General features: G+C 45.7%; 80 non-coding genes and 3 pseudogenes across 80 annotated transcripts; 24 read left to right on the plus strand and 59 right to left on the minus strand.

The window, feature by feature from the left end:
* Positions 1-14,665: 14,665 nt before the first annotated feature.
* On the minus strand, positions 14,666-14,828 carry LOC134981529 (U1 spliceosomal RNA). The gene has a single exon (XR_010190669.1). It is a non-coding gene; the product is annotated as a U1 spliceosomal RNA (small nuclear RNA).
* A 151-nt stretch (positions 14,829-14,979) lies between these two features.
* On the minus strand, positions 14,980-15,143 carry LOC134981977 (U1 spliceosomal RNA). Its single transcript, XR_010190861.1, has one exon. It is a non-coding gene; the product is annotated as a U1 spliceosomal RNA (small nuclear RNA).
* A 674-nt stretch (positions 15,144-15,817) lies between these two features.
* On the minus strand, positions 15,818-15,980 carry LOC134981474 (U1 spliceosomal RNA). Its single transcript, XR_010190635.1, has one exon. It is a non-coding gene; the product is annotated as a U1 spliceosomal RNA (small nuclear RNA).
* A 152-nt stretch (positions 15,981-16,132) lies between these two features.
* LOC134981948 (U1 spliceosomal RNA) lies at positions 16,133-16,296 on the minus strand. Its single transcript, XR_010190837.1, has one exon. It is a non-coding gene; the product is annotated as a U1 spliceosomal RNA (small nuclear RNA).
* A 4,663-nt stretch (positions 16,297-20,959) lies between these two features.
* On the plus strand, positions 20,960-21,123 carry LOC134981912 (U1 spliceosomal RNA). Its single transcript, XR_010190808.1, has one exon. It is a non-coding gene; the product is annotated as a U1 spliceosomal RNA (small nuclear RNA).
* A 152-nt stretch (positions 21,124-21,275) lies between these two features.
* LOC134981480 (U1 spliceosomal RNA) lies at positions 21,276-21,438 on the plus strand. The gene has a single exon (XR_010190638.1). It is a non-coding gene; the product is annotated as a U1 spliceosomal RNA (small nuclear RNA).
* A 671-nt stretch (positions 21,439-22,109) lies between these two features.
* Positions 22,110-22,272, plus strand: LOC134981858 (U1 spliceosomal RNA). Its single transcript, XR_010190764.1, has one exon. It is a non-coding gene; the product is annotated as a U1 spliceosomal RNA (small nuclear RNA).
* A 153-nt stretch (positions 22,273-22,425) lies between these two features.
* On the plus strand, positions 22,426-22,588 carry LOC134981518 (U1 spliceosomal RNA). Its single transcript, XR_010190661.1, has one exon. It is a non-coding gene; the product is annotated as a U1 spliceosomal RNA (small nuclear RNA).
* A 670-nt stretch (positions 22,589-23,258) lies between these two features.
* On the plus strand, positions 23,259-23,422 carry LOC134981967 (U1 spliceosomal RNA). The gene has a single exon (XR_010190853.1). It is a non-coding gene; the product is annotated as a U1 spliceosomal RNA (small nuclear RNA).
* Positions 23,423-23,574: 152 nt separating this feature from the next.
* Positions 23,575-23,737, plus strand: LOC134981503 (U1 spliceosomal RNA). The gene has a single exon (XR_010190650.1). It is a non-coding gene; the product is annotated as a U1 spliceosomal RNA (small nuclear RNA).
* A 671-nt stretch (positions 23,738-24,408) lies between these two features.
* LOC134981869 (U1 spliceosomal RNA) lies at positions 24,409-24,572 on the plus strand. The gene has a single exon (XR_010190773.1). It is a non-coding gene; the product is annotated as a U1 spliceosomal RNA (small nuclear RNA).
* A 152-nt stretch (positions 24,573-24,724) lies between these two features.
* Positions 24,725-24,887, plus strand: LOC134981508 (U1 spliceosomal RNA). The gene has a single exon (XR_010190655.1). It is a non-coding gene; the product is annotated as a U1 spliceosomal RNA (small nuclear RNA).
* A 671-nt stretch (positions 24,888-25,558) lies between these two features.
* On the plus strand, positions 25,559-25,722 carry LOC134981844 (U1 spliceosomal RNA). The gene has a single exon (XR_010190752.1). It is a non-coding gene; the product is annotated as a U1 spliceosomal RNA (small nuclear RNA).
* A 152-nt stretch (positions 25,723-25,874) lies between these two features.
* On the plus strand, positions 25,875-26,037 carry LOC134981362 (U1 spliceosomal RNA). The gene has a single exon (XR_010190564.1). It is a non-coding gene; the product is annotated as a U1 spliceosomal RNA (small nuclear RNA).
* A 12,738-nt stretch (positions 26,038-38,775) lies between these two features.
* On the plus strand, positions 38,776-38,938 carry LOC134981489 (U1 spliceosomal RNA). The gene has a single exon (XR_010190640.1). It is a non-coding gene; the product is annotated as a U1 spliceosomal RNA (small nuclear RNA).
* A 671-nt stretch (positions 38,939-39,609) lies between these two features.
* Positions 39,610-39,773, plus strand: LOC134981898 (U1 spliceosomal RNA). Its single transcript, XR_010190796.1, has one exon. It is a non-coding gene; the product is annotated as a U1 spliceosomal RNA (small nuclear RNA).
* A 152-nt stretch (positions 39,774-39,925) lies between these two features.
* On the plus strand, positions 39,926-40,088 carry LOC134981393 (U1 spliceosomal RNA). Its single transcript, XR_010190586.1, has one exon. It is a non-coding gene; the product is annotated as a U1 spliceosomal RNA (small nuclear RNA).
* Positions 40,089-40,763: 675 nt separating this feature from the next.
* Positions 40,764-40,927, plus strand: LOC134981975 (U1 spliceosomal RNA). The gene has a single exon (XR_010190859.1). It is a non-coding gene; the product is annotated as a U1 spliceosomal RNA (small nuclear RNA).
* Positions 40,928-41,079: 152 nt separating this feature from the next.
* Positions 41,080-41,242, plus strand: LOC134981506 (U1 spliceosomal RNA). Its single transcript, XR_010190653.1, has one exon. It is a non-coding gene; the product is annotated as a U1 spliceosomal RNA (small nuclear RNA).
* A 671-nt stretch (positions 41,243-41,913) lies between these two features.
* On the plus strand, positions 41,914-42,077 carry LOC134981850 (U1 spliceosomal RNA). The gene has a single exon (XR_010190757.1). It is a non-coding gene; the product is annotated as a U1 spliceosomal RNA (small nuclear RNA).
* A 152-nt stretch (positions 42,078-42,229) lies between these two features.
* LOC134981534 (U1 spliceosomal RNA) lies at positions 42,230-42,392 on the plus strand. Its single transcript, XR_010190672.1, has one exon. It is a non-coding gene; the product is annotated as a U1 spliceosomal RNA (small nuclear RNA).
* A 674-nt stretch (positions 42,393-43,066) lies between these two features.
* LOC134981922 (U1 spliceosomal RNA) lies at positions 43,067-43,230 on the plus strand. The gene has a single exon (XR_010190816.1). It is a non-coding gene; the product is annotated as a U1 spliceosomal RNA (small nuclear RNA).
* Positions 43,231-43,382: 152 nt separating this feature from the next.
* LOC134981494 (U1 spliceosomal RNA) lies at positions 43,383-43,544 on the plus strand. Its single transcript, XR_010190643.1, has one exon. It is a non-coding gene; the product is annotated as a U1 spliceosomal RNA (small nuclear RNA).
* Positions 43,545-44,215: 671 nt separating this feature from the next.
* On the plus strand, positions 44,216-44,379 carry LOC134981957 (U1 spliceosomal RNA). Its single transcript, XR_010190845.1, has one exon. It is a non-coding gene; the product is annotated as a U1 spliceosomal RNA (small nuclear RNA).
* A 152-nt stretch (positions 44,380-44,531) lies between these two features.
* Positions 44,532-44,694, plus strand: LOC134981356 (U1 spliceosomal RNA). Its single transcript, XR_010190559.1, has one exon. It is a non-coding gene; the product is annotated as a U1 spliceosomal RNA (small nuclear RNA).
* A 674-nt stretch (positions 44,695-45,368) lies between these two features.
* Positions 45,369-45,531, plus strand: LOC134981521 (U1 spliceosomal RNA). The gene has a single exon (XR_010190663.1). It is a non-coding gene; the product is annotated as a U1 spliceosomal RNA (small nuclear RNA).
* Positions 45,532-46,202: 671 nt separating this feature from the next.
* On the plus strand, positions 46,203-46,366 carry LOC134981854 (U1 spliceosomal RNA). Its single transcript, XR_010190760.1, has one exon. It is a non-coding gene; the product is annotated as a U1 spliceosomal RNA (small nuclear RNA).
* Positions 46,367-46,518: 152 nt separating this feature from the next.
* On the plus strand, positions 46,519-46,681 carry LOC134981972 (U1 spliceosomal RNA). Its single transcript, XR_010190857.1, has one exon. It is a non-coding gene; the product is annotated as a U1 spliceosomal RNA (small nuclear RNA).
* Positions 46,682-60,024: 13,343 nt separating this feature from the next.
* Positions 60,025-60,187, minus strand: LOC134981479 (U1 spliceosomal RNA). Its single transcript, XR_010190637.1, has one exon. It is a non-coding gene; the product is annotated as a U1 spliceosomal RNA (small nuclear RNA).
* Positions 60,188-60,339: 152 nt separating this feature from the next.
* LOC134981969 (U1 spliceosomal RNA) lies at positions 60,340-60,503 on the minus strand. Its single transcript, XR_010190855.1, has one exon. It is a non-coding gene; the product is annotated as a U1 spliceosomal RNA (small nuclear RNA).
* Positions 60,504-61,174: 671 nt separating this feature from the next.
* On the minus strand, positions 61,175-61,337 carry LOC134981399 (U1 spliceosomal RNA). The gene has a single exon (XR_010190591.1). It is a non-coding gene; the product is annotated as a U1 spliceosomal RNA (small nuclear RNA).
* Positions 61,338-61,489: 152 nt separating this feature from the next.
* Positions 61,490-61,653, minus strand: LOC134981923 (U1 spliceosomal RNA). Its single transcript, XR_010190817.1, has one exon. It is a non-coding gene; the product is annotated as a U1 spliceosomal RNA (small nuclear RNA).
* A 664-nt stretch (positions 61,654-62,317) lies between these two features.
* Positions 62,318-62,480, minus strand: LOC134981441 (U1 spliceosomal RNA). Its single transcript, XR_010190614.1, has one exon. It is a non-coding gene; the product is annotated as a U1 spliceosomal RNA (small nuclear RNA).
* A 152-nt stretch (positions 62,481-62,632) lies between these two features.
* Positions 62,633-62,796, minus strand: LOC134981924 (U1 spliceosomal RNA). Its single transcript, XR_010190818.1, has one exon. It is a non-coding gene; the product is annotated as a U1 spliceosomal RNA (small nuclear RNA).
* Positions 62,797-63,466: 670 nt separating this feature from the next.
* Positions 63,467-63,629, minus strand: LOC134981467 (U1 spliceosomal RNA). The gene has a single exon (XR_010190630.1). It is a non-coding gene; the product is annotated as a U1 spliceosomal RNA (small nuclear RNA).
* Positions 63,630-63,781: 152 nt separating this feature from the next.
* Positions 63,782-63,945, minus strand: LOC134981951 (U1 spliceosomal RNA). Its single transcript, XR_010190840.1, has one exon. It is a non-coding gene; the product is annotated as a U1 spliceosomal RNA (small nuclear RNA).
* A 674-nt stretch (positions 63,946-64,619) lies between these two features.
* Positions 64,620-64,782, minus strand: LOC134981374 (U1 spliceosomal RNA). Its single transcript, XR_010190574.1, has one exon. It is a non-coding gene; the product is annotated as a U1 spliceosomal RNA (small nuclear RNA).
* A 152-nt stretch (positions 64,783-64,934) lies between these two features.
* On the minus strand, positions 64,935-65,098 carry LOC134981865 (U1 spliceosomal RNA). Its single transcript, XR_010190769.1, has one exon. It is a non-coding gene; the product is annotated as a U1 spliceosomal RNA (small nuclear RNA).
* A 671-nt stretch (positions 65,099-65,769) lies between these two features.
* On the minus strand, positions 65,770-65,932 carry LOC134981359 (U1 spliceosomal RNA). The gene has a single exon (XR_010190561.1). It is a non-coding gene; the product is annotated as a U1 spliceosomal RNA (small nuclear RNA).
* Positions 65,933-66,084: 152 nt separating this feature from the next.
* On the minus strand, positions 66,085-66,247 carry LOC134981990 (U1 spliceosomal RNA). Its single transcript, XR_010190872.1, has one exon. It is a non-coding gene; the product is annotated as a U1 spliceosomal RNA (small nuclear RNA).
* A 668-nt stretch (positions 66,248-66,915) lies between these two features.
* Positions 66,916-67,078, minus strand: LOC134981443 (U1 spliceosomal RNA). The gene has a single exon (XR_010190615.1). It is a non-coding gene; the product is annotated as a U1 spliceosomal RNA (small nuclear RNA).
* Positions 67,079-67,230: 152 nt separating this feature from the next.
* LOC134981925 (U1 spliceosomal RNA) lies at positions 67,231-67,394 on the minus strand. Its single transcript, XR_010190819.1, has one exon. It is a non-coding gene; the product is annotated as a U1 spliceosomal RNA (small nuclear RNA).
* A 670-nt stretch (positions 67,395-68,064) lies between these two features.
* Positions 68,065-68,227, minus strand: LOC134981468 (U1 spliceosomal RNA). The gene has a single exon (XR_010190631.1). It is a non-coding gene; the product is annotated as a U1 spliceosomal RNA (small nuclear RNA).
* A 152-nt stretch (positions 68,228-68,379) lies between these two features.
* LOC134981991 (U1 spliceosomal RNA) lies at positions 68,380-68,542 on the minus strand. Its single transcript, XR_010190873.1, has one exon. It is a non-coding gene; the product is annotated as a U1 spliceosomal RNA (small nuclear RNA).
* Positions 68,543-69,210: 668 nt separating this feature from the next.
* Positions 69,211-69,373, minus strand: LOC134981444 (U1 spliceosomal RNA). The gene has a single exon (XR_010190616.1). It is a non-coding gene; the product is annotated as a U1 spliceosomal RNA (small nuclear RNA).
* A 152-nt stretch (positions 69,374-69,525) lies between these two features.
* On the minus strand, positions 69,526-69,689 carry LOC134981926 (U1 spliceosomal RNA). Its single transcript, XR_010190820.1, has one exon. It is a non-coding gene; the product is annotated as a U1 spliceosomal RNA (small nuclear RNA).
* Positions 69,690-70,359: 670 nt separating this feature from the next.
* LOC134981469 (U1 spliceosomal RNA) lies at positions 70,360-70,522 on the minus strand. Its single transcript, XR_010190632.1, has one exon. It is a non-coding gene; the product is annotated as a U1 spliceosomal RNA (small nuclear RNA).
* A 152-nt stretch (positions 70,523-70,674) lies between these two features.
* LOC134981989 (U1 spliceosomal RNA) lies at positions 70,675-70,838 on the minus strand. Its single transcript, XR_010190871.1, has one exon. It is a non-coding gene; the product is annotated as a U1 spliceosomal RNA (small nuclear RNA).
* A 671-nt stretch (positions 70,839-71,509) lies between these two features.
* LOC134981446 (U1 spliceosomal RNA) lies at positions 71,510-71,672 on the minus strand. The gene has a single exon (XR_010190618.1). It is a non-coding gene; the product is annotated as a U1 spliceosomal RNA (small nuclear RNA).
* Positions 71,673-71,824: 152 nt separating this feature from the next.
* On the minus strand, positions 71,825-71,988 carry LOC134981953 (U1 spliceosomal RNA). Its single transcript, XR_010190841.1, has one exon. It is a non-coding gene; the product is annotated as a U1 spliceosomal RNA (small nuclear RNA).
* Positions 71,989-72,661: 673 nt separating this feature from the next.
* On the minus strand, positions 72,662-72,824 carry LOC134981391 (U1 spliceosomal RNA). Its single transcript, XR_010190584.1, has one exon. It is a non-coding gene; the product is annotated as a U1 spliceosomal RNA (small nuclear RNA).
* A 152-nt stretch (positions 72,825-72,976) lies between these two features.
* Positions 72,977-73,140, minus strand: LOC134981866 (U1 spliceosomal RNA). The gene has a single exon (XR_010190770.1). It is a non-coding gene; the product is annotated as a U1 spliceosomal RNA (small nuclear RNA).
* A 695-nt stretch (positions 73,141-73,835) lies between these two features.
* Positions 73,836-73,977, minus strand: LOC134981452 (U1 spliceosomal RNA; annotated as a pseudogene).
* Positions 73,978-74,129: 152 nt separating this feature from the next.
* Positions 74,130-74,293, minus strand: LOC134981845 (U1 spliceosomal RNA). Its single transcript, XR_010190753.1, has one exon. It is a non-coding gene; the product is annotated as a U1 spliceosomal RNA (small nuclear RNA).
* Positions 74,294-81,216: 6,923 nt separating this feature from the next.
* On the minus strand, positions 81,217-81,358 carry LOC134981454 (U1 spliceosomal RNA; annotated as a pseudogene).
* Positions 81,359-81,510: 152 nt separating this feature from the next.
* On the minus strand, positions 81,511-81,674 carry LOC134981836 (U1 spliceosomal RNA). The gene has a single exon (XR_010190745.1). It is a non-coding gene; the product is annotated as a U1 spliceosomal RNA (small nuclear RNA).
* Positions 81,675-82,345: 671 nt separating this feature from the next.
* On the minus strand, positions 82,346-82,508 carry LOC134981360 (U1 spliceosomal RNA). Its single transcript, XR_010190562.1, has one exon. It is a non-coding gene; the product is annotated as a U1 spliceosomal RNA (small nuclear RNA).
* Positions 82,509-82,660: 152 nt separating this feature from the next.
* On the minus strand, positions 82,661-82,823 carry LOC134981992 (U1 spliceosomal RNA). The gene has a single exon (XR_010190874.1). It is a non-coding gene; the product is annotated as a U1 spliceosomal RNA (small nuclear RNA).
* Positions 82,824-83,491: 668 nt separating this feature from the next.
* On the minus strand, positions 83,492-83,654 carry LOC134981445 (U1 spliceosomal RNA). The gene has a single exon (XR_010190617.1). It is a non-coding gene; the product is annotated as a U1 spliceosomal RNA (small nuclear RNA).
* A 152-nt stretch (positions 83,655-83,806) lies between these two features.
* LOC134981913 (U1 spliceosomal RNA) lies at positions 83,807-83,970 on the minus strand. The gene has a single exon (XR_010190809.1). It is a non-coding gene; the product is annotated as a U1 spliceosomal RNA (small nuclear RNA).
* A 670-nt stretch (positions 83,971-84,640) lies between these two features.
* LOC134981470 (U1 spliceosomal RNA) lies at positions 84,641-84,803 on the minus strand. The gene has a single exon (XR_010190633.1). It is a non-coding gene; the product is annotated as a U1 spliceosomal RNA (small nuclear RNA).
* Positions 84,804-84,955: 152 nt separating this feature from the next.
* On the minus strand, positions 84,956-85,119 carry LOC134981949 (U1 spliceosomal RNA). The gene has a single exon (XR_010190838.1). It is a non-coding gene; the product is annotated as a U1 spliceosomal RNA (small nuclear RNA).
* Positions 85,120-85,790: 671 nt separating this feature from the next.
* LOC134981447 (U1 spliceosomal RNA) lies at positions 85,791-85,953 on the minus strand. The gene has a single exon (XR_010190619.1). It is a non-coding gene; the product is annotated as a U1 spliceosomal RNA (small nuclear RNA).
* Positions 85,954-86,105: 152 nt separating this feature from the next.
* LOC134981964 (U1 spliceosomal RNA) lies at positions 86,106-86,269 on the minus strand. Its single transcript, XR_010190850.1, has one exon. It is a non-coding gene; the product is annotated as a U1 spliceosomal RNA (small nuclear RNA).
* Positions 86,270-86,943: 674 nt separating this feature from the next.
* Positions 86,944-87,106, minus strand: LOC134981351 (U1 spliceosomal RNA). The gene has a single exon (XR_010190556.1). It is a non-coding gene; the product is annotated as a U1 spliceosomal RNA (small nuclear RNA).
* Positions 87,107-87,258: 152 nt separating this feature from the next.
* LOC134981867 (U1 spliceosomal RNA) lies at positions 87,259-87,422 on the minus strand. The gene has a single exon (XR_010190771.1). It is a non-coding gene; the product is annotated as a U1 spliceosomal RNA (small nuclear RNA).
* Positions 87,423-88,096: 674 nt separating this feature from the next.
* LOC134981510 (U1 spliceosomal RNA) lies at positions 88,097-88,259 on the minus strand. Its single transcript, XR_010190656.1, has one exon. It is a non-coding gene; the product is annotated as a U1 spliceosomal RNA (small nuclear RNA).
* A 152-nt stretch (positions 88,260-88,411) lies between these two features.
* LOC134981950 (U1 spliceosomal RNA) lies at positions 88,412-88,575 on the minus strand. The gene has a single exon (XR_010190839.1). It is a non-coding gene; the product is annotated as a U1 spliceosomal RNA (small nuclear RNA).
* A 671-nt stretch (positions 88,576-89,246) lies between these two features.
* LOC134981448 (U1 spliceosomal RNA) lies at positions 89,247-89,409 on the minus strand. The gene has a single exon (XR_010190620.1). It is a non-coding gene; the product is annotated as a U1 spliceosomal RNA (small nuclear RNA).
* A 152-nt stretch (positions 89,410-89,561) lies between these two features.
* Positions 89,562-89,725, minus strand: LOC134981954 (U1 spliceosomal RNA). Its single transcript, XR_010190842.1, has one exon. It is a non-coding gene; the product is annotated as a U1 spliceosomal RNA (small nuclear RNA).
* A 674-nt stretch (positions 89,726-90,399) lies between these two features.
* On the minus strand, positions 90,400-90,562 carry LOC134981352 (U1 spliceosomal RNA). The gene has a single exon (XR_010190557.1). It is a non-coding gene; the product is annotated as a U1 spliceosomal RNA (small nuclear RNA).
* A 152-nt stretch (positions 90,563-90,714) lies between these two features.
* LOC134981868 (U1 spliceosomal RNA) lies at positions 90,715-90,878 on the minus strand. Its single transcript, XR_010190772.1, has one exon. It is a non-coding gene; the product is annotated as a U1 spliceosomal RNA (small nuclear RNA).
* A 702-nt stretch (positions 90,879-91,580) lies between these two features.
* On the minus strand, positions 91,581-91,715 carry LOC134981456 (U1 spliceosomal RNA; annotated as a pseudogene).
* A 152-nt stretch (positions 91,716-91,867) lies between these two features.
* Positions 91,868-92,031, minus strand: LOC134981846 (U1 spliceosomal RNA). The gene has a single exon (XR_010190754.1). It is a non-coding gene; the product is annotated as a U1 spliceosomal RNA (small nuclear RNA).
* Positions 92,032-92,702: 671 nt separating this feature from the next.
* Positions 92,703-92,865, minus strand: LOC134981361 (U1 spliceosomal RNA). Its single transcript, XR_010190563.1, has one exon. It is a non-coding gene; the product is annotated as a U1 spliceosomal RNA (small nuclear RNA).
* A 152-nt stretch (positions 92,866-93,017) lies between these two features.
* LOC134981973 (U1 spliceosomal RNA) lies at positions 93,018-93,181 on the minus strand. The gene has a single exon (XR_010190858.1). It is a non-coding gene; the product is annotated as a U1 spliceosomal RNA (small nuclear RNA).
* A 668-nt stretch (positions 93,182-93,849) lies between these two features.
* Positions 93,850-94,011, minus strand: LOC134981397 (U1 spliceosomal RNA). Its single transcript, XR_010190590.1, has one exon. It is a non-coding gene; the product is annotated as a U1 spliceosomal RNA (small nuclear RNA).
* Positions 94,012-94,163: 152 nt separating this feature from the next.
* On the minus strand, positions 94,164-94,327 carry LOC134981849 (U1 spliceosomal RNA). The gene has a single exon (XR_010190756.1). It is a non-coding gene; the product is annotated as a U1 spliceosomal RNA (small nuclear RNA).
* Positions 94,328-94,998: 671 nt separating this feature from the next.
* On the minus strand, positions 94,999-95,161 carry LOC134981410 (U1 spliceosomal RNA). Its single transcript, XR_010190597.1, has one exon. It is a non-coding gene; the product is annotated as a U1 spliceosomal RNA (small nuclear RNA).
* A 152-nt stretch (positions 95,162-95,313) lies between these two features.
* Positions 95,314-95,477, minus strand: LOC134981978 (U1 spliceosomal RNA). The gene has a single exon (XR_010190862.1). It is a non-coding gene; the product is annotated as a U1 spliceosomal RNA (small nuclear RNA).
* Positions 95,478-96,148: 671 nt separating this feature from the next.
* LOC134981460 (U1 spliceosomal RNA) lies at positions 96,149-96,311 on the minus strand. The gene has a single exon (XR_010190625.1). It is a non-coding gene; the product is annotated as a U1 spliceosomal RNA (small nuclear RNA).
* Positions 96,312-96,462: 151 nt separating this feature from the next.
* Positions 96,463-96,626, minus strand: LOC134981888 (U1 spliceosomal RNA). The gene has a single exon (XR_010190788.1). It is a non-coding gene; the product is annotated as a U1 spliceosomal RNA (small nuclear RNA).
* Positions 96,627-97,290: 664 nt separating this feature from the next.
* On the minus strand, positions 97,291-97,453 carry LOC134981440 (U1 spliceosomal RNA). The gene has a single exon (XR_010190613.1). It is a non-coding gene; the product is annotated as a U1 spliceosomal RNA (small nuclear RNA).
* Positions 97,454-134,931: the final 37,478 nt, after the last annotated feature.

Below are 134,931 nucleotides of genomic sequence, written 5' to 3' on the forward strand. Positions count from 1 at the left end.
AAGGACACTAGAATGAAAATTTTAAAGCCTCCTGTTAGTGCTTCATCTACACGTTATAGCCCTGAATTTTCCAATGCCTATCTCTTTGCAAAAGAGAGATATCGGCAAGGAAAAGCTGTATTGTACCTTTGCATTTTTCTCCCAAACGAAGGACACTTGAATGAAAATTTTAAAGCCTCCTGTTAGTGCTTCATCTACACGTTATAGCCCTGAATTTTCCAATGCCTATCTCTTTGCAAAAGAGAGATATCGGCAAGGAAAAGCTGCATTGTACATTTGCATTTTTCTCCCAAAAGAAGGACACTAGAATGAAAATTTTAAAGCCTCCTGTTAGTGCTTCATCTACACGTTATAGCCCTGAATTTTCCAATGCCTATCTCTTTGCAAAAGAGAGATATCGGCAAGGAAAAGCTGCATTGTACCTTTGCATTTTTCTCCCAAAAGAAGGACACTAGAATGAAAATTTTAAAGCCTCCTGTTAGTGCTTCATCTACACGTTATAGCCCTGAATTTTCCAATGCCTATCTCTTTGCAAAAGAGAGATATCGGCAAGGAAAAGCTGTATTGTACCTTTGCATTTTTCTCCCAAACGAAGGACACTTGAATGAAAATTTTAAAGCCTCCTGTTAGTGCTTCATCTACACAGTATAGCCCTGAATTTTCCAATGCCTAGCTCTTTGCAAAAGAGAGATATCGCCAAGGAAAAGCTGCATTGTACCTTTGCATTTTTCTCCCAAACGAAGGACACTAGAATGAAAATTTTAAAGCCTCCTGTTAGTGCTTCATCTACACGTTATAGGCCTGAATTTTCCAATGCCTATCTCTTTGCAAAAGAGAGATATTGGCAAGGAAAAGCTGTATTGAACCTTTGCATTTTTCTCCCAAACGAAGGACACTAGAATAAATATTTTAAAGCCTCCTGTTAGTGCTTCATCTACACGTTATAGCCCTGAATTTTCCAATGCCTATCTCTTTGCAAAAGAGAGATATCGGCAAGGAAAAGCTGCATTGTACATTTGCATTTTTCTCCCAAAAGAAGGACACTAGAATGAAAATTTTAAAGCCTCCTGTTAGTGCTTCATCTACACGTTATAGCCATGAATTTTCCAATGCCTATCTCTTTGCAAAAGAGAGATATCGGCAAGGAAAAGCTGTATTGTACCTTTGCATTTTTCTCCCAAACGAAGGACACTTGAATGAAAATTTTAAAGCCTCCTGTTAGTGCTTCATCTACACGTTATAGCCCTGAATTTTCCAATGCCTATCTCTTTGCAAAAGAGAGATATCGGCAAGGAAAAGCTGCATTATACCTTTGCATTTTTCTCCCAAACGAAGGACACTAGAATGAAAATTTTAAAGCCTCCTGTTAGTGCTTCATCTACACGTTATAGCCCTGAATTTTCCAATGCCTATCTCTTTGCAAAAGAGAGATATCGGCAAGGAAAAGCTATATTGTACCTTTGCATTTTTCTCCCAAACGAAGGACACTAGAATGAAAATTTTAAAGCCTCCTGTTAGTGCTTCATCTACACGTTAAAGCCCTGAATTTTCCAATGCCTATCTCTTTGCAAAAGAGATATCGGCAAGGAAAAGCTATATTGTACCTTTGCATTTTTCTCCCAAACGAAGGACACTAGAATGAAAATTGTAAAGCCTCCTGTTAGTGCTTCATCTACACGTTATAGCCCTGAATTTTCCAATGCCTATCTCTTTGCAAAAGAGAGATATCGGCAAGGAAAAGCTGTATTGTACCTTTGTATTTTTCTCCCAAACGAAGGACACTAGAATGAAAATTTTAAAGCCTCCTGTTAGTGTGTCATCTACACGGTATAGCCCTGAATTTTCCAATGCCTAGCTCTTTGCAAAAGAGAGATATTGGCAAGGAAAATCTGTATTGAACCTTTGCATTTTTCTCCCAAACGAAGGACACTAGAATAAATAATTTAAAGCCTCCTGTTAGTGCTTCATCTACACGTTATAGCCCTGAATTTTCCAATGCCTATCTCTTTGCAAAAGAGAGATATCGGCAAGGAAAAGCTGCATTGTACATTTGCATTTTTCTCCCAAAAGAAGGACACTAGAATGAAAATTTTAAAGCCTCCTGTTAGTGCTTCATCTACACGTTATAGCCCTGAATTTTCCAATGCCTATCTCTTTGCAAAAGAGAGATATCGGCAAGGAAAAGCTGTATTGTACCTTTGCATTTTTCTCCCAAACGAAGGACACTTGAATGAAAATTTTAAAGCCTCCTGTTAGTGCTTCATCTACACGTTATAGCCCTGAATTTTCCAATGCCTATCTCTTTGCAAAAGAGAGATATCGGCAAGGAAAAGCTGCATTGTACATTTGCATTTTTCTCCCAAAAGAAGGACACTAGAATGAAAATTTTAAAGCCTCCTGTTAGTGCTTCATCTACACGTTATAGCCCTGAATTTTCCAATGCCTATCTCTTTGCAAAAGAGAGATATCGGCAAGGAAAAGCTGCATTGTACATTTGCATTTTTCTCCCAAAAGAAGGACACTAGAATGAAAATTTTAAAGCCTCCTGTTAGTGCTTCATCTACACGTTATAGCCCTGAATTTTCCAATGCCTATCTCTTTGCAAAAGAGAGATATCGGCAAGGAAAAGCTGTATTGTACCTTTGCATTTTTCTACCAAACGAAGGACACTTGAATGAAAATTTTAAAGCCTCCTGTTAGTGCTTCATCTACACAGTATAGCCCTGAATTTTCCAATGCCTATCTCTTTGCAAAAGAGAGATATCGGCAAGGAAAAGCTATATTGTACCTTTGCATTTTTCTCCCAAACGAAGGACACTAGAATGAAAATTTTAAAGCCTCCTGTTAGTGCTTCATCTACACGTTATAGCCCTGAATTTTCCAATGCCTATCTCTTTGCAAAAGAGAGATATCGGCAAGGAAAAGCTGTATTGTACCTTTGCATTTTTCTCCCAAACGAAGGACACTTGAATGAAAATTTTAAAGCCTCCTGTTAGTGCTTCATCTACACAGTATAGCCCTGAATTTTCCAATGCCTAGCTCTTTGCAAAAGAGAGATATCGCCAAGGAAAAGCTGCATTGTACCTTTGCATTTTTCTCCCAAACGAAGGACACTAGAATGAAAATTTTAAAGCCTCCTGTTAGTGCTTCATCTACACGTTATAGGCCTGAATTTTCCAATGCCTATCTCTTTGCAAAAGAGAGATATCGGCAAGGAAAAGCTGCATTGTACATTTGCATTTTTCTCCCAAAAGAAGGACACTAGAATGAAAATTTTAAAGCCTCCTGTTAGTGCTTCATCTACACGTTATAGCCCTGAATTTTCCAATGCCTATCTCTTTGCAAAAGAGAGATATCGGCAAGGAAAAGCTGTATTGTACCTTTGCATTTTTCTCCCAAACGAAGGACACTTGAATGAAAATTTTAAAGCCTCCTGTTAGTGCTTCATCTACACGTTATAGCCCTGAATTTTCCAATGCCTATCTCTTTGCAAAAGAGAGATATCGGCAAGGAAAAGCTGCATTATACCTTTGCATTTTTCTCCCAAACGAAGGACACTAGAATGAAAATTTTAAAGCCTCCTGTTAGTGCTTCATCTACACGTTATAGCCCTGAATTTTCCAATGCCTATCTCTTTGCAAAAGAGAGATATCGGCAAGGAAAAGCTATATTGTACCTTTGCATTTTTCTCCCAAACGAAGGACACTAGAATGAAAATTTTAAAGCCTCCTGTTAGTGCTTCATCTACACGTTATAGCCCTGAATTTTCCAATGCCTATCTCTTTGCAAAAGAGATATCGGCAAGGAAAAGCTATATTGTACCTTTGCATTTTTCTCCCAAACGAAGGACACTAGAATGAAAATTTTAAAGCCTCCTGTTAGTGCTTCATCTACACGTTATAGCCCTGAATTTTCCAATGCCTATCTCTTTGCAAAAGAGAGATATCGGCAAGGAAAAGCTGTATTGTACCTTTGTATTTTTCTCCCAAACGAAGGACACTAGAATGAAAATTTTAAAGCCTCCTGTTAGTGTGTCATCTACACGGTATAGCCCTGAATTTTCCAATGCCTAGCTCTTTGCAAAAGAGAGATATTGGCAAGGAAAAGCTGTATTGAACCTTTGCATTTTTCTCCCAAACGAAGGACACTAGAATAAATATTTTAAAGCCTCCTGTTAGTGCTTCATCTACACGTTATAGCCCTGAATTTTCCAATGCCTATCTCTTTGCAAAAGAGAGATATCGGCAAGGAAAAGCTGCATTGTACATTTGCATTTTTCTCCCAAAAGAAGGACACTAGAATGAAAATTTTAAAGCCTCCTGTTAGTGCTTCATCTACACGTTATAGCCCTGAATTTTCCAATGCCTATCTCTTTGCAAAAGAGAGATATCGGCAAGGAAAAGCTGCATTGTACATTTGCATTTTTCTCCCAAAAGAAGGACACTAGAATGAAAATTTTAAAGCCTCCTGTTAGTGCTTCATCTACACGTTATAGCCCTGAATTTTCCAATGCCTATCTCTTTGCAAAAGAGAGATATCGGCAAGGAAAAGCTGTATTGTACCTTTGCATTTTTCTCCCAAACGAAGGACACTTGAATGAAAATTTTAAAGCCTCCTGTTAGTGCTTCATCTACACAGTATAGCCCTGAATTTTCCAATGCCTAGCTCTTTGCAAAAGAGAGATATCGGCAAGGAAAAGCTGCATTGTACCTTTGCATTTTTCTCCCAAACGAAGGACACTAGAATGAAAATTTTAAAGCCTCCTGTTAGTGCTTCATCTACACGTTATAGGCCTGAATTTTCCAATGCCTATCTCTTTGCAAAAGAGAGATATTGGCAAGGAAAAGCTGTATTGAACCTTTGCATTTTTCTCCCAAACGAAGGACACTAGAATAAATATTTTAAAGCCTCCTGTTAGTGCTTCATCTACACGTTATAGCCCTGAATTTTCCAATGCCTATCTCTTTGCAAAAGAGAGATATCGGCAAGGAAAAGCTGCATTGTACATTTGCATTTTTCTCCCAAAAGAAGGACACTAGAATGAAAATTTTAAAGCCTCCTGTTAGTGCTTCATCTACACGTTATAGCCCTGAATTTTCCAATGCCTATCTCTTTGCAAAAGAGAGATATCGGCAAGGAAAAGCTGTATTGTACCTTTGCATTTTTCTCCCAAACGAAGGACACTTGAATGAAAATTTTAAAGCCTCCTGTTAGTGCTTCATCTACACGTTATAGCCCTGAATTTTCCAATGCCTATCTCTTTGCAAAAGAGAGATATCGGCAAGGAAAAGCTGCATTGTACATTTGCATTTTTCTCCCAAAAGAAGGACACTAGAATGAAAATTTTAAAGCCTCCTGTTAGTGCTTCATCTACACGTTATAGCCCTGAATTTTCCAATGCCTATCTTTTTGCAAAAGAGAGATATCGGCAAGGAAAAGCTGCATTGTACATTTGCATTTTTCTCCCAAAAGAAGGACACTAGAATGAAAATTTTAAAGCCTCCTGTTAGTGCTTCATCTACACGTTATAGCCCTGAATTTTCCAATGCCTATCTCTTTGCAAAAGAGAGATATCGGCAAGGAAAAGCTGTATTGTACCTTTGCATTTTTCTCCCAAACGAAGGACACTTGAATGAAAATTTTAAAGCCTCCTGTTAGTGCTTCATCTACACAGTATAGCCCTGAATTTTCCAATGCCTAGCTCTTTGCAAAAGAGAGATATCGGCAAGGAAAAGCTGCATTGTACCTTTGCATTTTTCTCCCAAACGAAGGACACTAGAATGAAAATTTTAAAGCCTCCTGTTAGTGCTTCATCTACACGTTATAGGCCTGAATTTTCCAATGCCTATCTCTTTGCAAAAGAGAGATATCGGCAAGGAAAAGCTATATTGTACCTTTGCATTTTTCTCCCAAACGAAGGACACTAGAATGAAAATTTTAAAGCCTCCTGTTGGTGCTTCATCTACAAGTTATAGCCCTGAATTTTCCAATGCCTATCTCTTTGCAAAAGAGAGATATCGGCAAGGAAAAGCTGTATTGTACCTTTGCATTTTTCTCCAAAACGAAGGACACTAGAATGAAAATGTTAAAGCCTCCTGTTAGTGCTTCATCTACATGGTATAGCCCTGAATTTTCCAATGCCTATCTCTTTGCAAAAGAGAGATATTGGCAAGGAAAAGCTGTATTGAACCTTTGCATTTTTCTCCCAAACGAAGGACACTAGAATAAAAATTTTAAAGCCTCCTGTTAGTGCTTCATCTACACGTTATAGCCCTGAATTTTCCAATGCCTATCTCTTTGCAAAAGAGAGATATCGGCAAAGAAAAGCTGTTTTGTACCTTTGCATTTTTCTCCCAAACGAAGGACACTAGAATAAAATTTTTAAAGCCTCCTGTTAGTGCTTCATCTACACGGTATAGCCCTGAATTTTCCAATGCCTATCTCTTTGCAAAAGAGAGATATCGGCAAGGAAAAGCTGTATTGTACCTTTGTATTTTTCTCCCAAACGAAGGACACTAGAATGAAAATTTTAAAGCCTCCTGTTAGTGTGTTATCTACACGGTATAGCCCTGAATTTTCCAATGCCTAGCTCTTTGCAAAAGAGAGATATTGGCAAGGAAAAGCTGTATTGAACCTTTGCATTTTTCTCCCAAACGAAGGACACTAGAATAAATATTTTAAAGCCTCCTGTTAGTGCTTCATCTACACGTTATAGCCCTGAATTTTCCAATGCCTATCTCTTTGCAAAAGAGAGATATCGGCAAGGAAAAGCTGCATTGTACATTTGCATTTTTCTCCCAAAAGAAGGACACTAGAATGAAAATTTTAAAGCCTCCTGTTAGTGCTTCATCTACACGTTATAGCCCTGAATTTTCCAATGCCTATCTCTTTGCAAAAGAGAGATATCGGCAAGGAAAAGCTGTATTGTACCTTTGCATTTTTCTCCCAAACGAAGGACACTTGAATGAAAATTTTAAAGCCTCCTGTTAGTGCTTCATCTACACGTTATAGCCCTGAATTTTCCAATGCCTATCTCTTTGCAAAAGAGAGATATCGGCAAGGAAAAGCTGCATTGTACATTTGCATTTTTCTCCCAAAAGAAGGACACTAGAATGAAAATTTTAAAGCCTCCTGTTAGTGCTTCATCTACACGTTATAGCCCTGAATTTTCCAATGCCTAGCTCTTTGCAAAAGAGAGATATTGGCAAGGAAAAGCTGTATTGTACCTTTGCATTTTTCTCCCAAATGAAGGACACTAGAATGAAAATTTTAAAGCCTCCTGTTAGTGCTTCATCTACATGTTATAGCCCTGAATTTTCCAATGCCTATCTCTTTGCAAAAGAGAGATATCGGCAAGGAAAAGCTGCATTGTACATTTGCATTTTTCTCCCAAAAGAAGGACACTAGAATGAAAATTTTAAAGCCTCCTGTTAGTGCTTCATCTACACGTTATAGCCCTGAATTTTCCAATGCCTATCTCTTTGCAAAAGAGAGATATCGGCAAGGAAAAGCTGTATTGTACCTTTGCATTTTTCTCCCAAACGAAGGACACTTGAATTAAAATTTTAAAGCCTCCTGTTAGTGCTTCATCTACACAGTATAGCCCTGAATTTTCCAATGCCTATCTCTTTGCAAAAGAGAGATATTGGCAAGGAAAAGCTGTATTGAACCTTTGCATTTTTCTCCCAAACGAAGGACGCTAGAATAAAAATGTTAACGCCTCCTGTTAGTGCTTCATCTACACGTTATAGCCCTGAATTTTCCAATGCCTTTCTCTTTGCAAAAGAGAGATATCGGCAAGGAAAAGCTATATTGTACCTTTGCATTTTTCTCCCAAACGAAGGAAACTAGAATGAAAATTTAAAGCCTCCTGTTAGTGCTTCATCTACACGTTATAGACCTGAATTTTCCAATGCCTATCTCTTTGCAAAAGAGAGATATCGGCAAGGAAAAGCTGCATTGTACCTTTGCATTTTTCTCCCAAACGAAGGACACTAGAATGAAAATTTTAAAGCCTCCTGTTAGTGCTTCATCTACACGTTATGGGCCTGAATTTTCCAATGCCTATCTCTTTGCAAAAGAGAGATATCGGCAAGGAAAAGCTATATTGTACCTTTGCATTTTTCTCCCAAACGAAGGACACTAGAATGAAAATTTTAAAGCCTCCTGTTAGTGCTTCATCTACAAGTTATAGCCCTGAATTTTCCAATGCCTATCTCTTTGCAAAAGAGAGATATCGGCAAGGAAAAGCTGTATTGTACCTTTGCATTTTTCTCCAAAACGAAGGACACTAGAATGAAAATGTTAAAGCCTCCTGTTAGTGCTTCATCTACATGGTATAGCCCTGAATTTTCCAATGCCTATCTCTTTGCAAAAGAGAGATATTGGCAAGGAAAAGCTGTATTGAACCTTTGCATTTTTCTCCCAAACGAAGGACACTAGAATAAAAATTTTAAAGCCTCCTGTTAGTGCTTCATCTACACGGTATAGCCCTGAATTTTCCAATGCCTATCTCTTTGCAAAAGAGAGATATCGGCAAGGAAAAGCTGTATTGTACCTTTGCATTTTTCTCCCAAACGAAGGACACTAGAATGAAAATGTTAAAGCCTCCTGTTAGTGCTTCATCTACACGGTATAGCCCTGAATTTTCCAATGCCTAGCTCTTTGCAAAAGAGAGATATTGGCAAGGAAAAGCTGTATTGAACCTTTGCATTTTTCTCCCAAACGAAGGACACTAGAATGAAAATTTTAAAGCCTCCTGTTAGTGCTTCATCTACACGTTATAGCCCTGAATTTTCCAATGCCTATCTCTTTGCAAAAGAGAGATATCGGCAAGGAAAAGCTGCATTATACCTTTGCATTTTTCTCCCAAACGAAGGACACTAGAATGAAAATTTTAAAGCCTCCTGTTAGTGCTTCATCTACACGTTATAGCCCTGAATTTTCCAATGCCTATCTCTTTGCAACAGAGAGATATCGGCAAGGAAAAGCTATATTGTACCTTTGCATTTTTCTCCCAAACGAAGGACACTAGAATGAAAATTTTAAAGCCTCCTGTTAGTGCTTCATCTACACGTTATAGCCCTGAATTTTCCAATGCCTATCTCTTTGCAAAAGAGAGATATCGGCAAGGAAAAGCTGTATTGTACCTTTGCATTTTTCTCCCAAATGAAGGACACTAGAATGAAAATTTTAAAGCCTCCTGTTAGTGCTTCATCTACACGTTATAGCCCTGAATTTTCCAATGCCTATCTCTTTGCAAAAGAGAGATATCGGCAAGGAAAAGCTATATTGTACCTTTGCATTTTTCTCCCAAACGAAGGACACTAGAATGAAAATTTTAAAGCCTCCTGTTAGTGCTTTATCTACACGTTATAGCCCTGAATTTTCCAATGCCTATCTCTTTGCAAAAGAGAGATATCGGCAAGGAAAAGCTGTATTGTACCTTTGTATTTTTCTCCCAAACGAAGGACACTAGAATGAAAATTTTAAAGCCTCCTGTTAGTGCTTCATCTACACGGTATAGCCCTGAATTTTCCAATGCCTATCTCTTTGCAAAAGAGAGATATTGGCAAGGAAAAGCTGTATTGAACCTTTGCATTTTTCTCCCAAACGAAGGACACTAGAATAAAAATTTTAACGCCTCCTGTTAGTGCTTCATCTACACGTTATAGCCCTGAATTTTCCAATGCCTATCTCTTTGCAAAAGAGAGATATCGGCAAGGAAAAGCTATATTGTACCTTTGCATTTTTCTCCCAAACGAAGGAAACTAGAATGAAAATTTTAAAGCCTCCTGTTAGTGCTTCATCTACACGTTATAGCCCTGAATTTTCCAATGCCTATCTCTTTGCAAAAGAGAGATATCGGCAAGGAAAAGCTGCATTGTACCTTTGCATTTTTCTCCCAAACGAAGGACACTTGAATGAAAATTTTAAAGCCTCCTGTTAGTGCTTCGTCTACACGTTATAGCCCTGAATTTTCCAATGCCTATCTCTTTGCAAAAGAGAGATATCGGCAAGGAAAAGCTATATTGTACCTTTGCATTTTTCTCCCAAACGAAGGACACTAGAATGAAAATTTTAAAGCCTCCTGTTAGTGCTTCATCTACAAGTTATAGCCCTGAATTTTCCAATGCCTATCTCTTTGCAAAAGAGAGATATCGGCAAGGAAAAGCTGTATTGTACCTTTGCATTTTTCTCCAAAACGAAGGACACTAGAATGAAATTTTTAAAGCCTCCTGTTAGTGCTTCATCTACATGGTATAGCCCTGAATTTTCCAATGCCTATCTCTTTGCAAAAGAGAGATATTGGCAAGGAAAAGCTGTATTGAACCTTTGCATTTTTCTCCCAAACGAAGGACACTAGAATAAAAATTTTAAAGCCTCCTGTTAGTGCTTCATCTACACGTTATAGCCCTGAATTTTCCAATGCCTATCTCTTTGAAAAAGAGAGATATCGGCAAGGAAAAGCTGCATTGTACCTTTGCATTTTTCTCCCAAACGAAGGACACTAGAATAAAATTTTTAAAGCCTCCTGTTAGTGCTTCATCTACACGGTATAGCCCTGAATTTTCCAATGCCTAGCTCTTTGCAAAAGAGAGATATTGGCAAGGAAAAGCAGTATTGAACCTTTGCATTTTTCTCCCAAACGAAGGACACTAGAATAAAAATTTTAAAGCCTCCTGTTAGTGCTTCATCTACACGGTATAGCCCTGAATTTTCCAATGCCTATCTCTTTGCAAAAGAGAGATATCGGCAAAGAAAAGCTGTATTGTACCTTTGCATTTTTCTCCCAAACGAAGGACACTAGAATTAAAATTTTAAAGCCTCCTGTGAGTGCTTCATCTACACGGTATAGCCCTGAATTTTCCAATGCCTATCTCTTTGCAAAAGAGAGATATTGGCAAGGAAAAGCTGTATTGAACCTTTACATTTTTCTCCCAAACGAAGGACACTGGAATAAATATTTTAAAGCCTCCTGTTAGTGCTTCATCTACACGTTATAGCCCTGAATTTTCCAATGCCTATCTCTTTGCAAAAGAGAGATATCGGCAAGGAATAGCTGTATTGTACCTTTGCATTTTTCTCCCAAACGAAGGACACTAGAATGGAAATTTTAAAGCCTCCTGTTAGTGCTTCATCTACACGTTATAGCCCTGAATTTTCCAATGAGTATCTCTTTGCAAAAGGGAGATATCGGCAAGGAAAAGCTGTATTGAACCTTTGCATTTTTCTCCCAAACGAAGGACACTAGAATTAAAATTTTAAAGCCTCCTGTTAGTGCTTCATCTACAAGGTATAGCCCTGAATTTTCCAATGCCTAGCTCTTTGCAAAAGAGAGATATTGGCAAGGAAAAGCTGTATTGAACCTTTGCATTTTTCTCCCAAACGAAGGACACTAGAATGAAAATTGTAAAGCCTCCTGTTAGTGCTTCATTTACACGTTATAGCCCTGAATTTTCCAATGCCTAGCTCTTTGCAAAAGAGAGATATTGGCAAGGAAAAGCTGTATTGTACCTTTGCATTTTTCTCCCAAATGAAGGACACTAGAATGAAAATTTTAAAGCCTCCTGTTAGTGCTTCATTTACACGTTATAGCCCTGAATTTTCCAATGCCTATCTCTTTGCAAAAGAGAGATATCGGCAAGGAAAAGCTGCATTGTACATTTGCATTTTTCTCCCAAAAGAAGGACACTAGAATGAAAATTTTAAAGCCTCCTGTTAGTGCTTCATCTACACGTTATAGCCCTGAATTTTCCAATGCCTATCTCTTTGCAAAAGAGAGATATCGGCAAGGAAAAGCTGTATTGTACCTTTGCATTTTTCTCCCAAACGAAGGACACTTGAATGAAAATTTTAAAGCCTCCTGTTAGTGCTTCATCTACACAGTATAGCCCTGAATTTTCCAATGCCTAGCTCTTTGCAAAAGAGAGATATTGGCAAGGAAAAGCTGTATTGAACCTTTGCATTTTTCTCCCAAATGAAGGACACTAGAATAAAAATTTTAAAGCCTCCTGTTAGTGCTTCATCTACACGGTATAGCCCTGAATTTTCCAATGCCTATCTCTTTGCAAAAGAGAGATATTGGCAAGGAAAAGCTGTATTGAACCTTTGCATTTTTCTCCCAAACGAAGGACACTAGAATAAAAATTTTAACGCCTCCTGTTAGTGCTTCATCTACACGTTATAGCCCTGAATTTTCCAATGCCTATCTCTTTGCAAAAGAGAGATATCGGCAAGGAAAAGCTGCATTGTACCTTTGCATTTTTCTCCCAAACGAAGGACACTAGAATGAAAATTTTAAAGCCTCCTGTTAGTGCTTCGTCTACACGTTATAGCCCTGAATTTTCCAATGCCTATCTCTTTGCAAAAGAGAGATATCGGCAAGGAAAAGCTATATTGTACCTTTGCATTTTTCTCCCAAACGAAGGACACTAGAATGAAAATTTTAAAGCCTCCTGTTAGTGCTTCATCTACAAGTTATAGCCCTGAATTTTCCAATGCCTATCTCTTTGCAAAAGAGAGATATCGGCAAGGAAAAGCTGTATTGTACCTTTGCATTTTTCTCCAAAACGAAGGACACTAGAATGAAAATTTTAAAGCCTCCTGTTAGTGCTTCATCTACATGGTATAGCCCTGAATTTTCCAATGCCTATCTCTTTGCAAAAGAGAGATATTGGCAAGGAAAAGCTGTATTGAACCTTTGCATTTTTCTCCCAAACGAAGGACACTAGAATAAAAATTTTAAAGCCTCCTGTTAGTGCTTCATCTACACGTTATAGCCCTGAATTTTCCAATGCCTATCTCTTTGAAAAAGAGAGATATCGGCAAGGAAAAGCTGCATTGTACCTTTGCATTTTTCTCCCAAACGAAGGACACTAGAATAAAATTTTTAAAGCCTCCTGTTAGTGCTTCATCTACACGGTATAGCCCTGAATTTTCCAATGCCTAGCTCTTTGCAAAAGAGAGATATTGGCAAGGAAAAGCTGTATTGAACCTTTGCATTTTTCTCCCAAACGAAGGACACTAGAATAAAAATTTTAAAGCCTCCTGTTAGTGCTTCATCTACACGGTATAGCCCTGAATTTTCCAATGCCTATCTCTTTGCAAAAGAGAGATATCGGCAAAGAAAAGCTGTATTGTACCTTTGCATTTTTCTCCCAAACGAAGGACACTAGAATTAAAATTTTAAAGCCTCCTGTGAGTGCTTCATCTACACGGTATAGCCCTGAATTTTCCAATGCCTATCTCTTTGCAAAAGAGAGATATTGGCAAGGAAAAGCTGTATTGAACCTTTGCATTTTTCTCCCAAACGAAGGACACTGGAATAAATATTTTAAAGCCTCCTGTTAGTGCTTCATCTACACGTTATAGCCCTGAATTTTCCAATGCCTATCTCTTTGCAAAAGAGAGATATCGGCAAGGAATAGCTGTATTGTACCTTTGCATTTTTCTCCCAAACGAAGGACACTAGAATGGAAATTTTAAAGCCTCCTGTTAGTGCTTCATCTACACGTTATAGCCCTGAATTTTCCAATGAGTATCTCTTTGCAAAAGGGAGATATCGGCAAGGAAAAGCTGTATTGAACCTTTGCATTTTTCTCCCAAACGAAGGACACTAGAATTAAAATTTTAAAGCCTCCTGTTAGTGCTTCATCTACAAGGTATAGCCCTGAATTTTCCAATGCCTAGCTCTTTGCAAAAGAGAGATATTGGCAAGGAAAAGCTGTATTGAACCTTTGCATTTTTCTCCCAAACGAAGGACACTAGAATGAAAATTGTAAAGCCTCCTGTTAGTGCTTCATCTACACGTTATAGCCCTGAAGTTTCCAATGCCTAGCTCTTTGCAAAAGAGAGATATCGGCAAGGAAAAGCTGTATTGTACCTTTGCATTTTTCTCCCAAACGAAGGACACTAGAATTAAAATTTTAAATCCTCCTGTTAGTGCTTCATCAATCTTCATGACTATGGTATCTCCTATGCAAAATAAGTATGATTTGGGATAGGGCTGGGGAGGGCCACTGCTCAGGCACATCTCTGTCAAGTAAAGGAGATTCAACTGAGGCAGCACAAGGGAACTCTCATCTGGGGACAACAACTGCAGGGAGAACACATATTTTCAGATGAACATGGGAGGGCAGAAGGCTGCCTAATACTGAAGCACCGCCAAACAACAAACCAAATGCAACAACTAGTGCAAGCATTCCTGGGGGAAGGCCTGCAGCAGACGGATTTGCATATGGTGATGTCATCCAAGCAGTGGGTCAAAGTTGGCTTCAACCCTCGTCTGCATATGAAAAGAGAAAAGGGGCGTGCAGGGCATGGCGGCCTTTTGCGGCGCTTGAATGACCCCTAGTTTGCATTAAACACCTCCACCCTCCTTCGGTGTGGGGCTCATGTTGGCTATGCCCCAGACCCTGAAGCCTTCAAGCTGATTTCTTGCAGCAGCTGGGCACTGTAACATCTCCAGAGCTGCTCTGTAAGGCAAGCAAAAGGGTGTGGGCCCTGCAGCACTACCTGTAGTTCGCATTGTGCGTTGGAAGGCACAAAGTAAGCAGACGGGAGAAGTCAGGATAGTGTGCAAGGGCATAGAAGGGAGCGGCTCAAGAAAAGAATAGTGTAAACAGACAGCAAACTAGGCTGGAGAGAGACCTGAGACAAAGAGATCTGAATTATACGAGAGCCGACCAGGGTAAACACAAATTATGCAGTCAAGTTTCACACATTTGGGGAAATCGCAGGAGCAGCAGACCCAGAGTGCAATGGGTGAGCCTTGCCATGGGAGAAGCACCTTCATGATCATAGTATCTCACCTGGCAGATAAGTAGGAGTTGGGCTAGAGCTTGGGAGGGTCGCTGCTCGGGCACCCCCTGTCAAGTGAAGGAGATCCAACTGAGGCAGCACAAAGGAACTCTCAAAAGAAGAACAAGGCTAGAGGAAGATCTGAGACAAAGAAATTTGACTTTTACCAGAGCTGACCAGAGGAAAGCACAAACACAGTCCCCCACTACCACAAATAATGCAGTCGAGTTTCCCACATTTGGGGAAATCACAGGGGTCAACATTCCCAGAATGCAAGGAATGAACCTCACTCTGGGAGAACAATCTTCATGACCATGGTATCTGCTATGCAAAATAAGTATGATTTGGGATAGGGCTGGGGAGGGCCGCTGCTCAGGTACATCTCTGTCAAGTAAAGGAGATTCAACTGAGGCAGCACACGGGAACTCTCATCTGGGGACAACAACTGCAGGGAGAACACATATTTTCAGATGAACATGGGAGGGCAGAAGGCTGCCTAATACTGAAGCACCCACAAACAACAAACCAAATGCAACAACTAGTACAAGCATTCCTTGGGGAAGGTCTGCAGAAGACGGATTTGCATACGGTGATGTCATCCAAGCAGTGGGCCAAAGTTGGCTGGAAGCCTCATCTGCATATGAAAAGAGAAAAGGGGTATGCAGGGCATGGCGGCCTTTTGCGGCGCTTGGATGACCCCTAGTTCGCATTAAACACCCCCACCCTCCTTCGGTGTGGGGCTCATGTTGGCCATGCCCCAGCCCCTGAAGCATTCAAGCTGATTTCTTGCAGCAGCTGGGCACTGTAACAGCTCCAGAGCTGCTCTGTAAGGCAGGTAAAAGGGTGTGGGCCCTGCAGCACTACCTGTAGTTTGCATTGTGCATTGGAAGGCACAAAGTAAGCTGACGGCAGGAGAAGTCAGGATAGTGCACAAGGGTATAGAAGGGAGGGGCTCAAGAAAAAAGAAGTGGAAACAGACAGCAAACTAGGCTGGAGAGAGACCTAAGACAAAGAGATCTGAATTATACGAGAGCCGACCAGGGGAAACACAGATTATGCAGTCAAGTTTCCCACATTTGGGGAAATCGCAGGGGCAGCACACCCAAAGTGCAATGGGTGAGCCTTGCCCTGGGAGAAGCACCTTCATGATCACAGTATCTTACCTGGCAGGTAAGTAGGAGTTGGGCTAGAGCTGGGGAGGGTCGCTGCTCGGGCACCCCCCTGTCAAGTGAAGGAGATTCAACTGAGGCAGCACAAGGGAACTCTCGAAAGAAGAACAAGGCTAGAGGAAGATCTGAGACAAAGAAATCTGACTTTTACCAGAGCTAACCAGAGGAAAGCACAAACACAGTACCCCACTACCACAAATAATGAAGTCGAGTTTCCCACATTTGGGGAAATCACAGGGGTCAGCATACCCAGAATGCAATGAATTAACCTCACCCTGGGAGAACAATCTACATGACCATGGTATCTCCTATGCAAAATAAGTATGATTTGGGATAGGGCTGGTGAGGGCCGCTGCTCAGGCACATCTCTGTCAAGTAAAGGAGATTCAACTGAGGCAGCACAAGGGAACTCTCATCTGGGGACAACAACTGCAGGGAGAACACATATTTTCAGATGAACATGGGAGGGCAGAAGGCTGCCTAATACTGAAGCACCGCCAAACAACAAACCAAATGCAACAACTAGTGCAAGCATTCCTGGGGGAAGGCCTGCAGCAGATGGATTTGCATATGGTGATGTCATCCAAGCAGTGGGTCAAAGTTGGCTTCAACCCTCGTCTGCATATGAAAAGAGAAAAGGGGCATGCAGGGCATGGCGGCCTTTTGCGGCGCTTAGATGACCCCTAGTTTGCATTAAACACCTCCAATTGTGTTTATAGCATGTTCTCCTCAGGTTCAGTTATGTTGTGAGGGAATGGTTTTGCCAATTTAATAAAGTAAAAATAATTTTAATTGGTCCTTGACCACCAAACTATGCTACCAGTGCAAGAACTCCAGTTTAGAAACTACTGCCATAAAATAAACCTTTTTTGTTTTTTTTTAAACTACATGTAATACACCTAAGATCTCAGTTCCTAAAAGGTTTTAAACCCTTGCATACAGTAAACTACACATATTTAAAAATCCTACACCGGGCACAAGTGCTCACGGACCAATTTCATGGCAGTCTCGGATAGGAGGGCATTGTGGATTCACCAAGGGAATGCTGATGCTGACTCCAAGAAGAAAGGGAGTCTCTTCCCTATGAAGGTGAAGCCTTGTTTGGCGACGGCCTAGTTAATTTGATCTCGGCAGCTCCCGCAGGTAAGGCAGACTTCTTGCCCTATGTTCCCTCTCAACGGATGAAAACGCATCATTATCTGACGCAGTCATTTCGGCCCAATAGATATGCAAGAAGTTAAGATTACCCTTTCTTTGCAGGTAGAGGAAGGAAAAGAGGGAAGAGGTCTGTAGCCTCTTCAAGATCGCAGGAGCAGAGATCGTCCTCTGCTTCTGCCAAATCCACTGCATGACGCTGGGGCTCTCTTGCAGGAGCCCGCACCAGTGGGGGGCACGTCTAAAACTCTTCAGTCAGTTCTGGATTCATTCGGACCTGGACTCGTGGGTTTTACAAATAGTGTCCCAAGGGTACAAACTGGGGTTTCAAGACGTTCCCCCTCACCGATTGTTCAAATCAGCCTTAGTCAGCAGGGAGAAGGTTTTTATTCAAGCCTCTTCGTGGTCCCGAAGCCGGACGGCTCAGTCAGACCAATCTTAAATCTGAAATCCCTTAATTTCTACCTAAAGAAATTCAATTTCAAGATGGAATCTCTCAGGGTAGTGATCTCCAGTCCGGGGGATAAAGGAGATTTCATGGTTTTGGTAGACATAAAGGATGCCTACTTACATGTTCCCATTTAGCCACTGCATCAAGCTACCTGAGGTTTGCAATTCAGGATTGTCATTACCAATTTCAGACGTTGCCGTTTGGTCTGTCCACGGCTCCGAGGATTTTCACCAGGGTGATGGCGGAAATTATGGTTCTCCTTCGCAAGCAAGGAGTCACAATTATCCCGTACTTGGATGATCTCCTGATAAAGGCGAGATCCAGGGACGAGTTGGTGCAAAACATCTACTCTCCCTGACAGTTCTTCAACAACATGGTTGGCTCCTAAACTTGCCAAAATCGCAGTTGGTCCCAATGACGCGGTTGTTGTTTTTGGGAGTGATACTGGACACAGAAGAGGTTTTCTTCTAGTGGAAAGGCTCTGGAGATCCAGAGTCTGGTCAAACAAATTCTGAAACCAACCAAAGTGTTAATCCATCAATGCATTCGGTTGCTGGGGAAGATGGTTGTGGCCTACGAGGCCATTCAGTTTGGCAGGTTCCATGCCAGAGTGTTCCAGTGGGACCTGTTGGACAAGTGGTCTGGATCCCACCTACACATGCACCGGAGGATAATCCTGTCTTCCAAGACCAGAATCTCACTCCATTGGTGGCTGCACAGTTCTCACCACCTAGAGGGGAGATGGTTCGGGATCCAGGACTGGATCCTAGGGACCACGGATGCAACCCTCCGAGGCTGGGGAGCAGTCACACAGGGGGAAAACGTCCAAGGAAGATGGTCAAGTCGGGAAAGTTGTCTCCACATAAATGTTCTGGAGTTAAGGGCCATTTAATAACTGCAGACACAGTACGCACTGGGACGGGTGCCCAGCATCCTCTACGGACTAAGAGAAAAGGATTTACTGGTAGGTATTAAAATCCTATTTTCTCTAATGTCCTAGAGGATGCTGGGGACTCCGTAAGGACCATGTGGATAGACGGGCTCTGCAGGAGACATGGGCACTTTAAGAAAGACTTTAGTTCTGGGTGTGCACTGGCTCCTCCCTCTATGCCCCTCCTCCAGACCTCAGTTTGATACTGTGCCCAGTGGAGACTGGGTGCTTTTCAGGAGCTCTCCTGAGCTTTCTGACAGAAAGTATTTTGTTAGGTTTTTAATTTTCAGGGAGCACTGCTGGCAACAGACTCCCTGCATCGAGGGACTGAGGGGAGAGAAGCAGCCCTACTCTCTGAGTTGTAGGGTCCTGCTGCTTAAGCTACTGGAAACCATTAGCTCCAGAGGGATTGGTACGCAGGATCTCACCCTCGCCGTCCGTCCCAGAGCCGCGCCGCTGTCCCCCTCGCAGAACCGGAAGATAGAAGCCGGGTGAGTATGAGAAGAAAAGAAGACTTCAGAGGCGGCAGAAAACTTCATGATCTTCACTGAGGTAACGCACAGCACTGCAGCTGTGCGCCATTGCTCCCATATACCTCACATACTCCGGTCACTGTAAGGGTGCAGGGCGCAGGGGGGGCGCCCTGGGCAGCAATATAAACCTCTTTTTCGCAAAAATATAACATATATACAGCTGGGCACTGTATATATGTATGAGCCCCCACCAATTTTACAGTTTAAGCGGGACAGAAGCCCGCCACCGAGGGGGCGGGGCTTCTCCCTCAGCACTCACCAGCGCCATTTTTTCTCCACAGCACCGCTGAGAGAAAGCTCCCCGGACTCTACCCTGCTTATACCACGTTAGACAAGAGGGTTGAAAAGAGGGGGGGGGCACATAATTCGCAAATTACATACAGCAGCACTACTGGGCAAACATTAAGTTACTGTGTTATTCCTGGGTTATATAGCGCTGGGGTGTGTGCTGGAATACTCTCTCTCTCTGTCTCTCCAAAGGGCCTTGTGGGGAAAATGTCTTCAGAAAAAGCATTCCCTGTGTGTGTGGTGTGTCGGTACACGTGTGTCGGCATGTCTGAGGAAGAAGGCTATATTAGAGTGGAGCGGGAGCAAATGAATGTGGTGTCTCCGCCGACAGCTGATTGGATGGATATGTGGAATGTTTTAAATGCTAGTGTAAACTCATTGTACAAAAGATTAGACAAGGCAGAAGCTTTGGGACAGTCAGGGTCTCAACCCATGCCTGATCCTATGTTGCAGGGACTGTCAGGGTCTCATAAGCGCCCACTATCCCAGATTGTTGACACAGATACCGACACAGATTCTGACTCCAGTGTCGATTACGATGATGCAAAGTTACAGCCAAAATTGGCAAAATCCATTCGATTTATGATTATGGCAATAAAAGATGTTTTGCACATCACAGTGGAACCCCCTGTCCCTGAGAAGAGGGTACAAATGTACAAGGGAAAGAAGCCTGAGGTAACCTTTCCCCCCTCACACGAGCTGAACGAGTTATGTGAAAAAGCTTGGGAATCTCCAGATAAAAGACTGCAGATTTCCAAAAGGATTCTTATGGCGTATCCTTTCCCATCAACGGATAGGTTACGATGGGAATCCTCCCCTAGGGTGGACAAAGCATTAACACGCTTATCCAAGAAGGTAGCCCTCCCGTCCCAGGATACGGCTACCCTCAAAGAGTGTGCTGACCGCAAACAGGAGATTATCCTAAAGTCCATTTATACACATTCAGGTACCTTACTCAGACCAGCAATTGCGTCGGCCTGGGTGTGTAGTGCTGTAGCGGCATGGACGAATACCTTATCTGAGGGGATGGATAGCCTAGATAAGGATATTATTTTATTGACCTTGGGGCATATAAGAGATGATGTCCTATATATGTGTGTATGCAAACTACAGGTGGTGCTGCAGGGCCCACACCCTTTTACTTGTCTTGTAGAGCAGCTCTGAAGCTGTTACAGTGCCCAGCTGCTGCAAGAAATCAGCTTGAATGAAATCAGCTTGAATGCAACATGAGCCCCACACCGAAGGAGGGTGGGGGTGTTTAATGCGAACTTGGGGTTATCCAAGCGCCGCAAAAGGCCGCCATGCCCTGCATGCCCCTTTTCTCTTTTCATATATAGATGAGGGTTCCAGCCAACTTTGGCCCACTGCTTGGATGACATCACCATATGCAAATCCATCTGCTGCAGGCCTTCCCCCAGGAATGCTTGCACTAGTTGTTGCATTTGGTTTGTTGTTTGTGGTTGCTTCAGTATTAGGCAGCCTTCTGCCCTCCCATGTTCATCTGAAAATATGTGTTCTCCCTGCAGTTGTTGTCCCCAGATGAGAGTTCCCTTGTGCTGCCTCAGTTGAATCTCCTTTACTTGACAGAGATGTGCCTGAGCAGCGGCCCTCCCCAGTCCTATCCCAAATCATACTTATTTTGCATAGGAGATACCATGGTCATGAAGATTGTTCTCCCAGGGTGAGGTTCATTCATTGCATTCTGGATATGCTGACCCCTGTGATTTCCCCAAATGTGGGAAACTCGACTTCATTATTTGTGGTAGTGGGGTACTGTGTTTGTGCTTTCCTCTGGTCAGCTCTGGTAAAAGTCAGATTTCTTTGTCTCAGATCTTCCTCTAGCCTTGTTCTTCTTTCGTGAGTTCCCTTGTGCTGCCTCAGTTGGATCTCCTTCACTTGACAGGGGGGTGCCCGAGCAGCGACCCTCCCCAGCTCTTGCCCAACTCCTACTTACCTGCCAGGTGAGATACTATGATCATGAAGGTGCTTCTCCCATGGCAAGGCTCACCCATTGCACTCTGGGTCTGCTGCTCCTGCGATTTCCCCAATTGTGGGAAACTTGACTGCATAATTTGTGTTTCCCCTGGTCGGCTCTCGTATAATTCAGATCTCTTTGTCTTAGGTCTCTCTCCAGCCTAGTTTGCTGTCTGTTTACACTTCTCTTTTCTTGAGCCGCTCCCTTCTATGCCCTTGCGCACTATCCTGACTTCTCCCGTCTGCTTACTTTGTGCCTTCCAACGCACAATGCGAAATACAGGTAGTGCTGCAGGGCCCACACCCTTTTGCTTGCCTTACAGAGCAGCTCTAGAGCTGTTACAGTGCCCAGCTGCTGCAAGAAATCAGCTTGAAGGCTTCAGGGGCTGGGGCATAGCCAACATGAGCCCCACACCGAAGGAGGGTGGAGGTGTTTAATGCAAACTAGGGGTCATCCAAGCGCCGCAAAAGGCCGCCATGCCCTGCACGCCCCTTTTCTCTTTTCATATGCAGACGAGGGTTGAAGCCAACTTTGACCCACTGCTTGGATGACATCACCATATGCAAATCCATCTGCTGCAGGCCTTCCCCCAGGAATGCTTGCACTAGTTGTTGCATTTGGTTTGTTGTTTGGCGGTGCTTCAGTATTAGGCAGCCTTCTCCCCTCCCATGTTCATCTGAAAATATGTGTTCTCCCTGCAGTTGATGTCCCCAGATGAGAGTTCCCTTGTGCTGCCTCAGTTGAATCTCCTTTACTTGACAGAGATGTGCCTGAGCAGCGGCCCTCCCCAGCCCTATCCCAAATCATACTTATTTTGCATAGGAGATACCATGGTCATGAAGATTGTTCTCCCAGGGTGAGGTTCATTCATTGCATTCTGGGAATGCTGACCCCTGTGATTTCCCCAAATGTGGGAAACTCAACTGCATTATTTGTGGTAGTGGGGGACTGTGTTTGTGCTTCCCTCTGGTCAGCTCTGGTAAAAGTCAGATTTCTTTGTCTCAGATCTTCCTCTAGCCTTGTTCTTCTTTCGAGAGTTCCCTTGTGCTGCCTCAGTTGGATCTCCTTCACTTGACAGGGGGGTGCCCGAGCAGCGACCCTCCCCAGCTCTAGCCCAACTCCTACTTACCTGCCAGGTGAGATACTATGATCATGAAGGTGCTTCTCCCATGGCAAGGCTCACCCATTGCACTCTGGGTCTGCTGCTCCTGCGATTTCCCCAAATATGGGAAACTTGACGGCATAATTTGTGTTTCCCCTGGTCGGCTCTCGTATAATTCAGATCTCTTTGTCTCAGGTCTCTCTCAAGCCTAGTTTGCTGTCTGTTTCCACTTCTCTTTTCTTGAGCTGCTGCCTTCTATGTCCTTGCGCACTATCCTGACTTCTCCCGTCTGCTTACTTTGTGCCTTCCAACGCACAATGCGAACTACAGGTAGTGCTGCAGGGCCCACACCCTTTTTCTTGCCTTACAAAGCAGCTCTGGAGCTGTTACAGTGCCCAGCTGCTGCAAGAAATCAGCTTGAATGCTTCAGGGGCTGGGGCATGGCCAACATGAGCCCCACACCGAAGGAGGGTGGGGGTGTTTAATGCGAACTAGGGGTCATCCAAGCGCCGCAAAAGGCCGCCATGCTATGCATACCCCTTTTCTCTTTTCATATGCAGATGAGGGTTCCAGCCAACTTTGGCCCACTGCTTGGATGACATCACCGTATGCAAATCCGTCTTCTGCAGACCTTCCCCCAGGAATGCTTGTACTAGTTGTTGCATTTGGTTTGTTGTTTGGGGGTGCTTCAGTATTAGGCAGCCTTTTGCCCTCCCATGTTTATCTGAAAATATGTGTTCTCCCTGCAGTTGTTGTCCCCAGATGAGAGTTTCTGTGTGCTGCCTCAGTTGAATCTCCTTTACTTGACAGAGTGGGCCTGAGCAGCGGCCCTCCCCAGCCCTATCCCAAATCATACTTATTTTGCATAGCAGATACCGTGGTCATGAAGATTGTTCTCCCAGGGTGAGGTTCATTCCTTGCATTCTGGGTATGTTGACCCCTGTGATTTCCCCAAATGTGGGAAACTTGACTGCATTATTTGTGGTAGTGGGGGACTGTGTTTGTGCTTTCCTCTGGTCAGCTCTGGTAAAAGTCAGATTTCTTTGTCTCAGATCTTCCTCTAGCCTTGTTCTTCTTTCGAGAGTTTCTTTGTGCTGAGTCAGTTGGATCTCCTTCACTTGACAGGGGGGTGCCCGAGCAGCGACCCTCCCCAGCTCTAGCCCAACTACTACTTACCTGCCAGGTGAGATACTATGATCATGAAGTTGCTTCTCCCATGGCAAGGCTCACCCATTGCACTCTGGGTCTGCTGCTCCTGCGATTTCCCCAAATGTGGGAAATTTGACTGCATAATTTGTGTTTCCCCTGGTCGGCTCTCGTATAATTCAGATCTCTTTGTCTTAGGTCTCTCTCCAGCCTAGTTTGCTGTCTGTTTACACTTCTCTTTTCTTGAGCCGCTCCCTTCTATGCCCTTGCGCACTATCCTGACTTCTCCCGTCTGCTTACTTTGTGCCTTCCAACGCACAATGCGAAATACAGGTAGTGCTGCAGGGCCCACACCCTTTTGCTTGCCTTACAGAGCAGCTCTGGAGCTGTTACAGTGCCCAGCTGCTGCAAGAAATCAGCTTGAAGGCTTCAGGGGCTGGGGCATAGCCAACATGAGCCCCACACCGAAGGAGGGTGGAGGTGTTTAATGCAAACTAGGGGTCATCCAAGCGCCGCAAAAGGCCGCCATGCCCTGCATGCCCCTTTTCTCTTTTCATATGCAGACGAGGGTTGAAGCCAACTTTGACCCACTGCTTGGATGACATCACCATATGCAAATCCATCTGCTGCAGGCCTTCCCCCAGGAATGCTTGCACTAGTTGTTGCATTTGGTTTGTTGTTTGGGGGTGCTTCAGTATTAGGCAGCCTTCTGCCCTCCCATGTTCATCTGAAAATATGTGTTCTCCCTGCAGTTGTTGTCCCCAGATGAGAGTTCCCTTGTGCTGCCTCAGTTGAATCTCCTTTACTTGACAGAGATGTGCCTGAGCAGCGGTCCTCCCCAGCCCTATCCCAAATCATACTTATTTTGCATAGGAGATACCATGGTCATGAAGATTGTTCTCCCAGGGTGAGGTTCATTCCTTGCATTCTGGGTATGTTGACCCCTGTGATTTCCCCAAATGTGGGAAACTCGACTGCATTATTTGTGGTAGTGGGGGACTGTGTTTGTGCTTTCCTCTGGTCAGCTCTGGTAAAAGTCAGATTTCTTTGTCTCAGATCTTCCTCTAGCCTTGTTCTTCTGTCGAGAGTTTCTTTGTGCTGCCTCAGTTGGATCTCCTTCACTTGACAGGGGGGTGCCCGAGCAGCGACCCTCCCCAGCTCTAGCCCAACTCCTACTTACCTGCCAGGTGAGATACTATGATCATGAATGTGCTTCTCCCATGGCAAGGCTCACCCATTGCACTCTGGGTCTGCTGCTCCTGTGATTTCCCCAAATGTGGGAAACTTGACTGCATAATTTGTGTTTCCCCTGGTCGGCTCTCGTATAATTCAGATCTCTTTGTCTCAGGTCTCTCTCCAGCCTAGTTTGCTGTCTGTTTACACTTCTCTTTTCTTGAGCCGCTCCCTTCTATGCCCTTGCGCACTATCCTGACTTCTCCCGTCTGCTTACTTTGTGCCTTCCAACGCATAATGCGAACTACAGGTAGTGCTGCAGGGCCCACACCCTTTTGCTTGCCTTACAGAGCAGCTCTGGAGCTATTACAGTGCCCAGCTGCTGCAAGAAATCAGCTTGAAGGCTTCATGGGCTGGGGCATAGCCAACATGAGCCCCACACCGAAGGAGGGTGGAGGTGTTTAATGCAAACTAGGGGTCATCCAAGTGCCGCAAAAGGCCGCCATGCCCTGCACGCCCCTTTTTTATTTTCATATGCAGACGAGGGTTGAAGCCAACTTTGACCCACTGCTTGGATGACATCACCATATGCAAATCCATCTGCTGCAGGCCTTCCCCCAGGAATGCTTGCACTAGTTGTTGCATTTGGTTTGTTGTTTGGCGGTGCTTCTGTATTAGGCAGCCTTCTGCCCTCCCATGTTCATCTGAAAATATGTGTTCTCCCTGCAGTTGTTGTCCCCAGATGAGAATTCCCTTGTGCTGCCTCAGTTGAATCTCCTTTACTTGACAGAGATGTGCCTGAGCAGCGGCCCTCCCCAGCCCTATCCCAAATCATACTTATTTTGCATAGGAGATACCATGGTCATGAAGATTGTTCTCCCAGGGTGAGGTTCATTCATTGCATTCTGGGTATGCTGACCCCTGTGATTTCCCCAAATGTGGGAAACTCGACTGCATTATTTGTGGTAGTGGGGGACTGTGTTTGTGCTTTCCTCTGGTCAGCTCTGGTAAAAGTCAGATTTCTTTGTCTCAGATCTTCCTCTAGCCTTGTTCTTCTTTCGAGAGTTCCCTTGTGCTGCCTCAGTTGGCTCTCCTTCACTTGACAGGGGGGTGCCCGAGCAGCGACCCTCCCCATCTCTAGCCCAACTCCTACTTACCTGCCAGGTGAGATACTGTGATCATGAAGGTGCTTCTCCCAGGGCAAGGCTCACCCATTGCACTCTGGGTGTGCTGCCCCTGCGATTTCCCCAAATGTGGGAAACTTGACTGCATAATTTGTGTTTCCCCTGGTCGGCTCTCGTATAATTCAGATCTCTTTGTCTCAGGTCTCTCTCCAGCCTAGTTTGCTGTCTGTTTCCACTTCTTTTTTCTTGAGCCCCTCCCTTCTATACCCTTGTGCACTATCCTGACTTCTCCTCCCGTCTGCTTACTTTGTGCCTTCTAATGCACAATGCAAACTACAGGTAGTGCTGCAGGGCCCACACCCTTTTACCTGCCTTACAGAGCAGCTCTGGAGCTGTTACAGTGCCCAGCTGCTGCAAGAAATCAGCTTGAATGCTTCAGGGGCTGGGGCATGGCCAACATGAGCCCCACACCGAAGGAGGGTGGAGGTGTTTAATGCGAACAAGGGGTCATCCAAGCGCCGCAAAAAGGCCGCCATGCCCTGCATACCACTTTTCTCTTTTCATATGTAGATGAAGGTTCCAGCCAACTTTGGCCAACTGCTTGGATGACATCACCGTATGCAAATACATCTTCTGCAGACCTTCCCCCAGGAATGCTTGCACTAGTTGTTGCATTTGGTTTGTTGTTTGGCGGTGCTTCAGTATTAGGCAGCCTTCTGCCCTCCCATGTTCATCTGAAAATATGTGTTCTCCCTGCAGTTGTTGTCCCCAGATGAGAGTTCCCTTGTGCTGCCTCAGTTGAATCTCCTTTACTTGACAGAGATGTGCCTGAGCAGCGGCCATCCCCAGCCCTATCCCAAATCATACCTATTTTGCATAGGACATACCGTGGTCATGAAGATTGTTCAAAACATCTACTCTCCCTGACAGTTCTTCAACAACATGGTTGGCTCCTAAACTTGCCAAAATTGAGTTGGTCCCAATGACGCGGTTGTTGTTTTTGGGAGTCATACTGGACACAGAAGAGGCTTTATTCCAGTGGAAAGGCTATGGAGATCCAGAGTCTGGTCAAACAAATTCTGAAACCAGCAAGAGTGTTATTCCATCAATGCATTCGGTTGCTGGGGAAGATGGTTGCGGCCTACGAGGCCATTCAGTTTGGCAGGTTCCATGCTAGAGTGTTCCAGTGGGACCTGTTGGACAAGTGGTCCGGATCCCACCTACACATGCACCGGAGGATAATCCTGTCTTCCAAGACCAGAGTCTCACTCCATTGGTGGCTGCACAGTTCTCACCTCCTAGAGGGGCGATGGTTCGGGATCCAGGACTGGATCCTTGGGACCACGGATGCAACCCTACGAGGCTGTGGAGCAGTCACACAGGGGGAAAACATCCAAGGAAGATGGTCAAGTCAGGAAAGTTGTCTCCACATAAATGTTCTGGAGTTAAGGGCCATTTAATAACTGCAGACACAGTACGCACTGGGACGGGTGCCCAGCATCCTCTACGGACTAAGAGAAAAGGATTTACCAGTAGGTATTAAATTCCTATTTTCTCTAACGTCCTAGAGGATGCTGGGGACTCCGTAAGGACCATGGGGATAGACAGGCTCCGCAGGAGACATGGGTACTTTAAAAAAGACTTTAGTTCTAGGTGTACACTGGCTCCTCTCTCTATGCCCCTCCTCCAGACCTCAGTTTGATACTGTGCCCAGTGGAGACTGGGTGCTTTTCAGGAGCTCTCCTGAGCTTTCTGACAGAAAGTATTTTGTTAAGTTTTTAATTTTCAGGGAGCACTGCTGGCAACAGACTCCCTGCATTGAGGGACTGAAGGAAGAGAAGCAGCCCTACTCTCTGAGTTGCAAGGTCCTGCTTCTTAGGCTACTGGACACCATTAGCTCCAGAGGGATTGGTACGCAGGATCTCACCCTCGCCGTCCGTCCCAGAGCCGCGCCTCCGTCCCCCTCGCAGAGCCGGAAGATAGAAGCCGGGTGAGTATGAGCAGAAAAGAAGACTTCAGAGGCGGCAGAAGACTTTATGATCTTCACTGAAGTAATGCACAGCACTGCAGCTGAGCGCCATTGCTCCCATACACCTCACATACTCCGGTCAATGTAAGGGTGCAGGGCGCAGGGGGGGGGGGGGCGCCCTGGGCAGCAATATAAACCTCTTTTTGGCAAAAATATAACACATATACAGCTGGGCACTGTATATATGTATGAGCCCCCGCCAATTTTTACAGTTTAAGCGGGACAGAAGCCCGCCGTCGAGGGTGCGGGGCTTCTCCCTCAGCACTCACCAGTGCCATTTTTTCTTCACAGCACCGCTGAGAGGAAGCTCCCCGGACTCTCGCCTGCTTATACCACGGTAGACAAGAGAGTTGAAAAGAGGGGGGGGGGCACATAATTCGGCGCAAATTACATACAGCAGTACTACTGGGCAAACATTAAGTTACTGTGTTATTCCTGGGTTATATAGCACTGGGTTGTGTGCTGGCATACTCTCTCTCTGTCTCTCCAAAGGGCCTTGTGGGGAAACTGTCTTCAGAAAAAGCATTCCCTGTGTGTGTGATGTGTCGGTACACGTGTGTCGACATGTCTGAGGAAGAAGGCTATATTAGAGAGGAGCAGGAGCAAATGAATGTGGTGTCTCCGCCGACAGCTGATTGGATGGATATGTGGAATGTTTTAAATGCTAGTGTAAACTCATTGCACAAAAGATTAGACAAGGCTGAAGCTTTGGGACAGTCAGGGTCTCAACCCATGCCTGATCCTATGTTGCAGGGACTGTCAGGGTCTCATAAGCGCCCACTATCCCAGATTGTTGACACAGATACCAACACGGATTCTGACTCCAGTGTCGATTACGATGATGCAAAGTTACAGCCAAAATTGGCAAAATCCATTAGATATATGATTATGGCAATAAAAGATGTTTTGCACATCACAGAGGAACCCTCTGTCCCTAAAACATATTTACTCTTTCTATATGTGGGAGTAAAGGAGGGCCTAGTCACAGATATAGGAGTGGATTAGGATGGAAAACCAACTCGAGAAATATCTGGAACCTAATGGGCCAGGGTATTTTGCTGCAGTTGAGCCTGTAACAACATGCTAATGTCATCACACAGCCCCAGTGGTGGAGTTATGGGTCTTGCCGCCCCTAGGCACAACAATATTGGCCGTCTCCCCCCCCCCCCTTTCCTCCCCCCACACACACCTACATGCACCTTCTGAGGACCTTTGCAACACATTCCTGTTACTTCTACTTTCCTGATTGCATGGGCCTTGTGATCTCCCTGTGCTGTACAGAGGTCACATGACATGGATGCAAGTAATGATCACTCCCTTCCAGTGTGCTCTGCTTACCTTCAATGGCAGCACTGTGCACACATTGGCATCCCCCTTTCTCCACAGCTCCTCTCTCTGCATTTGACATAGCAAGTCACACGCAGCACTCGGCACTCGTGAGACAGAGCGGCACGCGCAGGCTGGAGAGGAGAGCCGATGTCCCCATAAATCAGGTACTGAACTAACTGGCGGTGCAACAATATTTGGTGTGCAGAGACTCTATTTCAGCGGCAGCCTTTCTGTGTGCCTACAAAGACCCATTGGGCCCTAAGCACCCACTTGTGCTGCTTGGTGGGAAGTCCGCTTTTGTAAGGTGGTACGGACAACGGCCTGATGTGCCGCCCCAGGAGGTGCTTCATGTTCCTAATGGAAATCCAGCACTGCACAGCCCTTCGCTGGTGTACATCTGTGCATCCTAATGTCCAAGGACTAAGGCACCCACTTGCAGAATCTGTACTGCGCCTCTGTATGATCCCCATTGAGATGTATCTGCCACGCAACTCAAATGGAAAACAACCTCTACTGCACCCAACATCACCAGTGCTCACAATATATATAATGCTATATACTATGCCATAGTGGTGCTTACTATATAACACCTCATACTGCGTGCCCCCTGGCAATGAGCATGACACCCAGAGAGTGAAACCCCTGGCAATGAGCATGACACCCAGCACGTGAAACTCTTGGCATTGAGCAGTTTTTGTAAAAGTAATTAGAAGCTTTACTGTAGGGCATAGTGTATCACAGATATTGTGGTGAGTGACATAAAATGTTCCAAAGGGCATTAATGTGTGGGGCTTAACATGGTGGAAATTACTGTACTTTTTCCCCTGTGGTGGCCGAGGTCTGTTGGCGCAGGGTCAAGAACTGGGGTGTAAGGTAGTCTTTGCCTGCAAGGCTACGCCCATTTTATGGAGACCATACCCATTTTTGCGAGGTCACGCCCCCCCCCCCCCCCCATCCCGTCCGGAGCGCTCACGCAAATATAGTTTTTTTTATATATATATATATATGGGGGAGGGGCACAATTTTTAATGCCAATGGTGGCGGGGGGCACGCATTTTTAAATCTCGCATTTGAAGCCAAATTGTTTAGAAACAGCCCTGCAAGAAAATATCTGCAAATCCAATGTTACCATAAGTGTGGCATATACCTGCGCTTGCTCGCGGGGTGAGAACAATATAATTGAATTCAGCGATATGAATAGAGGTTGTGCAGCAGCCACAGAAAGGGTTAATCTCTGCTGCTTGTCACTAAATTACATTGTTGCAATTTTAGCTGGGAGCTGCAATAATTACTCTAATACATAACACAGCCAACACTTCTATATTCACACAATATACTGCATGGTGAATATAGAAGTGGTGCTTACTAAACAGCACCTCCTACTGCATTCCACATCACCGCTGGTCACACTCATATCAGGCCCATAATGCTGTATACTATGCCATAGTGGTGCTTACTATATAACACCAGGTGATGTGCAGTGGTCAAAAAACACTAACTGGTCCCATGCTGCTGTTGAACTAAAGGCCTATACACACGATTCGGTCTATGCTAATAGGTTTAAAAAGGTTACATAAAAGCTACTTTATGTATTTATTCATTAAAGTTTTTAAGTTGTATTTTACAACCATACAATGATATGATATATAATGTATCGTATAATCATTACATAATGTTGATGGCATTGAATTGTCTCTGCCTTGACTAGTGGCAGCAGCTTCAGCACTAGGTGGAAGTGGATCTTGATCTTTCCCTATTTTACCCTCCACCTTTTTGTTCTCCATTTTTTAATGTGTGGAATTATATGCCAGTAATATATCTGGAATTAGACGGTGGTAATGTCTGGAATTAGATACCACTAGATAGATACCAGATATCACTGTGACTGGAATGATGACATATGCACAGTGACAGGACACTACCACAGCACCCTACAGCAGCCATATGCGGCACAAGACACTGGCGTATTAGTAATGTACTGTAGTATACTGAGCACCACAAGACAATGAGCAGTGATACGGAGCACTGATGAGATTACTAGAACTGACACTGAGCAGCCAGATGCAGCACTGGACTATTAGTAATGTTCTGTAGTATACTGAGCACCACAATGCAGCACAAGACAATGAGCAGTGATACTGAGCACTGATGAGGATACTAGAACTGACACTGAGCAGCAAGATGCAGCACTGGACTATTAGTAATGTACTCTAGTATACTGAGCACCACAATGCAGCACAGGACAATGAGCAGTGATACTGAGCACTGATGAGGATACTACTGAGAACTGACACTGAGCAGGAGAGACACACTACAATTTCATCTTGTGCCTCTTTTTTTATTTATCTTTGCATCATGTGCTGTTTGGGGACTATTTTTTTAAGTGCCATCCTGTCTGACACTGCAGTGCCACTCCTAGATGGGCCAGGTGTTTGTGCTGCCCACTTGGGTCGCTTGGCTTAGTCATCCAGGGACCTTGGTGCAAATTTTAGGACTAAAAATAATATTGTGAGGTGTGAGGTGTTTAGAACAGACTGGAAAGGAGTAGAAATTATGGTTATTGAGCTTAATACTATAGGATCAAAATTACCCCCAAATTCTATGATTTTAGCTGTTTGAGGTTTTAAAAATAAATCACCCGAATCCAAAACCCGGAAGGGTGGTTTTGCCAAAACGCGTCCGTATCCAAAACACAACAGCGGATCCGAATCCAAAACCAAAACATGAAACACGAAAAATGCCCGCTGCACATCTCTAGTTAGGGGAGAAGCATGTAGCCTTGTAGACTATGCCCAGCTATATCTAGAAAAATATACGATCTAATCTTTAACCAACCAATGCAAGAAAGTATTTAATGTGAAAATACGAAACACTAGACTAATTGGAGGTGCGCCCTAAAGCAAATTACAATGTTAGGATTAGGGGGTTTGGAAAGACCTCTAGTGTATACACTACTATATACATTTTAAGATAGGAAGGTACAAATTACATATTCACATTGCATCTATGGGCTGGGTTCAAATGTCCCTTTCCTCCCTCAATCGTGCCTGTCAGCAGCTATTCTAATGTTGCTGCCAACGGGTGCGACATGTTTATTTCAGCTCGCTACCCCCAGGGGAAACAAGCTGAAATGTGTGCAAAGAGATCCATTTGGGCAACCAAATGGTGTCTTTTCACGATCGCGCCCATTACTTTATTCAGGTTTAGGTGCTTTGTGCACCTAAACCAGAGTGTAATGGGCGCAATAATTGGGGGCATTTGAATTTCCCTTATATGTGTGTGTGTGTGATATACACACAGACACACATACTGTATTTCTTTATATAATGGACACCTCAGTTTCTATTCATTCATGTCCTGCCCCCTACTCTGTCAGACCCCTTCCTCTCTACTTTTCTGACCCCAAACGCCACTCATTCTTCTTGAGTGCTGGTGGGCCCATTCAGAATTTTGCTATGGGGCCCACAAAGGTCTAGTTACGCCACTGGGCAGGGTTATAGAGGAGGCGGTGCAAGGCATCCTGGGAACAGTCAAAGCTTTAGCCTGTTGGTGCCTTGGATCAAGATCCAACTCTACACCCTGATGTTAGTGTAGTGCCTTTTGGGGTTAAGGTTTTACAGAAAGTTACAGGTTTTTTAATTTAGTAAAATATGCCCCATTTTAAAGATAGGGCATTTAAATTTGTTGCACCTGTGCAGTACATAGCAGCCTGCAGGGCATGTACAGTGGCTTCATTTGGGTGCACATACATTGCCGGCTCCTGGTCGCAAACTGAAATTATTGTGTGTAAGTGGAATTAGCGGTGTTTATGTCATACAGGGGGGTGGGGGAGGTTTGTGGTTGGTGGGGGGCACGCTGTGTGATTATTATCCTGCATCTATACATACATGCGCTGACACCTGGACATACACTGATGTACCCACACCTAATATCCATACATACACGCCCTGACACCTGGACATACACCAACATTCCCACACCTGCATCTATATATACACGCGCTGACAAATGGACATACACCGACGTACCCACACTTGCATCTATACATACATGCACTGACATCTGGACATACAAGCACCAGCATCTATACATACACGCTCTGACACCTGAACCTACACTGACGTTCCCACACCTGCATCTATACATACACATTCTGACACCTGGACATACACAGACGTACCCACACCTGCATCTATACATACAGCGTTGACACCTGGACGTGCACTGACGTACACACACCTACATCTATATATGCATGGATGCAAATGTGGGTACGTCTGTATACGTCCAGGTGTTAGCATGTGTATGTATAGATGTTAGGTGTGGGTACATCAGTGTATGTCCAGGTGTCAGCACATGTATGTATAGATTCACATGTGGGTAAGCCGGTGTACGTCCACGTGTCAGCATGTGTAGGTATAGATGCAGGTGTGGGTACGTTGGTGTACGTTTAGGGGTCAGCGTGTTTATGTATAGATGTTGGTGTGTGTATGTCAGTGTACGTACAGATATAGGTGTGTGTATGTATGTATGTTTGTATATGTATAGAGGAAGGTGTGATACATACATATAACACATACATGATAGATAGATACATTCATATATCACACACACGATAGATAGACAGATAGATAGATAGATAGATAGAACACATACATACATACAAGATAGATAGATACATACATACATACATACATACATGATAGATACATATATACACACACATACGATAGATAGATAGATAGATAGATAGATAGATCTATCACAAACATATATGATTCATACATACATCACACACACATACATGATACATACATGAGAAAGACCTGATTGGTGATGAGGCCCGGGCCCCCTGCTGATGTTGCGTTGAGGAAGGCAGTGTTCCAGGGCGGATGCCAGTCGGGGAGAGCGTCGCGCAGCCCGGGAAAAATACTGCTGAGGAGCTACATCTGGAAGAGCCCCAGGGAGGGAGAGTGCCACATGCCCCATCTTGCACGGCACACTCTGCAGGCCAGCACATGGGAAGGGAGGTCTCTGGCCACACATACTCACCCTGCTGCTGAAGCCCCGCTGCTGTCCCCATCAGCGCTCTCCAGCGGGGAGCGGGGCCAGGATGAACCTCAACCTGTGAGAACAATCTTCATGATAAAGAAAGAGATCTCATATGCAAGATAAGTATGTGTTGGGATAGGGCTGGGTAGGGCGGCTGCTCGGGCACCCCCCCGTCAAGTTAAGGAGATTTAAATGAGGAAGCACAAGGGAACTCTCGTCTGGGGACAACAACTGCAGGGAGACCACATCTTTTCAGATGAACATGGGAGGGGGGAAGGCTGCCTAATACTGAAGCACCCTCAGACATTAAACCATATGCAACAACTATTGCAAGCATTCCTGGGGGAAGGTCTGCAGCAGACGGATTTGCATACGGTGATGTCATCCAAGCAGTGGGCCAAAGTTGGCTGGAACCCTCATCTGTATATGAAAAGAGAAAAGGGGCATGTAGGGCATGGCGGCCTTTTGCGGCGCTTGGATAACCCCAAGTTCGCATTAATCACCCCCACCCTCCTTCGTTGTGGGGCTCATGTTGGCCATGCCCAAGCCCCTGAAGCATTCAAGCTGATTTCTTGCAGCAGCTGGGCACTGTAACAGCTTCAGAGCTGCTCTACAAGACATGTAAAAGGGTGTGGGCCCTGCAGCACCACCTGTAGTTTGCATACACACATATATAGAACAGCATCTCTTATATGCCCCAGGGTCAATAAAATAGTAGCCTTATCTAGGCTATCCATCCCCTCAGATAAGGTATTCGTCCATGCCGCTACAGCACTACACACCCAGGCCGACGCAATTGCCGGTCTGAGTAAGATACCTGAATGTGTATAAATGGACTTCAGGGTAATCTCCTGTTTGCGGACAGCACACTCTTGAGGGTAGCCGTATCCTGGGACGGGAGGGCTACCTTCTTGGATAAGCGTGTTAATGCTTTGTCCACCCTAGGGGAGGATTCCCATCGTAACCTATCCGTTGATGGGAAAGGATACGCCATAAGAATCCTTTTGGAAATCTGCAGTCTTTTATCTGGAGATTCCCAAGCTTTTTCACATAACTCGTTCAGCTCGTGTGAGGGGGGAAAGGTTACCTCAGGCTTCTTTCCCTTGTACATATGTACCCTCTTCTCAGGGACAGGGGGTTCCTCTGTGATGTGCAAAACATCTTTTATTGCCATAATCATAAATCGAATGGATTTTGCCAATTTTGGCTGTAACTTTGCATCATCATAATCGACACTGGAGTCAGAATCTGTGTCGGTATCTGTGTCAACAATCTGGGATAGTGGGCGCTTATGAGACCCTGACAGTCCCTGCAACATAGGATCAGGCATGGGTTGAGACCCTGACTGTCCCAATGCTTCTGCCTTGTCTAATCTTTTGTACAATGAGTTTACACTAGCATTTAAAACATTCCACATATCCATCCAATCAGCTGTCGGCGGAGACACCACATTCATTTGCTCCCTCTCCTCTCTAATATAGCCTTCTTCCTCAGACATGTCGACACACGTGTACCGACACACCACACACACAGGGAATGCTTTTTCTGAAGACAGTTTCCCCACAAGGCCCTTTGGAGAGACAGAGAGAGAGAGTATGCCAGCACACACCCCAGCGCTATATAACCCAGGAATAATACAGTAACTTAATGTTTGCCCAGTAGTGCTGCTGTATGTAATTTGCAAATTATGTTACCCCCCCCCCTCTTTTCAACCCTCTTGTCTAACGTGGTATAAGCAGGGTAGAGTCCGGGGAGCTTCCTCCCAGCGGTGCTGTGGAGAAAAAATTGCGCTGGTGAGTGCTGAGGGAGAAGCCCCGGCCCCTCAGTGGCGGGCTTCTGTCCCGCTTAAACTGTAAAATTGGTGGGGGCTCATACATATATACAGTGCCCAGCTGTATATATGTTATATTTTTGCGAAAAAGAGGTTTATATTGCTGCCCAGGGCGCCCCCCCCTGCGCCCTGCACCCTTACAGTGACCGGAGTATGTGAGGTATATGGGAGCAATGGCGCACAGCTGCAGTGCTGTGCGTTACCTCAGTGAATATCATGAAGTTTTCTGACGCCTCTGAAGTCTTCTTTTCTTCTCATACTCACCCGGCTTCTATCTTCCGGCTCTGCGAGGGGGATGGCGGCGCGGCTCTGGGACGGACGGCGAGGGTGAGATCCTGCGTACCAATCCCTCTGGAGCTAATGGTTTCCAGTAGCCTAAGCAGCAGGACCTTGCAACTCAGAGAGTAGGGCTGCTTCTCTCCCCTCAGTCCCTCGATGCAGGGAGTCTGTTGCCAGCAGTGCTCCCTGAAAATTAAAAACCTAACAAAATACTTTCTGTCAGAAAGCTCAGGAGAGCTCCTGAAAAGCACCCAGTCTCCACTGGGCACAGTATCAAACTGAGGTCTGGAGGAGGGGCATACCTCAGTGCACACCCAGAACTAAAGTCTTTCTTAAAGTGCCCATGTCTCCTGCGGAGCCCGTCTATCCCCATGGTCCTTACGGAGTCCCCAGCATCCTCTAGGACGTTAGAGAAAATAGGATTTTAATACCTACTGGTAAATCCTTTGCTCTTAGTCCATAGAGGATGCTGGGCACCCGTCCCAGTGCGTACTGTGTCCGCAGTTATTAAATGGCCCTTAACTCCAGAACATTTATGTGGAGACAACTTTCCCGACTTGACCATCTTCCTTGGACGTTTTCCCCCTGTGTGACTGCTCCCCAGCCTCGGAGGGTTGCATCCGTGGTCCCAAGGATCCAGTCCTGGATCCCGAACCATCGCCCCTCTAGGTGGTGAGAACTGTGCAGCCACCAATGGAGTGAGATTCTGGTCTTGGAAGACAGGATTATCCTCCGGTGCATGTGTAGGTGGGATCCGGACCACTTGTCCAACAGGTCCCACTGGAACACTCTGGCATGGAACCTGCCAAACTGAATGGCCTCGTAGGCCACAACCATCTTCCCCAGCAACCGAATGCATTGATGGATTAACACTCTTGTTGGTTTCAGAATTTGTTTGACCAGACTCTGGATCTCCAGAGCCTTACCACTAGAAGAAAACCTATTCTGTGTCCAGTATCACTCCCAAAAACAACAACCGCGTCATTGGGACCAACTGCGATTTTGGCAAGTTTAGGAGCCAACCATGTTGTTGAAGAACTGTCAGGGAGAGTAGATGTTTTACACCAACTGGTCCCTGGATCTCGCCTTTATCAGGAGATCATCCAAGTACGGGATAATTGTGACTCCTTGCTTGCGAAGGAGAACCATCATTTCCGCCATTACCCTGGTGAAAATCTTCGGAGCCGTGGACAGACCAAACGGCAACGTCTGAAATTGGTAATGACAATCCTGAATTGCAAACCTCAGGTAGCTTGATGCAGTGGCTAAATGGGAACATGTAAGAAGGCATCCTTTATGTCTACCAAAACCATGAAATCTCCTTTATCCCCCGGACTGGAGATCACTACCCTGAGAGATTCCATCTTGAAATTAAATTTCTTTAGGTAGAAATTAAGGGATTTCAGATTTAAGATTGGTCTGACTGAGCTGTCCGGCTTCCCTGCTGACTAAGGCTGATTTGAACAATCGGTGAGGGGGAACGTCTTGAAACCCCAGTTTGTACCCTTGGGCCACTATTTGTAAAACCCATGAGTCCAGGTCCGAAAGAATCCAGAACTGACTGAAGAGTTTTAGACGTGCCCCCCACTGGTGCGGGCTCCTGCAAGAGAGCCCCTGCGTCATGCAGTGGATTTGGCAGAAGCAGAGGACGATCTCTGCTCCTGCGATCTTGAAGAGGCTACAGACCTCTTCCCTCTTTTCGTTCCTCTACCTCCAAAGAAAGGGTAATCTTAACTTCTTGCATATCTATTGGGCCGAAATGACTGCATCAGATAATGATGCGTCTTCATCCGTTGAGAGGGATCATAGGGCAAGAAGTCTGCCTTACCTGCGGGAGCTGCCGAGATCAAATAAACTAGGCCGTCGCCAAACAAGGCTTAACCTTCATAGGGAAGAGACTCCCTTTCTTCTTGGAGTCAGCATCAGCATTCCCTTGGTGAATCCACAATGCCCTCCTATCCGAGACTGCCATGAAATTGGTCCGTGAGCACTTATGCCCGGTGTAGGATTTTTAAATATGTGTAGTTTACTGTATGCAAGGGTTTAAAACCTTTTAGGAACTGAGATCTAAGGTGTATTACATGTAGTTTAAAAAAAAAAAAAAAAAAAAGGTTTATTTTATGGCAGTAGTTTCCAAACTGGAGTTCTTGCACTGGTAGCATAGTTTGGTGGTCCAGGACCGATTAAAATTATTTATACTTTATTAAATTGGCAAAACCATTCCCTCACAACATAACTGAACCTGAGGAGAACATGCTATAAACACAATTTACTTAATTTTATATTTTTTTCTGAATTTCTCAATAAAAAAAACTTTGGCCTAGGCCTTGTGCTGCCTCAGTTGGATCTCCTTCACTTGACAGGGGGGTGCCCGAGCAGCGACCCTCCCCAGCTCTAGCCCAACTCCTACTTACCTGCCAGGTGAGATACTATGATCATGAAGGTGCTTCTCCCATGGCAAGGCTCACCCATTGCACTCTAGGTCTGCTGCTCCTGCGATTTCCCCAAATGTGGGAAACTTGACTGCATAATTTGTGTTTCCCCTGGTCTGCTCTCGTATAATTCAGATCTCTTTGTCTCAGGTCTCTCTCCAGCCTAGTTTGCTGTCTGTTGCCACTTCTCTTTTCTTGAGCCGCTCCCTTCTATGTCCTTGCGCACTATCCTGACTTCTCCCGTCTGCTTACTTTGTGCCTTCCAACGCACAATGCGAACTAAAGGTAGTGCTGCAGGGCCCACACCCTTTTACTTGCCTTACAAAGCAGCTCTGGAGCTGTTACAGTGCCCAGCTGCTGCAAGAAATCAGCTTGAATGCTTCAGGGGCTGGGGCATAGCCAACATGAGCCCCACACCTAAGGAGGGTGGAGGTGTTTAATGCAAACTAGGGGTCATCCAAGCACCGCAAAAGGCCGCCATGCCCTGCACGCCCCTTTTCTCTTTTCATATGCAGACGAGGGTTGAAGCCAACTTTGACCCACTGCTTGGATGACATCACCATATGCAAATCCATCTGCTGCAGGCCTTCCCCCAGGAATGCTTGCACTAGTTGTTGCATTTGGTTTGTTGTTTGGCGGTGCTTCAGTATTAGGCAGCCTTCTGCCCTCCCATGTTCATCTGAAAATATGTGTTCTCCCTGCAGTTGTTGTCCCCAGATGAGAGTTCCCTTGTGCTGCCTCAGTTGAATCTCCTTTACTTGACAGAGATGTGCCTGAGCAGCGGTCCTCCCCAGCCCTATCCCAAATCATACTTATTTTGCATAGGAGATACCATGGTCATGAAGATTGTTCTTCCGGGGTGAGGTTCATTCATTGCATTCTGGGAATGCTGACCCCTGTGATTTCCCCAAATGTGGGAAACTCGACTGCATTATTTGTGGTAGTGGGGGACTGTGTTTGTGCTTTCCTCTGGTCAGCTCTGGTAAAAGTCAGATTTCTTTGTCTCAGATCTTCCTCTAGCCTTGTTCTTCTTTCGAGAGTTCCCTTGTGCTGCCTCAGTTGGATCTCCTTCACTTGACAGGGGGGTGCCCGAGCAGCGACCCTCCCCAGCTCTAGCCCATCTCCTACTTACCTGCCAGGTGAGATACTGTGATCATGAAGGTGCTTTTCCCAGGGCAAGGCTCACCCATTGTACTCTGGGTGTGCTGCCCCTGCGATTTCCCCAAATGTGGGAAACTTGACTGCATAATTTGTGTTTCCCCTGGTCGGCTCTCGTATAATTCAGATCTCTTTGTCTCAGGTCTCTCTCCAGCCTAGTTTGTTGTCTGTTTCCACTTCTTTTTTTCTTGAGCCCCTCCCTTCTATACCCTTGTGCACTATCCTGACTTCTCCTCCCGTCTGCTTACTTTGTGCCTTCCAATGCACAATGCAAACTAGAGGTAGTGCTGCAGGGCCCACACCCTTTTACCTGCCTTACAGAGCAGCTCTGGAGCTGTTACAGTGCCCAGCTGCTGCAAGAAATCAGCTTGAATGCTTCATGGGCTGGGGCATGGCCAACATGAGCCCCACACCGAAGGAGGGTGGAGGTGTTTAATGCAAACTAGGGGTCATCCAAGCGCCGCAAAAGGCCACCATGCCCTGCATACCCCTTTTCTTTTTTCATATGCAGATGAGGGTTCCATCCAACTTTGGCCCACTGCTTGGATGACATCACCGTATGCAAATCCGTCTTCTGCAGACCTTCCCCAAGGAATGCTTGTACTAGTTGTTGCATTTGGTTTGTTGTTTGGGGGTGCTTCAGTATTAGGCAGCCTTCTGCCCTTCCATGTTCATCTGAAAATATGTGTTCTCCCTGCAGTTGTTGTCCCCAGATGAGAGTTTCCTTGTGCTGCTTCAGTTGAATCTCCTTTACTTGACAGAGATGTGCCTGAGCAGCGGCCCTCCCCAGCCCTATCCCAAATCATACTTATTTTGCATAGGAGATACCATGGTCATGAAGATTGTTCTCCCAGAGTGAGGTTCATTAATTGCATTCTGGGTATGCTGACTCTTATGATTTCCCCAAATGTGGGAAACTCGACTGCATTATTTGTGGTAGTGGGGGACTGTATTTGTGCTTTCCTCTGGTCAGCTCTGGTAAAAGTCAGATTTCTTTGTCTCAGATTTTCCTCTAGCCTTGTTCTTCTTTCGAGAGTTCCCTTGTGCTGCTTCAGTTGGACCTCCTTCACTTGACAGGGGGGTGCCCGAGCAGCGACCCTCCCCAGCTCTAGCCCAAATCCTACTTACCTGCCAGGTGAGATACTATGATCATGAAGGTGCTTCTCCCAGGGCAAGGCTCACCCATTGCACTCTGGGTGTGCTGCTCCTGTGATGTCCCCAAATGTGGGAAACTTGACTACATAATTTGTGTTTCCCCTGGTCGGCTCTTGTATAATTCAGATCTCTTTGTCTCAGGTCTCTCTCCAGCCTAGTTTGCTGTCTGTGTCCACTTCTCTTTTCTTGAGCCGCTCCCTTCTATGCCCTTGCGCACTATCCTGACTTCTCCCGTCTGCTTACTTTGTGCCTTCCAACGCACAATGTGAACTACAGGTAGTGCTGCAGGGCCCACACCCTTTTACTTGCCTTACAGAGCAGCTCTGGAGCTGTTACAGTGCCCAGCTGCTGCAAGAAATCAGCTTGAATGCTTCAGGGGCTGGGGCATAGCCAACATGAGCCCCACACCGAAGGAGGGTGGAGGTGTTTAATGCAAACTAGGGGTCATCCAAGCGCCGCAAAATTCCACCATGCCCTGCACGCCGTTTTTCTCTTTTCATATACAGATGAGGGTTGAAGCCAACTTTGACCCACTGCTTGGATGACATCACCATATGCAAATCCATCTGCTGCAGGCCTTCCCCCAGGAATGCTTGCACTAGTTGTTGCATTTGGTTTGTTGTTTGGGGGTGCTTCAGTATTAGGCAGCCTTCTCCCCTCCCATGTTCATCTGAAAATATGTGTTCTCCCTGCAGTTGTTGTCCCCAGATGAGAGTTCCCTTGTGCTGCCTCAGTTGAATCTCCTTTACTTGACAGAGATGTGCCTGAGCAGCGGCCCTCCCCAGCCCTATCCCAAATCATACTTATTTTGCATAGGAGATACCATGGTCATAAAGATTGTTCTCCCAGGGTGAGGTTCATTCATTGCATTCTGGGTATGCTGACCCCTGTGATTTCCCCAAATGTGGGAAACTCGACTGCATTATTTGTGGTAGTGGGGGACTGTGTTTGTGCTTTCCTCTGGTCAGCTCTGGTAAAAGTCAGATTTATTTGTCTCAGATTTTCCTCTAGCCTTGTTCTTCTTTCGAGAGTTCCCTTGTGCTGCCTCAGTTGGATCTCCTTCACTTGACAGGGGGGTGCCCGAGCAGCGACCCTCCCCAGCTCTAGCCCAACTCCTACTTACCTGCCAGGTGAGATACTATGATCATGAAGTAGCTTCTCCCAGGGCAAGGCTCAACCATTGCACTCTGCGTGTGCTGCCCCTGCGATTTCCCCAAATGTGGGAAACTTGACTGCATAATTGGTGGTTCCCCTGGTCGGCTCTCGTATAATTCAGATCTCTGTGTCTCAGGTCTCTCTCCAGCCTAGTTTGCTGTCTGTTTCCACTTCTTTTTTCTTGAGCCCCTCCCTTCTATACCCTTGTGCACTATCCTGACTTCTCCTCCCGTCTGCTTACTTTGTGCCTTCCAATGCACAATGCAAACTACAGGTAGTGCTGCAGGGCCCACACCCTTTTACCTGTCTTACAGAGCAGCTCTGGAGATGTTACAGTGCCCAGCTGCTGCAAGAAATCAGCTTGAATGCTTCAGGGGCTGGGGCATGGCCAACATGAGCCCCACACCGAAGGAGGGTGGGGGTGTTTAATGCAAACTAGGGGTCATCCAAGCACCGCAAAAGGCCGCCATGCCCTGCATACCCCTTTTCTCTTTTCATATGCAGATGAGGGTTCCAGCCAACTTTGGCCCACTGCTTGGATGACATCACCGTATGCAAATCCGTCTTCTGCAGACCTTCCCCCAGGAATGCTTGTATTATTTGTTACATTTGGTTTGTTGTTTGGGGGTGCTTCAGTATTAGGCAGCCTTCTGCCCTCTCATGTTCATCTGAAAATATGTTTTCTCCCTGCAGTTGTTGTCCCGAGATGAGAGTTCCCTTGTGCTGCCTCAGTTGAATCTCCTTTACTTGACAGATATGTGCCTGAGCAGCGGCCCTCCACAGCCTTATCCCAAATCATACCTATTTTGCATAGGGTATACCATGGTCATGAAGATTGTTCTCCCAGGGTGAGGTTCATTCATTGCATTCTGGGTATGCTGACCCCTGTGATTTCCCCAAATCTGGGAAACTCGACTGCATTATTTGTGGTAGTGGGGGACTGTGTTTGTGCTTTCCTCTGGTCAGCTCTGGTAAAAGTCAGACTTCTTTGTCTCAGATCTTCCTCTAGCCTTGTTCTTCTTTCGAGAGTTCCCTTGTGCTGCCTCAGTTGGATCTCCTTCACTTGACAGGGGCATGCCCGAGCAGGGACCATCCCCAGCTCTAGCCCAACTCCTACTTACCTGCCAGGTGAGATACTATGATCATGAAGGTGCTTCTCCCAGGGCAAGGCTCACCCATTGCACTCTGGGTGTGCTGCTCCTGTGATTTCCCCAAATGTGGGACACTTGACTGCAATATTTGTGTTTCCCCTGGTCGCTCTCGTATAATTCAGATCTCTTTGACACTGGTCTCTCTCCAGCCTAGTTTGCTGTCTGTTTCCACTTCTCTTTTCTTGAACCACTCCCTTCTATGCCCTTGCGCACTATCCTGACTTCTCCCGTCTGCTTACTTTGTGCCTTCCAATGCACAATGCGAACTACAGGTAGTGCTGCAGGGCCCACACCCTTTTACTTGCCTTACAGAGCAGCTCTGGAGCTGTTACAGTGCCCAGCTGCTGCAAGAAATCAGCTTGAATGCTTCAGGGGCTGGGGCATAGCCAACATGAGCCCCACACCGAAGGAGGGTGGAGGTGTTTAATGCAAACTAGGGGTCATCCAAGCACTGCAAAAGGCCGCCATGCCCTGCACGCCCCTTTTCTCTTTTCATATGCAGACGAGGGTTGAATCCAACTTTGACCCACTGCTTGGATGACATCACCATATGCAAATCCATCTGCTGCAGGCCTTCCCCCAGGAATGCTTGCACTAGTTGTTGCATTTGGTTTGTTGTTTGGCGGTGCTTCAGTATTAGGCAGCCTTCTGCCCTCCCATGTTCATCTGAAAATATGTGTTCTCCCTGCAGTTGTTGTCCCCAGATGAGAGTTCCCTTGTGCTGCCTCAGTTGAATCTCCTTTACTTGACAGAGATGTGCCTGAGCAGCGGTCCTCCCCAGCCCTATCCCAAATCATACTTATTTTGCATAGGAGATACCATGGTCATGAAGATTGTTCTCCCAGGGTGAGGTTCATTCATTGCATTCTGGGAATGCTGACCCCTGTGATTAACCCAAATGTGGGAAACTAGACTGCATTATTTGTGGTAGTGGGGGACTGTGTTTGTGCTTTCCTCTGGTCAGCTCTGGTAAAAGTCAGATTTCTTTGTCTCAGATCTTCCTCTAGCCTTGTTCTTCTTTCGAGGGTTCCCTTGTGCTGCCTCAGTTGGATCTCCTTAACTTGACAGGGGCGTGCCCGAGCAGCGACCCTCCACAGCTCTAGCCCATCTCCTACTTACCTGCCAGGTGAGATACTGTGATCATGAAGGTGCTTCTCCCAGGGCAAGGCTCACCCATTGTACTCTGGGTGTGCTGCCCCTGCGATTTCCCCAAATGTGGGAAACTTGACTGCATAATTTGTGTTTCCCCTGGTCGGCTCTCGTACAATTCAGATCTCTTTGTCTCAGGTCTCTCTCCAGCCTAGTTTGCTGTCTGTTTCCACTTCTTTTTTCTTGAGCCCCTCCCTTCTATACCCTTGTGCACTATCCTGACTTCTCCTCCCGTCTGCTTACTTTGTGCCTTCCAATGCACAATGCAAACTACAGGTAGTGCTGCAGGGCCCACACCCTTTTACCTGCCTTACAGAGCAGCTCTGGAGCTGTTACAGTGCCCAACTGCTGCAAGAAATCAGCTTGAATGCTTCAGGGGCTGGGGCATTGCCAACATGAGCCCCACACCGAAGGAGAGTGGGGGTGTTTAATGCGAACTAGGGGTCATCCAAGCGCCGCAAAAGGCCACCATGCCCTGCATACCCCTTTTCTTTTTTCATATGCAGATGAGGGTTCCATCCAACTTTGGACCACTGCTTGGATGACATCACCGTATGCAAATCCGTCTTCTGCAGACCTTCCCCCAGGAATGCTTGTACTAGTTGTTGCATTTGGTTTGTTGTTTGGGGGTGCTTCAGTATTAGGCAGCCTTCTGCCCTCCCATGTTCATCTGAAAATATGTGTTCTCCCTGCAGTTGTTGTCCCCAGATGAGAGTTCCCTTGTGCTGCTTCAGTTGGACCTCCTTCACTTGACAGGGGGGTGCCCAAGCAGCAACCCTCCCCAGCTCTAGCCCAACTCCTACTTACCTGCCAGGTGAGATTCTATGATCATGAAGGTGCTTCTCCCAGGGCAAGGCTCACCCATTGCACTCTGGATGTGCTGCTCCTGTGATTTCCCCAAATGTGGGACACTTGACTTCATAATTTGTGTTTCCCTTGGTCGGTTCTCGTATAATTCAGATCTCTTTGTCTCAGGTCTCTCTCCAGCCTAGTTTGCTGTCTGTTTCCACTTCTCTTTTCTTGAGCCGCTCCCTTCTATGCCCTTGCGCACTATCCTGACTTCTCCCGTCTGCTTACTTTGTGCCTTCTAACGCACAATGCGAACTACAGGTAGTGCTGCAGGGCCCACACCCTTTTACTTGCCTTACAGAGCAGCTCTGGAGCTGTTACAGTGCCCAGCTGCTGCAAGAAATCAGCTTGAATGCTTCAGGGTCTAGGGCATAGCCAACATGAGCCCCACACCGAAGGAGAGTGGAGGTGTTTAATGCAAACTAGGGGTCATCCAAGCGCCGCAAAATTCCACCATGCCCTGCACGCCCCTTTTCTCTTTTCATATACAGACGAGGGTTGAAGCCAACTTTGACCCACTGCTTGGATGACATCACCATATGCAAATCCATCTGCTGCAGGCCTTCCCCCAGGAATGCTTGCACTAGTTGTTGCATTTGGTTTGTTGTTTGGGGGTGCTTCAGTATTAGGCAGCCTTCTGCCCTCCCATGTTCATCTGAAAATATGTGTTCTCCCTGCAGTTGTTGTCCCCAGATGAGAGTTCCCTTGTGCTGCCTCAGTTGAATCTCCTTTACTTGACAGAGATGTGCCTGAGCAGCGGCCCTCCCCAGCCCTTTCCCAAATCATACTTATTTTGCATAGGAGATACCATGGTCATGAAGATTGTTCTCCCAGGGTGAGGTTCATTCATTGCATTCTGGGTATGCTGACCCCTGTGATTTCCCCAAATGTGGGAAACTTGATTGCATTATTTGTGGTAGTGGGGGACTGTGTTTGTGCTTTCCTCTGGTCAGCTCTGGTAAAAGTCAGATTTCTTTGTCTCAGATCTTCCTCTAGCCTTGTTCTTCTTTCGAGAGTTCCCTTGTGCTGCCTCAGTTGGATCTCCTTCACTTGACAGGGGGGTGCCCGAGCATCGACCCTCCCCAGCTCTAGCCCAACTCCTACTTACCTGCCAGGTGAGATACTATGATCATGAAGGTGCTTCTCCCAGGGCAAGGCTCACCCATTGCACTCTGGGTGTGCTGCCCCTGCAATTTCCCCAAATGTGGGAAACTTGACTGCATAATTTGTGTTTCCTCTGGTCGGTTCTCGTATAATTCAGATCTCTTTGTCTCAGGTCTCTCTCCAGCCTAGTTTGCTGTCTGTTTCCACTTCTTTTTTCTTGAGCCCCTCCCTTCTATACCTTTGTGCACTATCCTGACTTCTCCTCCCGTCTGCTTACTTTGTGCCTTCCAATGCACAATGCAAACTACAGGTAGTGCTGCAGGGCCCACACCCTTTTACCTGCCTTACAGAGCAGCTCTGGAGATGTTACAGTGCCCAGCTGCTGCAAGAAATCAGCTTGAATGCTTCAGGGGCTGGGGCATGGCCAACATGAGCCCCACACAGAAGGAGGGTGGGGGTGTTTAATGCGAACTAGGGGTCATCCAAGCGCCGCAAAAGGCCGCCATGCCCTGCATACCCCTTTTCTCTTTTCATATGCAGATGAGGGTTCCAGCCAACTTTGGCCCACTGCTTGGATGACATCACCGTATGCAAATCCATCTGCGGCAGGCCTTCCCCCAGGAATGCTTGCACTAGTTGTTGCATTTGGTTTGTTGTTTGGGGGTGCTTCAGTATTAGGCAGCCTTCTGCCCTCCCATGTTCATCTGAAAATATGTGTTCTCCCTGCAGTTGTTGTCCCCAGATGAGAGTTCCCTTGTGCTGCCTCAGTTGAATCTCCTTAACTTGTCGGGTGTGTGCCTGAGCAACCGCCCTCCCCAGCCCTATCCCATCTCATACTTATCTTGCATATGAGATCTCTTGGTCATGAAGACAGTTCTCACAGGGTGAGGTTCATCCATTACATTTTAAAATAGGAAAGTACAAATTACATATTCGAATTGCATCTATGTGCTGGACTCAAATGTCCCCCCCCCCTTCCTTTCTCAATTGTGCCTGTCAGCAGCTATTCTAATGTTGCTGCCAATGATTCTGACACATTAGTTTTTTCTGTGTGGTACACTGGACTCCACAAGGATTCGCATTGGGGTGTAGAGTAGGATCTTGATCTGAGGCACCAACAGGCTCAAAGCTTTTGACTATTCCCAAGATGCTCAGCTCCCCTCCTCTATAACCCCGCTTCCATGAACAGGGAGCTCAGTTTGTAGTTGGTGCCTTCAGTAGCAGGCCTCATTTGGTGCCTTCAGAAGCAGGCTTCAGGCAGGCCTCAGGGAGCCTATTCTTAGCTATTAATTTTGACAAGAAAATATCTTTTTTTATAAGAATCTACAAGGGCTGCAGCAGTCTAATAGACATCTTTACTGCAGCTCAATCAGTCCCAGCGGCGCTGTATACTCCCGTGCCCTGGTTGCTGGGTCACTGCAGCAGAGGCTCCGGTTTATTCCTAATGTCATTCATACACACACCATCCTCCCGGATCACGAGGCCGCTGATGAAGGGGAGATAAGTGGCTTCTGTACCCACACTATACCGCGATCCAGCGTGGTCGTAGGGGGTGGGCCGTGTTCGCACTGGCGTGGACACTGATTACTGGGCAGACGCTCCACTAGCCCCCAGGGACAGTTAAGGAGCACAGGTCTGGGGTTTTTTCTCCTATATTAACCCCATTTTGTAGTGCCCCGCAGCGCATTGTGATAGGTAATAGGGCCTGATTCAGGTTGGATTGCAATCGCAATAAGCGATCCAACTGCAAAAATTGCTAAGGGCATGCGCCTGCATTTTCTGCGGCACCCCGCAGAGAATGCAATCGCCTCTGCTTGTCAATCGGGGTGGGGGGGGGGGGGGTCAGCAACACTCCATTTCCAAGTCGGAGATGGAGCGATACGGGGGCAAGGCTTCAAAATTGTGTCGGCAACGGATAAACAGGTGGCGTGGTCAGAGCGGCTGCATGACATCACATTTATCCGCTGCGATCACAAAAATGGTGGTGGCTTCCTGCGCGCACATACAGTCTGCACCAGCAGGAGGCTACCCCATTTTTTATGATCACGCTGAACTGCAGTGCGACTGCAATTACAGCGTGGTCAAGAAGGGAGGCGGCATGCTGGGTGGCCATGCCCTGTGATGGGTGGCCCCAGCATGCGAACCAAAGGATTGCAAATTCTGTTACTTAGCAGAATTTGCAATCCTTACTTTCTGCAATCCTTACTGAATTAGGCCCATTGATTACAAAATTTATTTGTAAACAATATTTGCAGTTTTTCTTCAGGGACTAACACAAAAGATGCTTGGGGCTACTAACACATGGGTAAGCCACGTAAAGCTTCCCATGGGTCAGTGGCATCACAACGGGGTTGCGGCCCACACCTGAGTGTCACACGCCAAGAGGGGTGACACCAAAGTGCCGGCTCCTCTTCAGTGACAGAATGTGGGTGTTGCACTGTGACATTACATGCAACACCCAGCTTCTGTCACTGTGCAGGAGCCATCACCGCTCACACACTAGTCCCCGGGTGCAGTTCGCAAAATCCCGGGACACCCGGAGCGACAAAATGGAGATTCAGGCCACCAGGCCACACCCCTACCTATGAGACTATGCCTCCTTTTTACCATTGCGCTGCTTATCTGCGCTCACTGCATTACAATCTCCCTCGCCACCTCTCTGGGTGTTACCAGTGATAGTGACACCTCTGCCATGCTTGTAGCAGATGGTCCTAAGATCTACGCCTCCAGCCCTGAGTGTTTGCCCTTGTGACTTGTTGATCATCATAGCGAAGCAGATGCTTACAGAAAACTGCAGGGGCTTAGATTGAAAGGAAAAAAATTGATGAGTGTAAGGTAGAGAGGAGCGGGTTCGGTTCTCCGAGAACCGAATTCCCCACGAACTCCACGTGGCTTACACTGGTTCGAAGCAGGCTCGGTTGTTCCCGCATGATTCGGAAAACCTGAACAAGGGAAAATTTCATCATCCTGCTGTCGAATTCTCGCGAGATTCGGATTCCATATAAAGAGCTGCGCGTCGCCGCCATTTTTACTCGTGCATTGAAGAGAGAGCGGAAAGGACGTGGCTATGTTCTCTCAGTGGAAATCTCAATATCAGTGCTCAGTATCAGTGGTTACTTATTGCTGCTCAGTAATACTAGTAGTGTGTCTCTCCTGCTCAGTGTCAGTTCTCAGTAGTATCCTCATCAGTGCTCAGTATCACTGCTCATTGTCTTGTGCTGCATTGTGGTACTTAGCATACTACAGTACATTACTAATTTTATGACTAGTTAGCTACTATAACTCATGTTACCCCCGGATTAACCATGTTGATATTTTAAGTATTATAACCTCATCAGGCGTACCTAAGATTTGCGGTACAGTATTGTCATTACCAATTTCAGACGTTGCCGTTTGGTCTCTCCAGAATTTTCCCCGAGAATTTTCACCAAGGTAATGGCGGAAATAATGGTGCTCCCGTGAAAGCAAGGTGTCACAATTATCCCGTACTTGAACGATCTCCTCATAAAAGCGAGATCAAGAGAGCAGTTGCTGAACAGCGTATAACTTTCACTGAAGGTGTTACAGCAACATGGCTGGATTCTCAATATCCCGAAGTCGCAGTTGGTTCCTACGACTCGTCTGACTTTGCTTGGGCATGATTCTGGATACGGACCAGAAAAGGGTTTATCTTTCGATAGAAAAGGCCCAGGAACTCATGACTCTGGTCAGGAACCTATTGAAACCAAAACAGGTGTCAGTGCATCACTGCACTCGAGTCCTGGGAATGATGGTGGCATCATACGAGGCCATTCCCTTCGGCAGGATCCATGCGAGGATCTTGCAATGGGACCTACTGGACAAGTGTTCCGGGTCACATCTACAGATTTATCAGTTGATCACCCTGTCCCCCAGGGCCAGGGTATCTCTCCTGTGGTGGCTGCAGAGTGCTCACCTTCTAGAGGGCCGCAGGTTCGGCATTCAGGACTGGATCCTGGTGACCACGAACGCGCGCCTCCGAGGTTGGGGAGCAGCCACACAGAGAAGAAATTTCCAAGGTCTTTGGTCAAGTCAGGAGACTTGTCTTCACATCAAAATCCTGGAGCTAAGGGCCATATACAACGCCCTACGTCAAGCGGAGACCTTCCTTCGCGACCAACCAGTTCTGATCCAGTCAGATAACGTCACCGCAGTAGTTCATGTAAACTGCCAAGGCGGCACAAGGAGCAGAGTGGCGATGGCGGAAGCCACCAGAATTCTTCGCTGGGCGGGGAATCATGTAAGCGCACTGTCAGCAGTGTTCATTCCGGGAGTGGACAACTGGGAAGCAGACTTCACCAGCAGACACAACCTACATCCAGGAGAGTGGGGACTTCATCAGGAAGTCTTCGCACAGATTGCAAGTCGGTGGGGACTGCCCCAGATAGACATGATGGCGTCCCGCCTCAACAAAAAGCTACAGAGGTATTGCGCCAGGTCAAGAGACCCTCAGGCAGTAGCTGTAGATGCCCGGTAAATCTTTTTCTCGTAGTCCGTAGAGGGTGCTGGGCGCCCGTCCCAAGTGCGGACTACTTCTGCAAGACTTGTATATAGTTATTGCTTACATAAGGGTTATATGTTAGTTTTCATCGGTCTTGGACTGATGCTATGTTGTTTTCATACTGTTAACTGGGTAGTATATCACAAGTTATACGGTGTGATTGGTGTGGCTGGCATGAATCTTGACCTTGTATTAACAAAAATCCTTTCCCTTGTACTGTCCGTCTCCTCTGGGCACAGTTTCTCTAACTGAGGTCTGGAGGAGGGGCATAGAGGGAGGAGCCAGTGCACACCCAGATCTAAAGTCTTTCTTAAAGTGCCCATGTCTCCTGCGTAGCCCGTCTATCCCCCTTGGTCCTTAAGGAGTCCCCAACATCCTCTACGGACTACGAGAAAAAGATTTACCGGTAGGTTTAAAATGTTATTTTTTTCTCTGCAACCCACTGCTAAGTTGTGCTTCCTAGCTGTTTTTTTTAAAAATCACTTAATCAAATCTAACTCTGATTACGTCAGAGAAGCCAGGTACCCTACACCATAAGAGGGGGTTTGACATTTTGACTTGTCTACTTAAAGATCACCAAAAATCTGATCACAAGGTCAATTAAGTCCCTGGGTGGGATTGAACCACCAACCACATTCTGTCACTGAAGAGGAGCCGGCACTTTGGTGTCACCCCTCTTGGCGTGTGACACTCGGGTGTGGGCCGCAACCCCGTTGTGATGCCACTGACCCATGGGAAGCTTTACGTGGCTTACCCATGTGTTAGTAGCCCCAAGCATCTTTTGTGTTAGTCCCTGAAGAAAAACTGCAAATATTGTTTACAAATAAATTTTGTAATCAATGGGCCTAATTCAGTAAGGATTGCAGAAAGTAAGGATTGCAAATTCTGCTAAGTAACAGAATTTGCAATCCTTTGGTTCGCATGCTGGGGCCACCCATCACAGGGCATGGCCACCCAGCATGCCGCCTCCCTTCTTGACCACGCTGTAATTGCAGTCGCACTGCAGTTCAGCGTGATCATAAAAAATGGGGTAGCCTCCTGCTGGTGCAGACTGTATGTGCGCGCAGGAAGCCACCACCATTTTTGTGATCGCAGCAGATAAATGTGATGTCATGCAGCCGCTCTGACCACGCCACCTGTTTCTCCGTTGCCGACACAATTTTGAAGCCTTGCCCCCGTATCGCTCCATCTCCGACTTGGAAATGGAGTGTTGCTGACCCCCCCCCCACCCCGATTGACAAGCAGAGGCGATTGCATTCTCTGCGGGGTGCCGCAGAAAATGCAGGCGCATGCCCTTAGCAATTTTTGCAGTTGGATCGCTTATTGCGATTGCAATCCAACCTGAATCAGGCCCTATTACCTATCACAATGCGCTGCGGGGCACTACAAAATGGGGTTAATATAGGAGAAAAAAACCCAGACCTGTGCTCCTTAACTGTCCCTGGGGGCTAGTGGAGCGGCTGCCCAGTAATCAGTGTCCACGCCAGTGCGAACACGGCCCACCCCCTACGGCCACGCTGGATCGCGGTATAGTGTGGGTACAGAAGCCACTTATCTCCCCTTCATCAGCGGCCTCGTGATCCGGGAGGGTGGTGTGTGTATGAATGACATTAGGAATAAACCGGAGCCTCTGCTGCAGTGACCCAGCAACCAGGGCACGGGAGTATACAGCGCTGCTGGGACTGATTGAGCTGCAGTAAAGATGTCTATTAGACTGCTGCAGCCCTTGTAGATTCTTATAAAAAAAGATATTTTCTTGTCAAAATTAATAGCTAAGAATAGGCTCCCTGAGGCCTGCCTGAAGCCTGCTTCTGAAGGCACCAAATGAGGCCTGCTACTGAAGGCACCAACTACAAACTGAGCTCCCTGTTCATGGAAGCGGGGTTATAGAGGAGGGGCGCTGAGCATCTTGGGAATAGTCAAAAGCTTTGAGCCTGTTGGTGCCTCAGATCAAGATCCTACTCTACACCCCAATGCGAATCCTTGTGGAGTCCAGTGTACCCCACAGAAAAAATTAATGTGTCAGAACCATTGGCAGCAACATTAGAATAGCTGCTGACAGGCACAATTGAGAAAGGAAGTGGGGGGGACATTTGAATCCAGCACATAGATGCAATTCGAATATGTAATTTGTACCTTCCTATTTTAAAATGTAATGGATGAACCTCACCCTGTGGGAACTATCTTCATGACCAAGAGATCTCACATGCAAAATAAGTATGAGATGGAATAGGGCTGGGGAGGGCGGTTGCTCAGGCACACACCCGACAAGTTAAGGAGATTCAACTGAGGAAGCACAAGGGAACTCTCGTCTGGGGACAACAACTGCAGGCAGACCACATATTTTCAGATGAACATGGGAGGGCAGAAGGCTGCCTAATACTGAAGCACCCCCAAACAGCAAACCAAATGCAGCAACTAGTGCAAGCATTCCTGGGGGAAGCTACCAAAGAAAAAAGAAGAAAGAAGCATTTTCTTGGACGCACTCTACCACTAATTATTTGTTTAAAATATCTATTCTTTATTGGATATACGTTAAAATTCTTAAGGAATTGGTGAAATATTAAAATATAGTGTGAATAAGAAAAACAGTATGTGATAAAAAAAACTACTCGTTTCCGAATGGTGATCCCTCAAAGTATTATTTCAATAAAGGCTATATTGCTTATAACATAGTATCCGTGTCTTTTATTAGTGTTGTCCTATAAACAGCTTTTTAGTAAATATAACAGGCTACCGGTATTGTTGTTTGTCCTTTAGCAACAGTTTAAAGTATGCTCTCATACAATGTAGCTACTATTGCTGTTCTTGTAAATTGTAGCTTGTAAACATTGCTGACTCTCATACAATGTAGCTACTAGTGCTATTTCTTATAAACTGTAGCTTACAAGCATTGCTGGCTCTATTATAAGGATGTATCTCTGTTAATCTTTCATGCAGGGGAGATATTTCCTCCACTAATTGCCCTTAATAACCACAATTACTTGCAATTATATTCTTATATGCTGCAGTTATTAATTAGCTAGATTTTGTTGTATATTATCCAGTTGTCTGTGATTAACACGTCATCCTTTCTATATTAATCAAGGGATATCTTTCCCAACTTGTCTAGTGTATTGTCTTATAAGCTATTTAATAAATTAGCCTGTATATATCAACCATTATACTCCCATCCCATCTGAGTGATTGTATGCGTTTTTAGCAACCGTGCATACAGGACCCCGAAAAGAACGAGAAGGGGACGCAATAGCCAACAATCAAAGAAAGAGAGAAAGAGGAGATTGGGGGGGAAACCCACAAAGGAAATACCACTCTTTCAGGAGATAATCCCCAAGGACACTATGAAAATTATCAACATTAGTGACAGAATTCTGAATGAACATCATCAGAATGTATTATCAAAAGGACTATCCTTCTCTCCGGTAAAAAATATGGACAGATTCACAGTTGAAAAAGATCTTAATCTCTTTGCTAGAAAGATTTTACTGAAAAAGTTCCATAAAAATAAGGAAAAATTTACAACAGATAGTCATATAGAGGAATTGGAAGAAGAAGCAATTGGTATATTGGAGGAGCTGATGCAGGAAAATGAGGAACCCACTGGAATAGTTGGTGATAATTACCGTGACAAGAGCCTGAAAAAGAAATCTACTTTTTTTCCAACTACCAACATTTGTCCGCAAGTAAAAGTGTTTGTAGATTTGGTATCTAGAGATTTGGACAGTCTGTTCAGTCAAGGTTTGAAGATTACACATCCCAATATGACTAAAGATGAAATCAAAGCCCTTCAGGACATAGAAAAATGGGATGATGTTAAAATCAAATCTTCAGATAAAGGGGGGAATGTGGTGATTTGGAAAAAAGACCATTACCTTGAAGAGATTATGAGACAATTGAATGACACCTCTTGCTACCAAAGATTAATTTTTAATCCCACTGCCAACTTTTTGAAGAAGTATTTACATCTTGTGGAAAGGAATTTCAATGAAGGAGTCATTACGAAGAGGGAGAAGGAGTTCCTATGGGTCGAAAATCCAAAAATACCGACCTTCTATGTGTTACCCAAGGTACACAAAAACCCTGACAAACCACCTGGAAGGCCCATAGTGTCAGGCATAGGTGGCCTGACCGAAAGGGCGAGTATATTTGTGGACAAACAATTGAGGAGGTTTGTCACAGAATTGCCATCTTATACAAGAGACACCTTGGATATTCTAGGCAAACTGGAAAATCTTACAGTATCATCAGATACGTGGTTGTGTACATGCGACGTGGAGTCATTATACACCAGTATAAATCACGAAAAAGGTTTGGGAGCAGTGAGACATTTTCTCAACACAAGAAATATGAGTAAATTCGATGAATTTACAGTACAGCTTCTAGAATTCGTTCTGACGAAAAACTATTTTGTTTTTAATGAAAGGTTCTATCTCCAGACCCGAGGTACAGCTATGGGGAGCACATGTGCGCCAACATATGCAAATTTGTACCTCGGGTGGTGGGAACGAGAATTTGTTTTCTCAGATGAAAATGATGTCTATACCAGCCATGTGATGGGGTGGTTCCGTTACATAGACGACATCTTGATATTATGGGAAGGAGAGAAACAACTTCTAATGGAATTCATAAATGTTCTGAACCAGAATGAACTGAATCTAAAATTGACATCAGAAATTAATCAAACATCGATCACCTTTTTGGATTTGATCATCACAATTGAGGCAGATGGTATGATAACAACTGATCTGTACAGAAAAACTACGGCTACAAATAGTATCTTGCACAGTGAGAGTTCTCATCTCCCAGAAACAATAAGAGGGGTCCCCAAAGGAGAGTTTCTGAGGACACGTCGAAACTGTTCGAATGATGAGAATTTTGAAAAAAGAGCAAAGGAACTCAGAGAGGCTGCAACTGAGGGGATACAGCAACAAGAACATTAAAAGCAGCTATAAAATAGCAGCCAATAAAGATAGAAAATCTCTCATTTATCCCAAACAACGAAGGGAAACCCAAGGGGAAGAATTACAAAGGGTCCGATACATTTGAACCTTTTGTAATGAACATAAGGAGATAAAAGATATTCTACAAAAACACTGGCACGTGGTGATCACAGATGGAGATCGAAAAGAAATGCTGGGAGAGAAAGTGCATACAAGTTGGAGAAAATCTCCCAACCTGAAAGATACCTTGGTACACAGTCATTTTTTGCGAGAAAGAAAGAACAAAAGGAACAGACCATTAATGGGATGTTTCCCCTGTGGAACATGTAGTACCTGTCGGTATATTGAACAGACTAATGAATTCCAAGATCGATATGGAAAACAAAGAAAAATATGGCAGTACATCAACTGTAAATCAGTGGGAGTGATTTACTGTTTGGTGTGTCCTTGTGGTAAGAGATATGTGGGCATGACTGGTAGACAATTAAGGGTACGTGTCATGGAACACATTAGGAACATCAGAAATGCTGCGATGGATTTACAGAGACACAAGAAAATTACCAGTGTGGCAAGCCATTTTTTGAAGGCTCACCAAGGAACTGAAAAAGATCTAAAAGCTTTTGGTATAGAGCAGATACATCTTGGTATCAGAGGTGGGGATACCACAAAGGAACTCCTAAAAAAGGAGACAAAATGGATATTCCTTATGAACAGCGTGGATCCCCATGGGATGAATGATTATAATCATTATTCCTCTTTTCTATAAAACAATCAAGTAGTATAGAATCACTGTGAATCCATGGGTTCTCGCTTACTGAACTCTGCAATTTTTTTATTTTGATATTAATATTCACAAATTCTCTGAAGCAGGAGGATTTAAAGAAACGGAAATGACAAAGGTGACACATACATACATAAAAAGGAATATGGGAATGACCGATAATTGGCCTTGATAAATTCTAGAAATCAGATGGATCAAAGATGGGATAAAACATCATATTAGGATAATTATTAAAGAGTCTCACACAAATTGGAAGTTTGTTCTTAATCAAGTGGGGTAGAATGACTGAATATGGAAAGAAGAATTATTAACAGCCCTTATTCGAACGTAGGTGGAAAGTGTGGTTTCAAAAAATATTGGTGAATATCATTACACAAAAACCAAGGATAATTGAAAGCAATGATGTATATCCTAGGATTATGAGTTGAAAACACAGAGTGAGAGTGGCACAAAGTGTATTTTTTTTTAATTTTAGGCACTTCACTAGGGGAGAGAGGGAAAAGATAGTAAGAACACTTATTATATTTAATGAATTAATATAAAAGAACACTAATAAAATCATCGCACATGGGTATAAAATTCAGATTTAATTATACTATCTCCAATGAGTGAGATTTGGAGATGGATTGCACATAAGGACTGAGGGGAGGGAATAATATAGGTTGTACTTCACGTAGGAGAATGGAGCACAGTGAAAGAAGTAACACTATTTTCACATAATGATGAAAGGGAATCATCAGTGTAAAAGATTTATAAAAATAAAAGTAAGAGATCATACATAAGATGGTGACCAATATTAGGACACCAGTATGTAGTAATCAAATTAAGAGAATAACCTCTGATGGATAGTAATATATTAGGAATAGTTTATTTAATAGAGTGATGGAGAGATAATGAAAACAACACAAAACAATTAGTTGGTGAAAAGAAAGTAGAATAGGGCTGGATGAGTAAATCTGGAATTATGATATTCCAAATATATGATAATTCTTAAGACTAAAGGACATATGATTATCTGGAATTTAGGTCAGAATAATAATAACAAAAAATTGATTTTTTGATACTGATAATTTCTGTAGGAAGAAATGTTCTGCAGGAATTATTACTGGTAATAATTTAGTAATTTCTAAACAAGAAAATTCTAAATAATGTTCACTTTTGCAGATATTTTTTCCGATTTCTTGGAGCACAGTTGTAATGGTATAATATATAATGGAATGTATCACCAATACAATAATAGCATGAATACCAATGGCTTTACTATTGCAGTAGTGTCAGGATTCATGCTATGAATGTGCATCAGGATCTGAATGATTGACAGCCTTCAGATCCAATTAAAACAATGTATGGGGGATATAAGGAGACGGAAATCATGGCTCTGGTTAGCGCCCTGAGGAAGCCTAAGGTGGAACGGCCGTGGGCTGCTTCCGGGTGGTGTTAGAACTCCAAGTTAAACAAATGCTAATAATGTGTCTACAAGTGTAAATGTAAATACAAATGTGTTGTCCTCCTCTGAGATAAGCAACAGACCGTGATTACCCCCTCTCACGATCTCCGCTGCCGGCAGCGGCTTCGTGAGTGAAGCCGTCAGACGGAGAGAGAGAGCAGGGAGTCCCGGCGTCAGCCCGCATACACGCTGAGCTCAGTGCGGCCAGCGGCATTAAGACGGGCGGCCGGTTTCTAGTGCATACCTGCATCTCATATGATCACAGCCTACAAGGTCATACAGGGCTGTGATCATAATACATTTAATCTAATTACTCTCCAGTATTAATCAGTACTATTAGAATAGTAAACGAATAGAAAATACTACTGACACAGAGAGATTATAATGAAATAACAGTGGTATGCACGGTTGCTAAAAACACATACAATCACTCAGATGGGATGGGAGTATAATGGTTGATATATACAGGCTAATTTATTAAATAGCTTATAAGACAATACACTAGACAAATTGGGAAAGATATCCCTTGATTAATATAGAAAGGATGACGTGTTAATCACAGACAACTGGATAATATACAACAAAATCTAGCTAATTAATAACTGCAGCATATAAGAATATAATTGCAAGTAATTGTGGTTATTAAGGGCAATTAGTGGAGGAAATATCTCCCCTGCATGAAAGATTAACAGAGATACATCCTTATAATAGAGCCAGCAATGCTTGTAAGCTACAGTTTATAAGAAATAGCACTAGTAGCTACATTGTATGAGAGTCAGCAATGTTTACAAGCTACAATTTACAAGAACAGCAATAGTAGCTACATTGTATGAGAGCATACTTTAAACTGTTGCTAAAGGACAAACAACAATACTGGTAGCCTGTTATATTTACTAAAAAGCTGTTTATAGGACAACACTAATAAAAGACACGGATACTATGTTATAAGCAATATAGCCTTTATTGAAATAATACTTTGAGGGATCACCATTCGGAAACGAGTAGTTTTTTATTATCACATACTGTTTTTCTTATTCACACTATATTTTAATATTTCACCAATTCCTTAAGAATTTTAACATATATCCAATAAAGAATAGATATTTTAAACAAATAATTAGTGGTAGAGTGCGTCCAAGAAAATGCTTCTTTCTTCTTTTTTCTTTGGTAGCTTCATATGAGTCCAGGACTCAAAAGCATTTGGAGGGCACCTGCGTACAGGGTCATATAGGGTCGAGAGGAACCCCAAATATTTTTAGTAACGCAGAGAGTACCATAATACAACTGAATTGTATACACAAAAAATTATAGTTAAAGAACTGGTGCGGGATTACACAAACTACATGTACATTCCTGGGGGAAGGCCTGCAGCAGATGGATTTGCATATGGTGATTTCATCCAAGCAGTGGGTCAAAGTTGGCTTCAACCCTCGTCTGCATATGAAAAGAGAATAGGGGTATGCAGGGCATGGCTTCCTTTTGCGGCGCTTGGATGACCCCTAGTTCGCATTAAACACCTCCACCCTCCTTCGGTGTGGAACTCATGTTGGCCGTGCTCCAGCCCCTGAAGCATTCAAGCTGATTTCTTGCAGCAGCTGGGCACTGTAACAGCTCCAGAGCTGCTCTGTAAGGCAAGTAAAAGGGTGTGGGCCCTGCAGCACTACCTGTAGTTTGCATTGTGCAGTGGAAGGCACAAAGTAAGCAGACGAGAGGAGAAGTCAGGATAGTGCACAAGGGTATAGAAGGGAGGGGCTCAAGAAAAAAGAAGTGGAAACAGACAGCAAACTAGGCTGGAGAGAGACCTGAGACACAGAGATCTGAATTATACGAGAGCCGACCAGGGGAAACACAAATTATGCTGTCAAGTTTCCCACATTTGGGGAAATCGCATGGGCAGCACACCCAGAGTGCAATGGGTGAGCCTTGCCCTGGGAGAAGCACCTTCATGATCATAGTATCTCACCTGGCAGGTAAGTAGGAGTTGGGCTAGAGCTGGGGAGGGTCGCTGCTTGGTCACCCCCCTGTCAAGTGAAGGAGATCCAACTGAGGCAGCACAAGGAAACTCTCGAAAGAAAAACAAGGCTAGAGGAAGATCTGAGACAAAGAAATCTGACATTTACCAGAGCTGACCAGAGGAAAGCACAAACACAGTCCCCCACTACCACAAACAATGCAGTCGAGTTTCCCAGATTTGGGGAAATCACAGGGGTCAGTATACCCAGAATGCAATTAATGAACCTCACCCTGGGAGAACAATCTTCATGACCATGGTATCGCCTATGCAAAATAAGTATAATTTGGGATAGGGCTGGGGAGGGCCGCTGCTCAGGCACATCTCTGTCAAGTAAAGGAGATTCAACTGAGGCAGCACAAGGGAACTCTCATCTGGGGACAACAACTGCAGGGAGAACACATATTTTCAGATGAACATGGGAGGGCAGAAGGCTGCCTAATACTGAAGCACCCCCAAACAACAAACCAAATGCAACAACTAGTGCAAGCATTCCTGGGGGAAGGCCTGCAGCAGATGGATTTGCATATGGTGATGTCATCCAAGCAGTGGGTCGAAGTTGGCTTCAACCCTCATCTGCATATGAAAAGAGAAAAGGGGCGTGCAGGGCATGGCGGCCTTATGCGGCGCTTGGATGACCCCTAGTTCACATTAAACACCTCCACCCTCCTTCGGTGTGGGGCTCATGTTGGCTATGCCCCAGCCCCTGAAGCATTAAAGCTGATTTCTTGCAGCAGCTTGTCACTGTAACAGCTCCAGAGCTGCTCTGTAAGGCAAGTAAAAGGGTGTGGACCCTGCAGCACTACCTGTAGTTCGCATTGTGCATTGGAAGGCACAAAGTAAGCAGACGGGAGAAGTCAGGATAGTGCGCAAGGGCATAGAAGGGAGCGGCTCAAGAAAAGAGAAGTGGAAACAGACAGCAAACTAGGCTGGAGAGAGACCAGAGATAAAGAGATCTGAATTATACGAGAGCCGACCAGGGGAAACACAAATTATGCAGTCAAGTGTCCCACATTTGGGGAAATCACAGGAGCAGCACACCCAGAGTGCAATGGGTGAGCCTTGCCCTGGGAGAAGCACCTTCATGATCATAGTATCTCACCTGGCAGGTAAGTAGGAGTTGGGCTAGAGCTGGGGAGGGTCGCTGCTCGGGCACCCCCCTGTCAAGTGAAGGAGATCCAACTGAGGCAGCACAAGGGAACTCACGAAAGAAGAACAAGGCTAGAGGAAGATCTGAGACAAAAAAATCTGACTTTTACCAGAGCTGACCAGAGGAAAGCACAAACACAGTCCCCCACTACCACAAATAATGCAGTCGAGTTTCCCAGATTTGGGGAAATCACAGGGGTCAGCATACCCAGAATGCAATGAATGAACCTCACCCTGGGAGAACAATCTTCATGACCATGGTATACCCTATGCAAAATAGGTATGATTTGGGATAAGGCTGTGGAGGGCCGCTGCTCAGGCACATCTCTGTCAAGTAAAGGAGATTCAACTCAGCACAAGGGAACTCTCATCTGGGGACAACAACTGCAGGGAGAACACATATTTTCAGATGAACATGGGAGGGCAGAAGGCTGCCTAATACTGAAGCACCCCCAAACAACAAACCAAATGAAACAAATAATACAAGCATTCCTGGGGGAAGGTCTGCAAAAGACGGATTTACATACGGTGATGTCATCCAAGCAGTGGGCCAAAGTTGGCTGGAACCCTCATCTGCATATGAAAAGAGAAAAGGGGTATGCAGGGCATGGCGGCCTTTTGCGGCGCTTGGATGACCCCTAGTTCGCATTAAACACCCCCACCCTCCTTCGGTGTGGGGCTCATGTTGGCCATGCCCCTGAAGCATTCAAGCTGATTTCTTGCAGCAGCTGGGCACTGTAACATCTCCAGAGCTGCTCTGTAAGGCAGGTAAAAGGGTGTGGGCCCTGCAGCACTACCTGTAGTTTGCATTGTGCATTGGAAGGCACAAAGTAAGCAGACGGGAGGAGAAGTCAGGATAGTGCACAAGGGTATAGGAGGGAGGGGCTCAAGAAAAGAGAAGTGGAAACAGACAGCAAACTAGTCTGGAGAGAGACCAGAGACAAAGAGATCTGAATTATACGAGAGCCGACCAGGGGAAACACAAATAATGCAGTCAAGTGTCCCACATTTGGGGAAATCACAGGAGCAGCACACCCAGAGTGCAATGGGTGAGCCTTGCCCTGGGAGAAGCACCTTCATGATCATAGTATCTCACCTGGCAGGTAAGTAGGAGTTGGGCTAGAGCTGGGGAGGGTCGCTGCTCGGGCACACCCCTGTCAAGTGAAGGAGATCCAACTGAGGCAGCACAAGGGAACTCACGAAAGAAGAACAAGGCTAGAGGAAGATCTGAGACAAAGAAATCTGACTTTTACCAGAGCTGACCAGAGGAAAGCACAAACACAGTCCCCCACTACCACAAATAATGCAGTCGAGTTTCCCAGATTTGGGGAAATCACAGGGGTCAGCATACCCAGAATGCAATGAATGAACCTCACCCTGGGAGAACAATCTTCATGACCATGGTATACCCTATGCAAAATAGGTATGATTTGGGATAATGCTGTGGAGGGCCGCTGCTCAGGCACATCTCTGTCAAGTAAAGGAGATTCAACTCAGCACAAGGGAACTCTCATCTGGGGACAACAACTGCAGGGAGAACACATATTTTCAGATGAACATGGGAGGGCAGAAGGCTGCCTAATACTGAAGCACCCCCAAACAACAAACCAAATGAAACAAATAATACAAGCATTCCTGGGGGAAGGTCTGCAAAAGACGGATTTACATACGGTGATGTCATCCAAGCAGTGGGCCAAAGTTGGCTGGAACCCTCATCTGCATATGAAAAGAGAAAAGGGGTATGCAGGGCATGGCGGCCTTTTGCGGCGCTTGGATGACCCCTAGTTCGCATTAAACACCCCCACCCTCCTTCGGTGTGGGGCTCATGTTGGCCATGCCCCAGCCCCTGAAGCATTCAAGCTGATTTCTTGCAGCAGCTGGGCACTGTAACATCACCAGAGCTGCTCTGTAAGGCAGGTAAAAGGGTGTGGGCCCTGCAGCACTACCTGTAGTTTGCATTGTGCATTGGAAGGCACAAAGTAAGCAGACGGGAGGAGAAGTCAGGATAGTGCACAAGGGTATAGAAGGGAGGGGCTCAAGAAAAAAGAAGTGGAAACAGACAGCAAACTAGGCTGGAGAGAGACCTGAGACAAAGAGATCTGAATTATACGAGAGCCGACCAGGGGAAACACAAATTATGCAGTCAAGTTTCCCACATTTGGGGAAATTGCAGGGGCACCACACGCAGAGTGCAATGGGTGAGCCTTGCCCTGGGAGAAGCACCTTCATGATCATAGTATCTCACCTGGCAGGTAAGTAGGAGTTGGGCTAGAGCTGGGGAGGGTCGCTGCTCGGGCACCCCCCTGTCAAGTGAAGGAGATCCAACTGAGGCAGCACAAGGGAACTCACGAAAGAAGAACAGGGCTAGAGGAAGATCTGAGACAAAGAAATCTGACTTTTACCAGAGCTGACCAGAGGAAAGCACAAACACAGTCCTCCACTACCACAAATAATGCAGTCGAGTTTCCCAGATTTGGGGAAATCACAGGGGTCAGCATACCCAGAATGCAATGAATGAACCTCACCCTGGGAGAACAATTTTCATGACCATGGTATACCCTATGCAAAATAGGTATGATTTGGGATAAGGCTGTGGAGGGCCGCTGCTCAGGCACATCTCTGTCAAGTAAAGGAGATTCAACTGAGGCAGCACAAGGGAACTCTCATCTGGGGACAACAACTGCAGGGAGAACACATATTTTCAGATGAACACGGGAGGGCAGAAGGCTGCCTAATACTGAAGCACCCCCAAACAACAAACCAAATGCAACAAATAATACAAGCATTCCTGGGGGAAGGTCTGCAGAAGACGGATTTGCATACGGTGATGTCATCCAAGCAGTGGGCCAAAGTTGGCTGGAACCCTCATCTGCATATGAAAAGAGAAAAGGGGTATGCAGGGCATGGCGGCCTTTTGCGGCGCTTGGATGACCCCTAGTTCGCATTAAACACCCCCACCCTCCTTCGGTGTGGGGCTCATGTTGGCCATGCCCCAGCCCCTGAAGCATTCAAGCTGATTTCTTGCAGCAGCTGGGCACTGTAACATCTCCAGAGCTGCTCTGTAAGGCAGGTAAAAGGGTGTGGGCCCTGCAGCACTACCTGTAGTTTGCATTGTGCATTGGAAGGCACAAAGTAAGCAGACGGGAGGAGAAGTCAGGATAGTGCACAAGGGTATAGAAGGGAGGGGCTCAAGAAAAAAGAAGTGGAAACAGACAGCAAACTAGGCTGGAGAGAGACCTGAGACAAAGAGATCTGAATTATACGAGAGCCGACCAGGGGAAACACAAATTATGCAGTCAAGTTTCCCACATTTGGGGAAATTGCAGGGGCAGCACACCCAGAGTGCAATGGGTGAGCCTTGCCCTGGGAGAAGCACATTCATGATCACAGTATCTCACCTGGCAGGTAAGTAGGAGTTGGGCTAGAGCTGGGGAGGGTTGATGCTCGGGCACCCCCCTGTCAAGTGAACGAGATCCAACTGAGGCAGCACAAGGGAACTCTCGAAAGAAGAACAAGGCTAGAAGAAGATCTGAGACAAAGAAATCTGACTTTTACCAGAGCTGACCAGAGGAAAGCACAAACACAGTCCCCCACTACCACAAATAATGCAGTTGAGTTTCCCACATTTGGGGAAATCACAGGGGTCAGCATACCCAGAATGCAATGAATGAACCTCACTCTGGGAGAACAATCTTCATGACCATGGTATCTCCTATGCAAAATAAGTATGATTTGGGAAAGGGCTGGGGAGGGCCGCTGCTCAGGCACATCTCTGTCAAGTAAAGGAGATTCAACTGAGGCAGCACAAGGGAACTCTCATCTGAGGACAACAACTGCAGGGAGAACACATATTTTCAGATGAACATGGGAGGGCAGAAGGCTGCCTAATACTGAAGCACCCCCAAACAACAAACCAAATGCAACAACTAGTGCAAGCATTCCTGGGGGAAGGCCTGCAGCAGATGGATTTGAATATGGTGATGTCATCCAAGCAGTGGGTCAAAGTTGGCTTCAACCCTCGTCTGCATATGAAAAGAGAAAAGGGGCGTGCAGGGCATGGCGGCCTTTTGCGGCGCTTGGATGACCCCTGGTTTGCATTAAACACCTCCACCCTCCTTCGGTGTGGGGCTCATGTTGGCTATGCCCCAACCCCTGAAGCATTCATGCTGATTTCTTGCAGCAGCTGGGAACTGTAACAGCTCCAGAGCTGCTCTGTAAGGCAAGTAAAAGGGTGTGGGCCCTGCAGCACTACCTGTAGTTCGCATTGTGCGTTGGAAGGCACAAAGTAAGCAGACGGGAGAAGTCAGGATAGTGCGCAAGGGCATAGAAGGGAGCGGCTCAAGAAAAGAGAAGTGGAAACAGACAGCAAACTAGGCTGGAGAGAGACCTTAGACAAAGAGATCTGAATTATACGAGAACCGACCAGGGGAAACACAAATTATGCAGTCAAGTGTCCCACATTTGGGGAAATCACAGGAGCAGCACACCCAGAGTGCAATGGGTGAGCCTTGCCCTGGGAGAAGCACCTTCATGATCATAGTATCTCACCTGGCAGGTAAGTAGGAGTTGAGCTAGAGCTGGGGAGGGTCGCTGCTCGGGCACCCCACTGTCAAGTGAAGGAGATCCAACTGAGGCAGCACAAGGGAACTCTCGAAAGAAGAACAAGGCTAGAGGAAGATCTGAGACAAAGAAATCTGACTTTTACCAGAGCTGACCAGAGGAAAGCACAAACACAGTCCCCCACTACCACAAATAATGCAGTCGAGTTTCCCAGATTTGGGGAAATCACAGTGGTCAGCATACCCAGAATGCAATGAATAACCTCACCCTGGGAGAACAATCTTCATGACCATGGTATACCCTATGCAAAATAGGTATGATTTGGGATAAGGCTGTGGAGGGCCGCTGCTCAGGCACATCTCTGTCACGTAAAGGAGATTCAACTGAGGCAGCACAAGGGAACTCTCATCTGGGGACAACAACTGCAGGTAGAACACATATTTTCAGATGAACATGGGAGGGCAGAAGGCTGCCTAATACTGAAGCACACCCAAACAACAAACCAAATGCAACAAATAATACAAGCATTCCTGGGGGAAGGTCTGCAGAAGACAGATTTGCATACGGTGATGTCATCCAAGCAGTGGGCCAAAGTTGGCTGGAACCCTCATCTGCATATGAAAAGAGAAAAGGGGTATGCAGGGCATGGCGGCCTTTTGCGGCGCTTGGATGACCCCTAGTTCGCATTAAACACCCCCACCCTCCTTCGGTGTGGGGCTCATGTTGGCCATGCCCCTGAAGCATTCAAGCTGATTTCTTGCAGCAGCTGGGCACTGTAACATCTCCAGAGCTGCTCTGTAAGGCAGGTAAAAGGGTGTGGGCCCTGCAGCACTACCTGTAGTTTGCATTGTGCATTAGAAGGCACAAAGTAAGCAGACGGGAGGAGAAGTCAGGATAGTGCACAAGGGTATAGAAGGGAGGGGCTCAAGAAAAGAGAAGTGGAAACAGACAGCAAACTAGTCTGGAGAGAGACCAGAGACAAAGAGATCTGAATTATACGAGAGCCGACCAGGGGAAACACAAATAATGCAGTCAAGTGTCCCACATTTGGGGAAATCACAGGAGCAGCACACCCAGAGTGCAATGGGTGAGCCTTGCCCTGGGAGAAGCACCTTCATGATCATAGTATCTCACCTGGCAGGTAAGTAGGAGTTGGGCTAGAGCTGGGGAGGGTCGCTGCTCGGGCACCCCCCTGTCAAGTGAAGGAGATCCAACTGAGGCAGCACAAGGGAACTCACGAAAGAAGAACAAGGCTAGAGGAAGATCTGAGACAAAGAAATCTGACTTTTACCAGAGCTGACCAGAGGAAAGCACAAACACAGTCCCCCACTACCACAAATAATGCAGTCGAGTTTCCCAGATTTGGGGAAATCACAGGGGTCAGCATACCCAGAATGCAATGAATGAACCTCACCCTGGGAGAACAATCTTCATGACCATGGTATACCCTATGCAAAATAGGTATGATTTGGGATAAGGCTGTGGAGGGCCGCTGCTCAGGCACATCTCTGTCAAGTAAAGGAGATTCAACTCAGCACAAGGGAACTCTCATCTGGGGACAACAACTGCAGGGAGAACACATATTTTCAGATGAACATGGGAGGGCAGAAGGCTGCCTAATACTGAAGCACCCCCAAACAACAAACCAAATGAAACAAATAATACAAGCATTCCTGGGGGAAGGTCTGCAAAAGACGGATTTACATACGGTGATGTCATCCAAGCAGTGGGCCAAAGTTGGCTGGAACCCTCATCTGCATATGAAAAGAGAAAAGGGGTATGCAGGGCATGGCGGCCTTTTGCGGCGCTTGGATGACCCCTAGTTCGCATTAAACACCCCCACCCTCCTTCGGTGTGGGGCTCATGTTGGCCATGCCCCAGCCCCTGAAGCATTCAAGCTGATTTCTTGCAGCAGCTGGGCACTGTAACATCACCAGAGCTGCTCTGTAAGGCAGGTAAAAGGGTGTGGGCCCTGCAGCACTAGCTGTAGTTTGCATTGTGCATTGGAAGGCACAAAGTAAGCAGACGGGAGGAGAAGTCAGGATAGTGCACAAGGGTATAGAAGGGAGGGGCTCAAGAAAAAAGAAGTGGAAACAGACAGCAAACTAGGCTGGAGAGAGACCTGAGACAAAGAGATCTGAATTATACGAGAGCCGACCAGGGGAAACACAAATTATGCAGTCAAGTTTCCCACATTTGGGGAAATTGCAGGGGCACCACACGCAGAGTGCAATGGGTGAGCCTTGCCCTGGGAGAAGCACCTTCATGATCATAGTATCTCACCTGGCAGGTAAGTAGGAGTTGGGCTAGAGCTGGGGAGGGTCGCTGCTCGGGCACCCCCCTGTCAAGTGAAGGAGATCCAACTGAGGCAGCACAAGGGAACTCTCGAAAGAAGAACAAGGCTAGAGGAAGATCTGAGACAAAGAAATCTGACTTTTACCAGAGCTGACCAGAGGAAAGCACAAACACAGTCCCCCACTACCACAAATAATGCAGTCGAGTTTCCCAGATTTGGGGAAATCACAGTGGTCAGCATACCCAGAATGCAATGAATAACCTCACCCTGGGAGAACAATCTTCATGACCATGGTATACCCTATGCAAAATAGGTATGATTTGGGATAAGGCTGTGGAGGGCTGCTGCTCAGGCACATCTCTGTCACGTAAAGGAGATTCAACTGAGGCAGCACAAGGGAACTCTCATCTGGGGACAACAACTGCAGGTAGAACACATATTTTCAGATGAACATGGGAGGGCAGAAGGCTGCCTAATACTGAAGCACACCCAAACAACAAACCAAATGCAACAAATAATACAAGCATTCCTGGGGGAAGGTCTGCAGAAGACAGATTTGCATACGGTGATGTCATCCAAGCAGTGGGCCAAAGTTGGCTGGAACCCTCATCTGCATATGAAAAGAGAAAAGGGGTATGCAGGGCATGGCGGCCTTTTGCGGCGCTTGGATGACCCCTAGTTCGCATTAAACACCCCCACCCTCCTTCGGTGTGGGGCTCATGTTGGCCATGCCCCTGAAGCATTCAAGCTGATTTCTTGCAGCAGCTGGGCACTGTAACATCTCCAGAGCTGCTCTGTAAGGCAGGTAAAAGGGTGTGGGCCCTGCAGCACTACCTGTAGTTTGCATTGTGCATTAGAAGGCACAAAGTAAGCAGACGGGAGGAGAAGTCAGGATAGTGCACAAGGGTATAGAAGGGAGGGGCTCAAGAAAAGAGAAGTGGAAACAGACAGCAAACTAGTCTGGAGAGAGACCAGAGACAAAGAGATCTGAATTATACGAGAGCCGACCAGGGGAAACACAAATAATGCAGTCAAGTGTCCCACATTTGGGGAAATCACAGGAGCAGCACACCCAGAGTGCAATGGGTGAGCCTTGCCCTGGGAGAAGCACCTTCATGATCATAGTATCTCACCTGGCAGGTAAGTAGGAGTTGGGCTAGAGCTGGGGAGGGTCGCTGCTCGGGCACCCCCCTGTCAAGTGAAGGAGATCCAACTGAGGCAGCACAAGGGAACTCACGAAAGAAGAACAAGGCTAGAGGAAGATCTGAGACAAAGAAATCTGACTTTTACCAGAGCTGACCAGAGGAAAGCACAAACACAGTCCCCCACTACCACAAATAATGCAGTCGAGTTTCCCAGATTTGGGGAAATCACAGGGGTCAGCATACCCAGAATGCAATGAATGAACCTCACCCTGGGAGAACAATCTTCATGACCATGGTATACCCTATGCAAAATAGGTATGATTTGGGATAAGGCTGTGGAGGGCCGCTGCTCAGGCACATCTCTGTCAAGTAAAGGAGATTCAACTCAGCAAAAGGGAACTCTCATCTGGGGACAACAACTGCAGGGAGAACACATATTTTCAGATGAACATGGGAGGGCAGAAGGCTGCCTAATACTGAAGCACCCCCAAACAACAAACCAAATGAAACAAATAATACAAGCATTCCTGGGGGAAGGTCTGCAAAAGACGGATTTACATACGGTGATGTCATCCAAGCAGTGGGCCAAAGTTGGCTGGAACCCTCATCTGCATATGAAAAGAGAAAAGGGGTATGCAGGGCATGGAGGCCTTTTGCGGCGCTTGGATGACCCCTAGTTCGCATTAAACACCTCCACCCTCCTTCGGTGTGGGGCTCATGTTGGCCATGCCCCAGCCCCTGAAGCATTCAAGCTGATTTCTTGCAGCAGCTGGGCACTGTAACATCACCAGAGCTGCTCTGTAAGGCAGGTAAAAGGGTGTGGGCCCTGCAGCACTACCTGTAGTTTGCATTGTGCATTGGAAGGCACAAAGTAAGCAGACGGGAGGAGAAGTCAGGATAGTGCACAAGGGTATAGAAGGGAGGGGCTCAAGAAAAAAGAAGTGAAAACAGACAGCAAACTAGGCTGGAGAGAGACCTGAGACAAAGAGATCTGAATTATACGAGAGCCGACCAGGGGAAACACAAATTATGCAGTCAAGTTTCCCACATTTGGGGAAATTGCAGGGGCACCACACGCAGAGTGCAATGGGTGAGCCTTGCCCTGGGAGAAGCACCTTCATGATCATAGTATCTCACCTGGCAGGTAAGTAGGAGTTGGGCTAGAGCTGTGGAGGGTCGCTGCTCGGGCACCCCCCTGTCAAGTGAAGGAGATCCAACTGAGGCAGCACAAGGGAACTCTCGAAATAAGAACAAGGCTAGAGGAAGATCTGAGACAAAGAAATCTGACTTTTACCAGAGCTGACCATAGGAAAGCACAAACACAGTCCCCCACTACCACAAACAATGCAGTCGAGTTTCCCAGATTTCGGGAAATCACAGGGGTCAGTATTCCCAGAATGCAATGAATGAACCTCACCCTGGGAGAACAATCTTCATGACCATGGTATCGCCTATGCAAAATAAGTATGATTTGGGATAGGGCTGGGGAGGGCCGCTGCTCAGGCACATCTCTGTCAAGTAAAGGAGATTCAACTGAGGCAGCACAAGGGAACTCTCATCTGGGGACAACAACTGCAGGGAGAACACATATTTTCAGATGAACATGGGAGGGCAGAAGGCTGCCTAATACTGAAGCACCCCCAAACAACAAACCAAATGCAACAACTAGTGCAAGCATTCCTGGGGGAAGGCCTGCAGCAGATGGATTTGCATATGGTGATGTCATCCAAGCAGTGGGTCGAAGTAGGCTTCAACCCTCATCTGCATATGAAAAGAGAAAAGGGGCGTGCAGGGCATGGCAGCCTTATGCGGCGCTTGGATGACCCCTAGTTCACATTAAACACCTCCACCCTCCTTCGGTGTGGGGCTCATGTTGGCTATGCCCCAGCCCCTGAAGCATTAAAGCTGATTTCTTGCAGCAGCTTGGCACTGTAACAGCTCCAGAGCTGCTCTGTAAGGCAAGTAAAAGGGTGTGGGCCCTGCAGCACTACCTGTAGTTTGCATTGTGCATTGGAAGGCACAAAGTAAGCAGACGGGAGAAGTCAGGATAGTGCGCAAGGGCATAGATGGGAGCGGCTCAAGAAAAGAGAAGTGGAAACAGACAGCAAACTAGGCTGGAGAGAGACCAGAGACAAAGAGATCTGAATTATACGAGAGCCGACCAGGGGAAACACAAATAATGCAGTCAAGTGTCCCACATTTGGGGAAATCACAGGAGCAGCACACCCAGAGTGCAATGGGTGAGCCTTGCCCTGGGAGAAGCACCTTCATGATCATAGTATCTCACCTGGCAGGTAAGTAGGAGTTGGGCTAGAGCTGGGTAGGGTCGCTGCTCGGGCACCCCCCTGTCAAGTGAAGGAGATCCAACTGAGGCAGCACAAGGGAACTCACGAAAGAAGAACAGGGCTAGAGGAAGATCTGAGACAAAGAAATCTGACTTTTACCAGAGCTGACCAGAGGAAAGCACAAACACAGTCCTCCACTACCACAAATAATGCAGTCGAGTTTCCCAGATTTGGGGAAATCACAGGGGTCAGCATACCCAGAATGCAATGAATGAACCTCACCCTGGGAGAACAATTTTCATGACCATGGTATACCCTATGCAAAATAGGTATGATTTGGGATAAGGCTGTGGAGGGCCGCTGCTCAGGCACATCTCTGTCAAGTAAAGGAGATTCAACTGAGTCAGCACAAGGGAACTCTCATCTGGGAACCACAACTGCAGGGAGAACATTTATTTTCAGATGAACATGGGAGGGCAGAAGGCTGCCTAATACTGAAGCACCCCCAAACAACAAACCAAATGCAACAAATAGTACAAGCATTCCTGGGGGAAGGTCTGCAGAAGACGGATTTGCATACGGTGATGTCATCCAAGCAGTGGGCCAAAGTTGGCTGGAACCCTCATCTGCATATGAAAAGAGAAAAGGGGTATGCAGGGCATGGCGGCCTTTTGCGGCGCTTGGATGACCCCTAGTTCGCATTAAACACCCCCACCCTCCTTCGGTGTGGGGCTCATGTTGGCCATGCCCCAGCCCCTGAAGCATTCAAGCTGATTTCTTGCAGCAGCTGGGCACTGTAACATCTCCAGAGCTGCTCTGTAAGGCAGGTAAAAGGGTGTGGACCTGCAGCACTACCTGTAGTTTGCATTGTGCATTGGAAGGCACAAAGTAAGCAGACGGGAGGAGAAGTCAGGATAGTGCACAAGGGTATAGAAGGGAGGGGCTCAAGAAAAAAGAAGTGGAAACAGACAGCAAACTAGGCTGGAGAGAGACCTGAGACAAAGAGATCTGAATTATACGAGAGCCGACCAGGGGAAACACAAATTATGCTGTCAAGTTTCCCACATTTGGGGAAATTGCAGGGGCAGCACACCCAGAGTGCAATGGGTGAGCCTTGCCCTGGGAGAAGCACCTTCATGATCACAGTATCTCACCTGGCAGGTAAGTAGGAGTTGGGCTAGAGCTGGGGAGGGTTGATGCTCGGGCACCCCCCTGTCAAGTGAAGGAGATCCAACTGAGGCAGCACAAGGGAACTCTCGAAAGAAGAACAAGGCTAGAAGAAGATCTGAGACAAAGAAATCTGACTTTTACCAGAGCTGACCAGAGGAAAGCACAAACACAGTCCCCCACTACCACAAATAATGCAGTTGAGTTTCCCACATTTGGGGAAATCACAGGGGTCAGCATACCCAGAATGCAATGAATGAACCTCACTCTGGGAGAACAATCTTCATGACCATGGTATCTCCTATGCAAAATAAGTATGATTTGGGAAAGGGCTGGGGAGGGCCGCTGCTCAGGCACATCTCTGTCAAGTAAAGGAGATTCAACTGAGGCAGCACAAGGGAACTCTCATCTGGGGACAACAACTGCAGGGAGAACACATATTTTCAGATGAACATGGGAGGGCAGAAGGCTGCCTAATACTGAAGCACCCCCAAACAACAAACCAAATGCAACAACTAGTGCAAGCATTCCTGGGGGAAGGCCTGCAGCAGATGGATTTGAATATGGTGATGTCATCCAAGCAGTGGGTCAAAGTTGGCTTCAACCCTCGTCTGCATATGAAAAGAGAAAAGGGGCGTGCAGGGCATGGCGGCCTTTTGCGGCGCTTGGATGACCCCTGGTTTGCATTAAACACCTCCACCCTCCTTCGGTGTGGGGCTCATGTTGGCTATGCCCCAACCCCTGAAGCATTAATGCTGATTTCTTGCAGCAGCTGGGAACTGTAACAGCTCCAGAGCTGCTCTGTAAGGCAAGTAAAAAGGTGTGGGCCCTGCAGCACTACCTGTAGTTTGCATTGTGCATTGTAAGGCACAAAGTAAGCAGACGGGAGGAGAAGTCAGGATAGTGTGTAAGGGCATAGAAGGGAGCGGCTCAAGAAAAGATAAGTGGAAACAGACAGCAAACTAGGCTGGAGAGAGACCTGAGACAAAGAGATCTGAATTATATGAGAGCCGACCAGGGGAAACACAAATTATGCAGTCAAGTTTCCCACATTTGGGGAAATCGCAGGGGCAGCACACCCAGAGTGCAATGGTTGAGCCTTGCCCTGGGAGAAGCAACTTCATGATCATAGTATCTCACCTGGCAGGTAAGTAGGAGTTGGGCTAGAGCTGGGGAGGGTCGCTGCTCGGGCACCCCCCTGTCAAGTGAAGGAGATCCAACTGAGGCAGCACAAGGGAACTCTCGAAAGAAGAACAAGGCTAGAGGAAAATCTGAGACAAATAAATCTGACTTTTACCAGAGCTGACCAGAGGAAAGCACAAACACAGTCCCCCACTACCACAAATAATGCAGTCGAGTTTCCCACATTTGGGGAAATCACAGGGGTCAGCATACCCAGAATGCAATGAATGAACCTCACCCTGGGAGAACAATCTTCATGACCATGGTATCTCCTATGCAAAATAAGTATGATTTGGGATAGGGCTGGGGAGGGCCGCTGCTCAGGCACATCTCTGTCAAGTAAATGAGATTCAACTGAGGCAGCACAAGGGAACTTTCATCTGGGGACAACAACTGCAGGGAGAACACATATTTTTAGATGAACATGGGAGGGCAGAAGGCTGCCTAATACTGAAGCACCCCCAAACAACAAACCAAATGCAACAACTAGTGCAAGCATTCCTGGGGGAAGGCCTGTAGCAGATGGATTTGAATATGGTGATGTCATCCAAGCAGTGGGTCAAAGTTGGCTTCAACCCTCGTCTGCATATGAAAAGAGAAAAGGGGCGTGCAGGGCATGGCGGCCTTTTGCGGCGCTTGGATGACCCCTGGTTTGCATTAAACACCTCTGTCAGGAATCGACTCACCAAGCTGACATCTGTCCGCCGCTGCGGACTCCGTCCTGGGTCCCTGCGTTCATCTGTCATCCGCGTCTCTGCCATCAGACGCCATCCTGGGCCTGGGAGCGCTCCTGTGATAGCGGGCGTGTAGCACGCCGCGTTCCCGCTAGGCCGCGGCATGGGCGCCGCCATGACAGTCTCCAGCAGTCAGCATACGGCGGCCAATCCGGTGCTTGGCCGCACCCACTTTTCCTCACTCCACCAATGACTGTTTAACAAGGGGTATATATGAAGCTGCAGGATCAGTCTGCAGGCATCCTGAACTTTGTGTCACTCCTGCGACTCATGTGTAAGGATCTGGTTCCTGTTTCCTCCGTGTACCTGGATACCTACCTGCTGTTCCGTGTTCCTGGCTTTCTACCTGAGACTCTGTACTCCTGGTTACTTCTCACAGCTCCGTGGAACTACAAGCCCCAGCAATACCTGCTTCCATCTACAGGCTTCACACTCACCACCATCTCTGTGTGCTTCAGCCTAGCAGTAGAGACTGACTCCAGGTGTGTTCCATCTCTCCACCTGTGATACAGCTTGCTTGCTGCCAGTGCCTCATCACCTGCACTGTGAGTCAGACTCCTGCCTCTGCTACCAGGTTTGCCATACAACACCATCTCTGCTGGTTCCATGTTTTAATCTGCTCTGGTTCCCATACCAGAATATTCTCTGCCAAGTTATCACTCATCTGTTATCATCACTACCGGTTATCATTTCATCAGTCACCATTCATTCTGTTACCATAGACTTTCAGCTGCCACGCTGTACAATTGACATTTCCATTTCCTACTGTTATTTTCTGCTGCCGTTTTGTGAACCATCTGTTTAATAAATATCATTGCGCTCATGCGCAGAAACATAATCAAGCCTCCTCGTTTTCTCCCATCCACCTCCACTGACCCACTAGCGCCCCCTCCGGGGACACAGACAAAACCAAGTCTGACAGTAAGTTCAGGATCGATGGACTCGGATGGTGGACGGAGTGTGGGGTCAGAGGCCTTGCAAAATCTGGTCTCCCGTCTGGATGGTCAAGAGGCTGCGCAGCAGCAGATGTTCCAGTTCCTGCAAGGGATGTCCTCCCGGATAGATACACTACAGCAATCCCTGCCTAGTGTACACACTTCTACAGTTCCTGTTACTCCAGCACCTGCCAGTACTGTGAGTTCCTCTATGCCGGCTGCATCAGCTCCAGTGTCACGTCTGCACCTGCCCGTGCCAAGCAAGTATGATGGCAGCCCAAAGTTATGTCGCGGGTTTCTCAACCAATGTGAAATCCAGTTTGAATTGTTGTCACATAATTTCCCCACGTCAAGATCCAAGGTTGCCTACATCATCTCTCTACTTTCTGGATCTGCTTTGAGTTGGGTGTCTCCTCTGTGGGAACGTGCCGACCCTCTGATTAACAACTATACAGAATTCGTGTCAACCTTCAGACGGATCTTTGACGAGCCTGGTCGTGCAACATCAGCTTCTGCAGACCTAATCCAACTTCGTCAAGGTACCCGTAGTATGGGACAATATGTCATCCAGTTCCAGACGTTGGCCGCAGAGATTCAGTGGAACAATCAAGCCCTGGTAGCAGCTTTCTGGCATGGACTCTCTGATCGGATCAAGGACGAACTGGCAACCCGCGATCTTCCTGTACAATTGTCTGATTTAATTTCCCTGTGCATCAAGTTGGACTCTCGCATCCGCGAACGCAACAATGAATGTGCTCAGAGTGAGCCACGCAGATCAAGGATGATACCTTCCGTACAGTTCCAGTCTCCACCTTCTGATGAGCCTATGCAAATAAATAGGTCCCGCCTAACTCCTGAGGAGCGGTCAAGAAGACTTCGTGAGAGACTTTGTCTTTATTGTGCGGCTGCAGGTCCTGCACAGTGCGTTCGGGAAACGCCAGATCCTGACTTGTAAAGGAGGAGTCAAGTTGGGATCTTCTAGACAAGCTCCTTCTAATCAAGACCTTATCCTTCCTGTGACTTTAGAGACTTCAGTTGGGCTTCAGTCTGCATCAGCATTAGTGGACTGTGGAGCCGCAGGAAATTTCATCACCCAAGCTGCGGTAAATAAATTTTGCTTGCCTGTATGTGAACTTTCTTACCCAGTCTACATTACCGCCGTGGATGGTAGCCGAATCTCCAAGGGGAATATTTCTCACCAAACTGCACCAGTGGTTTTGGGAGTTGGGTTCCTACACTCAGAATTAATAAAGTTCTTAGTCATTCCTCAAGCCACCCAGGAGATCGTTTTGGGCATGCCCTGGCTCCAGCTACACAATCCACAGTTTGACTGGTCAACGTTACAACTTACTTCATGGGGTTCACATTGCCATCAGTCCTGTTTAGCCCAAGTTTGTCCAATTAAGTCTACTGAAGTAAAAACCCAGTCAAGTCTTCCTGCGGCTTATCAAGATTTCTCTGATGTCTTCAGTGAAAAGGCCGCGGATGTCCTGCCGCCCCATAGAGAATGGGATTGCCCCATCGATCTCCTTCCTGGCAAGAAGCCACCTAGGGGGCGTACCTACCCGTTATCTGTTCCCGAAACTGAAGCGATGAGCGACTACATCCGGGAGAATTTACAGAAGGGATTCATCCGTCCTTCATCATCACCCGCTGGTGCAGGCTTCTTCTTTGTTAAAAAGAAGGATGGAGGACTGCGTCCATGCATTGACTACCGGGGTCTCAATGACATTACCATTAAAAATAGTTATCCATTACCACTCATTACCGAATTATTTGACAGAGTTAAAGGAGCCCGCATCTTCACCAAGCTAGATCTCCGCGGTGCCTACAACCTCATCAGAATCCGGAGTGGTGACGAATGGAAGACAGCTTTTAACACTCGAGATGGTCATTACGAGTACCTGGTAATGCCATTCGGGTTGAGTAATGCCTCAGCAGTGTTCCAACACTTTGTGAACGAAATCTTCCGTGACGTTCTGTATAAATACCTCGTTGTTTATCTGGATGATATCCTCATCTTCTCTCAAGATCTTCCCTCTCATCGTCTACAAGTCCGTGAAGTCCTCCGACGTCTTCGTGAGAACCGGCTCTACGGTAAACTATCCAAGTGTACCTTTGAAGTTTCCTCTATACCCTTCCTGGGTTATATAATTTCCGGATCGGATCTCCAGATGGACCCGACAAAGTTGGAAGCCATTGCCAATTGGTCCATTCCAAATTCTCTCAAGTCTATTCAGCGGTTCCTGGGATTTGCCAACTACTATAGGAAATTTATTCGGGGATTCTCCACTCTCATCGCTCCTATTACCAACTTAACTCGGAAAGGGGCAGACCATTCCAACTGGTCAGAAGAGGCTTTAGCGGCCTTCCAGAAGATCAAGCTGGCCTTTATGTCTGCTCCAGTTCTGTCCCAGCCAGATGTAAACAGACCGTTCGAGTTGGAGGTGGATGCCTCTACAGTTGGAGTTGGAGCTGTTCTCTCCCAGAAGGGAACCGATGGGAAAATCCACCCCTGTGGATTTTGTTCTCGTAAATTCCTCCCTGCAGAAGCTAACTACTCCGTTGGAGATCAAGAACTACTGGCGATTAAGCTGGCCCTCGAGGAATGGAGGTATCTCCTGGAAGGGGCCAAACATCCGTTCAACATCTACACGGATCATAAAAATCTGCTATATTTAAAGGCAGCCCAGTGCCTTAATCCTCGCCAGTCCAGGTGGGCTATGTTTTTCTCACGTTTTAACTTTAAGCTTCATTTCCGCCCAGGTTCGCAGAATGTTAAAGCTGACGCCTTATCCCGATCTATGGAATCCGAAGAGGAAACGCCTGACTCAGTTCCACATTCCATCCTGAGTCCAGTGGTATTTGCTGCATCTCAAGTCTCCCCAGCTCCTCCTCCTGGTAAGACTTTTGTTTCCCCAGAACTCCGTCCCAAGTTGCTGTCTTGGGCCCATCAATCCAAGTTCACTGGTCATCCCGGTGTCCTGAAAACCTTCAAGTTCCTCTCTGAGACATACTGGTGGCCAAAGATGAAAGCTGACATCAAGGATTTCGTAGCATCCTGTCCTAAGTGTGTGCAGCACAAGACTCCTCGTCAGTCTCCAGCAGGTCAGTTACAACCATTGTCTATTCCTAGTCGCCCTTGGTCACACCTGTCCATGGACTTTATCTCCGACCTTCCTCCTTCTCAAGGATACAATACCATCTGGGTTGTAGTGGACAGATTTACCAAGATGGCCCATTTTGTTCCTCTCCAGGGTCTCCCTTCTGCCCCAAAACTCGCCCAAATCTTCCTACGGGAGATTTTCCGCTTACATGGTCTACCCTCAGAAATAATATCCGACCGAGGTGTACAGTTTGTAGCGAGGTTTTGGAGGGCTCTCTGTTCTGCCATGCAGGTTAAACTGAAGTTCTCGTCATCTTACCACCCTCAGACGAATGGGCAGACAGAGAGGGTAAATCAAGAACTAGAGACATTTTTAAGATTGTATATTTCATCTTCTCAGGATGACTGGTTTGATCTGCTCCCATGGGCCGAGTTTGCCCACAACTTCCGCTACCACACTGCTACTGAGACAACTCCATTCTTTGCAGTATATGGGCAACATCCTCGTGTTCCAGACTTCCAAGAACTCCCTCACATGGATGTTCCTGCCGCCACTACTGCCCTGAGTCAGTTTTCTTCAATCTGGAGGAAGATTCACATTTCTCTCAAAAAGGCCTCCAGCCGGTATAAATACTTTGCTGATCGCAAAAGACGCGCAGTTCCTAGCCTGAAACCTGGGGACAAGGTTTGGCTGTCTACCCGGAACCTCCGTCTTAGGGTCCCGTCTATGAAATTTGCACCACGTTTCATTGGCCCCTTCCCTGTCGAAAGAGTCATCAACCCTGTGGCCTACAAGCTGAAGTTACCACCTTCTCTGCGAATACCTAATGCTTTTCATGTTTCTCTCCTCAGACCTTTAGTCCTGAATCATTTCCAAAGAGCTCTTCCAGTTGGCCCCAAAGTTCGAACTCAGCGGGGCGTGGAGTTCGAGATTGGCAAGATTCTGGATTCCCGTTGCCGGTATGGACGTCTTCAATACCTTGTCGATTGGTCCGGTTATGGCCCAGAGGAGAGAAGTTGGGTAAATTCGTTGGATGTCCATGCTCCAAGGTTGGTCCGTGTCTTCCATAACACTCATCCTTCCAAGCCACGTGGGTGTTCGGTGCCCACCCTTAAAGGGGGGGGTACTGTCAGGAATCGACTCACCAAGCTGACATCTGTCCGCCGCTGCGGACTCCGTCCTGGGTCCCTGCGTTCATCTGTCATCCGCGTCTCTGCCATCAGACGCCATCCTGGGCCTGGGAGCGCTCCTGTGATAGCGGGCGTGTAGCACGCCGCGTTCCCGCTAGGCCGCGGCATGGGCGCCGCCATGACAGTCTCCAGCAGTCAGCATACGGCGGCCAATCCGGTGCTTGGCCGCACCCACTTTTCCTCACTCCACCAATGACTGTTTAACAAGGGGTATATATGAAGCTGCAGGATCAGTCTGCAGGCATCCTGAACTTTGTGTCACTCCTGCGACTCATGTGTAAGGATCTGGTTCCTGTTTCCTCCGTGTACCTGGATACCTACCTGCTGTTCCGTGTTCCTGGCTTTCTACCTGAGACTCTGTACTCCTGGTTACTTCTCACAGCTCCGTGGAACTACAAGCCCCAGCAATACCTGCTTCCATCTACAGGCTTCACACTCACCACCATCTCTGTGTGCTTCAGCCTAGCAGTAGAGACTGACTCCAGGTGTGTTCCATCTCTCCACCTGTGATACAGCTTGCTTGCTGCCAGTGCCTCATCACCTGCACTGTGAGTCAGACTCCTGCCTCTGCTACCAGGTTTGCCATACAACACCATCTCTGCTGGTTCCATGTTTTAATCTGCTCTGGTTCCCATACCAGAATATTCTCTGCCAAGTTATCACTCATCTGTTATCATCACTACCGGTTATCATTTCATCAGTCACCATTCATTCTGTTACCATAGACTTTCAGCTGCCACGCTGTACAATTGACATTTCCATTTCCTACTGTTATTTTCTGCTGCTGTTTTGTGAACCATCTGTTTAATAAATATCATTGCGCTCATGCGCAGAAACATAATCCAGCCTCCTCGTTTTCTCCCATCCACCTCCACTGACCCACTAGCGCCCCCTCCGGGGACACAGACAAAACCAAGTCTGACACACCTCCACCCTCCTTCGGTGTGGGGCTCATGTTGGCTATGCCCCAACCCCTGAAGCATTCATGCTGATTTCTTGCAGCAGCTGGGAACTATAACAGCTCCAGAGCTGCTCTGTAAGGCAAGTAAAAAGGTGTGGGCCCTGCAGCACTACCTGTAGTTTGCATTGTGCATTGTAAGGCACAAAGTAAGCAGACGGGAGGAGAAGTCAGGATAGTGTGTAAGGGCATAGAAGGGAGCGGCTCAAGAAAAGATAAGTGGAAACAGACAGCAAACTAGGCTGGAGAGAGACCTGAGACAAAGAGATCTGAATTATATGAGAGCCGACCAGGGGAAACACAAATTATGCAGTCAAGTTTCCCACATTTGGGGAAATCGCAGGGGCAGCACACCCAGAGTGCAATGGTTGAGCCTTGCCCTGGGAGAAGCAACTTCATGATCATAGTATCTCACCTGGCAGGTAAGTAGGAGTTGGGCTAGAGCTGGGGAGGGTCGCTGCTCGGGCACCCCCCTGTCAAGTGAAGGAGATCCAACTGAGGCAGCACAAGGGAACTCTCGAAAGAAGAACAAGGCTAGAGGAAAATCTGAGACAAATAAATCTGACTTTTACCAGAGCTGACCAGAGGAAAGCACAAACACAGTCCCCCACTACCACAAATAATGCAGTCGAGTTTCCCACATTTGGGGAAATCACAGGGGTCAGCATACCCAGAGTGCAATGAATGAACCTCACCCTGGGAGAACAATCTTCATGACCATGGTATCTCCTATGCAAAATAAGTATGATTTGGGATAGGGCTGGGGAGGGCCGCTGCTCAGGCACATCTCTGTCAAGTAAAGGAGATTCAACTGAGGCAGCACAAGGGAACTCTCATCTGGGGACAACAACTGCAGGGAGAACACATATTTTTAGATGAACATGGGAGGGCAGAAGGCTGCCTAATACTGACGCACCCCCAAACAACAAACCAAATGCAACAACTAGTGCAAGCATTCCTGGGGGAAGGCCTGCAGCAGATGGATTTGCATATGGTGATGTCATCCAAGCAGTGGGTCAAAGTTGGCTTCAACCCTCGTCTGTATATGAAAAGAGAAAAGGGGCGTGCAGGGCATGGTGGAATTTTGCGGCGCTTGGATGACCCCTAGTTTGCATTAAACACCTCCACCCTCCTTTGGTGTGGGGCTCATGTTGGGTATGCCCCAGCCCCTGAAGCATTCAAGCTGATTTCTTGCAGCAGCTGGGCACTGTAACAGCTCCAGAGCTGCTCTGTAAGGCAAGTAAAAGGGTGTGGGCCCTGCAGCACTACCTGTAGTTCGCATTGTGCGTTGGAAGGCACAAAGTAAGCAGACGGGAGAAGTCAGGATAGTGCGCAAGGGCATAGAAGGGAGCGGCTCAAGAAAAGAGAAGTGGAAACAGACAGCAAACTAGGCTGGAGAGAGACCTGAGACAAAGAGATCTGAATTATACGAGAACCGACCAGGGGAAACACAAATTATGCAGTCAAGTGTCCCACATTTGGGGAAATCACAGGAGCAGCACACCCAGAGTGCAATGGGTGAGCCTTGCCCTGGGAGAAGCACCTTCATGATCATAGTATCTCACCTGGCAGGTAAGTAGGAGTTGAGCTAGAGCTGGGGAGGGTCGCTGCTCGGGCACCCCACTGTCAAGTGAAGGAGATCCAACTGAGGCAGCACAAGGGAACTCTCGAAAGAAGAACAAGGCTAGAGGAAGATCTGAGACAAAGAAATCTGACTTTTACCAGAGCTGACCAGAGGAAAGCACAAACACAGTCCCCCACTACCACAAATAATGCAGTCGAGTTTCCCAGATTTGGGGAAATCACAGTGGTCAGCATACCCAGAATGCAATGAATAACCTCACCCTGGGAGAACAATCTTCATGACCATGGTATACCCTATGCAAAATAGGTATGATTTGGGATAAGGCTGTGGAGGGCCGCTGCTCAGGCACATCTCTGTCACGTAAAGGAGATTCAACTGAGGCAGCACAAGGGAACTCTCATCTGGGGACAACAACTGCAGGTAGAACACATATTTTCAGATGAACATGGGAGGGCAGAAGGCTGCCTAATACTGAAGCACCCCCAAACAACAAACCAAATGCAACAAATAATACAAGCATTCCTGGGGGAAGGTCTGCAGAAGACAGATTTGCATACGGTGATGTCATCCAAGCAGTGGGCCAAAGTTGGCTGGAACCCTCATCTGCATATGAAAAGAGAAAAGGGGTATGCAGGGCATGGCGGCCTTTTGCGGCGCTTGGATGACCCCTAGTTCGCATTAAACACCCCCACCCTCCTTCGGTGTGGGGCTCATGTTGGCCATGCCCCTGAAGCATTCAAGCTGATTTCTTGCAGCAGCTGGGCACTGTAACATCTCCAGAGCTGCTCTGTAAGGCAGGTAAAAGGGTGTGGGCCCTGCAGCACTACCTGTAGTTTGCATTGTGCATTGGAAGGCACAAAGTAAGCAGACGGGAGGAGAAGTCAGGATAGTGCACAAGGGTATAGAAGGGAGGGGCTCAAGAAAAGAGAAGTGGAAACAGACAGCAAACTAGTCTGGAGAGAGACCAGAGACAAAGAGATCTGAATTATACGAGAGCCGACCAGGGGAAACACAAATAATGCAGTCAAGTGTCCCACATTTGGGGAAATCACAGGAGCAGCACACCCAGAGTGCAATGGGTGAGCCTTGCCCTGGGAGAAGCACCTTCATGATCATAGTATCTCACCTGGCAGGTAAGTAGGAGTTGGGCTAGAGCTGGGGAGGGTCGCTGCTCGGGCACCCCCCTGTCAAGTGAAGGAGATCCAACTGAGGCAGCACAAGGGAACTCACGAAAGAAGAACAAGGCTAGAGGAAGATCTGAGACAAAGAAATCTGACTTTTACCAGAGCTGACCAGAGGAAAGCACAAACACAGTCCCCCACTACCACAAATAATGCAGTCGAGTTTCCCAGATTTGGGGAAATCACAGGGGTCAGCATACCCAGAATGCAATGAATGAACCTCACCCTGGGAGAACAATCTTCATGACCATGGTATACCCTATGCAAAATAAGTATGATTTGGGATAAGGCTGTGGAGGGCCGCTGCTCAGGCACATCTCTGTCAAGTAAAGGAGATTCAACTCAGCACAAGGGAACTCTCATCTGGGGACAACAACTGCAGGGAGAACACATATTTTCAGATGAACATGGGAGGGCAGAAGGCTGCCTAATACTGAAGCACCCCCAAACAACAAACCAAATGAAACAAATAATACAAGCATTCCTGGGGGAAGGTCTGCAAAAGACGGATTTACATACGGTGATGTCATCCAAGCAGTGGGCCAAAGTTGGCTGGAACCCTCATCTGCATATGAAAAGAGAAAAGGGGTATGCAGGGCATGGCGGCCTTTTGCGGCGCTTGGATGACCCCTAGTTCGCATTAAACACCCCCACCCTCCTTCGGTGTGGGGCTCATGTTGGCCATGCCCCAGCCCCTGAAGCATTCAAGCTGATTTCTTGCAGCAGCTGGGCACTGTAACATCACCAGAGCTGCTCTGTAAGGCAGGTAAAAGGGTGTGGGCCCTGCAGCACTACCTGTAGTTTGCATTGTGCATTGGAAGGCACAAAGTAAGCAGACGGGAGGAGAAGTCAGGATAGTGCACAAGGGTATAGAAGGGAGGGGCTCAAGAAAAAAGAAGTGGAAACAGACAGCAAACTAGGCTGGAGAGAGACCTGAGACAAAGAGATCTGAATTATACGAGAGCCGACCAGGGGAAACACAAATTATGCAGTCAAGTTTCCCACATTTGGGGAAATTGCAGGGGCACCACACGCAGAGTGCAATGGGTGAGCCTTGCCCTGGGAGAAGCACCTTCATGATCATAGTATCTCACCTGGCAGGTAAGTAGGAGTTGGGCTAGAGCTGTGGAGGGTCGCTGCTCGGGCACCCCCCTGTCAAGTGAAGGAGATCCAACTGAGGCAGCACAAGGGAACTCACGAAATAAGAACAAGGCTAGAGGAAGATCTGAGACAAAGAAATCTGACTTTTACCAGAGCTGACCAGAGGAAAGCACAAACACAGTCCCCCACTACCACAAACAATGCAGTCGAGTTTCCCAGATTTCGGGAAATCACAGGGGTCAGTATACCCAGAATGCAATGAATGAACCTCACCCTGGGAGAACAATCTTCATGACCATGGTATCGCCTATGCAAAATAAGTATGATTTGGGATAGGGCTGGGGAGGGCCGCTGCTCAGGCACATCTCTGTCAAGTAAAGGAGATTCAACTGAGGCAGCATAAGGGAACTCTCATCTGGGGACAACAACTGCAGGGAGAACACATATTTTCAGATGAACATGGGAGGGCAGAAGGCTGCCTAATACTGAAGCACCCCCAAACAACAAACCAAATGCAACAACTAGTGTAAGCATTCCAGGGGGAAGGCCTGCAGCAGATGGATTTGCATATGGTGATGTCATCCAAGCAGTGGGTCGAAGTAGGCTTCAACCCTCATCTGCATATGAAAAGAGAAAAGGGGCGTGCAGGGCATGGCAGCCTTATGCGGCGCTTGGATGACCCCTAGTTCACATTAAACACCTCCACCCTCCTTCGGTGTGGGGCTCATGTTGGCTATGCCCCAGCCCCTGAAGCATTAAAGCTGATTTCTTGCAGCAGCTTGGCACTGTAACAGCTCCAGAGCTGCTCTGTAAGGCAAGTAAAAGGGTGTGGGCCCTGCAGCACTACCTGTAGTTCACATTGTGCATTGGAAGGCACAAAGTAAGCAGACGGGAGAAGTCAGGATAGTGCGCAAGGGCATAGATGGGAGCGGCTCAAGAAAAGAGAAGTGGAAACAGACAGCAAACTAGGCTGGAGAGAGACCAGAGACAAAGAGATCTGAATTATACGAGAGCCGACCAGGGGAAACACAAATAATGCAGTCAAGTGTCCCACATTTGGGGAAATCACAGGAGCAGCACACCCAGAGTGCAATGGGTGAGCCTTGCCCTGGGAGAAGCACCTTCATGATCATAGTATCTCACCTGGCAGGTAAGTAGGAGTTGGGCTAGAGCTGGGGAGGGTCGCTGCTCGGGCAGCCCCCTGTCAAGTGAAGGAGATCCAACTGAGGCAGCACAAGGGAACTCACGAAAGAAGAACAGGGCTAGAGGAAGATCTGAGACAAAGAAATCTGACTTTTACCAGAGCTGACCAGAGGAAAGCACAAACACAGTCCTCCACTTCCACAAATAATGCAGTCGAGTTTCCCAGATTTGGGGAAATCACAGGGGTCAGCATACCCAGAATGCAATGAATGAACCTCACCCTGGGAGAACAATTTTCATGACCATGGTATACCCTATGCAAAATAGGTATGATTTGGGATAAGGCTGTGGAGGGCCGCTGCTCAGGCACATCTCTGTCAAGTAAAGGAGATTCAACTGAGGCAGCACAAGGGAACTCTCATCTGGGGACAACAACTGCAGGGAGAACACATATTTTCAGATGAACACGGGAGGGCAGAAGGCTGCCTAATACTGAAGCACCCCCAAACAACAAACCAAATGCAACAAATAATACAAGCATTCCTGGGGGAAGGTCTGCAGAAGACGGATTTGCATACGGTGATGTCATCCAAGCAGTGGGCCAAAGTTGGCTGGAACCCTCATCTGCATATGAAAAGAGAAAAGGGGTATGCAGGGCATGGCGGCCTTTTGCGGCGCTTGGATGACCCCTAGTTCGCATTAAACACCCCCACCCTCCTTCGGTGTGGGGCTCATGTTGGCCATGCCCCAGCCCCTGAAGCATTCAAGCTGATTTCTTGCAGCAGCTGGGCACTGTAACATCTCCAGAGCTGCTCTGTAAGGCAGGTAAAAGGGTGTGGGCCCTGCAGCACTACCTGTAGTTTGCATTGTGCATTGGAAGGCACAAAGTAAGCAGACGGGAGGAGAAGTCAGGATAGTGCACAAGGGTATAGAAGGGAGGGGCTCAAGAAAAAAGAAGTGGAAACAGACAGCAAACTAGGCCGGAGAGAGACCTGAGACAAAGAGATCTGAATTATACGAGAGCCGACCAGGGGAAACACAAATTATGCAGTCAAGTTTCCCACATTTGGGGAAATTGCAGGGGCAGCACACCCAGAGTGCAATGGGTGAGCCTTGCCCTGGGAGAAGCACCTTCATGATCACAGTATCTCACCTGGCAGGTAAGTAGGAGTTGGGCTAGAGCTGGGGAGGGTTGATGCTCGGGCACCCCCCTGTCAAGTGAAGGAGATCCAACTGAGGCAGCACAAGGGAACTCTCGAAAGAAGAACAAGGCTAGAAGAAGATCTGAGACAAAGAAATCTGACTTTTACCAGAGCTGACCAGAGGAAAGCACAAACACAGTCCCCCACTACCACAAATAATGCAGTTGAGTTTCCCACATTTGGGGAAATCACAGGGGTCAGCATACCCAGAATGCAATGAATGAACCTCACTCTGGGAGAACAATCTTCATGACCATGGTATCTCCTATGCAAAATAAGTATGATTTGGGAAAGGGCTGGGGAGGGCCGCTGCTCAGGCACATCTCTGTCAAGTAAAGGAGATTCAACTGAGGCAGCACAAGGGAACTCTCATCTGGGGACAACAACTGCAGGTAGAACACATATTTTCAGATGAACATGGGAGGGCAGAAGGCTGCCTAATACTGAAGCACCCCCAAACAACAAACCAAATGAAACAAATAATACAAGCATTCCTGGGGGAAGGTCTGCAAAAGACGGATTTACATACGGTGATGTCATCCAAGCAGTGGGCCAAAGTTGGCTGGAACCCTCATCTGCATATGAAAAGAGAAAAGGGGTATGCAGGGCATGGCGGCCTTTTGCGGCGCTTGGATGACCCCTAGTTCGCATTAAACACCCCCACCCTCCTTCGGTGTGGGGCTCATGTTGGCCATGCCCCAGCCCCTGAAGCATTCAAGCTGATTTCTTGCAGCAGCTGGGCACTGTAACATCACCAGAGCTGCCCTGTAAGGCAGGTAAAAGGGTGTGGGCCCTGCAGCACTACCTGTAGTTTGCATTGTGCATTGGAAGGCACAAAGTAAGCAGACGGGAGGAGAAGTCAGGATAGTGCACAAGGGTATAGAAGGGAGGGGCTCAAGAAAAAAGAAGTGGAAACAGACAGCAAACTAGGCTGGAGAGAGACCTGAGACAAAGAGATCTGAATTATACGAGAGCCGACCAGGGGAAACACAAATTATGCAGTCAAGTTTCCCACATTTGGGGAAATTGCAGGGGCACCACACGCAGAGTGCATTGGGTGAGCCTTGCCCTGGGAGAAGCACCTTCATGATCATAGTATCTCACCTGGCAGGTAAGTAGGAGTTGGGCTAGAGCTGTGGAGGGTCGCTGCTCGGGCACCCCCCTGTCAAGTGAAGGAGATCCAACTGAGGCAGCACAAGGGAACTCTCGAAATAAGAACAAGGCTAGAGGAAGATCTGAGACAAAGAAATCTGACTTTTACCAGAGCTGACCAGAGGAAAGCACAAACACAGTCCCCCACTACCACAAACAATGCAGTCGAGTTTCCCAGATTTCGGGAAATCACAGGGGTCAGTATACCCAGAATGCAATGAATGAACCTCACCCTGGGAGAACAATCTTCATGACCATGGTATCGCCTATGCAAAATAAGTATGATTTGGGATAGGGCTGGGGAGGGCCGCTGCTCAGGCACATCTCTGTCAAGTAAAGGAGATTCAACTGAGGCAGCATAAGGGAACTCTCATCTGGGGACAACAACTGCAGGGAGAACACATATTTTCAGATGAACATGGGAGGGCAGAAGGCTGCCTAATACTGAAGCACCCCCAAACAACAAACCAAATGCAACAACTAGTGTAAGCATTCCAGGGGGAAGGCCTGCAGCAGATGGATTTGCATATGGTGATGTCATCCAAGCAGTGGGTCGAAGTAGGCTTCAACCCTCATCTGCATATGAAAAGAGAAAAGGGGCGTGCAGGGCATGGCAGCCTTATGCGGCGCTTGGATGACCCCTAGTTCACATTAAACACCTCCACCCTCCTTCGGTGTGGGGCTCATGTTGGCTATGCTCCAGCCCCTGAAGCATTAAAGCTGATTTCTTGCAGCAGCTTGGCACTGTAACAGCTCCAGAGCTGCTCTGTAAGGCAAGTAAAAGGGTGTGGGCCCTGCAGCACTACCTGTAGTTCACATTGTGCATTGGAAGGCACAAAGTAAGCAGACGGGAGAAGTCAGGATAGTGCGCAAGGGCATAGATGGGAGCGGCTCAAGAAAAGAGAAGTGGAAACAGACAGCAAACTAGGCTGGAGAGAGACCAGAGACAAAGAGATCTGAATTATACGAGAGCCGACCAGGGGAAACACAAATAATGCAGTCAAGTGTCCCACATTTGGGGAAATCACAGGAGCAGCACACCCAGAGTGCAATGGGTGAGCCTTGCCCTGGGAGAAGCACCTTCATGATCATAGTATCTCACCTGGCAGGTAAGTAGGAGTTGGGCTAGAGCTGGGGAGGGTCGCTGCTCGGGCAGCCCCCTGTCAAGTGAAGGAGATCCAACTGAGGCAGCACAAGGGAACTCACGAAAGAAGAACAGGGCTAGAGGAAGATCTGAGACAAAGAAATCTGACTTTTACCAGAGCTGACCAGAGGAAAGCACAAACACAGTCCTCCACTACCACAAATAATGCAGTCGAGTTTCCCAGATTTGGGGAAATCACAGGGGTCAGCATACCCAGAATGCAATGAATGAACCTCACCCTGGGAGAACAATTTTCATGACCATGGTATACCCTATGCAAAATAGGTATGATTTGGGATAAGGCTGTGGAGGGCCGCTGCTCAGGCACATCTCTGTCAAGTAAAGGAGATTCAACTGAGGCAGCACAAGGGAACTCTCATCTGGGGACAACAACTGCAGGGAGAACACATATTTTCAGATGAACACGGGAGGGCAGAAGGCTGCCTAATACTGAAGCACCCCCAAACAACAAACCAAATGCAACAAATAATACAAGCATTCCTGGGGGAAGGTCTGCAGAAGACGGATTTGCATACGGTGATGTCATCCAAGCAGTGGGCCAAAGTTGGCTGGAACCCTCATCTGCATATGAAAAGAGAAAAGGGGTATGCAGGGCATGGCGGCCTTTTGCGGCGCTTGGATGACCCCTAGTTCGCATTAAACACCCCCACCCTCCTTCGGTGTGGGGCTCATGTTGGCCATGCCCCAGCCCCTGAAGCATTCAAGCTGATTTCTTGCAGCAGCTGGGCACTGTAACATCTCCAGAGCTGCTCTGTAAGGCAGGTAAAAGGGTGTGGGCCCTGCAGCACTACCTGTAGTTTGCATTGTGCATTGGAAGGCACAAAGTAAGCAGACGGGAGGAGAAGTCAGGATAGTGCACAAGGGTATAGAAGGGAGGGGCTCAAGAAAAAAGAAGTGGAAACAGACAGCAAACTAGGCTGGAGAGAGACCTGAGACAAAGAGATCTGAATTATACGAGAGCCGACCAGGGGAAACACAAATTATGCAGTCAAGTTTCCCACATTTGGGGAAATTGCAGGGGCAGCACACCCAGAGTGCAATGGGTGAGCCTTGCCCTGGGAGAAGCACCTTCATGATCACAGTATCTCACCTGGCAGGTAAGTAGGAGTTGGGCTAGAGCTGGGGAGGGTTGATGCTCGGGCACCCCCCTGTCAAGTGAACGAGATCCAACTGAGGCAGCACAAGGGAACTCTCGAAAGAAGAACAAGGCTAGAAGAAGATCTGAGACAAAGAAATCTGACTTTTACCAGAGCTGACCAGAGGAAAGCACAAACACAGTCCCCCACTACCACAAATAATGCAGTTGAGTTTCCCACATTTGGGGAAATCACAGGGGTCAGCATACCCAGAATGCAATGAATGAACCTCACTCTGGGAGAACAATCTTCATGACCATGGTATCTCCTATGCAAAATAAGTATGATTTGGGAAAGGGCTGGGGAGGGCCGCTGCTCAGGCACATCTCTGTCAAGTAAAGGAGATTCAACTGAGGCAGCACAAGGGAACTCTCATCTGGGGACAACAACTGCAGGGAGAACACATATTTTCAGATGAACATGGGAGGGCAGAAGGCTGCCTAATACTGAAGCACCCCCAAACAACAAAGCAATTGCAACAACTAGTGCAAGCATTCCTGGGGGAAGGCCTGCAGCAGATGGATTTGAATATGGTGATGTCATCCAAGCAGTGGGTCAAAGTTGGCTTCAACCCTCATCTGCATATGAAAAGAGAAAAGGGGCGTGCAGGGCATGGCGGCCTTTTGCGGCGCTTGGATGACCCCTGGTTTGCATTAAACACCTCCACCCTCCTTCGGTGTGGGGCTCATGTTGGCTATGCCCCAACCCCTGAAGCATTCATGCTGATTTCTTGCAGCAGCTGGGAACTGTAACAGCTCCAGAGCTGCTCTGTAAGGCAAGTAAAAAGGTGTGGGCCCTGCAGCACTACCTGTAGTTTGCATTGTGCATTGTAAGGCACAAAGTAAGCAGACGGGAGGAGAAGTCAATATAGTGTGTAAGGGCATAGAAGGGAGCGGCTCAAGAAAAGATAAGTGGAAACAGACAGCAAACTAGGCTGGAGAGAGACCTGAGACAAAGAGATCTGAATTATATGAGAGCCGACTAGGGGAAACACAAATTATACAGTCAAGTTTCCCACATTTGGGGAAATCGCAGGGGCAGCACACCCAGAGTGCAATGGTTGAGCCTTGCCCTGGGAGAAGCAACTTCATGATCATAGTATCTCACCTGGCAGGTAAGTAGGAGTTGGGCTAGAGCTGGGGAGGGTCGCTGCTCGGGCACCCCCCTGTCAAGTGAAGGAGATCCAACTGAAGCAGCACAAGGGAACTCTCGAAAGAAGAACAAGGCTAGAGGAAAATCTGAGACAAAGAAATCTGACTTTTACCAGAGCTGACCAGAGGAAAGCACAAACACAGTCCCCCACTACCACAAATAATGCAGTCGAGTTTCCCACATTTGGGGAAATCACAGGGGTCAGCATACCCAGAATGCAATGAATGAACCTCACCCTGGGAGAACAATCTTCATGACCATGGTATCTCCTATGCAAAATAAGTATGATTTGGGATAGGGCTGGGGAGGGCCGCTGCTCAGGCACATCTCTGTCAAGTAAAGGAGATTCAACTGAGGCAGCACAAGGGAACTCTCATCTGGGGACAACAACTGCAGGGGGAACACATATTTTTAGATGAACATGGGAGGGCAGAAGGCTGCCTAATACTGAAGCACCCCCAAACAACAAACCAAATGCAACAACTAGTGCAAGCATTCCTGGGGGAAGGCCTGCAGCAGATGGATTTGCATATGGTGATGTCATCCAAGCAGTGGGTCAAAGTTGGCTTCAACCCTCGTCTGTATATGAAAAGAGAAAAGGGGCGTGCAGGTCATGGTGGAATTTTGCAGCGCTTGGATGACCCCTAGTTTGCATTAAACACCTCCACCCTCCTTTGGTGTGGGGCTCATGTTGGCCATGCCCCAGCCCTTGAAGCATTCAAGCTGATTTCTTGCAGCAGCTGAGCACTGTAACAGCTCCAGAGCTGCTCTGTAAGGCAGGTAAAAGGGTGTGGGCCCTGCAGCACTACCTGTAGTTTGCATTGTGCATTGGAAGGCACAAAGTAAGCAGACGGGAGAAGTCAGGATAGTGCGCAAGGGCATAGAAGGGAGCGGCTCAAGAAAAGAGAAGTGGAAACAGACAGCAAACTAGGTTGGAGAGAGACCTGAGACAAAGAGATCTGAATTATACGAGAACCGACCAGGGGAAACACAAATTATGCAGTCAAGTGTCCCACATTTGGGGAAATCACAGGAGCAGCACACCCAGAGTGCAATGGGTGAGCCTTGCCCTGGGAGAAGCACCTTCATGATCATAGTATCTCACCTGGCAGGTAAGTAGGATTTGGGCTAGAGCTGGGGAGGGTCGCTGCTCGGGCACCCCCCTGTCAAGTGAAGGAGATCCAACTGAGGCAGCACAAGGGAACTCTCGAAAGAAGAACAAGGCTAGAGGAAGATCTGAGACAAAGAAATCTGACTTTTACCAGAGCTGACCAGAGGAAAGCACAAACACAGTCCCCCACTACCACAAATAATGCAGTCGAGTTTCCCAGATTTGGGGAAATCACAGTGGTCAGCATACCCAGAATGCAATGAATGAACCTCACCCTGGGAGAACAATCTTCATGACCATGGTATACCCTATGCAAAATAGGTATGATTTGGGATAAGGCTGTGGAGGGCCGCTGCTCAGGCACATCTCTGTCAAGTAAAGGAGATTCAACTGAGGCAGCACAAGGGAACTCTCATCTGGGGACAACAACTGCAGGTAGAACACATATTTTCAGATTAACATGGGAGGGCAGAAGGCTGCCTAATACTGAAGCACCCCCAAACAACAAACCAAATGCAACAAATAATACAAGCATTCCTGGGGGAAGGTCTGCAGAAGACGGATTTGCATACGGTGATGTCATCCAAGCAGTGGGCCAAAGTTGTCTGGAACCCTCATCTGCATATGAAAAGAGAAAAGGGGTATGCAGGGCATGGCGGCCTTTTGCGGCGCTTGGATGACCCCTAGTTCACATTAAACACCCCCACCCTCCTTCGGTGTGGGGCTCATGTTGGCCATGCCCCTGAAGCATTCAAGCTGATTTCTTGCAGCAGCTGGGCACTGTAACATCTCCAGAGCTGCTCTGTAAGGCAGGTAAAAGGGTGTGGGCCCTGCAGCACTACCTGTAGTTTGCATTGTGCATTGGAAGGCACAAAGTAAGCAGACGGGAGGAGAAGTCAGGATAGTGCACAAGGGTATAGAAGGGAGGGGCTCAAGAAAAAAGAAGTGGGAACAGACAGCAAACTAGGCTGGAGAGAGACCTGAGACAAAGAGATCTGAATTATACGAGAGCCGACCAGGGGAAACACAAATTATGCAGTCAAGTTTCCCACATTTGGGGAAATCGAGGGGCAGCACACCCAGAGTACAATGGGTGAGCCTTGCCCTGGGAGAAGCACCTTCATGATCATAGTATCTCACCTGGCAGGTAAGTAGGAGTTGGGCTAGAGCTGGGGAGGGTCGCTGCTCGGGCACCCCCCTGTCAAGTGAAGGAGATCCAACTGAGGCAGCACAAGGGAACTCTCGAAAGAAGAACAAGGCTAGAGGAAGATCTGAGACAAAGAAATCTGACTTTTACCAGAGCTGACCAGAGGAAAGCACAAACACAGTCCCCCACTACCACAAATAATGCAGTTGAGTTTCCCACATTTGGGGAAATCACAGGGGTCAGCATACCCAGAATGCAATGAATGAACCTAACCCTGGGAGAACAATCTTCATGACCATGGTATCTCCTATGCAAAATAAGTATGATTTGGGATAGGGCTGGGGAGGGCCGCTGCTCAGGCACATCTCTGTCAAGTAAAGGAGATTCAACTGAGGCAGCACAAGGGAACTCTCATCTGGGGACAACAACTGCAGGGAGAACACATATTTTCAGATGAACATGGGAGGGCAGAAGGCTGCCTAATACTGAAGCACCCCCAAACAGCAAACCAAATGCAACAACTAGTGCAAGCATTCCTGGGGGAAGGCCTGCAGCAGATGGATTTGCATATGGTGATGTCATCCAAGCAGTGGGTCAAAGTTGGCTTCAACCCTCGTCTGTATATGAAAAGAGAAAAGGGGCGTGCAGGGCATGGTGGAATTTTGCGGCGCTCGGATGACCCCTAGTTTGCATTAAACACCTCTACCCTCCTTCGGTGTGGGGCTCATGTTGGCTATGCCCCAGCCCCTGAAGCATTCAAGATGATTTCTTGCAGCAGCTGGGCACTGTAACAGCTCCAGAGCTGCTCTGTAAGGCAAGTAAAAGGGTGTGGGCCCTGCAGCACTACCTGTAGTTCGCATTGTGCGTTGGAAGGCACAAAGTAAGCAGACGGGAAAAGTCAGGATAGTGCGCAAGGGCACAGAAGGGAGCGGCTCAAGAAAAGAGAAGTGGAAACAGACAGCAAACTAGGCTGGAGAGAGACCTGAGACAAAGAGATCTGAATTATACGAGAGCCGACCAGGGGAAACACAAATTATGCAGTCAAGTTTCCCACATTTGGGGACATCACAGGAGCAGCACACCCAGAGTGCAATGGGTGAGCCTTGCCCTGGGAGAAGCACCTTCATGATCATAGTATCTCACCTGGCAGGTAAGTAGGAGTTGGGCTAGAGCTGGGGAGGGTCGCTGCTCGGGCACCCCCCTGTCAAGTGAAGGAGGTCCAACTGAAGCAGCACAAGGGAACTCTCGAAAGAAGAACAAGGCTAGAGGAAAATCTGAGACAAAGAAATCTGACTTTTACCAGAGCTGACCAGAGGAAAGCACAAACACAGTCCCCCACTACCACAAATAATGCAGTCGAGTTTCCCACCTTTGGGGAAATCATAAGAGTCAGCATACCCAGAATGCAATTAATGAACCTCACTCTGGGAGAACAATCTTCATGACCATGGTATCTCCTATGCAAAATAAGTATGATTTGGGATAGGGCTGGGGAGGGCCGCTGCTCAGGCACATCTCTGTCAAGTAAAGGAGATTCAACTGAGGCAGCACAAGGGAACTCTCATCTGGGGACAACAACTGCAGGGAGAACACATATTTTCAGATGAACATGGGAGGGCAGAAGGCTGCCTAATACTGAAGCACCCCCAAACAACAAACCAAATGCAACAACTAGTACAAGCATTCCTGGGGGAAGGTCTGCAGAAGACGGATTTGCCAAAGGTGATGTCATCCAAGCAGTGGGCCAAAGTTGGATGGAACCCTCATCTGCATATGAAAAAAGAAAAGGGGTATGCAGGGCATGGTGGCCTTTTGCGGCGCTTGGATGACCCCTAGTTTGCATTAAACACCCCCACCCTCCTTCGGTGTGGGGCTCATGTTGGCCATGCCCCAGCCCTTGAAGCATTCAAGCTGATTTCTTGCAGCAGCTGAGCACTGTAACAGCTCCAGAGCTGCTCTGTAAGGCAGGTAAAAGGGTGTGGGCCCTGCAGCACTACCTGTAGTTTGCATTGTGCATTGGAAGGCACAAAGTAAGCAGACGGGAGAAGTCAGGATAGTGCGCAAGGGCACAGAAGGGAGCGGCTCAAGAAAAGAGAAGTGGAAACAGACAGCAAACTAGGCTGGAGAGAGACCTGAGACAAAGAGATCTGAATTATACGAGAGCCGACCAGGGGAAACACAAATTATGCAGTCAAGTTTCCCACATTTGGGGAAATCGCAGGGGCAGCACACCCAGAGTACAATGGGTGAGCCTTGCCCTGGGAAAAGCACCTTCATGATCACAGTATCTCACCAGGCAGGTAAGTAGGAGATGGGCTAGAGCTGGGGAGGGTCGCTGCTCGGGCACCCCCTGTCAAGTGAAGGAGATCCAACTGAGGCAGCACAAGGGAACTCTCGAAAGAAGAACAAGGCTAGAGGAAGATCTGAGACAAAGAAATCTGACTTTTACTAGAGCTGACCAGAGGAAAGCACAAACACAGTCCCCCACTACCACAAATAATGCAGTCAAGTTTCCCACATTTGGGGAAATCACAGGGGTCAGCATTCCCAGAATGCAATGAATGAACCTCACCCTGGGAGAACAATCTTCATGACCATGGTATCTCCTATGCAAAATAAGTATGATTTGGGATAGGGCTGGGGAGGGCCGCTGCTCAGGCACATCTCTGTCAAGTAAAGGAGATTCAACTGAGGCAGCACAAGGGAACTCTCATCTGGGGACAACAACTGCAGGGAGAACACATATTTTCAGATGAACATGGGAGGGCAGAAGGCTGCCTAATACTGAAGCACCGCCAAACAACAAACCAAATGCAACAACTAGTGCAAGCATTCCTGGGGGAAGGCCTGCAGCAGATGGATTTGCATATGGTGATGTCATCCAAGCAGTGGGTCAAAGTTGGCTTCAACCCTCGTCTGCATATGAAAAGAGAAAAGGGGCATGCAGGGCATGGCGGCCTTTTGCGGTGCTTGGATGACCCCTAGTTTGCATTAAACACCTCCACCCTCCTTCGGTGTGGGGCTCATGTTGGCTATGCCCCAGCCCCTGAAGCATTCAAGCTGATTTCTTGCAGCAGCTGGGCACTGTAACAGCTCCAGAGCTGCTCTGTAAGGCAAGTAAAAGGGTGTGGGCCCTGCAGCACTACCTGTAGTTCGCATTGGAAGGCACAAAGTAAGCAGACGGAAGAAGTCAGGATAGTGCGCAAGGACATAGAAGGGAGCGGCTCAAGAAAAGAGAAGTGGAAACAGACAGCAAACTAGGCTGGAGAGAGACCTGAGACAAAGAGATCTGAATTATACGAGAGCCGACCAGGGGAAACACAAATTATGCAGTCAAGTTTCCCACATTTGGGGAAATCGCAGGAGCAGCAGACCCAGAGTGCAATGGGTGAGCCTTGCCATGGGAGAAGCACCTTCATGATCATAGTATCTCACCTGGCAGGTAAGTAGGAGTTGGGCTAGAACTGGGGGGGGTCGCTGCTCGGGCACCCCCCTGTCAAGTGAAGGAGATCCAACTGAGGCAGCACAAGGCCTAGGCCAAAGTTTTTTTTATTGTGAAATTCAGAAAAAAATATAAAATTAAGTAAATTGTGTTTATAGCATGTTCTCCTCAGGTTCAGTTATGTTGTGAGGGAATGGTTTTGCCTATTTAATAAAGTATAAATAATTTTAATTGGTCCTGGACCACCAAACTATGCTACCAGTGCAAGAACTCCAGTTTGGAAACTACTGCCATAAAATAAACCTTTTTTGTTTTTTTTTAAACTACATGTAATACACCTTAGATCTCAGTTCCTAAAAGGTTTTAAACCCTTGCATACAGTAAACTACACATATTTAAAAACCCTACACCGGGCATAAGTGCTCACGGACCAATTTCATGGCAGTCTCGGATAGGAGGGCATTGTGGATTCACCAAGGGAATGCTGACGCTGACTCCAAGAAGAAAGAAAGTCTCTTCCCTATGAAGGTGAAGCCTTGTTTGGCGACGGCCTAGTTAATTTGATCTCGGCAGCTCCCGCAGGTAAGGCAGACTTCTTGCCCTATGTTCCCTCTCAACGGATGAAGACGCATCATTATTATTGCTGCCCAGGGCGCCCCCCCTGCGCCCTGCACCCTTACAGTGACCGGAGTATGTGAGGTATATGGGAGCAATGGCGCACAGCTGCAGTGCTGTGCGTTACCTCAGTGAATATCATGAAGTTTTCTGACGCCTCTGAAGTCTTCTTTTCTTCTCATACTCACCCGGCTTCTATGTTCCGGCTCTGCGAGGGGGACGGCGGCGCGGCTCTGGGACGGACGGCGAGGGTGAGATCCTGCGGACTTAACAAAATACTTTCTGTCAGAAAGCTCAGGAGAGCTCCTGAAAAGCACCCAGTCTCCACTGGGCACAGTATCAAACTGAGGTCTGGAGGAGGGGCATAGAGGGAGGAGCCAGTGCACACCCAGAACTAAAGTCTTTCTTAAAGTGCCCATGTCTCCTGCGGAGCCCGTCTATCCCCATGGTCCTTACGGAGTCCCCAGCATCCTCTAGGACGTTAGAGAAAATAAGATTTTAATACCTACTGGTAAATCCTTTGCTCTTAGTCCGTAGAGGATGCTGGGCACCCGTCCCAGTGCGTCTGCAGTTATTAAATGGCCCTTAACTCCAGAACATTTATGTGGAGACAACTTTCCCGACTTGACCATCTTCCTTGGACGTTTTCCCCCTGTGTGACTGCTCCCCAGCCTCGGAGGGTTGCATCCGTGGTCCCTAGGATCCAGTCCTGGATCCCGAACCATCGCCCCTCTAGGTGGTGAGAACTGTGCAGCCACCAATGGAGTGAGATTCTGGTCTTGGAAGACAGGATTATCCTCCGGTGCATGTGTAAGTGGGACCCGGACCACTTGTCCAACAGGTCCCACTGGAACACTCTGGCATGGAACCTGCCAAACTGAATGGCCTCGTAGGCCACAACCATCTTCCCCAGCAACCGAATGCATTGATGGATTAACACTCTTGTTGGTTTCAGAATTTGTTTGACCAGACTCTGGATCTCCAGAGCCTTTCCACTAGAAGAAAACCTATTCTGTGTCCAGTATCACTCCCAAAAACAACAACCGCGTCATTGGGACCAACTGCGATTTTGGCAAGTTTAGGAGCCAACCATGTTGTGGAAGAACTGTCAGGGAGAGTAGATGTTTTGCACCAACTGGTCCCTGGATCTCGCCTTTATCAGGAGATCATCCAAGTACGGGATAATTGTGACTCCTTGCTTGCGAAGGAGAACCATCATTTTCGCCATCACCCTGGTGAAAATCCTCGGAGCCGTGGACAGACCAAACGGCAACGTCTGAAATTGGTAATGACAATCCTGAATTGCAAACCTCAGGTAGCTTGATGCAGTGGCTAAATGGGAACATGTAAGTAGGCATCCTTTATGTCTACCAAAACCATGAAATCTCCTTTATCCCCCGGACTGGAGATCACTACCCTGAGAGATTCCATCTTGAAATTGAATTTCTTTAGGTAGAAATTAAGGGATTTCAGATTTAAGATTGGTCTGACTGAGCTGTCCGGCTTCGGGACCACGAAGAGGCTTGAATAAAAACATTCTCCCTGCTGACTAAGGCTGATTTGAACAATCGGTGAGGCGGAACGTCTTGAAACCCCAGTTTGTACGCTTGGGACACTATTTGTAAAACCCACGAGTCCAGGTCCGAATTAATCCAGAACTGACTGAAGAGTTTTAGACGTGCCCCCCACTGGTGCGGGCTCCTGCAAGAGAGCCCCAGCGTCATGCAGTGGATTTGGCAGAAGCAGAGGACGATCTCTGCTCCTGCGATCTTGAAGAGGCTACAGACCTCTTCCCTCTTTTCCTTCCTCTACCTGCAAAGAAAGGGTAATCTTAACTTCTTGCATATCTATTGGGCCGAAATGACTGCGTCAGATAATGATGCGTCTTCATCCGTTGAGAGGGAACATAGGGCAAGAAGTCTGCCTTACCTGCGGGAGCTGCCGAGATCAAATTAACTAGGCCGTCGCCAAACAAGGCTTCACCTTCATAGGGAAGAGACTCCCTTTCTTCTTGGAGTCAGCATCAGCATTCCCTTGGTGAATCCACAATGCCCTCCTATCCGAGACTGCCATGAAATTGGTCCGTGAGCACTTATGCCCGGTGTAGGATTTTTAAATATGTGTAGTTTACTGTATGCAAGGGTTTAAAACTTTTTAGGAACTGAGATCTAAGATGTATTACATGTAGTTTAAAAAAAACAAAAAAGGTTTATTTTATGGCAGTAGTTTCCAAACTGGAGTACTTGCACTGGTAGCATAGTTTGGTGGTCCAGGACCAATTAAAATTATTTATACTTTATTAAATTGGCAAAACCATTCCCTCACAACATAACTGAACCTGAGGAGAACATGCTATAAACACAATTTACTTAATTTTATATTTTTTTCTGAATTTCTCAATAAAAAAAACTTTGGCCTAGACCTTGTGCTGCCTCAGTTGGATCTCCTTCACTTGACAGGGGGGTGCCCGAGCAGCGACCCCCCCCAGTTCTAGCCCAACTCCTACTTACCTGCCAGGTGAGATACTATGATCATGAAGGTGCTTCTCCCATGGCAGCTGGGCACTGTATATATGTATGAGCCCCCACCAATTTTACAGTTTAAGCGGGACAGAAGCCCGCCACTGAGGGGCCGGTGCTACTCCAACAGCACTCACCAGCGCCATTTTTTCTCCACAGCACCGCTGAGAGGAAGCTCCCCGGACTCTACCCTGCTTATACCACGTTAGACAAGAGGGTTGAAAAGAGGGGGGGGGGGGACATAATTCGCAAATTACATACAGCAGCACTACTGGGCAAACATTAAGTTACTGTGTTATTCCTGGGTTATATAGCGCTGGGGTGTGTGCTGGCATACTCTCTCTCTCTGTCTCTCCAAAGGGCCTTGTGGGGAAACTGTCTTCAGAAAAAGCATTCCCTGTGTGTGTGGTGTGTCGGTACACGTGTGTCGACATGTCTGAGGAAGAAGGCTATATTAGAGAGGAGAGGGAGCAAATGAATGTGGTGTCTCCGCCGACAGCTGATTGGATGGATATGTGGAATGTTTTAAATGCTAGTGTAAACTCATTGTACAAAAGATTAGACAAGGCAGAAGCATTGGGACAGTCAGGGTCTCAACCCATGCCTGATCCTATGTTGCAGGGACTGTCAGGATCTCATAAGCGCCCACTATCCCAGATTGTTGACACAGTTACCGACACAGATTCTGACTCCAGTGTCGATTACGATGATGCAAAGTTACAGCCAAAATTGGCAAAATCCATTCGATTTATGATTATGGCAATAAAAGATGTTTTGCACATCACAGAGGAACCCCCTGTCCCTGAGAAGAGGGTACATATGTACAAGGGAAAGAAGCCTGAGGTAACCTTTCCCCCCTCACACGAGCTGAACGAGTTATGTGAAAAAGCTTGGGAATCTCCAGATAAAAGACTGCAGATTTCCAAAAGGATTCTTATGGCGTATCCTTTCCCATCAACGGATAGGTTACGATGGGAATCCTCCCCTAGGGTGGACAAAGCATTAACACGCTTATCCAAGAAGGTAGCCCTCCCGTCCCAGGATACGGCTACCCTCAAAGAGTGTGCTGACCGCAAACAGGAGATTACCCTGAAGTCCATTTATACACATTCAGGTATCTTACTCAGACCGGCAATTGCGTCGGCCTGGGTGTGTAGTGCTGTAGCGGCATGGACGAATACCTTATCTGAGGGGATGGATAGCCTAGATAAGGCTACTATTTTATTGACCCTGGGGCATATAAGAGATGCTGTTCTATATAAGTGTGTATGCAAACTACTGGAGATGCTGCAGGGCCCACACCCTTTTACTTGTCTTGTAGAGCAGCTCTGAAGCTGTTACAGTGCCCAGCTGCAGCAAGAAATCAGCTTGAATGCTTCAGGGGCTTGGGCATGGCCAACATGAGCCCCACACCGAAGGAGGGTGGGGGTGTTTAATGCGAACTTGGGGTTATCCAAGCGCCGCAAAAGGCCGCCATGCCCTGCATGCCCCTTTTCTCTTTTCATATCCACTGCTTGGATGACATCACCGTATGCAAATCCGTCTGTTGCAGACCTTCCCCCAGGAATGCTTGCAATAGTTGTTGCATATGGTTTAATGTCTGAGGGTGCTTCAGTATTAGGCAGCCTTCCCCCCTCCCATGTTCATCTGAAAAGATGTGGTCTCCCTGCAGTTGTTGTCCCCAGACGAGAGTTCCCTTGTGCTTCCTCAGTTAAATCTCCTTAACTTGACGGGGGGGTGCCCGTGCAGCCGCCCTACTCAGCCCTATCCCAACACATACTTATCTTGCATATGAGATCTCTTGATCATGAAGATAGTTCTCACAGGTTGAGGTTCATCCTGGCCCCCGCTCCCCGCTGGAGAGCGCTGATGGGGACAGCAGCGGGGCTTCAGCAGCAGGGTGAGTATGTGTGGCCAGAGACCTCCCTTCCCATGTGCAGGCCTGCAGAGTGTGCCGTGCAGGATGGGGCATGTGGCACTCTCCCTCCCTGGGGCTCTTCCAGATGTAGCTCCTCAGCAGTATTTTTCCTGGGCTGCGCGACGCTCTCCCCGACTGGCATCCGCCCTGGAACACTGCCTTCCTCAACGCAACATCAGCAGGGGGCCCGGGCCTCATCACCATCCCAGGTCTTTCTCATGTATGTATCATGTATGTGTGTGTGATGTATGTATGAATCATATATGTTTGTGATATATATATATATATATATATGTATCTATCTATCTATCTATCTATCTATCGTATGTGTGTGTATATATGTATCTATCATGTATATATGTATGTATCTATCTTGTATGTATGTATGTGTTCTATCTATCTATCTATCTATCTGTCTATCTATCGTGTGTGTGATATATGTATGTATCTATCATGTATGTGTTATATGTATGTATCACACCTTCCTCTATACATATACATACATACATACATACACACACCTATATCTGTACGTACACTGACATACACACACCAACATCTATACATAAACACGCTAACCCCTAAACGTACACCAACGTACCCACACCTGCATCTATAACTACACATGCTGACACGTGGACGTACACCGGCTTACCCACATGTGAATCTATACATACATGTGCTGACACCTGGACATACACTGATGTACCCACACCTAACATCTATACATACACATGCTAACACCTGGACGTATACAGACGTACCCACATTTGCATCCATGCATATATAGATGTAGGTGTGTGTACATCAGTGTACGTCCAGGTGTCAACGCGTGTATGTATAGATGCAGGTGTGGGTACGTCTGTGTATGTCCAGGTGTCAGAATGTGTATGTATAGATGCAGGTGTGGGAACGTCAGTGTAGGTTCAGGTGTCAGCGCGTGTATGTATAGATGCAGGTGCTTGTATGTCCAGATGTCAGTGCATGTATGTATAGATGCAAGTGTGGGTACGTCGGTGTATGTCCATTTGTCAGCGCGTGTATATATAGATGCAGGTGTGGGAATGTTGGTGTATGTCCAGGTGTCAGGGCGTGTATGTATGGATATTAGGTGTGGGTACATCAGTGTATGTCCAGGTGTCAGCGCATGTATGTATAGATGCAGGATAATAATCACACAGCGTGCCCCCCACCAACCACAAACCTCCCCCACCCCCCTGTATGACATAAACACCGCTAATTCCACTTACACACAATAATTTCAGTTTGCGACCAGGAGCCGGCAATGTATGTGCACCCAAATGAAGCCACTGTACATGCCCTGCAGGCTGCTATTTACTGCACAGGTGCAACAAATTTAAATGCCCTATCTTTAAAATGGGGCATATTTTACTAAATTAAAAAAACCTGTAACTTTCTGTAAAACCTTAACCCCAAAAGGCACTACACTAACATCGGGGTGTAGAGTTGGATCTTGATCCAAGGCACCAACAGGCTAAAGCTTTGACTGTTCCCAGGATGCCTTGCGCCGCCTCCTCTATAACCCTGCCCAGTGGCGTAACTAGACCTTTGTGGGCCCCATAGCAAAATTCTGAATGGGCCCACCAGCACTCAACAAGAATGAGTGGCGTTTGAGGTCAGAAAAGTAGAGAGGAAGGGGTCTGACAGAGTAGGGGGCAGGACATGAATGAATAGAAACTGAGGTGTCCATTATATAAAGAAATACAGTATGTGCGTCTGTGTGTATATCACACACACATATAAGGGAAATTCAAATGCCCCCAATTATTGCGCCCATTACACTCTGGTTTAGGTGCACAAAGCACCTAAACCTCAATAAAGTAATGGGCGCGATCGTGAAAAGACACCGTTTGGTTGCCCAAATGGATCTCTTTGCACACATTTCAGCTTGTATCCCCTGGGGGTAGCGAGCTGAAATAAACATGTCGCACTCGTTGGCAGCAACATTAGAATAGCTGCTGACGGGCACGATTGAGGGAGGAAAGGGACATTTGAACCCAGCCCATAGATGCAATGTGAATATGTAATTTGTACCTTCCTATCTTAAAATGTATATAGTAGTGTATACACTAGAGGTCTTTCCGAACCCCCTAATCCTAACATTGTAATTTGCTTTAGGGCGCACCTCTAATTAGTCTAGTGTTTCGTATTTTCACATTAAATACTTTCTTGCATTGGTTGGTTAAAGATTAGATCGTATATTTTTCTAGATATAGCTGTGCATAGTCTACAAGGCTACATGCTTCTCCCCTAACTAGAGATGTGCAGCGGGCATTTTTCGTGTTTCATGTTTTGGTTTTGGATTCGGATCTGCAGTTGTGTTTTGGATACGGACGCGTTTTGGCAAAACCACCCTTCCGGGTTTTGGATTCGGGTGATTTTTTTTTAAAACCTCAAACAGCTAAAATCATAGAATTTGGGGGTAATTTTGATCCTATTGTATTAAGCTCAATAACCATAATTTCTACTCCTTTCCAGTCTTTTCTAAACACCTCACACCTCACAATATTATTTTTAGTCCTAAAATTTGCACCAAGGTCCCTGGATGACTAAGCCAAGCGACCCAAGTTGGCAGCACAAACACCTGGCCCATCTAGGAGTGGCACTGCAGTGTCAGACAGGATGGCACTTAAAAAAATAGTCCCCAAACAGCACATGATGCAAAGATAAATAAAAAAAGAGGCGCAAGATGAAATTGTAGTGTGTCTCTCCTGCTCAGTGTCAGTTCTCAGTAGTATCCTCATCAGTGCTCAGTATCACTGCTCATTGTCTTGTGCTGCATTGCGGTGCTCAGTATACTAGAGTACATTACTAATAGTCCAGTGCTGCATCTTGCTGCTCAGTGTCAGTTCTAGTAATCTCATCAGTGCTCCGTATCACTGCTCATTGTCTTGTGGTGCTCAGTATACTACAGTACATTACTAATACGCCAGTGTCTTGTGCCGCATATGGCTGCTGTAGGGTGCTGTGGTAGTGTCCTGTCACTGTGCATATGTCATCATTCCAGTCACAGTGATATCTGGTATCTATCTAGTAGAGATGTGCACTTGAAATTTTTCGGGTTTTGGTTTTGGGTTTGGTTCCGCGGCCGTGTTTTGGGTTCGACCGCGTTTTGGCAAAACCTCACCGAATTTTTTTTGTCGGATTCGGGTGTGTTTTGGATTCGGGTGTTTTTTTCAAAAAACCCTAAAAAACAGCTTAAATCATAGAATTTGGGGGTCATTTTGATCCCAAAGTATTATTAACCTCAAAAACCATAATTTTCACTCATTTTCAGTCTATTCTGAACACCTCACACCTCACAATATTATTTTTAGTCCTAAAATTTGCACCGAGGTCGCTGGATGACTAAGCTAAGCGACCCTAGTGGCCGACACAAACACCTGGCCCATCTAGGAGTGGCACTGCAGTGTCACGCAGGATGGCCCTTCCAAAAAACACTCCCCAAACAGCACATGATGCAAAGAAAAAAAGAGGCGCAATGAGGTAGCTGTGTGAGTAAGCTAAGCGACCCTAGTGGCCGACACAAACACCTGGCCCATCTAGGAGTGGCACTGCAGTGTCACGCAGGATGGCCCTTCCAAAAAACACTCCCCAAACAGCACATGACGCAAAGAAAAAAAGAGGCGCAATGAGGTAGCTGTGTGAGTAAGCTAAGCGACCCTAGTGGCCGACACAAACACCTGGCCCATCTAGGAGTGGCACTGCAGTGTCACGCAGGATGGCCCTTCCAAAAAACACTCCCCAAACAGCACATGACGCAAAGAAAAAAAGAGGCGCAATGAGGTAGCTGTGTGAGTAAGCTAAGCGACCCTAGTGGCAGACACAAACACCTGGCCCATCTAGGAGTGGCACTGCAGTGTTACGCAGGATGGCCCTTCTAAAAAACACTCCCCAAACAGCACATGACGCAAAGAAAAATGAAAGAAAAAAGAGGTGCAAGATGGAATTGTCCTTGGGCCCTCCCACCCACCCTTATGTTGTATAAACAGGACATGCACACTTTAACCAACCCATCATTTCAGTGACAGGGTCTGCCACACGACTGTGACTGAAATGACGGGTTGGTTTGGACCCCCACCGAAAAAGAAGCAATTAATCTCTCCTTGCACAAACTGGCTCTACAGAGGCAAGATGTCCACCTCATCATCATCCTCCGATATATCACCGTGTACATCCCGCTCCTCACAGATTATCAATTCGTCCCCACTGGAATCCACCATCTCAGCTCCCTCTGTACTTTGTGGAGGCAATTGCTGCTGGTCAATGTCTCCACGGAGGAATTGATTATAATTCATTTTAATGAACATCATCTTCTCCACATTTTCTGGAAGTAACCTCATACGCCGATTGCTGACAAGGTGAGCGGCGGCACTAAACACTCTTTCGGAGTACACACTTGTGGGAGGGCAACTTAGGTAGAATAAAGCCAGTTTGTGCAAGGGCCTCCAAATTGCCTCTTTTTCCAGCCAGTATAAGTACGGACTGTCTGACGTGCCTACTTGGATGCGGTCACTCATATAATCCTCCACCATTCTTTCAATGGGGAGAGAATCATATGCAGTGCCAGTAGACGACATGGCCGTAATCGTTGGCAGGTCCTTCAGTCCGGACCAGATGTCAGCATCAGCAGTCGCTCCAGACTGCCCTGCATCACCGCCAGCGGGTGGGCTCGGAATTCTGAGCCTTTTCCTCGTACCCCCAGTTGCGGGAGAATGTGAAGGAGGAGATGTTGACAGGTCGCGTTCCGCTTGACTTGACAATTTTCTCACCAGCAGGTCTTTGAACCCCAGCAGACTTGTGTGTGCCGGAAAGAGAGATCCAAGGTAGGTTTTAAATCTAGGATTGAGCAAGGTGGCCAAAATGTAGTGCTCTGATTTCAACAGATTGACCACCCGTGAATCCTTGTTAAGCGAATTAAGGGCTCCATCCACAAGTCCCACATGCCTAGCGGAATCGCTCTGTGTTAGCTCCTTCTTCAATGTCTCCAGCTTCTTCTGCAAAAGCCTGATGAGGGGAATGACCTGACTCAGGCTGGCAGTGTCTGAACTGACTTCACGTGTGGCAAGTTCAAAGGGCAGCAGAACCTTGCACAACGTTGAAATCATTCTCCACTGCGCTTGAGACAGGTGCATTCCACCTCCTATATCGTGCTCAATTGTATAGGCTTGAATGGCCTTTTGCTGCTCCTCCAACCTCTGAAGCATATAGAGGGTTGAATTCCACCTCGTTACCACTTCTTGCTTCAGATGATGGCAGGGCAGGTTCAGGCGTTTTTGGTGGTGCTCCAGTCTTCTGTACGTGGTGCCTGTACGCCGAAAGTGTCCCGCAATTCTTCTTGCCACCGACAGCATCTCTTGCACGCCCCTCTCGTTTTTTAAATAATTCTGCACCACCAAATTCAAGGTATGTGCAAAACATGGGACGTGCTGGAATTTGCCCATATTTAATGCACACACAATATTGCTGGTGTTGTCCGATGCCACAAATCCACAGGAGAGTCCAATTGGGGTAAGCCATTCCGCGATGATCTTCCTCAGTTGCCGTAAGAGGTTTTCAGCTGTGTGCGTATTCTGGAAACCGGTGAGACAAAGCGTAGCCTGCCTAGGAAAGAGTTGGCGTTTGCGAGATGCTGCTACTGGTGCCGCCGCTGCTGTTCTTGCGGCGGGAGTCCATACATCTACCCAGTGGGCTGTCACAGTCATATAGTCCTGACCCTGCCCTGCTCCACTTGTCCACATGTCCGTGGTTAAGTGGACATTGGGTACAGCTGCATTTTTTAGGACACTGGTGACTCTTTTTCTGAGGTCTGTGTACATTTTCGGTATCGCCTGCCTAGAGAAATGGAAGCTAGATGGTATTTGGTACCGGGGACACAGTACCTCCAACAAGTCTCTAGTTGGCTCTGCAGTAATGATGGATACCGGAACCACGTTTCTCACCACCCAGGATGCCAAGGCCTCAGTTATCCGCTTTGCAGCAGGATGACTGCTGTGATATTTCATCTTCCTCGCAAAGGACTGTTGGACAGTCAATTGCTTGGAGGAAGTAGTAAAAGTGGTCTTACGACTTCCTCTCTGGGATGACCATCGACTCCCAGCAGCAACAACAGCAGCGCCAGCAGCAGTAGGCGTTACACGCAAGGATGCATCGGAGGAATCCCAGGCAGGAGAGGACTCGTCAGAACTGCCAGTGACATGGCCTGCAGGACTATTGGCATTCCTGGGGAAGGAGGAAATTGACACTGAGGGAGTTGGTGGGGTGGTTTGCGTGAGCTTGGTTACAAGAGGAAGGGATTTACTGGTCAGTGGACTGCTTCCGCTGTCGCCCAAAGTTTTTGAACTTGTCACTGACTTATTATGAATGCGCTGCAGGTGACGTATAAGGGAGGATGTTCCGAGGTGGTTAACGTCCTTACCCCTACTTATTACAGCTTGACAAAGGCAACACACGGCTTGACAAATGTTGTCCGCATTTCTGTTGAAATACTTCCACACCGAAGAGCTGATTTTTTTGGTATTTTCACCAGGCATGTCAATGGCCATATTCCTCCCACGGACAACAGGTGTCTCCCCGGGTGCCTGACTTAAACAAACCACCTCACCATCAGAATCCTCCTTGTCAATTTCCTCCCCAGCGCCAGCAACACCCATATCCTCCTCATCCTGGTGTACTTCAACACTGACATCTTCAATCTGACTATCAGGAACTGGACTGCGGGTGCTCCTTCCAGCACTTGCAGGGGGCGTGCAAATGGTGGAAGGCGCATGCTCTTCACGTCCAGTGTTGGGAAGGTCAGGCATCGCAACCGACACAATTGGACTCTCCTTGTGGATTTGGGATTTCGAAGAACGCACAGTTCTTTGCTGTGCTTTTGCCAGCTTGAGTCTTTTCATTTTTCTAGCGAGAGGCTGAGTGCTTCCATCCTCATGTGAAGCTGAACCACTAGCCATGAACATAAGCCAGGGCCTCAGCCGTTCCTTGCCACTCCGTGTGGTAAATGGCATATTGGCAAGTTTATGCTTCTCCGACGACAATTTTATTTTAGATTTTTGAGTCCTTTTTTTACTGATATTTGGTGTTTTGGATTTTACATGCTCTGTACTATGACATTGGGCATCGGCCTTGGCAGACGACGTTGATGGCATTTCATCGTCTCGGCCATGACTAGTGGCAGCAGCTTCAGCACGAGGTGGAAGTCGATCTTGATCTTTCCCTATTTTTGGAACCTCAACATTTTTGTTCTCCATATTTTAATAGGCACAACTAAAAGGCACCTCAGGTAAACAATGGAGATGGATGGATACTAGTATACTTATGGATGACGAGCGACTGCCGACACAGAGGTAGCTACAGCCGTGGACTACCGTACTGTGTCTGCTGCTAATATAGACTGGATGATAATGAGATAAAATTAAAATATATATATATATCACACTAGTACTGCAGCCGGACAGGTATATATTATGTAATGACGGACCTGCTGGACACTGTCTGTCAGACTCAGCACTGCAGACTCCTAAAGTAAGCTACTAGTATCAAGAAGATAGAAAAAAAAAACCACGGGTAGGTGGTATACAATTATGGATGGACGAGCGACTGCCGACACAGAGGTAGCTACAGCCGTGGACTACCGTACTGTGTCTGCTGCTAATATAGACTGGATGATAATGAGATAAAATTAAAATATATATATATATATCACACTAGTACTGCAGCCGGACAGGTATATATTATGTAATGACGGACCTGCTGGACACTGTCTGTCAGACTCAGCACTACAGACTCCTAAAGTAAGCTACTAGTATCAAGAAGATAGAAAAAAAAAAAAACACGGGTAGGTGGTATACAATTATGGATGGACGAGCGACTGCCGACACAGAGGTAGCTACAGCCGTGGACTACCGTACTGTGTCTGCTGCTAATATAGACTGGATGATAATGAGATAAAATTAAAATATATATATATATCACACTAGTACTGCAGCCGGACAGGTATATATTATGTAATGACGGACCTGCTGGACACTGTCTGTCAGCACTGCAGACTCCTAAAGTAAGCTACTAGTATCAAGAAGATAGAAAAGAAAAAAAAAACACGGGTAGGTGGTATACAATTATGGATGGACGAGCGACTGCCGACACAGAGGTAGCTACAGCCGTGGACTACCGTACTGTGTCTGCTGCTAATATAGACTGGATGATAATGAGATAAAATTAAAATATATATATATCACACTAGTACTGCAGCCGGACAGGTATATATTATGTAATGACGGACCTGCTGGACACTGTCTGTCAGACTCAGCACTGCAGACTCCTAAAGTAAGCTACTAGTATCAAGAAGATAGAAAAAAAAAAAACACGGGTAGGTGGTATACAATTATGGATGGACGAGCGACTGCCGACACAGAGGTAGCTACAGCCGTGGACTACCGTACTGTGTCTGCTGCTAATATAGACTGGATGATAATGAGATAAAATTAAAATATATATATATCACACTAGTACTGCAGCCGGACAGGTATATATTATGTAATGACGGACCTGCTGGACACTGTCTGCAGAATGCGTTTATAAAAACACCACACGACGAGTGTTTAACTTTTTCAGGCAGACAATCACAATATACTGGTGGTCAGCAGACAATCACAATACTGGTGGTCAGTGGTCACTGGTCAGTCACACTGGCAGTGGCACTCTGGCAGCAAAAGTGTGCACTGTACTTAAAATATGTACTCCTGCTATAACTGCTCCCCAGTCTCCCCCACAATTAAGCTGTGTGAGCAGTGAGCACTCAGCACAGTCAGATAATGATATACAGTATTACATATGATGCAGCACACTGGGCTGAGCACAGATATGGTATGTGACTGTGTCACTCTGTGTATCGTTTTTTTTCAGGCAGAGAACGGATTAATTAAACTGGTGGTCACTGGTCACACTATCAGCAGCAAGTAGTACTCCTCCTAATAATATGCTCCCCAAAATTAGTGTCTCTCTCTAGTACTCTAGTCTAAACGGAGAGGACGCCAGCCACGTCCTCTCCCTATCAATCTCAATGCACGTGTGAAAATGGCGGCGACGCGCGGCTCCTTATATAGAATCCGAGTCTCGCGATAGAATCCGAGCCTCGCGAGAATCCGACAGCGGGATGATGACGTTCGGGCGCGCTCGGGTTAACCGAGCAAGGCGGGAAGATCCGAGTCGCTCGGCCCCGTGTAAAAAAAACTGAAGTTCGGGCGGGTTCGGATTCCGAGGAACCGAACCCGCTCATCACTACTATATAGTGGTATCTAATTCCAGACATTACCACCGTCTAATTCCAGATATATTACTGGCATATAATTCCACACATTAAAAAATGGAGAACAAAAAGGTGGAGGGTAAAATAGGGAAAGATCAAGATCCACTTCCACCTAGTGCTGAAGCTGCTGCCACTAGTCAAGGCAGAGACAATTCAATGCCATCAACATTATGTAATGATTATACGATACATTATATATCATATCATTGTATGGTTGTAAAATACAACTTAAAAACTTTAATGAATAAATACATAAAGTAGCTTTTATGTAACCTTTTTAAACCTATTAGCATAGACCGAATCGTGTGTATAGGCCTTTAGTTCAACAGCAGCATGGGACCAGTTAGTGTTTTTTGACCACTGCACAGCACCTGGTGTTATATAGTAAGCACCACTATGGCATAGTATACAGCATTATGGGCCTGATATGAGTGTGACCACCGGTGATGTGGAATGCAGTAGGAGGTGCTGTTTAGTAAGCACCACTTCTATATTCACCATGCAGTATATTGTGTGAATATAGAAGTGTTGGCTGTGTTATGTATTAGAGTAATTATTGTAGCTCCCAGCTAAAATTGCAACAATGTAATTTAGTGACAAGCAGCAGAGATTAACCCTTTCTGTGGCTGCTGCACAACCTCTATTCATAACGCTGAATTCAATTATATTGTTCTCACCCCGCGAGCAAGCGCAGGTATATGCCACACTTATGGTAACATTGGATTTGTAGATATTTTCTTGCAGGGCTGTTTCTAAACAATTTGGCTTCAAATGCGAGATTTAAAAATGCGTGCCCCCCTCCACCATTGGCATTAAAAAGTGTGCCCCTCCCCCATATATATATATATATATATATTGCTGGAGAAAAAGGTACAGGTGCGCTGGTGATCCTATAATGAGAGTTTGTCAGTCCACAGTGAATGAATCCCTGGGCTGTAGCACTGGTGTAACCAACACCGCTGCAAATCTCCAAATGAAGCTCAGAACTCCTTGAGCAAATTGTGTCTGGAAAAAATCAGGAGAATGCGCCCATAGTGCAGATAAATTTATTTCACACATAAATTAAAAACAGGACATTCCATGGATTATAAAAGACTCGTACCATAAAAGACCCACTCTTTGGGCCAGTTAAAACACATGAAACAATCCACCAGGCTATCCACCAAACCTGCTGCAGTCAAAGACCGGACCATGCACCGCGCCGGTAGAAGCCGAACTCGTCAGGTCACTCACAGTGAAGCAGCCGGGATGTGTGAGCCGGGTGGGAGAAGACGCACGTCTGGCAAGCCCCGCCTCTACGCGTTTCGTAGTTACTTCGTCAGGAGGCTGGCTTGTCAGACGTAATGGGAGCTATATATATCACAGCAAGATATTTTACAAGCTGTATCCACTAATTAGCAGCAGTTATATTGGTTCTCCTCAATTACAGCCTTAGCATGAAACAGTAATACACAGATAATTACACAGATAATTAAACATCTACCGGGTAAGCATATATCAATAAATACCCAGTAGCCCACATACTCAGAACATTTTAAGAATGGATTATACATTTTTTATCAGTAAAACACACGTATCTAGCCTCAATTGAACTCATTAATTTCCACATTGATGTTTAGTTTTTTAATCATTAGGTGTCTGCCAAATAAAGTGCTAGTGCAAACTTCATACAGGAATATGCTACCATCCATCTATGCTAATTATACAGTTTAATAATAATATCTACTTATGGTCTAGCCCTACATTTTTTAATTTCACATAATATCCGAATGACAGCCAGCCACAATCAAAAGCAATAAGCGGCTTAAGCAAACTGTGAAAAAACATGCAATTATAGTTATAATAGACAGTATTGCAATAAATGTATCTATCAGTTTCAAATTGCTCACAATATGTTGTCAGATTATTCCCATTGATAAACAAAGCTATTCGCTTCTATTGCACAATCCTCCTGCATTTAAAAACCCATTTTCTCACATCAGAAAGATCAGAGTATGACAAAAAATATATATGTAACAAAAATGTCACTATCAGAGTACCATACATTGTTAATGAGAGTTACATATAGCAGCCATTCTCCTGGAGCCCTGTTTAGTGGCTCCCCTTATTTGAGGAAATCTATAGACAGATAAAGTCCAGACAGAGTATATTATCTGTCTCTAATGAACGGAGTGATCTCATAGTTTTCATTGAGACCATGAGGGATCAGCGTATTAAGTGTTAATATCCAGAATGTCTCCCTCTTAAGTAAACGTTCCTCTCTATTTCCTCCCTCTTTAGTGAGTGCCACATGTTCGATACCGGCAAATCTTAAAAGGGACGGATCTGCGTTATGTCGTTCTAGAAAATGCCTTGGAACGCTGTGATTCATAACTCTATTCTTAATATTTCTACTATGCTCAAGTATTCTAGTTTTCAGTACTCTTTTGGTCTTTCCAACATATCTAAGACCGCAGGGGCACATGAGAACGTAAATACAGAAGCTAGTATTACAATTTATAAAAGATTGAATAATGTGATTATGACGTAGGGAATTTTTCTCCATGATCTTTTTGGCCCCCTTATCAGCCAGATTACAAACTTTGCACCCCCCACACTGAAAAAAGCCTTTCACGGGTGCAAGGAAATGAGCATCCTTTTCCACCTGAACCTTCTCAAGTTTACTTTTTGACATCATAGTTTTTAGGGATCTTGCCTTTCTATAGATAATGTCAGGTTTTTTGGGGAGCTCAGGTCCCAATACGGGGTCCAATTTGAGAATCTTCCAATTTTTTTGGGCTATTCTCTCCAAATCCCTAAAACCCGTACTAAATTGTGTAACCAGTGGGCAGAAAATCTTACGTTCTCCCTTATCTTTATTCTTATATACCAATAACGAATCTCTGTCCCTATCCCTAGCTTTAAGCATAGCCTTCTGTGTAAGATCTTTAGGGTAGCCCCTCTCCATGAATCTGTCTGAATATATTTCTGCTTGTTCATCAAATTTGGAGAGGTTGGTGCAATTTCTTCTTAGTCGAGTATATTGGGAGTACGGTATATTCTCCTTCCACTGAGGAAGATGACAACTCTTAAAATCCAAATAGCTGTTGCTATCTACCTTTTTAAAATGTGTAAAGGTCTCTATCTGACCTGTATTTAAAAAGTCTTCAGTGGATATGACTAGATCCAAGAATTCTAGCCTATTTGGATCAAACGTACCAGTGAATCTCAAATTATATGTATTCACATTAATTTTTCCCAAAAATTCAAGTCACTCCATTTCATTCCCATCCCAGACAATAATCAAATCGTCTATGTATCTTTTATACATGACAATTTTGGATCTCATCTCACCTTTCAACGTTTCAGCCTCCCATTGGCCCATGTAGATGTTAGCTAGGCTTGGGGCACAAATGCTCCCCATGGCCGACCCGCATACCTGTTGGTACCATTCTTCCAAAAATGTAAAGTAGTTATACTTAAGCACAAATTCTAAACACTGGCAAATGAATTTACACTTTGTATCACTGATCTCAGGGTCTTCCTTGAGTTTGGCCTCTACTGCCAGAATTCCCTTGTCATGTGGAATCGACGTGTAGAGCGATTGAACATCAATCGAACACCATTTATAAGATTCCTGCCATTTTAATCCCTTTAGTAAGTGCAAGACCGCAGTGGTGTCTTGAATATAAGAATCTAGACTAGAAACATATTTCTTAATATAACAATCCACAAACTCAGAGACTCTAGATGTAAGTGACCCAATGCCACTAATGATGGGTCTTCCTGGGGGGTGGGATAGACTCTTATGGATTTTGGGAATATGATAAAATGTGGCCATCCGTGGATGCCGATTGTATAAATAATTATATTCACTAAGTGAGATGCTATTATTGGATAGACCATCCTTCAGGATACCCTCCAGGATAGATAAAAATCCAGTCGTAGGGTCATCCTTTAAATTCAAATATGATTCAGAATCATTGAGTAACCTATGTGCTTCTCCCACATAATATTCCCTATCCATAAGCACTATCCCACACCCCTTGTCAGCATTTTTTATTACTATGTCCCTATTTGTGGCTAGACCCTTCAGGGCCTGATGTTCTAATTTACTCAAGTTGTTAGTTTTCCTTACATTAGTATCAAGACTTTCCAGATCCTTTTTCATCATTTGGCTGAACATCTCTATGTAAGGACCCTTTGATTCCAAGGGATAAAAGGTTGATTTTAATCTTAAACCAGATTCCCCCTTGTTTTGATCCCGGTTCCTTACTGGTGCATCTGTTTTTCTAAGAAAATGCCTCTTTAGAGTAAGATTCCTTACATAGAGATTTAAATCAATATACGTATTCACCTTATTTAGACCTAATGAGGGAGCATAAGACAAACCTTTCGATAACACTTTTTCCTCAACTGGATTAAGCCTATATTTGGATACGTTAAAGATACCCTTATTAGGTTCAGTTAGTGAAGGTTCCTCAACTTTGGTTCTCTGCCTGGAAGATCGTTTTCCTCTCTTTCCCCTAGTCTTCGTTTTCTCCCTGTGGGTGTATTCTGCTCCCTGTCGTAATGTTCTTTCACCTGGCCAGACCAATTTTGTCTGGCCCTTGGTCCTAAAAAACTGTCTCTTTCCCTATAATGTTGCAGATTGTCAAATCTATTTTTATGTGCAAAATTTGTATAGTCTGACTGATTGTCAAAATTTCTCTTATAGGGTGCAGTTTTTTTAGGGATCAGCCACTGTTGGTCACGTTGGAAAGTGTTTCGCTGTGTAAACTGTCTCTGTTTATCCCTATAGGGTGTTCTTACAGAGTTCCAATTTCTGGGATCATTCCTTCTTACTGGTGTGAAAGGCTGGACAGAGCCTGTATTCCTATTAGGGGCCCTAGATACATTCCAGGTTCTAACTTGGCCCTTTTGATAATCCATTTTGTCCCTTAGGAACTTTCTGGATTTGGTTTCTTTAACTTTTTCCTCAATGGCACTGACTTTTGAATCAATGTCATTCTTTAACTGAATAAACCTCTCAGTATCTTTCACAGGGGCCAGTTCCTGATCTAGCTCTTTTAGGCCTTTTTCTACTTCCTCTAGACATTTTTTCTTTTCAAAAACCAACAGTCTCATTAACTCTAAGGAACATTCATCTTGAATCCTGAACCACTCTTTTAGAAATTTTTCATTTTCTGTGTAGCCAATGGGATTTTTATTTAATCTCAAGCCTCTAGGGACCCGTCTGCATTTAATGTAATTTTCTAAGCTGACTATGTCCCACCAGGTCTTTGCTTCCTTTATTAGCAATTTCTCTAAATTATAGTAGATATCACTCTTAATTTCAGCTTCTTTACTAGTATGCATTTGTTCCTGTATGGCCTCATCAGTGAATACTTTATCACAATCAAGCAATCTTTTTGATTTAAGATCACTATTCCTAAACATAATTAGCAACAAATTATTTATATCTATTAATAAAGAGTATATCAAACACTTAGAACAACAAAATAAATTCCCAGAGTATGTGGCAATATACTGCAATCAATACACTAATAACAATTGTAGTCTCTTTGGAACTGAAGAAAGTTCTTTATCACCTGCAGCAATCCAGTACTTGGAGTCCCACAAAGAGATTGCTGGAGAAAAAGGTACAGGTGCGCTGGTGATCCTATAATGAGAGTTTGTCAGTCCACAGTGAATGAATCCCTGGGCTGTAGCACTGGTGTAACCAACACCGCTGCAAATCTCCAAATGAAGCTCAGAACTCCTTGAGCAAATTGTGTCTGGAAAAAATCAGGAGAATGCGCCCATAGTGCAGATAAATTTATTTCACACATAAATTAAAAACAGGACATTCCATGGATTATAAAAGACTCGTACCATAAAAGACCCACTCTTTGGGCCAGTTAAAACACATGAAACAATCCACCAGGCTATCCACCAAACCTGCTGCAGTCAAAGACCGGACCATGCACCGCGCCGGTAGAAGCCGAACTCGTCAGGTCACTCACAGTGAAGCAGCCGGGATGTGTGAGCCGGGTGGGAGAAGACGCACGTCTGGCAAGCCCCGCCTCTACGCGTTTCGTAGTTACTTCGTCAGGAGGCTGGCTTGTCAGACGTAATGGGAGCTATATATATCACAGCAAGATATTTTACAAGCTGTATCCACTAATTAGCAGTAGTTATATTGGTTCTCCTCAATTACAGCCTTAGCATGAAACAGTAATACACAGATAATTACACAGATAATTAAACATCTACCGGGCAAGCATATATCAATAAATACCCAGTAGCCCACATACTCAGAACATTTTAAGAATGGATTATACATTTTTTATCAGTAAAACACACGTATCTAGCCTCAATTGAACTCATTAATTTCCACATTGATGTTTAGTTTTTTAATCATTAGGTGTCTGCCAAATAAAGTGCTAGTGCAAACTTCATACAGGAATATGCTACCATCCATCTATGCTAATTATACAGTTTAATAATAATATCTACTTATGGTCTAGCCCTACATTTTTTAATTTCACATAATATCCGAATGACAGCCAGCCACAATCAAAAGCAATAAGCGGCTTAAGCAAACTGTGAAAAAACATGCAATTATAGTTATAATAGACAGTATTGCAATAAATGTATCTATCAGTTTCAAATTGCTCACAATATGTTGTCAGATTATTCCCATTGATAAACAAAGCTATTCGCTTCTATTGCACAATCCTCCTGCATTTAAAAACCCATTTTCTCACATCAGAAAGATCAGAGTATGACAAAAAATATATATGTAACAAAAATGTCACTATCAGAGTACCATACATTGTTAATGAGAGTTACATATAGCAGCCATTCTCCTGGAGCCCTGTTTAGTGGCTCCCCTTATTTGAGGAAATCTATAGACAGATAAAGTCCAGACAGAGTATATTATCTGTCTCTAATGAACGGAGTGATCTCATAGTTTTCATTGAGACCATGAGGGCAGGGCCGTTTCTAGACAATTTGGCTCCCAGTGCGAGATTTCAAAATGCGCCCCCCCCCCCCCATTGCTATAAAAAAAAAATTGCGTGCCCCCCCATATAGCCAGAAAAAAAGCATGCGCGCGCCGAAGGCGCGCGCGCTCCCGACAAGGCTGTGTGGCCTGATTGAAATGGGCGTGGTCTCATTACAGTGGGCGTGGCCTCGTCTGATATCACACCCACCACAGGGGGAAAAAATAAAAATAAAAAAGTCCCCTTTTTACACATTACACCAGGCAAGTGTCCCCATATTACACAGCGCGGCAGGCAGGTGTCCCCATTTTACAAAGCGCGGCAGGCAGGTGTCCCCATTTTACAAAGTGCGGCAGGCAGGTGTCCCCATTTTACAAAGTGCGGCAGGCAGGTGTCCCCATTTTACAAAGTGCGGCAGGCAGGTGTCCCCATTTTACAAAGTGCTGCAGGCAGGTGTCCCCATTTTACAAAGTGCGGCAGGCAGGTGTCCCCATTTTACACAGTGCGGCAGGCAGGTGCCCCCATTTTACACAGTGCGGCAGGTGCCCCCATTTTACACAGTGCGGCAGGTGCCCCCATTTTACACAGTGCGGCAGGTGCCCCCATTTTACACAGTGCGGCAGGTATCCCCATTTTACACAGTGCGGCAGGTGCCCCCATTTTACACAGTGCGGCAGGTGCCCCCATTTTACACAGTGCGGCAGGTGCCCCCATTTTACACAGTGCGGCAGGTACCCCCATTTTACACAGTGCGGCAGGTGTCCCCATTTTACACAGTGCGGCAGGTATCCCCATTTACACAGTGCGGCAGGTGCCCCCATTTTACACAGTGCGGCAGGTATCCCCATTTTACACAGTGCGGCAGGTATCCCCATTTTACACAGTGCGGCAGGTGTCAAGTGGGGGGAGGGAGGGGGGGGAGAGAGAGAGAGAGAGAGAGAGAGAGAATGAATACTTACAACTTGCCGCTCTTCGGGTCCCGCGCGCCGGCCGCCTCCTCTGTCGATGGTTATCTCCAGTCCTCCTCTCCTCCCTCTCTCTCCCCCCGAGCGCTCCTGCTCGGGGGGCGGGGCTTCGCGGAATGACGCGTTTGCGTCGTGACGTCACGATGCAAACGCGTCATTCCGCGAAGCCCCGCCCCCCGAGCAGGAGCGCTCGGGGGGAGAGAGAGGGAGGAGAGCAGTGGTCACAAAGTGCCACGGCGGGCGCCCCGTGCGGTTGCACGGCTCGCCCGCCGCTAGAAACGGCACTGCATGAGGGATCAGCGTATTAAGTGTTAATATCCAGAATGTCTCCCTCTTAAGTAAACGTTCCTCTCTATTTCCTCCCTCTTTAGTGAGTGCCACATGTTCGATACCGGCAAATCTTAAAAGGGACGGATCTGCGTTATGTCGTTCTAGAAAATGCCTTGGAACGCTGTGATTCATAACTCTATTCTTAATATTTCTACTATGCTCAAGTATTCTAGTTTTCAGTACTCTTTTGGTCTTTCCAACATATCTAAGACCGCAGGGGCACATGAGAACGTAAATACAGAAGCTAGTATTACAATTTATAAAAGATTGAATAATGTGATTATGACGTAGGGAATTTTTCTCCATGATCTTTTTGGCCCCCTTATCAGCCAGATTACAAACTTTGCACCCCCCACACTGAAAAAAGCCTTTCACGGGTGCAAGGAAATGAGCATCCTTTTCCACCTGAACCTTCTCGAGTTTACTTTTTGACATCATAGTTTTTAGGGATCTTGCCTTTCTATAGATAATGTCAGGTTTTTTGGGGAGCTCAGGTCCCAATACGGGGTCCAATTTGAGAATCTTCCAATTTTTTGGGGCTATTCTCTCCAAATCCCTAAAACCCGTACTAAATTGTGTAACCAGTGGGCAGAAAATCTTACGTTCTCCCTTATCTTTATTCTTATATACCAATAACGAATCTCTGTCCCTATCCCTAGCTTTAAGCATAGCCTTCTGTGTAAGATCTTTAGGGTAGCCCCTCTCCATGAATCTGTCTGAATATATTTCTGCTTGTTCATCAAACTTGGAGAGGTTGGTGCAATTTCTTCTTAGTCGAGTATATTGGGAGTACGGTATATTCTCCTTCCACTGAGGAAGATGACAACTCTTAAAATCCAAATAGCTGTTGCTATCTACCTTTTTAAAATGTGTAAAGGTCTCTATCTGACCTGTATTTAAAAAGTCTTCAGTGGATATGACTAGATCCAAGAATTCTAGCCTATTTGGATCAAACGTACCAGTGAATCTCAAATTATATGTATTCACATTAATTTTTCCCAAAAATTCAAGTCACTCCATTTCATTCCCATCCCAGACAATAATCAAATCGTCTATGTATCTTTTATACATGACAATTTTGGATCTCATCTCACCTTTCAACGTTTCAGCCTCCCATTGGCCCATGTAGATGTTAGCTAGGCTTGGGGCACAAATGCTCCCCATGGCCAACCCGCATACCTGTTGGTACCATTCTTCCAAAAATGTAAAGTAGTTATACTTAAGCACAAATTCTAAACACTGGCAAATGAATTTACACTTTGTATCACTGATCTCAGGGTCTTCCTTGAGTTTGGCCTCTACTGCCAGAATTCCCTTGTCATGTGGAATCGACGTGTAGAGCGATTGAACATCAATCGAACACCATTTATAAGATTCCTGCCATTTTAATCCCTTTAGTAAGTGCAAGACCGCAGTGGTGTCTTGAATATAAGAATCTAGACTAGAAACATATTTCTTAATATAACAATCCACAAACTCAGAGACTCTAGATGTAAGTGACCCAATGCCACTAATGATGGGTCTTCCTGGGGGGTGGGATAGACTCTTATGGATTTTGGGAATATGATAAAATGTGGCCATCCGTGGATGCCGATTGTATAAATAATTATATTCACTAAGTGAGATGCTATTAGTGGATAGACCATCCTTCAGGATACCCTCCAGGATAGATAAAAATCCAGTCGTAGGGTCATCCTTTAAATTCAAATATGATTCAGAATCATTGAGTAACCTATGTGCTTCTCCCACATAATATTCCCTATCCATAAGCACTATCCCACACCCCTTGTCAGCATTTTTTATTACTATGTCCCTATTTGTGGCTAGACCCTTCAGGGCCTGATGTTCTAATTTACTCAAGTTGTTAGTTTTCCTTACATTAGTATCAAGACTTTCCAGATCCTTTTTCATCATTTGGCTGAACATCTCTATGTAAGGACCCTTTGATTCCAAGGGATAAAAGGTTGATTTTAATCTTAAACCAGATTCCCCCTTGTTTTGATCCCAGTTCCTTACTGGTGCATCTGTTTTTCTAAGAAAATGCCTCTTTAGAGTAAGATTCCTTACATAGAGATTTAAATCAATATACGTATTCACCTTATTTAGACCTGATGAGGGAGCATAAGACAAACCTTTCGATAACACTTTTTCCTCAACTGGATTAAGCCTATATTTGGATACGTTAAAGATACCCTTATTAGGTTCAGTTAGTGAAGGTTCCTCAACTTTGGTTCTCTGCCTGGAAGATCGTTTTCCTCTCTTTCCCCTAGTCTTCATTTTCTCCCTGTGGGTGTATTCTGCTCCCTGTCGTAATGTTCTTTCACCTGGCCAGACCAATTTTGTCTGGCCCTTGGTCCTAAAAAACTGTCTCTTTCCCTATAATGTTGCAGATTGTCAAATCTATTTTTATGTGCAAAATTTGTATAGTCTGACTGATTGTCAAAATTTCTCTTATAGGGTGCAGTTTTTTTAGGGATCAGCCACTGTTGGTCACGTTGGAAAGTGTTTCGCTGTGTAAACTGTCTCTGTTTATCCCTATAGGGTGTTCTTACAGAGTTCCAATTTCTGGGATCATTCCTTCTTACTGGTGTGAAAGGCTGGACAGAGCCTGTATTCCTATTAGGGGCCCTAGATACATTCCAGGTTCTAACTTGGCCCTTTTGATAATCCATTTTGTCCCTTAGGAACTTTCTGGATTTGGTTTCTTTAACTTTTTCCTCAATGGCACTGACTTTTGAATCAATGTCATTCTTTAACTGAATAAACCTCTCAGTATCTTTCACAGGGGCCAGTTCCTGATCTAGCTCTTTTAGGCCTTTTTCTATTTCCTCTAGACATTTTTCTTTTCAAAAACCAACAGTCTCATTAACTCTAAGGAACATTCATCTTGAATCCTGAACCACTCTTTTAGAAATTTTTCATTTTCTGTGTAGCCAATGGGATTTTTATTTAATCTCAAGCCTCTAGGGACCCGTCTGCATTTAATGTAATTTTCTAAGCTGACTATGTCCCACCAGGTCTTTGCTTCCTTTATTAGCAATTTCTCTAAATTATAGTAGATATCACTCTTAATTTCAGCTTCTTTACTAGTATGCATTTGTTCCTGTATGGCCTCATCAGTGAATACTTTATCACAATCAAGCAATCTTTTTGATTTAAGATCACTATTCCTAAACATAATTAGCAACAAATTATTTATATCTATTAATAAAGAGTATATCAAACACTTAGAACAACAAAATAAATTCCCAGAGTATGTGGCAATATACTGCAATCAATACACTAATAACAATTGTAGTCTCTTTGGAACTGAAGAAAGTTCTTTATCACCTGCAGCAATCCAGTACTTGGAGTCCCACAAAGAGATTGCTGGAGAAATAGGTACAGGTGCGCTGGTGATCCTATAATGAGAGTTTGTCAGTCCACAGTGAATGAATCCCTGGGCTGTAGCACTGGTGTAACCAACACCGCTGCAAATCTCCAAATGAAGCTCAGAACTCCTTGAGCAAATTGTGTCTGGAAAAAATCAGGAGAATGCGCCCATAGTGCAGATAAATTTATTTCACACATAAATTAAAAACAGGACATTCCATGGATTATAAAAGACTCGTACCATAAAAGACCCACTCTTTGGGCCAGTTAAAACACATGAAACAATCCACCAGGCTATCCACCAAACCTGCTGCAGTCAAAGACCGGACCATGCACCGCGCCGGTAGAAGCCGAACTCGTCAGGTCACTCACAGTGAAGCAGCCGGGATGTGTGAGCCGGGTGGGAGAAGACGCACGTCTGGCAAGCCCCGCCTCTACGCGTTTCGTAGTTACTTCGTCAGGAGGCTGGCTTGTCAGACGTAATGGGAGCTATATATATCACAGCAAGATATTTTACAAGCTGTATCCACTAATTAGCAGCAGTTATATTGGTTCTCCTCAATTACAGCCTTAGCATGAAACAGTAATACACAGATAATTACACAGATAATTAAACATCTACCGGGCAAGCATATATCAATAAATACCCAGTAGCCCACATACTCAGAACATTTTAAGAATGGATTATACATTTTTTATCAGTAAAACACACGTATCTAGCCTCAATTGAACTCATTAATTTCCACATTGATGTTTAGTTTTTTAATCATTAGGTGTCTGCCAAATAAAGTGCTAGTGCAAACTTCATACAGGAATATGCTACCATCCATCTATGCTAATTATACAGTTTAATAATAATATCTACTTATGGTCTAGCCCTACATTTTTTAATTTCACATAATATCCGAATGACAGCCAGCCACAATCAAAAGCAATAAGCGGCTTAAGCAAACTGTGAAAAAACATGCAATTATAGTTATAATAGACAGTATTGCAATAAATGTATCTATCAGTTTCAAATTGCTCACAATATGTTGTCAGATTATTCCCATTGATAAACAAAGCTATTCGCTTCTATTGCACAATCCTCCTGCATTTAAAAACCCATTTTCTCACATCAGAAAGATCAGAGTATGACAAAAAATATATATGTAACAAAAATGTCACTATCAGAGTACCATACATTTTTAATGAGAGTTACATATAGCAGCCATTCTCCTGGAGCCCTGTTTAGTGGCTCCCCTTATTTGAGGAAATCTATAGACAGATAAAGTCCAGACAGAGTATATTATCTGTCTCTAATGAACGGAGTGATCTCATAGTTTTCATTGAGACCATGAGGGATCAGCGTATTAAGTGTTAATATCCAGAATGTCTCCCTCTTAAGTAAACGTTCCTCTCTATTTCCTCCCTCTTTAGTGAGTGCCACATGTTCGATACCGGCAAATCTTAAAAGGGACGGATCTGCGTTATGTCGTTCTAGAAAATGCCTTGGAACGCTGTGATTCATAACTCTATTCTTAATATTTCTACTATGCTCAAGTATTCTAGTTTTCAGTACTCTTTTGGTCTTTCCAACATATCTAAGACCGCAGGGGCACATGAGAACGTAAATACAGAAGCTAGTATTACAATTTATAAAAGATTGAATAATGTGATTATGACGTAGGGAATTTTTCTCCATGATCTTTTTGGCCCCCTTATCAGCCAGATTACAAACTTTGCACCCCCCACACTGAAAAAAGCCTTTCACGGGTGCAAGGAAATGAGCATCCTTTTCCACCTGAACCTTCTCAAGTTTACTTTTTGACATCATAGTTTTTAGGGATCTTGCCTTTCTATAGATAATGTCAGGTTTTTTGGGGAGCTCAGGTCCCAATACGGGGTCCAATTTGAGAATCTTCCAATTTTTTTGGGCTATTCTCTCCAAATCCCTAAAACCCGTACTAAATTGTGTAACCAGTGGGCAGAAAATCTTACGTTCTCCCTTATCTTTATTCTTATATACCAATAACGAATCTCTGTCCCTATCCCTAGCTTTAAGCATAGCCTTCTGTGTAAGATCTTTAGGGTAGCCCCTCTCCATGAATCTGTCTGAATATATTTCTGCTTGTTCATCAAACTTGGAGAGGTTGGTGCAATTTCTTCTTAGTCGAGTATATTGGGAGTACGGTATATTCTCCTTCCACTGAGGAAGATGACAACTCTTAAAATCCAAATAGCTGTTGCTATCTACCTTTTTAAAATGTGTAAAGGTCTCTATCTGACCTGTATTTAAAAAGTCTTCAGTGGATATGACTAGATCCAAGAATTCTAGCCTATTTGGATCAAACGTACCAGTGAATCTCAAATTATATGTATTCACATTAATTTTTCCCAAAAATTCAAGCCACTCCATTTCATTCCCATCCCAGACAATAATCAAATCGTCTATGTATCTTTTATACATGACAATTTTGGATCTCATCTCACCTTTCAACGTTTCAGCCTCCCATTGGCCCATGTAGATGTTAGCTAGGCTTGGGGCACAAATGCTCCCCATGGCCGACCCGCATACCTGTTGGTACCATTCTTCCAAAAATGTAAAGTAGTTATACTTAAGCACAAATTCTAAACACTGGCAAATGAATTTACACTTTGTATCACTGATCTCAGGGTCTTCCTTGAGTTTGGCCTCTACTGCCAGAATTCCCTTGTCATGTGGAATCGACGTGTAGAGCGATTGAACATCAATCGAACACCATTTATAAGATTCCTGCCATTTTAATCCCTTTAGTAAGTGCAAGACCGCAGTGGTGTCTTGAATATAAGAATCTAGACTAGAAACATATTTCTTAATATAACAATCCACAAACTCAGAGACTCTAGATGTAAGTGACCCAATGCCACTAATGATGGGTCTTCCTGGGGGGTGGGATAGACTCTTATGGATTTTGGGAATATGATAAAATGTGGCCATCCGTGGATGCCGATTGTATAAATAATTATATTCACTAAGTGAGATGCTATTAGTGGATAGACCATCCTTCAGGATACCCTCCAGGATAGATAAAAATCCAGTCGTAGGGTCATCCTTTAAATTCAAATATGATTCAGAATCATTGAGTAACCTATGTGCTTCTCCCACATAATATTCCCTATCCATAAGCACTATCCCACACCCCTTGTCAGCATTTTTTATTACTATGTCCCTATTTGTGGCTAGACCCTTCAGGGCCTGATGTTCTAATTTACTCAAGTTGTTAGTTTTCCTTACATTAGTATCAAGACTTTCCAGATCCTTTTTCATCATTTGGCTGAACATCTCTATGTAAGGACCCTTTGATTCCAAGGGATAAAAGGTTGATTTTAATCTTAAACCAGATTCCCCCTTGTTTTGATCCCAGTTCCTTACTGGTGCATCTGTTTTTCTAAGAAAATGCCTCTTTAGAGTAAGATTCCTTACATAGAGATTTAAATCAATATACGTATTCACCTTATATAGACCTGATGAGGGAGCATAAGACAAACCTTTCGATAACACTTTTTCCTCAACTGGATTAAGCCTATATTTGGATACGTTAAAGATACCCTTATTAGGTTCAGTTAGTGAAGGTTCCTCAACTTTGGTTCTCTGCCTGGAAGATCGTTTTCCTCTCTTTCCCCTAGTCTTCATTTTCTCCCTGTGGGTGTATTCTGCTCCCTGTCGTAATGTTCTTTCACCTGGCCAGACCAATTTTGTCTGGCCCTTGGTCCTAAAAAACTGTCTCTTTCCCTATAATGTTGCAGATTGTCAAATCTATTTTTATGTGCAAAATTTGTATAGTCTGACTGATTGTCAAAATTTCTCTTATAGGGTGCAGTTTTTTTAGGGATCAGCCACTGTTGGTCACGTTGGAAAGTGTTTCGCTGTGTAAACTGTCTCTGTTTATCCCTATAGGGTGTTCTTACAGAGTTCCAATTTCTGGGATCATTCCTTCTTACTGGTGTGAAAGGCTGGACAGAGCCTGTATTCCTATTAGGGGCCCTAGATACATTCCAGGTTCTAACTTGGCCCTTTTGATAATCCATTTTGTCCCTTAGGAACTTTCTGGATTTGGTTTCTTTAACTTTTTCCTCAATGGCACTGACTTTTGAATCAATGTCATTCTTTAACTGAATAAACCTCTCAGTATCTTTCACAGGGGCCAGTTCCTGATCTAGCTCTTTTAGGCCTTTTTCTACTTCCTCTAGACATTTTTCTTTTCAAAAACCAACAGTCTCATTAACTCTAAGGAACAATTATCTTGAATCCTGAACCACTCTTTTAGAAATTTTTCATTTTCTGTGTAGCCAATGGGATTTTTATTTAATCTCAAGCCTCTAGGGACCCGTCTGCATTTAATGTAATTTTCTAAGATGACTATGTCCCACCAGGTCTTTGCTTCCTTTATTAGCAATTTCTCTAAATTATAGTAGATATCACTCTTAATTTCAGCTTCTTTACTAGTATGCATTTGTTCCTGTATGGCCTCATCAGTGAATACTTTATCACAATCAAGCAATCTTTTTGATTTAAGATCACTATTCCTAAACATAATTAGCAACAAATTATTTATATCTATTAATAAAGAGTATATCAAACACTTAGAACAACAAAATAAATTCCCAGAGTATGTGGCAATATACTGCAATCAATACACTAATAACAATTGTAGTCTCTTTGGAACTGAAGAAAGTTCTTTATCACCTGCAGCAATCCAGTACTTGGAGTCCCACAAAGAGATTGCTGGAGAAATAGGTACAGGTGCGCTGGTGATCCTATAATGAGAGTTTGTCAGTCCACAGTGAATGAATCCCTGGGCTGTAGCACTGGTGTAACCAACACCGCTGCAAATCTCCAAATGAAGCTCAGAACTCCTTGAGCAGATTGTGTCTGGAAAAAATCAGGAGAATGCGCCCATAGTGCAGATAAATTTATTTCACACATAAATTAAAAACAGGACATTCCATGGATTATAAAAGACTCGTATCATAAAAGACCCACTCTTTGGGCCAGTTAAAACACATGAAACAATCCACCAGGCTATCCACCAAACCTGCTGCAGTCAAAGACCGGACCATGCACCGCGCCGGTAGAAGCCGAACTCGTCAGGTCACTCACAGTGAAGCAGCCGGGATGTGTGAGCCGGGTGGGAGAAGACACACGTCTGGCAAGCCCCGCCTCTACGCGTTTCGTAGTTACTTCGTCAGGAGGCTGGCTTGTCAGACGTAATGGGAGCTATATATATCACAGCAAGATATTTTACAAGCTGTATCCACTAATTAGCAGCAGTTATATTGGTTCTCCTCAATTACAGCCTTAGCATGAAACAGTAATACACAGATAATTACACAGATAATTAAACATCTACCGGGCAAGCATATATCAATAAATACCCAGTAGCCCACATACTCAGAACATTTTAAGAATGGATTATACATTTTTTATCAGTAAAACACACTTATCTAGCCTCAATTGAACTCATTAATTTCCACATTGATGTTTAGTTTTTTAATCATTAGGTGTCTGCCAAATAAAGTGCTAGTGCAAACTTCATACAGGAATATGCTACCATCCATCTATGCTAATTATACAGTTTAATAATAATATCTACTTATGGTCTAGCCCTACATTTTTTAATTTCACATAATATCCGAATGACAGCCAGCCACAATCAAAAGCAATAAGCGGCTTAAGCAAACTGTGAAAAAACATGCAATTATAGTTATAATAGACAGTATTGCAATAAATGTATCTATCAGTTTCAAATTGCTCACAATATGTTGTCAGATTATTCCCATTGATAAACAAAGCTATTCGCTTCTATTGCACAATCCTCCTGCATTTAAAAACCCATTTTCTCACATCAGAAAGATCAGAGTATGACAAAAAATATATATGTAACAAAAATGTCACTATCAGAGTACCATACATTGTTAATGAGAGTTACATATAGCAGCCATTCTCCTGGAGCCCTGTTTAGTGGCTCCCCTTATTTGAGGAAATCTATAGACAGATAAAGTCCAGACAGAGTATATTATCTGTCTCTAATGAACGGAGTGATCTCATAGTTTTCATTGAGACCATGAGGGATCAGCGTATTAAGTGTTAATATCCAGAATGTCTCCCTCTTAAGTAAACGTTCCTCTCTATTTCCTCCCTCTTTAGTGAGTGCCACATGTTCGATACCGGCAAATCTTAAAAGGGACGGATCTGCGTTATGTCGTTCTAGAAAATGCCTTGGAACGCTGTGATTCATAACTCTATTCTTAATATTTCTACTATGCTCAAGTATTCTAGTTTTCAGTACTCTTTTGGTCTTTCCAACATATCTAAGACCGCAGGGGCACATGAGAACGTAAATACAGAAGCTAGTATTACAATTTATAAAAGATTGAATAATGTGATTATGACGTAGGGAATTTTTCTCCATGATCTTTTTGGCCCCCTTATCAGCCAGATTACAAACTTTGCACCCCCCACACTGAAAAAAGCCTTTCACGGGTGCAAGGAAATGAGCATCCTTTTCCACCTGAACTTTCTCAAGTTTACTTTTTGACATCATAGTTTTTAGGGATCTTGCCTTTCTATAGATAATATCAGGTTTTTTGGGGAGCTCAGGTCCCAATACGGGGTCCAATTTGAGAATCTTCCAATTTTTTTGGGCTATTCTCTCCAAATCCCTAAAACCCGTTCTAAATTGTGTAACCAGTGGGCAGAAAATCTTACGTTCTCCCTTATCTTTATTCTTATATACCAATAACGAATCTCTGTCCCTATCCCTAGCTTTAAGCATAGCCTTCTGTGTAAGATCTTTAGGGTAGCCCCTCTCCATGAATCTGTCTGAATATATTTCTGCTTGTTCATCAAACTTGGAGAGGTTGGTGCAATTTCTTCTTAGTCGAGTATATTGGGAGTACGGTATATTCTCCTTCCACTGAGGAAGATGACAACTCTTAAAATCCAAATAGCTGTTGCTATCTACCTTTTTAAAATGTGTAAAGGTCTCTATCTGACCTGTATTTAAAAAGTCTTCAGTGGATATGACTAGATCCAAGAATTCTAGCCTATTTGGATCAAACGTACCAGTGAATCTCAAATTATATGTATTCACATTAATTTTTCCCAAAAATTCAAGCCACTCCATTTCATTCCCATCCCAGACAATAATCAAATCGTCTATGTATCTTTTATACATGACAATTTTGGATCTCATCTCACCTTTCAACGTTTCAGCCTCCCATTGGCCCATGTAGATGTTAGCTAGGCTTGGGGCACAAATGCTCCCCATGGCCGACCCGCATACCTGTTGGTACCATTCTTCCAAAAATGTAAAGTAGTTATACTTAAGCACAAATTCTAAACACTGGCAAATGAATTTACACTTTGTATCACTGATCTCAGGGTCTTCCTTGAGTTTGGCCTCTACTGCCAGAATTCCCTTGTCATGTGGAATCGACGTGTAGAGCGATTGAACATCAATCGAACACCATTTATAAGATTCCTGCCATTTTAATCCCTTTAGTAAGTGCAAGACCGCAGTGGTGTCTTGAATATAAGAATCTAGACTAGAAACATATTTCTTAATATAACAATCCACAAACTCAGAGACTCTAGATGTAAGTGACCCAATGCCACTAATGATGGGTCTTCCTGGGGGGTGGGATAGACTCTTATGGATTTTGGGAATATGATAAAATGTGGCCATCCGTGGATGCCGATTGTATAAATAATTATATTCACTAAGTGAGATGCTATTAGTGGATAGACCATCCTTCAGGATACCCTCCAGGATAGATAAAAATCCAGTCGTAGGGTCATCCTTTAAATTCAAATATGATTCAGAATCATTGAGTAACCTATGTGCTTCTCCCACATAATATTCCCTATCCATAAGCACTATCCCACACCCCTTGTCAGCATTTTTTATTACTATGTCCCTATTTGTGGCTAGACCCTTCAGGGCCTGATGTTCTAATTTACTCAAGTTGTTAGTTTTCCTTACATTAGTATCAAGACTTTCCAGATCCTTTTTCATCATTTGGCTGAACATCTCTATGTAAGGACCCTTTGATTCCAAGGGATAAAAGGTTGATTTTAATCTTAAACCAGATTCCCCCTTGTTTTGATCCCAGTTCCTTACTGGTGCATCTGTTTTTCTAAGAAAATGCCTCTTTAGAGTAAGATTCCTTACATAGAGATTTAAATCAATATACGTATTCACCTTATTTAGACCTGATGAGGGAGCATAAGACAAACCTTTCGATAACACTTTTTCCTCAACTGGATTAAGCCTATATTTGGATACGTTAAAGATACCCTTATTAGGTTCAGTTAGTGAAGGTTCCTCAACTTTGGTTCTCTGCCTGGAAGATCGTTTTCCTCTCTTTCCCCTAGTCTTCGTTTTCTCCCTGTGGGTGTATTCTGCTCCCTGTCGTAATGTTCTTTCACCTGGCCAGACCAATTTTGTCTGGCCCTTGGTCCTAAAAAACTGTCTCTTTCCCTATAATGTTGCAGATTGTCAAATCTATTTTTATGTGCAAAATTTGTATAGTCTGACTGATTGTCAAAATTTCTCTTATAGGGTGCAGGTTTTTTAGGGATCAGCCACTGTTGGTCACGTTGGAAAGTGTTTCGCTGTGTAAACTGTCTCTGTTTATCCCTATAGGGTGTTCTTACAGAGTTCCAATTTCTGGGATCATTCCTTCTTACTGGTGTGAAAGGCTGGACAGAGCCTGTATTCCTATTAGGGGCCCTAGATACATTCCAGGTTCTAACTTGGCCCTTTTGATAATCCATTTTGTCCCTTAGGAACTTTCTGGATTTGGTTTCTTTAACTTTTTCCTCAATGGCACTTACTTTTGAATCAATGTCATTCTTTAACTGAATAAACCTCTCAGTATCTTTCACAGGGGCCAGTTCCTGATCTAGCTCTTTTAGGCCTTTTTCTACTTCCTCTAGACATTTTTTCTTTTCAAAAACCAACAGTCTCATTAACTCTAAGGAACATTCCTCTTGAATCCTGAACCACTCTTTTAGAAATTTTTCATTTTCTGTGTAGCCAATGGGATTTTTATTTAATCTCAAGCCTCTAGGGACCCGTCTGCATTTAATGTAATTTTCTAAGCTGACTATGTCCCACCAGGTCTTTGCTTCCTTTATTAGCAATTTCTCTAAATTATAGTAGATATCACTCTTAATTTCAGCTTCTCTACTAGTATGCATTTGTTCCTGTATGGCCTCATCAGTGAATACTTTATCACAATCAAGCAATCTTTTTGATTTAAGATCACTATTCCTAAACATAATTAGCAACAAATTATTTATATCTATCAATAAAGAGTATATCAAACACTTAGAACAACAAAATAAATTCCCAGAGTATGTGGCAATATACTGCAATCAATACACTAATAACAATTGTAGTCTCTTTGGAACTGAAGAAAGTTCTTTATCACCTGCAGCAATCCAGTACTTGGAGTCCCACAAAGAGATTGCAAGAGAAAAAGGTACAGGTGTGCTGGTGATCCTATAATGAGAGTTTGTCAGTCCACAGTGAATGAATCCCTGGGCTGTAGCACTGGTGTAACCAACACCGCTGCAAATCTCCAAATGAAGCTCAGAACTCCTTGAGCAAATTGTGTCTGGAAAAAATCAGGAGAATGCGCCCATAGTGCAGATAAATTTATTTCACACATAAATTAAAAACAGGACATTCCATGGATTATAAAAGACTCGTACCATAAAAGACCCACTCTTTGGGCCAGTTAAAACACATGAAACAATCCACCAGGCTATCCACCAAACCTGCTGCAGTCAAAGACCGGACCATGCACCGCGCCGGTAGAAGCCGAACTCGTCAGGTCACTCACAGTGAAGCAGCCGGGATGTGTGAGCCGGGTGGGAGAAGACGGGGAGAGAGAGGAAAACGATCTTCCAGGCAGAGAACCAAAGTTGAGGAACCTTCACTAACTGAACCTAATAAGGGTATCTTTAACGTATCCAAATATAGGCTTAATCCAGTTGAGGAAAAAGTGTTATCGAAAGGTTTGTCTTATGCTCCCTCATCAGGTCTAAATAAGGTGAATACGTATATTGATTTAAATCTCTATGTAAGGAATCTTACTCTAAAGAGGCATTTTCTTAGAAAAACAGATGCACCAGTAAGGAACTGGGATCAAAACAAGGGGGAATCTGGTTTAAGATTAAAATCAACCTTTTATCCCTTGGAATCAAAGGGTCCTTACATAGATATGTTCAGCCAAATGATGAAAAAGGATCTGGAAAGTCTTGATACTAATGTAAGGAAAACTAACAACTTGAGTAAATTAGAACATCAGGCCCTGAAGGGTCTAGCCACAAATAGGGACATAGTAATAAAAAATGCTGACAAGGGGGGTGGGATAGTGCTTATGGAAAGGGAATATTATGTGGGAGAAGCACATAGGTTACTCAATGATTCTGAATCATATTTGAATTTAAAGGATGACCCTACGACTGGATTTTTATCTATCCTGGAGGGTATCCTGAAGGATGGTCTATCCACTAATAGCATCTCACTTAGTGAATATAATTATTTATACAATCGGCATCCACGGATGGCCACATTTTATCATATTCCCAAAATCCATAAGAGTCTATCCCACCCCCAGGAAGACCCATCATTAGTGGCATTGGGTCACTTACATCTAGAGTCTCTGAGTTTGTGGATTGTTATATTAAGAAATATGTTTCTAGTCTAGATTCTTATATTCAAGACACCACTGCGGTCTTGCACTTACTAAAGGGATTAAAATGGCAGGAATCTTATAAATGGTGTTCGATTGATGTTCAATCGCTCTACACGTCGATTCCACATGACAAGGGAATTCTGGCAGTAGAGGCCAAACTCAAGGAAGACCCTGAGATCAGTGATACAAAGTGTAAATTCATTTGCCAGTGTTTAGAATTTGTGCTTAAGTATAACTACTTTACATTTTTGGAAGAATGGTACCAACAGGTATCGCGGGTCGGCCATGGGGAGCATTTGTGCCCCAAGCCTAGCTAACATCTACATGGGCCAATGGGAGGCTGAAACGTTGAAAGGTGAGATGAGATCCAAAATTGTCATGTATAAAAGATACATAGACGATTTGATTATTGTCTGGGATGGGAATGAAATGGAGTGGCTTGAATTTTTGGGAAAAATTAATGTGAATACATATAATTGAGATTCACTGGTACGTTTGATCCAAATAGGCTAGAATTCTTGGATCTAGTCATATCCCACTGAAGACTTTTTAAATACAGGTCAGATAGAGACCTTTACACATTTTAAAAAGGTAGATAGCAACAGCTCTTTGGATTTTAAGAGTTGTCATCTTCCTCAGTGGAAGGAGAATATACCGTACTCCCAATACTCTACTCGACTAAGAAGAAATTGCACCAACCTCTCCAAGTTTGATGAACAAGCAGAAATATATTCAGACAGATT

The sequence above is a fragment of the Pseudophryne corroboree genome, chromosome 12, assembly GCF_028390025.1.
Source record: "Pseudophryne corroboree isolate aPseCor3 chromosome 12, aPseCor3.hap2, whole genome shotgun sequence".
NCBI classification, from domain to species: Eukaryota; Metazoa; Chordata; class Amphibia; order Anura; family Myobatrachidae; genus Pseudophryne; species Pseudophryne corroboree.